The sequence below is a fragment of the Stegostoma tigrinum genome, chromosome 33 (assembly GCF_030684315.1).
Source record: "Stegostoma tigrinum isolate sSteTig4 chromosome 33, sSteTig4.hap1, whole genome shotgun sequence".
Classification (NCBI taxonomy): domain Eukaryota; kingdom Metazoa; phylum Chordata; class Chondrichthyes; order Orectolobiformes; family Stegostomatidae; genus Stegostoma; species Stegostoma tigrinum.
This window is the reverse complement of record NC_081386.1, coordinates 7,499,908-7,644,086: the sequence shown is the minus strand read 5'-3', so window position 1 is coordinate 7,644,086 and position 144,179 is coordinate 7,499,908. Positions and strand designations below refer to the sequence as shown.

At 41.8% G+C, this 144,179-nt stretch overlaps 1 protein-coding gene across 8 annotated transcripts; it reads left to right on the top strand.

The window, feature by feature from the left end:
- Nucleotides 1–27,960: 27,960 nt before the first annotated feature.
- On the top strand, nucleotides 27,961–143,557 carry sh3gl3a (SH3-domain GRB2-like 3a). Of its 8 annotated transcripts, XM_059639210.1 has the most exons (10): nucleotides 28,099–28,176; nucleotides 66,005–66,047; nucleotides 117,095–117,163; nucleotides 125,720–125,792; nucleotides 128,350–128,493; nucleotides 128,904–129,037; nucleotides 131,219–131,377; nucleotides 135,901–136,004; nucleotides 139,714–139,841; nucleotides 140,868–143,557. In XM_059639210.1, the coding sequence occupies exons 3-10, from the start codon at nucleotides 117,110–117,112 to the stop codon at nucleotides 141,071–141,073; spliced, it is 1,002 nt and encodes a 333-aa protein (XP_059495193.1). In that variant the 5' UTR covers nucleotides 28,099–28,176; nucleotides 66,005–66,047; nucleotides 117,095–117,109; the 3' UTR covers nucleotides 141,074–143,557. The 8 variants fall into 8 exon arrangements, with proteins under 8 accessions (XP_048418954.1, XP_059495193.1, XP_059495196.1 ...); XM_048562997.2 differs by lacking the exon at nucleotides 66,005–66,047 and having other exon boundaries at nucleotides 27,961–28,176; XM_059639211.1 differs by lacking the exons at nucleotides 28,099–28,176; nucleotides 66,005–66,047 and adding an exon at nucleotides 29,072–29,093.
- The last annotated feature ends 622 nt before the right edge of the window (nucleotides 143,558–144,179 follow it).

The window sequence follows — 144,179 nt, the reverse complement described above, 5'->3', positions numbered from 1 at the left end:
ACCTAAACTCCCTGTTCATGTCCAAGTGAGTAAAGCAGGTAACAGGAAATAAAAGTTTTGCTAGGGAAACTAGAAGGTAGGAGAAACAAAATTGACTATTGAGTATGCTTCTAAAGTGGAATGGTGTCAAAAAAAAACAAGACAAGGGCAGTCGACCTCAATTCATGCAGCATTCACAACAATGGTCTAAGGCATAAATAGAGATTCATGAGTATGATCTAATTTTCATTACAGAAACATAGAACATAGAACAATCTAGGCAGTACAGGCTCTTCGGCCCTCAATGTTGCGCCGAACTGTGAAACATGGCTGCATGGTAACCAGGATTGAGAACTGAATGTTGAAGGATATTTAACATTTAGGTAGGACAGACAAGAAGGTAAAGGAGGTGGAGTTGTACTGATAATAAGGCATAGGATCAATATATTAGTAAAGAAGCTTCTCAGTTCAGAAGAACAATGTGGAATCTGTTTGGTTGGAGCTAAGGAACAGCAAGGAGCAGGTTGGTGAGGGACATTGGTTGGAGGTATTTATAGGCCACCAATTAGTGGTGATAATGTGGGACATGTTATTAAGCAGGAGATGAGTAAAGCATGTAACATGGATAACACGATAATCAATTTTATACTCAGTGCCCCAACTGAAAAAGACAAACAAACCATATGACTTCTTTCTCACGTTATCCACTTCTGTTCCACTTTCAGGGAGCTATGGTCTGCATATCAAGAACCCTCTGTATATCAATGCTCCTGCCATTTAATGTGTACTTTCCTCTTGTATTTGACTTCCCAAAATGCATCACCTCACACTTGTTTGGATTAAATTCCACGTACCATTTCTCTGCCCAACTTTCCAACTGTTCTATATCCTGCAGTACCCTTTGATAACCTTCCTCACCATCCACAAATCAAACAATTTTTGTGCCTTCTGCAAACTTATTAATCAGACCACCTACATTTTGATCCAAATCATTTATATATATTACAAACAACAGACTTTCCAACACCGTTCCTTGCTGAACACCACTGGTCACAAATCTCCACTCAGAAAAACACTCCAGTGACTCAGCAGCTAGCACTGCTGCCTCACATTGGACCCTAATTCGATTCCACCATACGATTGTTTGTATGGAGTTTGCACATTCTCCCAGTGTCTGCATGGATTTCATCTGGGTGCTCCGGTTTCCTCCCACAGACGTCCAGGGTAGGTGAATTCGCCATGCTAAAATTGCCAATCGTGTCCAGGGATGTTTAGATTATGTGGATTAGACATGGGAAATGTAGGGAAATGGTCTACGTGGGATGGTCTTCAGAGGGGCAGTGTGGACTTGTTGGGCTGAATGGCCTATTACGACACTGTAGGATGGTATCAGAACTGACAGTAGCTAGGAAAATGTTGGTTTATAAGCTGAAGATAGGATGAGGGGAGGGGTAAGAAGTTAAGGTGGGGATAGAGCCCAAAGAGAGAAAAGAACAGTTGGACAGACAAATGAGTGGATGAAGATCTCATTCGGAAGGTGAATCGCTGTTAATGGAGGCTGTTAGTAGCTGACGATGGGTAATAGCAGACATGTGATAACAAGGCCTATTGTGTGGGGGTTGGGGTAAAGACGTGGAAGAGCTCAAGTCCTAAAGTTATTGAACTCGATATTGAGTCAGGAAGGGTGCACGGTCCCCATTTTGAAAACTATGGGCTAATATAAATAAAAACAATCAGCTCAGATTTGTTAAAGATGAATCGTGTTGGATTAGCTTGATTGAGTTCTCTGCTGAATATAATGGACATGATTCACACGGGTGTAGTTAATGTTGTACACATGATCTTTCAACAGACATTAGCAACTTAATAGGTATTAACTTGTTAACAAATGTAAAGCCCGTGAGATTAAAGGATTTGGCGCGGCATGGATACAAAATTGGCGAGAGCCAGAGTGTTTGCAGATGATTGCTCAGTCTGTTCTCCACTGTTGAAAATTAGGACTACTGCTCACTTCCATACATTATTGGTGTGGATTTTAGTAGACAAGGTACTATTTGTAAGTCTTGGTTGAAACTCAGATTTTTTTTTCATGAGACATGTGCATCACTGGTTCAGCCAGCATTTATTGTCCATCTTTAATTACCCAGAGGGCAGTTATGTCTGGAGTCATATGCAGACCAGACCAGGTAAGGATAGTGGATTTCCTTCCCGACAGGACATTGTACCAGATGAGCTTTTTTATGACAATCAACAATAGTTGCACAGTCATCATTAGACTAGTTTTAAATTTGTTAAAATTTAATTCAAATTTCACCAAGTGTCATTGACAGATTCACGCCCATTTCTTCAGGACATTAGCCTGGGGTTCTGGATCAGTAATCCAGTGACGTTGTTGTTGGCTCTTAAATGTTGTAAACAATAAAAGGATAGTAACAAAATTCAGACAGCGGATACAGACATAGTGGAAATATATGTGTGGATACCTGTCTAGTGAAATTTAATGCAGCATAGTTACAGTAATATATTTTGGTAGGGATGATGAGCAGACGTATAATGAACAAAATGGTATTAATTTGAAGGGAATTAAGGAACATAAAGATCATAGAGATCAAATGGCACATCAGTCTTGAATAATCCAGCTATTTACTCCTGCTCTTCAGTCCTATGTTCCTGGTGATGAGTGACACAAATCCATAAAGGTTGCAGATCTGAGGTATATGTGATATGAAAGGGAATTGATAAAGTAGACATAAAGGGGATGTTTCCATTATGGGCCAACCTAAAATAGTTTTACAGTATAGTTTTGGGATAAGGGTTGGCAATTCAAAACAGAGATGAGAGGTCTAAAACGTCAAGAATCCATGGAATTCACTACTCCAGAGTATGTGGGTGCAGAAAATTGAACATATTTGAGGAGATAGACAGAGTTTTAATTAGTAACAGGTGGAAGAGTTACGGGGAGCAAGCAGAAAAGTAGATTTGAGACAGAGCTGAGATCAGCCATGGTTTTATTAAATGGCAGAGTGGGCTTGAAGGGCTGAATTCCCCATGCCTGCTCCTGGTTCTTACATTCTTCTGATCTGAAAGTTGTTAATAAAAAGCATATGAGATCCTGAGCTTTGTCAATAGAGTCACGCAACTAGGACATTCTGCTAAAACTATGTTCTTACGTGCCTAAAATTTCATAAAACGCGAGATTAGGCATCAACTGGGACACAGAACTGAATAGCATGAGCTCCTGGGAGGTGGCAATGAAGGTGGGCTAGAAGCTGGCAAAATAATAAGGGAGTTGCATTGCAGCAGCTGTCCCCCCACCTCCATTCCCCGCCCAATGCCTGCCTCCCCAGCTGCCTATCTTTGATAAATTTTCACAACCACAGGTTGCTCTGTGGATACCCATACCACAATACCAGAATTATGGCCCATTTTACAGAAAACCAGCATTTTGTCAATGGTGGCATGCATGGGAGACCACCATCTTCATAGAGATGGCTTCCCTAGTCAGCAGGTCGGGAGGGGGAACAGAGTTGGGCACTAGAGCTGAAGGCTGCAGGACCCATAGAGGGGTCCATGAGTAGAATAGGCAGCTCACCACTCCCCTACGTCATCAATGATCCCATCAAAGTGATTTTTCCTTTGTCCCACATGGTTTTATGCCATTGGTCCAATAAATTTCAATTCTTGCATTCTGTCTCAGGGAATCCCATTTGAGCCACTTTCTTGCAGTTTCCCGCCTCCCTCAGCAACACCAACCTCCCTTGATGGCTCCGCTTAGGCTGGCAGCATCAGGGGCCTCTCTGTTCCTCAGTTGGATGACAGGTTAGGAGGTCACTTACAGTCAAACAGCTGACTCAGTGCTACTGCGAGTATGTGAGGGCTTGAGAAATGTTCTTCAGCCCAGAGTTCGAACAGGGAAGTTGGATTAATTGAATAGCTCTACCTCAGAGCCTCCACAATACCTTTGTGCTGCATCATCCAATGATTCTAAACCTATAATTGAGGAACAAATTCTCCAGTAACCCCACTGAAAGCTAACATGCAATTTCTGACGTCTGATGCAATTTGATCCCACGAGTTGCTGGCAAATGCAACATACAGTCTACATCCTCATGTTCAAATTCAAAATGCTGAAAACCACTATGCGTTTGTCATAAAATGTATTTTTGCTTAAAGAAGGACAAAGTGTCATCGAGACTCCTGGTAGCAGGAAAAGATCTAGAGTTGTGTTTTTGTGTCATTTTGTTTTGCCTCAACCACTTCCTTTTCAGCAATGGGAGGATCAGTACAATTCATACTATTACTTCCCATCCAACAGTAACCACTGCTCGTGAAGCAATACAAATTGCAGAACGACCTTTGTTTCAGGCCTATTGCAAACGCAGCTTCCATCTGTTCAATGCTGCCCTAGCCTCGAATCAATGGTAAAATGAGTGAGCTGTCACAAAGAAGCAAATGAAACCTCAAAGAGCATTGATGCAGAACAGCTGTCTTTGGATTCTTGCAACGAACAGCTTTGTAATAACCAGCCTCTCCCATCTCAGATGCTGCTAATTGCAAACAACCTCCAATGGGAGCTTAAAATAACACTCACAGCATGTGATGAATTCTTAATTCCCTTCATTGTATGAAGATTGCAGGGAATTTGTTTTGTCATGAGTGATAATACCATTTAAACCTTCAGCAAATTGTAAGTCCTGGCAGTCAAGCCTCTGATACATGAGTAACCAGGAGCAATTCTGAAATCCAGTTAGCAGGCTGACCAAGGGGTTGATAGTTTTCACTCTCTTGACCAGTCTTGGAGATACATTCAATAATTTATTCCTCTCAATCAACAGAGCTGGAATTGTGAATAATATTACTGTTTCTTATTATAAGTGTTGCCTGTTAAGAAATTGGAAAAAGTCATTGGCTCATTACTTGAGAATACGAATCAAACATTAACTTTGGAATGTCTACAGTACTGTAGTCTATTGACCTCCCCTTGTTTCAATCAGGATTTTAAGTGTCAAATATATAGGGTGGAGTTTAATATTCACCCTGATGATGAATTTGGCAGTGAGGCATTTAACCAGGTGGAAGAGTCTTGGTTGGGTCCCTATTGCCTTGACTCCTATGCCTGAGTAAGTCTGATGCAGGCAAGGTTTTGGAGGGCCTTCCTGCTTTGCTGCCTGGTAAGGTCCTATCTTCTGTAATGGGCAATTATGACCATATACAAGCTTCGTCCTGGCTCTTCTGCCATGTACTCAGTGACTGAGACAGGCTCCCCATATGGGCACCTCAAAACATAAACTATAGAAACACAGGAGCTGGAGTAGGCCATCTGACCTTTTGAATTTGCTCTACCATTCAACAGGATCATTGACTCAGAACCCTATTCCCAATTTCTCTCCATATCCTTTGATCTGCTTAGCCCTGTGAGCTGTTCCTATGAAACTCTGGAAGACATTCAATGTTTTGGCCTTCAACCACTTTCTGTGGCAGAGATTGCCACATGCTTGTCACTCTCTGAGTAAATGAGTGACTCTTCATCACCATCCTAAATAGCCAGACCTGAATGCCTAATCTGTGATTGCTGGTTCTCGACTCCCCGGTCATTCAGAACATCCCTCCTGTGGTTGTTCTGTCTCGCGCTGTTAGAGAAAGGAAAACAAAACAGCACACAAAGCCAGGGTTGTTTGCGGTCTTCAGGAGGGCTTCCTCATTCAAAGACACTCTATGGCCAGTAGACAAACCAAAGGGGGAAGCCCACTGAGATCTACCTGCTCCTCACTGCGATCCCCCTCTTGCCATCACTGACCTGAGAGCTGGGTGATTCATTGAGTCCTGGCCAAGGGTGGCAGCTTCATTGGCAGCAACCACTGACTGTCCAGTGATGTTGCCTTGTAACAAAGAACAGACAGTGTCTGATGGACCAGCAGATCCCAGGGGTGAGGTTTCCATCTCCAGAGTTCTTGAGATGGTCCCCCCATTGTTTGGGAATGTGGTGGGCATTTCGCAAAAGAGGTGCTTTAGACTTTTGCCTGCTCTTGAGAAGATTAATTCTTACTCCACCTTGCTGGTTACATTAAAGTCCACCCATAGTGTCGACCTGGTGGTTATACCGAGAGGTTTCTCACCGTGAAGGACATTAATGAATTGGGTGGGGTTTCACATTACTTTCACATTTACTTTTCGGCATGTCAATCTCCTAGCTGCCAGATTTATTTGGCAACTGCCCATAAGGGAACTGTGGACTCATTCCCTTGGTGTTATGGATCTGCTACAATAACCGTGAGGCTATCACACTTCATCTCAGTTGATCCTCAGTTCTGTACTATTTTCCAGGACAAGGCAACCCCTATGATTGCACTCCATCCATCCCCTTAAACATTTACTCACTTCTTGCTGACATATAGTGGAAAAGTGTGCACCACTTACTGTGGCTATTCACTAAGATTCCTCTGATAGCACCTTACAAAGCTGAGTCCTGCACCACTTAGATGGATCAGGGCAGCAGATACAGTGAACAGCACCCTTTGCAAGTTCCCCTCTAAGCTACTCACCATCCTCAGTTGTAAATTTACGCTATTCTTTCACCGTCACTGGGTCAGCATCCTGAAACTCACACGCAAAGGGCCCTATAGATATCTGTATCCTGCATGAACTACAGCAGTTGAAGAATGCAGCTTCCCACCAGCCTTTAAAATGCTTGTCCAGCCAGTGACTCTAGCATCCCATGAATGAATTTTTAAGAATCAGACATTTCAACCTTCAAATGCTTCTCTTGCTTTTGGAAATTTTATCTTTTATATTTTAAAATGGAGACATTCCTCCGAAGTTCATCACTAAGTTTCTATAGAGAATGCCTACCTCTCACGAATTGCTGTAGAAACATATTCACTAACTTTATAATTAAATCTCACCAGATTATGTTTACAGATCTGGTTGTACTTTAGCTATTTCATCTTGCATAGATTTCAAAATTTGGTAAATATTTTGTTGCTTTGTTTTGCATATTCTATAATTAACCTACGCTATTTAAAGACAAAATAACATAAATCAAGTTCACCACCAAATCGACAACCTCTTGACCTTTCAGTGTACATTGTGCAACCCTCCCAGTTTTGTTAGTGTCTCAGCTGTACCTACTTAGGCAAATTTTAACACCAGATGTTGGAAGCTTTGTTTTGCAAATAAATTGCCACATGTATTGGGACTGTTCAATAGCACTAACCCCAGGATCCAAGACTTTTAGCCCATCCGGAAACTTGAACAACTTTGAATCTGTTGCCTCTGAAAGTTGGCCTGGACATATTTCCTGCAAATATCCAGATTGGCAAGTATTTCACAATCCAACTGATTGGTCATACTTTTCCAGCAGACATTATTTTTGGTATCGTACTTTTCACAATGTTGGATAATACACCAGAGAAGAAAGTCAAGAATCAAACTTTCCTGACTGTACATATCCCTCGTCCCACAAGAAATGCAATTCACACCATCAGCATACTTGGGGAGAAATAATGTTTTTGTACTTCAGTGTTCTGTGTGGCTACTGGATTTCTAAAAGTCATGGAATAATTATGGCAGAGAAAGAGGCCATTGGGGTCATAGGGAGGGATCATGTGGAAGTGGCCGAGCTAGTGAATGCCCCACACTACCTTCTTTGTGGGAGGCCCACTGAACCATGAGCATCAGGCAATTCAGAGGCTAACTGTAGCTTTCTAGAAGAATCAGGACCCCTCCAGCTCTTGCCTACCAAGAGCTGCCAGCCATTTGTAGATCTACAGCTCTTTTATCACCAGAGAAGCAGTGGCAGCTACCAAAATATCACCCCAAGACTTAGGGTGGAGGCAGGGTAACAATGAGGTGTCCTCCAGCCTGTCTCCTTCCCATCTAAATCCCTCCTGCAAAATCACTCTCTGTAATAAAACAAGCTTGTCATTGCAGGTGTGAAAGTGACAACAGCGTTTATCTTCCTTTGATCTGTACATCTTGAGAGGCTTTTGTTGGTTAAGACTCAGTTTCAGTCATGACAAATTTAGTTGACTCCATAATTCACAACCTTTTCAGATTGTAACTGCTCTTGGTGTGAAAATCCATTTCCTGAATGCACTGCTAGATGTTCAAATGCTAATTTTAAGACTTACTTAAATCATTCAAGAGGTGGGTGGGCATTTTTGAATTGACCAGTATTTAATGTCCATCCTTAGTTTCCTTTGAGAAAAGGTTGTGAGCTGCCATCTTGAATCGCTGCAGTCCATTTGGATTAGATGGACCCACATCAGTGTGGTCTGGGTTGGAAGGAGTATTGTTCTGAACTCTCATTTCTCTAGTTTTCTAATTTATTGTTGGACTTTTTATTTCTTTATTTATCTATTTCTTTCTCCTAAGAATTTGTATTTAAGAATCTGTACCGTGGTGCCTAAGATGGCACTATAAGTGGCAACTTGTAAACTTTTCACTGTAGTCATGTGACAATAAAGCTAATTCTAATTCTAATATCATGATGGAATTCCCAAAGAAAATGGTTTCTCTCCTTCTACCCTACCAACCTGCTTAAATCTATCAAATAAATCTATCAAATATACCTGCCCTCTCAACCAGGTATATGTTGGAGAGAGAAGAAGGTTTTCTTCAGCATTTCCACTCTACATTAGCTGAAAAGATAAGAGCAATCTGCTAAATTTATCCCTTTCAGTCCCTGAGTTCCAGACAAAACATTTTGTTATCATTTCTCTTTACCTCTCTTAGACTTCACTGTCCCTCTATTTGGGTTGGGGTCAATAACATCTTATTTTTCTGTATTTCCAGCTGTAGAAGAGGAAATCTCAGAATTCTGTGGCTACTGTTTTGAAAAGTACACAATCTACAAATGAAACTGCAGAAGTCACCAACTGTAATTCAACCATACTTCATCGTGAACAACGTCAAGAACACCTCAAATCCCGCACATCACCTTGATTTTGACAATTACTGTCTTGGGGTCACTGAGGATATTCATTCATACAAATAATGCACATGTTCAAGCAAACAGACCTGCATCATCTTTGGTTAATTTCTAATGCAAAATAGTTACAAACTTTATCACCATCGCCTAAGTTCTGACAACCAATATAAAATAAATACTTGATCTATGCAGCAGTCACAGACTGTTTCCAAGTTGTTGCTGTGATCGGGTACTGAAAGCTCCATTAGGGCAACCTGAGTGATTCATTTTTCTCATCTTCACTCCTGCCTGGGAGTTAGCCAATTGTTCTCACTCCAGGATTTCCTGGTGGTCTTGTCATAGTCAGGAATCCAATGCACATGGCACTAATCAGAGCTGAACTGCAATGATAAATCTATTTGAAGTACTTGTCAGTTCCAGACACAGAATAAATTTAATTTTCACTCACCAGTAATAATGTGAGTGCAATATTAATCAGAGCTAAATAATAACACATCTATTTATATTAATATTACGACTTAATATTACAACTAACTGCAGTATTAATCAGATGTGAGTTTAATTAGTCAATCCAACTCCAATGTCAGCAATGTCTTATAATCTTCTTGGTCAGTCCCTCAAGGTCGAGGAAGATTATTTTCCACTCCAGGTATGGTAGGTTTTGTGGTGGCTGCACAGTCCAAACCCACAGCTGCAAATTGCCATAGGGGTAGGTGGTGTTTGATGTGGTGGATGGATGGGACGTTCTGGATTCTGCAAACTCTTTCCGATGCTTGTGCTTGGGATCCACATGCTCCACCCAATGATGCTTGAAGTCGTTGGCACCTTTGCAGGTGCTTCTTCTCCAGTTGTGCACTCTACAGCAAGTAATTCCCACGTGTCGGCTTGGATGTTGCAATAAGGTTGCCTCTTGTTCTTCTAAACTCCAGTGAGTACAGACCAAGCTACTCAAACTCTCCTCTTAAGAAAATCCCTCCAGACTTGGGATCAACCTAGTGCATTTTCACGGGACTGCCTCCAATGTCAGTATATATTTACTTAGATAGGGGGATCAAACCATTTCACATTATTCTAGGCATGGTCTACATCCTCATTAAATTCAACCTCAGTAAATGTCAGCTTCTTCAGGAGGGAAATAGAGAATATGCATGAGCAAAAATGACAGAAATTACATTCTCTCTACAACTTCATATATTATGTTAAAAGAGCTTGTAGTCATAATATGGTTTTTCATATGTTAAAAACATGCCTAGTTATGTTCTACTTTTGAGGTTGGACTTTGTTGTAAAATAAACAATTCAGCAGCAATTCAAACACACAAATACTCCACAAACAAAAATATGATGGATGACCAAATAATCATATTTTTGGTAGTGACTGCAATAAGACCAAACCAGAGTCAATGGAAGTTATGGAGAAAATCCCCACTGAGTGGAGTCACACCAAGCACAAAAAAAGATGGTTGTGGTGATTAGACTCCTCAGCCCCAGGACGCCCATGCACAGGTTCCTCACAGCAGATATTTTTAATCATCGTGTTTAAACATGTAATGCCACATTGCTGCAACATGTTGGACTTGAACACAGCCTTTCTAGCCCAGAGATAGGGGCACTACCATTGCACCATAGAAACTCAGAAAGCCTACAGCCATCTCCCATCCAGGCATTAACTGGGCTGAGATCAGGTGAAATCTGGCGTTTTCAGTGTGGTGTCCAAAGCTGCTCCATCAATGACCTCCCTCCATCAGAATATCTGCAGTGGGGATGTTCACTGATGATTGTTCAATATCAGAACAATGCATGACATCCTGGATACTGAAGGAGTCCACTTTCATTTGCAGGAGATGAGGAACATGTCAGCCATGATTGAATGGTGGAGCAGACTCCAGGCTTGGGCTGATATGTAACAAGTACTAGGTAATGGACATCTCCAAAAGAGAGGATCTAACCTTTGCCTCTTGACTTTGGGCATTATCGTTGCTGAACCCCACTATCAACATCCTGAGGTTTTCCATCGAGTGGAAATGAATTGGACTCAACAAAAAGTGACTGAGGTTACAATAGCAGGTCAGAAGGTATGAATGCTGCATTCAGCAGTTTACCATCTACTAGTCACAAGTCAGGATTTGGAATTCTTGTACTTATCTGAATGAATGCAGCTCCAACAACATGAAGGAAGCTTGACAGCATTAAGGATAAATCAACCCATTTTATTAGTGACACATCCATGAAAGCTCATTCACTCCATCACCACAGTACAGTGATAGTGGTGTGTACCACCTATAAGATGCACTGCAGAGATTCATCAGCACCTTCTGATCCCATGACCACGACTCCCTAAAAGGAGACGGGCAGCAGATACATGACAATACCATTACTCACAAGTTCCCCTCTGAGCGACTCACAATCCTGACCTAGAAGTATGTCACTGTTCCTTGGGTCAAAATCCTGAAATTCACTCCCGGACAGCACAGTCAGTGCACCTATATCAAATAGATTGCAGGAATACATTTGCTCAGCTCATCATAAAAGCCTAAGATAGAGGAGAGAATTTGGATATTTGGCCCATTGAGTCTGCTCCACCATTCAATCATGGCTGACATGTTCCTCATCTCCATTCTCCTGTCTTCTTCCCATAATCTTTGATCCCCTTATCTCTATTGAATAGAGACCTAGAGTTCTAACTCGTTCCTCATATGACAAGTCCTTCATCACCAAGGATCATTCTTGTAAACATCATGTGGGACCCTCCAATGCCTGCACATCCTTCCTTACATACAGGGCCCAACTCTGCCCATGATATTCCAAATGCAGTCTGAACACAGCCTTATTCAAACTCAGAGTTACCCCTCTGCTCTTGTAGTCTGGCCCTCTTGAAATGAATGTTAATACAACATTTGCCTTCCCAACTGCCAACTGAACCTGCATATTAACCTTAAGAGAATCCTGAATTAGGACTTCTAAGTCTCTTTTATGCCTCAGATTTCCAAAGCTTTTACCCATTTCAGAAGTAGTCTACATCTCTATTCTATCTGCCAAAGTGTGTAACCTCACACTTTCCCACATAGCATTCCATGTGTCACTTCTCTGCCCATTTTTCTACCCTGTGCAAGTCCTCATGCAGCTGTCCACTTGCTCAACACTACCGGCCCCTTTTGGCATCATCTGCAAACTTAACAATAACACCCTCAGTTCTTTTGACCAGGTTGTTAATATATAACTTGTATAGGTTTGGTCCCAGCACTGAACCCTGAGAAATTCCAATAGCCATTGGCTGCTATCCTGAAAAAGATCTCTTTATCCAACTAACAGCTACGACCTTCTCAAGGGAAATTAGGGATGGATAAAAAAAAAGGTGACCTAGCCATGATATCCACATCCCCTCAATGAATATTTAAGAAGCAGGGGCAGGGCAAGTAGCCCAGATGTTTTGACAGTGTCACTGATTGGGGGGGAGTTCCTGTGTCCATTGATGTGCTCTGTTCAGGACTGTATCCTCCCGCTATTCTTCCCACCCCGTCTCTGCAGACTGACTCCCTACTTCTATGTTACTCTCCTAGGCAATTCTCACCCAACATTTGCAGATGTAGCTTAGATGTCAGATATATCTTCTTTCATGACACTGTTTGTGGTCCCAGTAGTGGCCACTACTCTCTGCCTGGTTCTGCTAGAATTACAGAGCTGCTGGCAGAAGTCTAGGTGGGGGCAGAGGCCCCATTCTGACTCTTCCACGTTCACCCTGGTGAAGTTATCCAGTGCTGGATCTGTGCCTCTATCATAGGTGCAGCGGGAGGTGTTTGATGCGGCAACTGGATGGGATGCACACAAGGGTTTTTGTGCATCTCTTACACTGTTTGCATTTGGGTTCAATGGAACTTGACCTATCAGAGATGCTTGAAATGACTGCCACCTTCACAGATGTTTTGTCACCAGTTTGGACAATTTTGGACAAAGAATTCTCATGAATCAATCTGGATGTGTTAGTCTTTTCAGGAATACTTTCAGAACTCCTTGAAGTGTCTCCTCCACCTCCCTGGAAACTGCTTGCTGTTAGGAAGCTTGGAGTAGAGAGCTTGTTTTGGATCCATGTGTCAAGTATCTGGATGATGTGACCAACTCAATGCAGTTGACTAACCATAACTAGAGCTTCAATTCTAGAAATGTTGGCCTGAGACAGGACACTGGCAGTGGAGCTTATCCTGACATTGGATTTGTGGAATTTTACAGAAACACCCGTGGTGATGTTTTTCCAAGGATTTGGGATGTCTGCTGTGCATTGTCTGTGTCTCCAATACACCAGAAGGTTAGATAACACAGCTGTGCTGTTAACCATAATGTTGGTGCAAGATTTGAGGTCTCTGATATCAAGTACATTTTTCCTCAGATGGCCAATGACTACACTGGTGCCGAGGAGGTAACGTTCAGTTTCATCGCTGATATCTGCCTTCTCTGAGAGAGAGAGAATTGGTCCACATTGTCCGATGGCTCACTGACATCTTGATAGTCAGTAAGCAGGGGTGCTTGGCAGGGGTAGGCTGGCAAAGAACTTTTGTCTTCAGGACATTAGTCTCAAGGCTCATTCTTTTATATGTGTACATGACAATGGTTTGGAGATCAGCTTCTGAGCGTGTACATAAACACAAGTGTCATCTTGCCTCTTCATGGCAGAGGCTAGAGTGATCTTGGTTTTCAACTGAAGACAACAATGGGTTGAATAGTTTGCAGCTCATCCTGTAGTAGATGAAAGTCACACTGAAAATCAGCAGCTACTTGTGTAGGACTGGTTTAGATCACCTGGGAACTCACTGAAAGACATATCTGAATTCCCAGTTTATGCTCTAAGTGTTACATGGATACAAAGCCATATATCTTTGTGTCAACAAAAAATTAGGAATATAACTATGATAATTAACAAAGCTAAAATTTAACTATAGATGTGTTTCTGACATTTTAAAATATTTGACAGGTTATCAGCAAGGTTAATTCATTAATGAACATCGAGTTAAAAATTCAGCATGGGGAGTGTAATGACATCATCACCAGGATCTCTAAAGCATGCACCATGGGATGCAATGACTTGGGCTCATGGCACAAAATTTCAAACAGGGTCTCCCCAACATTGTCTACAAGGTCAGGAAACTTGTTTCAACTTATAATCAAATGCCGTTAGCTAGTAGATGGATTTTCAATGCCATAGGTATGCTGTAAGGAACAGCAATCAACAATTCTGTCAGTTCTGAAGAATGGTCACTGGTCCTGAAATGTTAACTCTGATTTGTCTCCACAGATGCTGCCAGATCTGCTGAACTTTTCCAGCACTTTATGTTTTAATTCCAGCAGTTTGCAAATCTTATATGTTTTGGCTTAGTTAACAGAGCAATATGCACAACTGATCTTGCTGAGGAGATATCTACAGACTGAGGGAGGGCCAATGTGTGGCAATGTATTGCAGTGTCAAAGATAAGACTCAAGCTTCTATGCATATTTATCTCTAATTTGCACAGCATGAAATTCAGGGAATTTGGCTGGCAGATTTCTTTTCCTTTTTCATTCACAGGATGAGGGCGTTGCTGGCTAGGCAGCATTTATTGCCCATCCCTAATTGCTGAGAAGACAGTTAAGTGTCAACTACATTGCTGTGGGTCTGCAGTCTCATGTAGGCCAGATCAGGTGAGGACGCCAGTTTCCTTCTCTAAAGGACATGAGTGAACCAGATGGGTTTTCACCCCTCAGCCGGACAATCATGATGAAGGTGTAAACCTGAAACGGCGACCTTCCTGTTCCTCCAATGCTGCCCGGCAGACTGTGTTCTTCCAGCTCCACATGGCCACTATATTCTGTCTGATTGCTTACACTCACACTATCTCTGCTACTGCATATACGTCTCATCAAGGCTCTTTCTCTTCCACTCTCACTATTATCCCATCTTCCTTCACTTGCTGTCATCCACCCCAACCCATGACACCTCAAATCCTGTGTACTGTCTGCATTGCCTGCTCACTCACTCAGGACACCTCCTCACCTGCAGCAACAGTAACGGCGGTGCCACACACTTTCTTTCCCCTTACTATATGCCCCTCCCTCATTCCAGGAGAATAACAGCCTGCAATAGGGCAGAAAGGCCCAAGATGTGCTGCTCACCATTCAATTCCTCACTGTTATGTGGAGAGCATCCCGATTCTGACAATATCCTGGTATCGGAGACTGCTCTTAATTTACCGTGCCATGGCACCCCAATTGAAGGCTATCCCCCTTGATGACTGTGGCCTGCTTATAACCAGAAAAAGCTTCTTGCCTTTGTGACTGTGTTAATCAGCAAAGCCAGAAAGTAGAAAAATGGGCCTGAGATCTCTGGCTGAGGGGGCAAAGTGTGAGGCAAGGTAATGAAAGGCAGGAATGATGGGAGCATCAGGTAGGCTCAGAGTGAATGATGGCATGACAGCAAGGAGCATGAAGAGCATAGAAGTGCAGCTGAGTCCTGTCCATGAGTTGATTATGCGTCCCTGAGCACAGAGGGTCCTTGCAACAGTCCTTATAATGATAGTTGTTAGAAGTGGATCAGAGATGAGTCTTGAGGGTTCTTATAGGCTGGTACATGTCAGACATCAATCCCTGAGGGCATGGGGTGTGTGTGGCCAGAGCCCATGGACCACACTTAGAAGCGCTGTTGCCCAGTGTCCAGCAGAGAGGTCATTCAGAGCAAGCAGTGAGTTAAATTGCCTGCGCTATTGCCACATCGAGTTTTCTCAACATCTAACTTGTTTGGTAGGCTGGATAAGATAGGAAGCCGAATACGAATGAGACTAGTTGGGTCAACAACAAGACATTTGATGAGCAATAACACGCCCCCATTCTTTAATAGCAGTTTACCAACTGAGAAACACGCTGAACCATTTGTCAAAAATAAAAGAGGAGGAGATGCTCCCAATGTCGAGATCTTTCAATATTACGACAAATCTCAACATAGCCCAACTTGTTCAGACCCATATAAGATTTTTGGCACTAGCGTTATTTAAATCAATGTTTATAAATGAAATTAAATAAGTGGATTTATCAGAGAATAAACTGCATTATTCATTGATATTGGTAAAGAAATTGAACAATCTGATTGTAAAAACAACCTTGCACAGAGTCAAGTTCAGTGATGTGTATAATTTCAAACATACGAACAGTAGAACTTCACCTATTTTGCGTTATAGCCATTACAGTTAAACATAATCACTTTCACTGCAGATGTTTCAGCTATGCATCCTTTTACTGAATTCACTGTCTCTACAATAATTTCAGAATAAAAACTAATAAATCTCATTTGGTATTCTTCAAGATTACCTCAGAGAGTTAAGCATGAGTGAGATTGAGAACTTGTGCAGCACACACAGTGCAGACAATATTGTTTTTCTGCAACTTATCCAATAAAATCCTGCAGCTACATGTAACCTTTCCCAATATTAAACACATTCTAAAACATTTGAGGGGCAAGGAACTTGCATTGTGTAGTTCATGTTGTAACACCATAAATACAACACCAAAAATGGACTAGTTTCCACAACAGCATTCAAACAAATGACAAATGTTTTTGATGCAGACTGATCCCCGAATGTTAATCGACATACTAAGGAGAAGTCATCTGTTCTTCTCTGAATAGTGCAATGAAATCTTCTGCTTACAACTTTACGGGTAGAGAATGCAGACCTCCCTGAGAACCGTTCTCAGAATAAGCCTAGAACAAGTGTTCATTCTCTGGAGTGATGTGGTAATCACAATCTCTCCAATCAGAGGTGAGAATGCTACACCCTCAGGAAAGGCAGGCAGCTGGTATTATCCTGTTATGATCCCTGATTGAGACCTGGCCTTATACACCACATTTTTGTAAAATTTTAGTTAACACGGCAGTCAATCACTCAAACATTTTCACACCAGCCTATAGATTTCCTTCAATAAGTTTGTTACACAAAGATGGAACTATTAAAAAAGCTATCGGACACAGGAAGATCTTGGAGCATACAGAAAAACAAAGCATTATCCCATTTCCTGACGCTATCTGTTACAGAGACTTTCATCTGAAGGAACGACTATATACCAAATCTTCAAGATTGACTTAACTGATTCTCCCAATTCTTCCCTGTAATGTCTCCTACTAAAATACTCACAAGACTGAAAGCTTAGACTTTCTTACACTTTGATAATCTGAAGATTTCTAACCCCACACTCCAGATGTGAAAGTTTCACAAACTAAACTTTTATACTGAGGTAACATTTTTCTGAAGAAGAGTCCAGACCCGAAACATCAGCTTTCCTGCTCCTCTGATGCTGCTTGGCCTGCTGTGTTCATTCAGCTCTACATCTTGTTGTCTCAAACTCTCCAGCATCGGCAGTTCCCACTATCTCTGAATCTTTTTTATACTGAGTAATTTATTATCATAACTGGTCTGAAAGAAGTCCTTTCAAGAAGAGAAACCATTAGCTTATGATCATGGTCTGAAAACCTCTGGGTTTTAATCTCTGGGTTTTCTAAGCAAAAATCAATCCTTGATTATCCCAAATCAAATATAAGCTAATTGCTTTTAATGTTCACTGCACCTTCACAATTCATGACAGTAAAAACAGCTTTCCATTTATACTCCAAGGGGTCCCTGCTCTCTGACATGTACTGGATTCCAAAATTACTATCTGATGTAGTTACCTTTTAAACACATCTGAAAAGTAACCAACTTTGTATACCTTTTATTTTGTGATACAAACACTCATATATACATAGAATAAATCAGAAATCTTTCATCACAATACACTTCCCGACTTTATCTGCTCTGTGCTCTATTGTGCGCCTTTGAATGGGTCAGCATTTCAACATGGCGGTGGAGTGTATTTTTCTATTCATTGTGGGATGTGGGCATTGCTGGCTGGCCAGCATTTCTTGCCTGTCCTTAGTTGCCCCTTTAAAAGATGGTGCTGGGCTGCCTTCTTGAATGCTGCAGTCCTCCTGCTGTGGGTTGGCCCACAATGCTATTAAGGAGGGAATCCCAGGATTTTGACCCAGCAGTAGTGAATTAGAATGTATCAGCCGGAGCTAGTCCACCCCCTCCATTTCTTTCTCCTTTTTTTCCCTCTTGCTGTTTCTTTCCTTCTTTTCCTCACTACAGCCTCAGTGTGGACCTAAAAAGGCATCCTCTCAGCTCAGTCCTGGCCGTGGTCATCTCTTAGTGATACATGGCAGTCTCTCGGCCAGCATGGCTGTGTTTCGGCAACCTCTGCCGGTGCCTCGGCAGACCCCAGCAGTGTCTCGGCCTGGTCTCTTGGCAGCCCATCTCAGTCTCTAGGCTTGGCGTGACAGTGCCTCAGCCAGGTTTTTCGGCCAGGCATGATGGTCTCCCAGTGTGGCGTGGTAGTGTCTCGGCCCAGTCTCGTGGCGGACCATGGCAGTCTCTTGGCCTGGGGTGGCGGTGTCTCACCCTATTTTCGCAGTGACCCACGGCAGTATCTTGGTGTGGGAGTGGGTCCTGCCGGGAATGTTCCAGAGGCAGCAGAAGGAGATTGAGGAAACGGCAGCTTCAGCGACGACATCACATGGGAAGAGCAGGTGGTGAGGAAAGTCCCCTGGTATCTGCAATGGTATCTTGAGAACAGGCAGCTGAGGTCTCCTGGACAGTGCGCTAAGTGGAGGACTTATCAAGGACTGTGGAGCCTTTAATTTTATTCCTTTATTTTTCTAGTTTATGTTAAGCAGGACTTTAATGTTAACTATTACCTTATATCTTTTATTTTCTGCTTATTCTGTGAAAGCAATGCTCAACATTTCTTAACTTTGTTCCATTTACTGCTTTGTACCTCAGCTTTTTGTACCATGGTGCCTTTGTACCTAAGATGGTGCTGAGTGTGACAACATCATACATTTTCACTGTACTCCTGTCTGTACTTGAAAACATGGGACAATAAAATCTAAATTTAAAATCATTAAACATCCCAGTGTTTCAGATCCCAACATTCCACCAGCTAGATCTCTAGAGTTTAGCATTGAGCCAGGCCGATGTTACCGCAAACAGAGATGGGTGTAAAAGCCTGCTGGCCTTGCCATCCAACTACCACCGTTGCAGCTTAGAGTGTAACAAGTCCAATTCTGTCATCCTACACTCCCCAGTGAGGAAATACAGTAAGTGGGGAACTTTTTAAAGGTGAGGCTATTGCTGGTTTGGGATGGTTTTCAACTTGACCTTCCTGTTCCACGCATGGAGATCGGATCCAAAGTTTTGGGTTAATTGCCTTTCTTCAGAATTGAGGAATAGTGGAAACCTAAAAGATTCACCCTGTCAAAGCCTATCTCCTGGTAACATGAGTCACAACAGGTCCAAGTTGAAACCGTGATTCTCTAGATGACAACTCTACGTGACTGAGTTATCAACTTTATTTCATGATAGACCTGCTGCCCATGAGGCTGCATGATCGGCCTTTACTATACTCCCTGTACACTTGTGGCTGTGTGGCCAAATTTCATCCTAACTCCATCTACAAGTTCACTGATGACACCATTGTTGTAGGCCAGATCTCAATGACGAGACAGAATACAGGAAACAGACAGAATGCTCAGTGACATGGTGTAAAGATAACAATCTCTCCCTCAATGTCAGCAAAACTAAACAGCAGGTTATTGACTTCAGGAAGCAAGGGTGAGGGCACATCCCTATTTATGTCAATGGTGCTGATGGTCGAGGGCTTCACATTCCTAGGAATGATGCTCACCAACAATCTGTCCTGGGCCACCCACGTTGATGCGATGGTCAAGAAAGAACAACTAGGCTTCTGATTCCTCAGGAGGCTAAAGAAATTTGGTACATCCATAAAGACTCTTACCAAGATGGACCATCAAAAGCATTTTGTCTGGATGCATCCAGCTCGGTACGGTAACTGCTCTGCCCAGGGCCGTAAGATATTACAGAGAGTTGTGAACATAGCCCAGTCCATCAAGCAAACCAGCCTTCCATCCATTGACTCCATCTATACTTCTTGCTGTCTCGGGAAGGCAGCCAACATAAACAAAGGCCACTCCCAACCTAATTATAATCTCCTACACCTCATCCATCAGGCAGAAGATACAAAAGCTTAAACACATGTATCAGCAGATTCAAATTCGGCTTCTTCCCCACAGTTATAGAGTCACAGAGTCATATGGCACAGAAACAGACCCTTCGGTCTTATTCATCCACACCGACCAGGCATCCCAATCTGACTTAGACCCACTTGCTAGCAGTTGGCTGACATTCCTCTAAAACCTTCCTATTCACATACACATCCACATGTCTTTAAATGTTGTAATTGTATCCACCTCTACCACCTCTTCTGGAAGCTTATTCCATATCACAGAAACACCACCCTCTGCATGAAAAAGTTACCCCCAGGTCCTTTTCAAATCGTTCCCCTCTCACCTTAAACCTACGCCATCTAATTTTGGACTCCCCCACCTTCAGAAAATACTTTGGCTATTCGTCCTATCCTTATCCGTTACAATTTTATAAACCTCTAGAAGGTCACCCCTCAGCCTCTAACACTCCAGGGAAAATAGCCCCAGTCTATCCAGCCTCTCCCTACAGCTCAAACCCTCCAGTCCTGGCAACATTCTAGTAAATCTTTTCTGTACCCTCTCAAGTTTAACAGCATTCTTCTTATAGAAGGGTGACCCATATGTTATTAGACTTCTGAATGGAGCTCTCAAACTTTAAATTTTATGTTGCTTTTGCAATTTGTGCCCCTTCTCTACATCTATAATTTTGTATTCCTCACTCTAGGCTATTACCCTTATGCACTTTGTATGGTATGATCTGCCTGTGCTACACGCAAAACAAAACCTTACACTGTACCTAGAAACACGTGACAATGATAAATCATATGATATCAAATCAGTGAAATGGGCAATTTAAATAATCTCTGGACCTTCCTGGCACTTCAGACACTGGCAATCTTATTGAGAAATTAATAAGTACAGATGTTGCTGGAATTGTTTTCAAGTGTGAAGAAATCACACCTTCTTTCAGCAAAACCACGCTTTATAACTACAATGTCCCTCAGGTTTGTTGTCAGACAGACTTAAGAACAGATAACATAATGTGGAGTGGAGGAATACAGCAGGCCAGACAGCATCAGAGGAGCAGGAAAGCTGATGTTGCAGATCGGGACCCTTCTTCAGACCCAACCTGAAACATCAGCTTTCCTGGTCATCTGATGCTACCTGGCCTGCCGTGTTCATCCAGCTCCACGCGGTGTTATCTTTGACTCCAGCATCAGCAGTTCTTACTATCTCTGACTTCAGAATAAGCTGTTTGACCTCCTCCCTTCTGTCTTGAAAACAGACAACCAAAGTACAATAGTCTTGTGGATCTTAAATGTTGCAGAATCATAACAAATGATAAAGGGGAGACTATATGTACTAAAATTGCTAAACCATCAGGAGTGTGGACTGTTAATACCTGGAAAGAACGGATTGCATTATAAAGAGAGACTAGAGATATCAAGGTGTAGGGCTGTATGAACACAGCAGGCCAAGCAACATCTTTGGAGCAGGAAAGCTGACGTTTTGGGCCTAGACCCTTCATCAGAAAAGAGTCCAGGCCCAAAACATCAGCTTTCCTGCTCCTCCGATGCTACTTGGCCTGCTTGTGTTCCTCCAGGTCTACACTTTGTTATCTCAGATTCTCCAGCATCTGCAGTTCATACTATGTCTGATACAATAAAGAGAGGTTCGGCCTGTATCCTCTGGAGTTTAGAACAGTCAGAAGTGATTTAGTTGAAACATAAATGATCCTGACGAGCCTTGATTGGGTGGATGTTGACAGGATGGTTTTTCTTATGGGAAATCTAGATCAAAGAGTCTAAACTGAAAAATAAGTGTTCACCCATTTGGGACAATGATAAGGAAACTTTCTTTTTCTCTCAAAAGTTTGTGAATCTTTGAAATTCCTTTCCTCATAATCAGTGGATGCAGCATCTTTAAACATTTTTAAGCTGGATGTAAATAGATTATTACCTACCAAGGGGATGAAAGATTATTGTGATGCACAGGAACGTAAAATTGAGATTAAAATCCAATCAGCCATGATCTTATTGAATAGCAGAGTGTGCCTGAAGGGTCGAGTGGCCTATTCTTATTCCTTGTTTATATGTTCATATGAATAGACCAGATGCTTCTAACAATACTGATGGAAATGTGGGGTGAAATTCTGGAGCACTGACCATAACTTTCGATTTTTTTTCTTTTTTTTTATTAATTCACGGGGTAAGGGTATTGCCAGCCAGGCAGCATTTATTGCCTGTCCCTAATTGTCCAGAGGGCAGTTAAGAGTCAACCACATTGCTGTGGGTCTGGAGTCACATGTAGGCCAGGCTAGGTAAGGACAGCAGTTTCCTTCCCTGAAGGACATCAGTGAACCAGACGGGTTTTCCCGATAATTGGCAATGGATTCACGGTCATTATTAGACTGTTAATTCCAGTTATTTATTGAATTCAGATTCCACCATCTGACATAGCAGGACTTGAATCAGGGTCCCCAGAACATTATCTGGGTCATTGGACGAACAGTCCAGCAATAATACCACTTGGCCACTGCCTCCCCTTGGATACAGGGATGATGCCAGAGGATGGATGAATTGGAAATGGTATGTGTTTGTTCAAATATGGCGTGGAATTATAAGCCCAACAATTATAAGTGAGTCAGTTTAACCTCAGTGGTGGGAAAGCTCTTACAAATGATTATCCCGTACAAAATTATCAAAGATTGAGAAATTAAAGGAAGTCAATTTGGAATTATAAGTTTGAATTGTGCTTAACTAACTCAATTGTGTATGTTGATAAAGAGCACATGAAGATAATTCGATTGATTCTGTGATGAAATGATCTGGTTATATGCTTATTTTCATATTCAGTAAGCCAGCAATCTATGACTGGTATTAACATTCAATTCTTCCCAGCGACTGGGACGGGCTTATTGCAAGGATTTCAACAAATTACTCAGAACAGTTCAGGGGTCACTGGAGATAAGGATTACTTGAAGGGACTGAAAGTCAGTAGTTGTGAGAGTAGATTAGAATCAGAATCAGGGAATCCCTACGAAGTGGAAACAGGCCCTATGGCCCAACAAGTCCACATCAACCCTCAAAGCATCCCACCCAGACCCATCCCCCATAACCCACCTAACTGACAGACCCTTGAACACTACAGGCAATTTAGCATGGACAATCCACCTAGCCTGCACATCTTTGGACTGTGGGAGGAAACTGGAGCATGCAGAGGAAGCCCACGCAGACACGGGGAGAATGTGCAAACTCCACACAGACAGTTACCCAAGGCTGGAACTGAGCGCAGGTACCTGGCTCTGTGAGGGAGCGCTGCTAACCACTGAGCCACCGTGCCACCCTCACATAAGATCCTATGTTAGAAGTGACAATCTTGAAACATCTTGATAAGAAAGGCAGCTGAACTGCACAGATTCTATATATAAAACACTGTGAATCAAATTCCAAGAACAGTTGGATATCTCTCTACTGTTAGAACTCAGGCCAAGCTGACTTGATTTGATTTATTTATTGTCACATGTATCTTGCTACAAAATACAGTGAAAAGTGTTGTACAGTGTTCCCACTCACTGGCACCAAATTAAAATACTGAAAAATAAACCAAAACATACAATAATAGGGCAGAAGAATAAAGAAATAAGGAATGAGTTTTTTACTTAATTCTTGTTAAGTGCTCCATCATGGGCATGGTGGCCAGGCATGTGTCACCTTTGCTATGCTGCTGCCACTGGAATGAAAGTCTCTACTCTTCAGGGTCATCTTGCCTCTACCGATGCTCTCGCTACTGAGTCCTTGATGAGCCTCACCAACGCAGACCCTATCAACACTGGGTACCGCACCAGCCCAAACTCAACTCTGCTGCTGCCATGAGTCTGCTTTGGGCCCACCTTGCTGATGCAGCCAAAGGGTCTTGTACTGGGCCCAAACTCACCTCCACGAATCTGCACAGGACACAGACGCCGCCAGGGAAAACCAAAAGCGCCTCCACTGGAGCAGCCACAGGGCAGCGCTAGGACCACTTCGTCGATGCACCCAAACTCTCTCTGACACTGCTATCATGAGTCTGTGCTGGGCGTCCTCGCAACCGTCAATGCCACAGCTGTGAGTGCTTGAGCTCTTCAACAACAGCTAAGTAAAATAAAAGAGGGTTAAAAGAAAAAAGAAAAAAGAAATGAAAAGAAAAGCAGAAGCCCTTCTCCACCGCCATCTGACATGAAGCTACCAGAGTTCTTGGACTTAGTCCATGTTGTAGTCAGTGCTTGGTATAACTCCTGGAAGCTGCAGTTACTTACAAAGTGTGAGATGCCTAAAGAGGTCAGCATAACTAAAAGTGGAACTTGTAAAACTACAGGTGGTACCAACTTGATGCAACTACACAAGATGGGAATTATGGAGAGCAGTTTTCAGGGTTCAAGGGAGCATTGACTCTGGACAGAAGGATGGTTGAAAAGAACAGGTGTAGTCATTGAAATAGTCTATGATGCGGTTTCACGGATGGCCAAAATTGAAGGATTATAATCCCTTGTGAAGTTTAAAGAGTTCTGATGGCCCACAATGCTATTGATAATGGATGGAGGGAGTTATGGAGAAATCTATGGGATCTGTCTTGACAACATTTCTTTTGGCATGACTTGTAGGGTGTTCAGAAACAGTACATTACCTACGTTTGCCACATATTTACTGTGGGTGTTGGAAATAAATTAAATATGTATTGTTCTAATCTGTGCAGCAAAGAATTGTTATTTGTTTATAACTGTGAAATCTTGTGGCTTTGTTTTCTTAGTAAGTCTCCTGAACCTTTCTTGTGGTCTACTTTTAAAAATAAAAGATTACTGGTACTTAAACAGGTCATAACATAATTTAATGTGCTTATCCAGTTTTATTACATAATTAGGGGCTCATAATAATGTAATATGTATGAGCTTCTTAAAGACTTTTGATAAAGTGCCATATAACATGCTCGGCAGTAAAGTTAAGAATAAAAGAGGCAGCAGCATAAATATGAAGATAATAAAATGTGAGGCTGGATGAACACAGCAGGCCAAGCAGCATCTCAGGAGCACAATAGATATGAAGTTATTTTAGTGACAGAAAACAAACAGCATTAGTGAACAGTTATTTTTCATAATGTAGGAGGGTATTTGTAACGCAGATTCCTGAGGATTGCTGTTAGTTGAACTGTTTTTCTCGCTCTTTCTTAATGATCTAGATTTAGAGCACACTTTAAAAATTTTTATTTGACACAGACTTAATGCTGTGAACTGCAAGGGTAATGGTGATAGACATTAAGAGAAGAGACATAACAGTGTAATGGGCCAACAGAAGGCAGGTGAGTTTAATGTAGGTAAGTGTGAAGAGCGGTGAAAAATCTCAAGGATAAACAATGTAAAATAGGGCTAAAGATCTAAAGGGAGTGCAGAACCAGAGGGACCTGAGAGTTTATGGATACAAATCTTTGAAAATGGCTAAGCTGAGAAAATTGAATAATAAGACATATAGGACCTTGAGGTTTACAAACGGAGGCTTAGAAATGAAAAGCAAGGAGACCACATCTGTTTGGTATCACCTCTGAGGAGACAAAACCAGAGGTCACTGATTTAAGGTGAATGGAAAAGTAACCAAAGGAAGTGAAAGTGTAAGTTGCCATAATCCCAGAGGACCATAGGGTGCGGTCTCATTAGAGAAGAATGACTGATGGTGAGTTCAGCCTCGCCCCGAGCCTGGGGAGAGTTTGAGAGGTGGAGCCTTCATGGCAGCCTAGCCTTTTATCACATCGCAAGTACTACACCATAGGAGGAAACCAGTTGGTGCACCATTCTTGTGCTAGTTCTTCGGTAAATCCATCCAAGAAACCTCACTCCCCTGCATTTTTAAAAATTATCTTTCATGTGTTTATCCAATTTCCTAGCAACGTTAAAATAATTTTTAAAAAGTTGTATCCCTTCAGGGTCTTTGGAGAAGGGTACAGGAAAGCACAAGGGGAGAAAAGGTCTATAAGAACATGCAGGACAGGAGAGATCAAATGATAAGGCTGATGGTATGTTGCTTAAAACTAAACGTTCTTGCTGTTTCTCTCTCCACAAGCGGTGTCTTACATGCATCACCAACATTTTCAACAATTACAGCACTGGTAAGTGAAACATTGCTGAAACCTATAGTTGTGCAATCACCAAATGCAAGGATGTCAAATGTTTACAAAAAAAGAAGAATTTTTAATCAATCCATTCAGCCAAGTTATGATACAGGGCAGAGATCATAGGAACTACAGATGCTGGAGAATTTGAGATAACAAGGTGTAGAGCTGAATGAACATTGCAGGCCAAGCAGCATCAGAGGAGCAGGAAAGCTGACATTTCGGGCCGAGACCCTTTTTTGGAAATGGAGGAGAGGAAGGGGATTCTGAAATAAATAGGTAGAGAGGGGGAGGCGGTTATAAGATGGATAGAGGACAAGATAGGTGGCGAGGAGACAGACAGGTCAAAAAGGCAGGGATGGAGTCACTAAAGGTGAGTGTGGGTGGGGAGTTAGGGAGGGGATAGGTCAGTCCAGGGAGGACAGACAGGTCAAGGGGGCAGGATGAGGTCAGTAGGTGGGAGATGGGTGTGGGCCTTGAGGTGGGAGGGGATAGGTGGGAAGAAGGACAGGTTAGGGAGGTGGGGACAAGCTGGGCGGGTTCTGGGATGTGGTAGGGGGCAGGGAGATTTTGAAGCTTGTGAAGTCCACTTTGATACCACTGGGCTGCAGAATTCCCAAGCGGAATATGAGGTGCTGATCCTGAAACCTTCGGGTGGCATCATTGTGGCCCTGCAGAAGGCCCAGGATGGACACGTCGTCTGAGGAAAGTGGAGCCTTGGGGACCATTTTGCGTAACACCTATGCTCGGTTTGCACTAAACAACTGCACCTCCTAGTTGCAAACCATTTCAACTCCCCCTCCACTCCTCAGATGACATGTCCATCATGGGCCTCCTGCAGTGCCACAACGTTGCCACCCGAAAGTTGCAGGAACAGCACCTCATACTCTCCTTGGGAACCCTACAGTCCAATGTTATCAATGTGGACTTCACGAGCTTCAAAGTTCCCCTCCCACTACCGCATCCCAAAACCAGCCCAGCCTCCCTAACCTATACTCCTATCTATCCCCTCCTCCCACCTCAAGCCCCACCCCCATCTCCTACCTCCTAGCCTCATCCTGCCCCCTTGACTTGTCCGTCCTCCCTGGACTGACCTATCCCCCCACTAACTCCCCACCCACACTCACCTTTACTGGCTCCATCCCCGCCTTTTTGGCCTGTCTGTCTCCTCTCCACCTATCTTGTCCTTTATCCATCTTCTATCCACCTCCCCCCTCTACCTATTTAGTTCAGAGCCCCTTTCTCCTCCACCAATTCTGAAGAAGGGTCTAGGCCCAAAATGTCAACTTTCCTGCTCCTCCGATGCTACTGGACCTGCTGTGTTCATCCAGCTCTACACCTTGTCATTTATGATACAGGGAAAGCAGGATGTGAACCGGGACCTTCTGTCCCAGAGGTAGGGTCATGACAACTGCAATGATTACAAGAATGGATACTACAGGAGAAACTCAGCAGGTCTGGCAGCGTCTTAGGAAACAGAAACACAGCTAATGTTTCAAGTTGGATAAAGACCCTTTGCAAAACTATAGGAGGACATCTTTTTGGCAAATTCATTCTGATTGGATTATAGATTTCCAACAACTTTGCTTTAACTTTAATTAAATGTGTAAGTAAACAAAAAAACTAACCAGGGCCTTGCTTTCTTAGCAACGTATCACACCACAAGTGTTCCCCCGTGAAGACGCTGACTCCTGAGGGAGGGGATTTAAAATGTAAATGAGGGGGCGGGGTGTTGCGGCGGCGTGACGCCCATGCCACCGATTTGCATACGCCGATTGACAGCGGCTGCGGCCAATGAGGAGGCGGAGAGGGTGTTGAATGGGGCGATGTAGGATGTGGTAAAACGATACAGTGTCGCTGTGACAGACTGTGTTACTGTAGCAAGCTCTGGGACAAGTATCCGAGTGCTCAGCTGGCATTGCAACTGGTATACATGTAGCAACTGGAACAACAATAAGACAGCTCTGTCTCCCAACCTTCTTCCCCCCCCCCCCCCCCCCCCCCAAACCCACCCTCCTTACAAGAGGGTCAAGATGTCGGTTGCCGGCTTGAAGAAGCAATTCCATAAAGCCAGTCAGGTAGGAGACGCCCCATGCCGCCAAGATCACTTTACTGCCTGCCCAGTTGTATGCGTGTGTGCGTCTGTGTGTGCAGCTTGCAGGCTATGCAATCTCTCCTTTAATGGATTTAGACCCAATAGCGGTAGCCACAGGTTATGCAAGTATGTATGCAGGCTGCTAGATAGCAGCACCCCCCTTTGGATAACGATTAATTACAGATTCGGCTTCAACTACATTAATATGATTTATTTTATCTCCCAATGTGCAAATGACTTTTTAATTTTTTGTGCCACTCTGAGACAGACAGTCCCCTCCCTATCTTATTTATGTAAGCCATCTCTCCACAAATTCGGATTTAATTGTTTAAATAAACATAGCCCTCACTAGGTAATGCTAGCATTGAAAGACTGGTGGAGAGCAGACCTGGGTGTTTGGGCCTTTTTGGCTGCTTTCCCACCTCACAGGAGGGTGTGCTGGGCTGGCTTTCTCAGCGCGTCTCACTCTCCCCGAAAATGTGCTGCTTCCTTCGGAATTCTGTGTTCTGTATTGTATTATTAAAGCTCCAACTTGATAACGCATACAGGACTGTGGCATTGTGCTTTTGGAAACTGCCATTCTGTTCAAAGTGAAATGTTTGTGTACATGCCTGTGGTGTTTCATAAAATTGAATTGGCACGGTTTGGTTTGTGATAGTTCAGAAGACCATTAATGACACCGAACGCGCACACCTTGTTTGATGAAACTGCTGCATTAAGGTGGATGAATGGTTGACTAGAAATGTAGACATGTCTGTTGTTCCATTGTGGCAATGATAATGTGTTGTGTTTCCTTGATACAACCATTGGTGGCTACAGGCAGGCTGACAAAAGCAGCGACACACATTTTCAAAGAACTGTAAAGAGGATGACAAAAAATCTTAAACATACCGGAGTGTGGTAAGAGGAGTGTGTCCTGCTGTTTATTGTTGTTTGAATTAGACTGATGGAGAAATTCAAATTCGTGTGATTTTTAGTAAACATGCTTTATTGATGTACTCGCAGGCAGTTATGCTTTAGTATAGTTTTCACTGACAATCTGAACGTATATGTGACTAACTTTTTAGCCTTGTGTATGGAATGAATTGAGGATTCGACATAGGATTTCTTTTTTGAATTTTGTAATTCCTAAAAATTTGAACCACTTTGAGCTACCACGTAGATGTTGTACAATGTGTCGACATTACATGCTCCATTTTTCCCCGTTTCTCCATTAGATTTTCTTATGAACGTAAAATGTTTCTCCACATCTATATTAAGGCTGTCAATCTTTAGAGATTAGAACCTGTTTTTAATTATGATTTGTTCATGATGCCTTCTTGCAATTGTAATTTGCATGGCTGACATTTTGATATAAGCAGTCTGGCTCCTGCATGGATAGTAGGGAACTGCCAATGTTGGAGAATCCGAGATAACAAGGCGTGGAGCTGGATGAACACAGCAGGCCAAGCAGCATCAGAGGAGCAGGAAAGCTGACGAAGATGGGTCTAGACCTGAAATGTCAGCTTTCCTGCTACTCTGATGCTGTTTCCAGCATGGCCTCTGATACGCAGACCTTACTTTGTGTTCCTAAACAAATTAATAAAACTTAAGACTACTAAGGGTTGGAAGAAGTACAAGTAAGTTGCTCCCTCACTTGTCTTAGGCCTGACCAATCTGCGAATAAGTTCATCTGGCTAGTGAAGAGTAGTTTCTTCTGTTTGGGCAAGAGAAACTTGTATTGAACAGGAGCTGGTTACGAAAGGATTGCAAAGAAGTGGGTTTGAAGTTGGCAGTATTGATCTAAGAAATGAGTGTAGGAAAAATTACCAAGTAGTGAGAAGAAGATTGCAGAACAAATCACGCAAAACTGGAAGAGTTATAAGTGGTTTAAAAAAACCCTTTAAATTGCCGTAATATGGGATTACATTGTAAAAGAAAAGGGAGCTAAATTCCTTCAATATTATATAGGAGGACATTTTTTTGATTAGCATGTTTCCAGCTCAAGAAGGATGGTAGCAGTGTCGGATCTAGTTTAGCAAAAACTGAGGCAACTGGAGATACAGTCTCAAAGTACTAGATGACACTATGATTCTATGGAGTATATTTCAGTTGGGGAGCATTTAGGAAAGATCGATCTTAATATCAAGAAGTTTAGAATTGTTGTGGATGAGACCAAACAAATTAGGTGTGTTAAAATGTAACACGAAGATAGATAATTTCAGTGATTTCAAATGGTCTCCACAGTTCTTGCTTGTGTTCAGTTGTAAGTGTCTATTACCTCTGTATTTTCCACATTATTGCTATTACATGAGAGGTTAAGTTTCAAAAATAAATCACATGAAATATATTCCATGGAATATAAAAGCAGTGATGTGCTTCTGAGACTTTATAAAGCTCTAGTTTAGGCCCCATTTAGAATACTGTGTCCAATTTTGGGTCCCACACCTCAGGAAGGACATACTGGCACTGGAGCGTGTCCAGCGGAGATTCACACGGATGATCCCTGGAATGGTAGGCCTAAAATACGATGAACGGCTGAGGATCCTGGGATTGTATTCATTGGAGTTTAGAAGGTTGAGGGGAGATCTAATAGAAACTTAAAGATAAGCATGGTTTAGAAAGGGTGGACCCTGGGAAGTTGTTTCCGATAGGTGGGGAGACTAGGACCCGTAGGCACAGCCTTAGAATTAGACGGGTAAATTTAGAAGGGAAGTGTGGAGACATTTCTTCAGCCAGAGAGTGGTGGGCCTGTGGAACTCATTGTCACAGAGCGCAGTGGAGGCTGGAACGTTAACTGTCTTCAAGGCAAAGATTGATAATTCCTTGTGAGATCAAGAATTTAAGGGCAACAGGGAGAGCGCGGGTAAGTGGAGTTGAAATGCCCATCAGCCATGATTAAATGGTGGAGTGGACTCAATAGGCTGAATGGCCTTACTTCCACTCCTATGTCTTTTGGTCTAAAAAGCAATCTAAAACTTTCAAGAAGACTATTTAAATACTGACTTGTGCAGTTTTTAATTTAATGTTGCAAGTAGTTCATAACTCAACAAGGCAAAATAAAGACAGCAATAAATTGGAGCAGTTGGGACTGTTTTCTAGGAGACGATCTGATGGCACTATTCAAAATCATGAGTGGCCTGGGCAGATTACATAGGAAGAAACCATTATCACTTGTGCAAGGTTTAAGACTAAGAGGACTAGGTAACGGGCAGAAAAATAGCACTTAGTGAAATACATATTCAGTGAACCAGTACAGACTCAATGGGCCAAGTGACTATCCCCTGCACTGTAGCAACCTGATTCTGAAAGATTGCATTACATGAGCAATATGGAAGTCAGGACAGAGAATGTGCCTGCTTTTTATGCACAATGCTGAATAGAGATAATGGGAACTGCAGATGCTGGAGAATCCAAGATAACAAAGTGTGAGGCTGGATGAACACAGTAGGCCAAGCAGCATCTCGTGAGCACAAAAGCTGATGTTTCGGGCCTAGACCCTTCATCTGATGAAGGATCTAGGCCCGAAACGTCAGCTTTTGTGCTCCTGAGATGCTGCTTGGCCTGCTGTGTTAATCCAGCTTCACACTTTGTTATCTCACAATGCTGAATATTTGGTCATAAAAATACATTCCCTCCCAAATTGAAATACTTTGAAAAGTTAAAAACTTACCTCATGATATTTATTTTATATATTGTATGCCAAGCAAGTTTTGAAAATGTTATGAGCGTAAACTGTAGAGAAACAATGGGATGATTGAAGTATCAAATTGTCAAATATTTTTGGGTGTTGTTTCCTATTTGATGTACACCCTTTTTGTGTCTTATGTAGGGAAGGCTTTCCCGAATCAGCTTATCAATGAAAGACCAAATGTGTTAAACTGAAATGAGGGCTTTGCCATCTGTGTGTCCCATATTTAAACCACTCCTTGTAGCCAATCGGTAAGATGCATGTGAATGGAGTTGGAATTAACTTGTTGATTGAAGTTGTCTGCTGTCCCAGATGTACTTGATGCATTTTCATAATATTCTGCAGAGCTGAACTTTGTACAGAGAATTGAGAGTACAAATCACGCACCTTTAGCCCCCTGTCAGCTGTCTTATTGTGTGTTGCACGACACTATTGAAGTAGTTGTTATTGTCTGCTGTTGTAATGCAAGTATGCCCCGTACCTCCTACACAGAGGACAGGTGCCTTTCACGATGACGTCACATGTTGCAGCAAAGTCGAAAATGAAACAAAGAACTGCAGATCATGGAAATTTGAAACAAAAACAGAAATTGCTGGGAAAATTCAGCAGGTCTGCCAGCAACTGTGGACTGAAAGCGGAGTTAACTGTTCTGTTGTTTTTGCAAGAAGTGTGTATCAGGGAATGCAGATTGCGCATTCCTGTTTAGAATGCAGCATCCACAACTGTGTTACAAGATTTGTAATTTAATCGGGTACTTTAGATGACACCAAAAGCATTTGCAAGAAAAGGACAAACTGTTCAAAACAGTTTTCCACGCTTGAGATAATTTACAGCCTTGAATTCATGTTCTGTGTTATTTTGTATAAAAATGTATTTTGTTGTTTAAAAGTTAACTCACAAGGTATGTTTTATTAAATACGGCCAATTTGCCCTGCAAAGAAATGCTAATTTCTTCAGATGCTTGAATGCTGTCCCTAAAATTCACACAAAATGCTGTCTTCCCCATCACCAGCTTACCAGATATCATTATTTCTTCCATTGTGATAATGACCACTTAAACTTGACATTAGCTGTATTGTTTTTGTATAGTGTGACATAGTGCTTAATTCATTTGTAAAGTAAAACAGTATGGTCTTCAATATCATGTGCAGGATAGGAGACTGCAAATACTGTGGTCACCTTGCTTAGGCAGTTTCTTGTCCGCAGCCTAGCTTTTGCTGTGAGGTGTTTACAGTTAAATAGGTAAATTTGAGAGGCTGCGGTTCTCCTTTAGAAGAAAATATTGAGAGGAAATTTGGTAGAGATGAAATGATAAGGGGCTCAGACAGGGTAGAGTGAATCATTGTTGGTAGCCGTGGCTGGGAGCTAGAGGACGCAGACTTAATGATTTCCAAAAGAATTGAGGATCAATCATGATCTAGAACTGAAAGAAAGTATTGCAAGATGCTGCCTGGCTTCCTGTGTTCTTCCAGCCTCCTGTTTCTCTACCTTGAATTCCAGCATCTTTACTTGGAATTAATTTACTTGGAATACTGCGTCCAGTTCTGGGCGCCCTATTATAGGAAAGATGTGGATGCTTTGGAGAGGGTTCAGAGGAGGTTTACCAGGATGCTGCCTGGACTGGAGGGCTTATCTTATGAAGAGAGGTTGACTGAGCTCGGTCTCTTTTCATTGGAGAAAAGGAGGAGGAGAGGGGACCTAATTGAGGTATACAAGATAATGAGAGGCATAGATAGAGTCGATAGCCAGAGACTATTTCCCAGGGCAGAAATGGCTAGCACGAGGGGTCATAGTTTTAAGCTGGTTGGTGGAAAGTATAGAGGGGATGTCAGAGGCAGGTTCTTTACGCAGAGAGTTGTGAGAGCATGGAATGCGTTGCCAGCAGCAGTTGTGGAAGCAAGGTCATTGGGGTCATTTAAGAGACTGCTGGACATGCATATGGTCACAGAAATTTGAGGGTGCATCCATGAGGATCAATGGTCGGCACAACATTGTGGGCTGAAGGGCCTGTTCTGTGCTGTACTGTTCTATGTTCTATGTTCTATGTTCTATTTTAAGGAGTGCCTTTCATGACCACTGTCTCAAATTGGTTGTAAAACACTTAAATTGTTTTTTGAGGTGTAGTCAACCTTGGAATGTATTTGTACGCAGCAAACTCCCCATTTTTTTGTTTAAAGATGCTGGTTGAAGGACTAATATTGGCCACAATGAAATGTCTCTAGATCGTTCTCCATTGCAGCCACCATCAGCACTAGTTGCCTTCTCTAAGAAACCCAGTCTTATCATGACTCTGCTGGGTTGCCTTTACTGGTTTGCCATGTTCGACCCAAAATCATCCAGAAACCTCCTCGAATTGCAACATCACCTGACTCATGGAGCTCCTAGAGGACACCAGAACTGACAACCTGGAAGCATGCAGATGAGAGACTTTTATCATTCTCCATGCACTCTTAACAGCACTCCGACAGGCTGTGTACAGCCTATGTTACATTAAAGCGCTGCTGCCTCAAGCAGGCTGTCCAGTAAACCTGTTCACTGAATGCATTTTTTCCTGCTATTGCAAAACAAGAAACCTGTTTTAACAAACTCAAATGGACTACAGAACTCAGGAATTCAAACATCTTGCATCTTTTAAGGCAACCATAATGTCGATTATTGGTGGGAAACAGTTGACAGGATGGATCATACTCCAGCTGGTGGAAAGACATTTCTGGTTTGTATGATTCTGTACCTTACTTGTGGAAATATGTTTTAGCAGCCGTAGTGCAGTACACGTGGTGTCCCATGTATTGTCTGAGTAAGAACAGTTGAGTTAACATTCACATGTAGTTAACATGTATCCTCCTCTTGTTACAGATATGCCACTCCCCAAAAGCAGCAAGCCACTTCCTGAATGACGAGTCTCACCCCAACATTGAGCTTCATTCAAAATTGAAGCAGACATCAGAACAGTTTATCTGGCTGTAATCTCATTGTTGCTTGTAGAAAGTTGCTGTGCATAAATTGGCTCCCATGTTTCCAAATGTGACTACACTTCAAAAATATTTAATTGGCTGTGAAGTGCATTGGATCATTTTAGAAATCATGAAAGGTGCTGTTTAGATGTAAATTCTCTCTTCACAGATACTGAATAATCTATATCTATTTTCTGTTGTGTACACCAAACAGTGTGAAATGTGTTGACAGTTGTAAATTGTATGCAAGTCCAACAAATGTGTCAAGCAGGTCAGCGTGATATATGCAGTGTGTGGGTGAAGTGAGTTTGAAGTTTTCTGTTTTTTTGTGATGGCTTGCTTCTCGTTTTCAGGCTTCATTGTTGTCCAGTGGAGATCTGAGAAAGCAAGCCAAATGTGTTAGTCTTTTCCTGCCAGTCCGGCCTCGCCATTGCCAAATCTTCAGCTGTGACTTGCGGCAGCACTGAAATTGGTACCAAGCTGAAGCTTGAGAGGAACTCTGAGGTAGTTTAGACCCCATACTGGCATTGTGCAGGCAGACCAGCGTGTGTCATGCTTTGAGCCAAGCTCCCAGCTGTGCGTGAATAGCTTCACTGCCTTATTGGTACCTTGTGAAACCTAAAGGCTTAGGGAATAAACCCTGACACAAATCAAAGGGAGACTAATGTCAAAATCTGAGCAATTTTGCAATCAAGTTGCTGCCAAATGCCCTGCTTTGCCTTTGGACTCGAGCAGATAGATTGGTAAAGGGAACCCTAACTTTTGGGTAGTGAAAGGTATCCAAGTCTAGTCTTCTGCCCTGGCATATGTAGAGCATAAGCATTAGAGACAGCGGCTATAAATCATGAGTCCAACATGAATGGCATAGAAATGGGTTCTATGGGCTCTCTCCACCTGTGGTAAGGATCGTCATTTCTCACTGTTCAGCCAACACCAACTTTGCACAGCCCGTGATTAAGAAGCTTGCTACATCACCTTCAGTTGTTGAATGGATCTTAATCTCTACTCATCAAGCGGATGGATCCAGCATTAAAAGCTTGAAAAGATTTTTTGAAAAAAAGAGGATGTCAAATCTTTGGCAAGCTGGAATGTCAGGACCATTTGCACTCGTTTGACTGTTTGCAGTTGGTGGATAGCTCACAAGACAACCCATAATTGACATGGAAACTTGACTAGAGTCCTGGAATGGGCAATAAGAAACAGAAAGCTTGAAAAGGAGCAAGAGCAATTGTGTGGAAGGGTTAGCCTGGGAAATGGTTGTAGGTGACGTGCTCACCAGGTGTGTATCTTTGGGAGTAGAAGAAACATCGCTAAAATGACACTGATCATGTCATGCAAACTCCGGACACAGGTAGGGGAGCAGCAAGCAGCAAAGTCAAGGAGGGTTGTGGTGAGTGGTGGCCTCTCTGGGACTGGGAGAGGTTATTCCAAATTGGCATCAATTGGGTCTTGCACATTCTGTTGGCCCCAAGGCAAAACATTGCTAAAATGAATGTACTGATGCTAAGTGGGCATACCATTCTTATTAAATCCAGAATGTTAAGCTGAAACATCTTCGTTTACTTGCAACATTTTAAATCCAATTGATTTGGATTACTATGTATGTTACCTTCATTGATCTCATCAGGACATTCAGCCTAATGTGGACTTATCTGTACTCAAGACATAGGAGCAAAATTAAGCCTCTTGGCCCACTGAGTCTGCAGTACCATTCATTCATGAGTGATATGTTTCACAACCTCATTCTCCTGCCATATCCCCATAACATTTAATCCTGTTAATAAACAACAGATCTATCTCTGTTCTGAAATGCACTCAATGACTTGGTCTCCACAGCCTTTTGTGGCAATGAGTTCCACAGATTCCCCACTCTCCGACTGAAGAAATTCTTCCTCATCTCAGTTCTACAGGGTCACCCCTTCACTCTGTGCCCTTGGTTCCTAGTCTCTCCTACTAGTGGAGACATCTTCTCCACGTCCACTCTATCCAGGCCCCCTCGGTATTTTGTATGTTTCAATGAGATCCCACCCATCCTTCTAAACTCCAAGTGCAGTCCAGAGTCCTCAACTGCTTCTCCATTTGACAAGTCCTTCATCCCCAGGATCATTCTTGCAAACTTCCTCTAGACCACCTCCCAGACTGGCACACCTTAGACACAGACCCAGTACTGCTCACAATATTCCAAATTTGGTGTGACCCCCATAGCCTCATACAGACTTGGCAGTACATCTCTGCTCTTGTATTCAAGCCCTCGCAAAATAAATACAAACATTGCTTTTGCCTTCCTGCTTGTCAAACTCAACCTGTATGTTAATATTAAGAGAATACTAAGCTAGGACTCCCAACTAGGGCTGCTGCAGATTTCCAAAGCTTTTCCCCAGTTAGAAAAATAGTTTATACCTTTATTCTTACCAAAGTGCATAATCTCATATTTTCTCATGTTGTATTCCATCAGCCAAGTCTTTGACATCGTGTTTAATCTGTTCAAGTCCTTCCGCAGCCGCACTGCCTGATCCTCCACGTGTTTCAGTGGAGAAAACTTGAGCAATTTCAACAGTAAAACAATGTGATAATGTCTTGTTCGTGACAGCTAAGAGCTTCATCAGAACTCTTCTGAGGTCCGCAGTAGGGTCAGACATTGTTCCATTCAGGTATGTTCTTTCTCTGTGCTGCTGTGTTTAAGCATCCAATCATCTAGAGGATGCTTACTTGTCTAACAAAATGGCAGAAATATTTTCAATCTCTTTTACCTAAGGTGCACCAATGTCGGTCAATACTCATCCAAATGAGCATTCTAAATTAAACAAAACCTTCAGTGGCAAATGGATTGTGTGTCTCGTGTCAGTAAAGAGTTTGATTTGACCATTAATTTCAAGAAGACAAATGTCATTCTCAAGGATGCTGTCACACTGCTATCAGTCAGCACTGATGATGTGACAGTGGAGTTTTGAGATTTGTTGATATTTCACATAGCTAGGTTCCACGATTACCAGCAATCTGCCATTGTATGCTGAAATCAACATGCAACATTGCAAAATCTGCAATTTTGCCTGAGCTGTGTAAGAGTATGGAAAAGTTTGAGGACTGCATACGTCAAATTTATCAGGTTGTATCCTCCATGTACAGATGAATACTGGGAGATCAGGGCAACAAATGCTATTCAAGTGACAAAGTCTAAACCATTTCTCCCGTCATTGTCACAAATACATTCTTGGCAAGACAAGATTACAACTTGGAGACCCTGGAGTATACTACTTTCATCAGAATGTACCCATTGCTAAGCCAGTGACATCTGAATGTGGCTTGGCTGGTGCATCAAAGGGCTGGCAGTCATACACCAAAAACCCTTTTGTGCAGTGAACTGGCCAAGAGGTTAGAATCTCCTGGGTTTCTTTACTTCTATCCTGCTTGAAAATGTCTTAATAAAAATATAGTAGACATTCTCAGCTATGAGGAAGTCACTGATGACCATGATCATGACCTTTCACAGAGACTGAAGGATGACTCAATCAGAAACTGAAAGCTGAACAAGTTGAGAAGAGAGCCCAGAGAAAGTCAAGGCTAGCCAAACATGGGTCCTTCAGCTACTCTGCAGCAAATGCCGTGCCTGAATGCAGCCCAGAGTCACACCAGAGTTGCTTAGTACGCAGCTGACCATCAAGGTACTGTCCACTTCCTTAAATGTATGTATGTATGTCTGCAAAATGAAGGAGCTGGTCATCAACTTCAGGAAGGGGAGTGGAGAGCAGCCCCTATCTGAATCAGTGATGCCGAGGTGAAGATGATAGAGAGTTCCTGGGAGTAAATATTCTCAACAATCTGTCCTGGTCCACCCACATTGATGCTACAGTCAAGAAAGCACACTAATGCCTCTAATTCCTCGGAACACGAAGGAACTCCGGCATGTCTACAGTGACTCTTACCAATTTTTATAGATGCACCATAGAATGCATCCTTTCCACATGTATCACAGCTCGGTACAGCAACTGCTTTGTCCAAGACTGCAAATTACAGAGAGTTGTGAATGCAGCCCTGTCCATCATCCAACCAGCATTCCTACCATTGACCCTGTCTATACTTTGGGCTGCCTTGGGAAAACAGCCAACATCATCACAGATCCTTCCCACCCCGCTTATACTCTCTTCCTCCCTCTTCTGTCAGGCAGAAGATACAAAAGTTTGAAAACATATACCAACAGGTTCAAGAACAGTTTCTTCCCCGCTGTTATCAGACTTACTAATGGATCCCTCATACATTAGTGTCGATCTTTCTCTGGAGCCATAACCCAAACTCTGCATTCTGTTCTATCACCCTGATGTACAGTATGAATTGCCTGGATCGCAAACAAAACAAAACTGAGTCATAGAGCCCTACAGCACAGAGACAGGCCCTTTGGCCCAAACTGGTCCATGACGACCAAAATGTCCATCCATGCTAACCCCATTTTCCTGCACGTGACCCATATCTTTTTAAACTTTCCCTTTCCGTGTATTCGTCTAAATGCCTTTTAAATGTTGTTACTGTACCTGCCTTAACCACTTCCTCTGGCAGGTGATCCCATATGCGTACCACCCTCTGTGTAAAAAAAAAAGTTGCCCCTCCAGTTCCCCTGTATTCATTCCCCTCTTACCTTAAACTGAGGCCCTCTAGTCCTCGATTTCCACAACCCTGGGAAAAAGACTGAATGCATTCACCTTATCCATGCCTCTCTTAGACTTCTTTGAGATTTGCCCCCTCAGTCTTCTATGCTGTAAAGAAAACAGTCCTAGCTTGTCCAGCCTCTCTGTACAACTCAGTTCTGGCAACATCCATGTAAGTTTCTTTTGCACTCTTTCCAGTTTATAATATCCTTCCTATAGCATGGAGGCCAGACTGAGTAGGGATGGCAGTTTCCTTCCCTAAAGGACATTAGTGAACCAGATGGGCTTTTCCTGACAATCGACAATGGATTCACAATCATCATTAGACTCTTCATTCCAGATATTTATTGACTTCAAATTGCACCAGTTGCCGTGGCAGGATTTGAACCTGAGTCCCTAAATGTTATCTGGGGCTCTGAATTAACAGCCCAGTGATAATGCCACTAGGCCATCACCTCATTTTTCACTGAATGTCAACACATGTAACAATAGTAAATCAAATCAAGTCGATTTATAGCTATTTCAGATTAGTAATGTTGAATGTGGGTTTTATAGGCTGACTACCATAAGAATAAAATTCAAGTACTTTATTGCTTCTGTCAGGAAAGCTTGGATATTCACTTTCACCAAAGTGACTTCCGTTATGTCCCTTGCTCCTGAGGGAGCTGATGCTGGCTCCATAATGCTTTAAGTATCCTGCCCGAATACTCTGTTCTTAATCATCAACTTGTGAAGTGAGTTTCACAGTGCAGTGCCTTAAAACCAAGTGTAGTTCTGTTCTGAGCAGTTTGATAGCTAATTCTTTTCTAGCAGAAATGTGAATAGAAACCCTGGGGACTGAAGTTCAGTTGCTAAGTTGTTGCAGTTCAGCCGACTCCCAGCTGGAACCTCCTAACACGAGCAGTGCTTACCCCTGTCAAAGTGGCCATTCTAATAAAGATAAACATAAAGAAATTGTAAATGTTTTAATCCACCGACATCCATTGTTACCTATTGAAATTATGCTTGAATATGATATTGAAAGTTATACAGGGGTTTCTGCTGTAATGTGTGTTCTGACAGAGCGAATTGGCTATAACGCGACTGATGAATAAGGGAATGCTGTTTCTAAAATGTGATCTTCGTATTGGCTATAATGTGATTCCATGGAGTATGCGTCAACATCGTGTGGTTGTTTTGCGGGCTTTGTGCTGAGCATGCGCAGTGTTAGCGCTGAAAGAGTCTCCGTGCCAGCATCACGTGGTCATCAGCGCTCCCTGCGAGTACAGCACTCTGGTTTTATTTTTGCTAATTCTGCCGTGTTACCCACAAAAATGTGAGGATAAAGTGATAAGAATGTTAGTAAGAAGCAACCAGGTGATGAAAGCCAATCCCCAAGAAACAGTCAGAAGACAATGAACCACAGCCAAATACTTGTGGATTAACTGTTTGTTTTGCTGTAACCCTGCACCACAACTGCACTTGAAGATAATGATGATGATGATGATGACAACCCTTAGGCTCTGTATTAACAACACTGCAACCTCAAAACCACCCCTCCCATCAAGACATCTTGACATTTTTTTCAAGACAAGGTATTAAATTTCCTTTTATTTCATTATTCAATACAAATTAAACATTTATTCAAGCTGTGCTATCCTTTGTGTTGTGATTGTTGAGTGATACCTTTTGGTGGTCTGCCCTACACCCACTTTTCCCAGTGCGCAATTTTCTATAACACGATGTTGCGCAAGAATGCAACTGTCGTATTCTAGCAGAAGCCCCTGTATCAGGAATTAGCTTAAAGGGATAATAGAATCCTTAACAATGAAAACTATGACTTTTTTAATGCAACACATTTTATTTGTAATTGAAATTGTGCAGCTTAGAATGCTTATAATGCTTTTCATGTGCTCATGATATCCCCCAAATTCTTTTGAGCCAGTGAATTATCTGAGAGATTGTTTTGCAGGCAGATGGCTGGGCTGTTTATGCACCGTGAGGTAGTGATGAGATAAATGATCACTTATTGCATTTTGGCTTGTGTTGGTTGAGAAATAAATGTTTCTAAAATGCCATGAATCGCCTCCCCTTCTTTGAGTAGTGCCAAGGAGCCTGTTGAACAAGCATGGGAAACCTGGGTTTGCCATCTCATTGAATGGCAGCAGCTCCAACAATTCGGCATCAACCTGTTGGACTAAATGATCCTGTAAGGACCCCAGAAGGGGGATCAAATCCAACACTACTTTATACAGACATGTATTCTAGTATTTAACCAATGACAGTTGATATAGGCAAAGCTATTTCTCATTGAGATTTTTTTGTGGTGTGACAAATGACCACCGAGTGCCAGTTCATGTTTTGTTCTAATTCGCTTTTGAAAGGCTTTCACATATTTATGGATATTAATTTCACATTGATTTTTGTTTTTCCTTAATGTCCCATTTTAAACCTCATGGATCGTTATTGTGGAGGTTTGCATTATGGAGACATTTCATGTATAATATTCCAGTATCAATTTTTTTTAATATATTCTCTGTAAATAACATAGCCTGAGGAGTCTATTAGTTCCAGCTGTGTATTGATGTGTGCAGTTTCTTAGGAGCAAAAAATATCTTCTGTCATAGATTTTAATTTCAAATATTGGTGCTAATGACATCAATTCTTGTGGCTCAGATGCTATTACAAGTATTTAACAAGACCATAATCTTGTGTCATTGTGACAACTGTGTAACAACTAGCTTTCAGATATCCAGCCATTATAATTAGCTATTTTACAAAATAATTTCTACAATGCTCAGCGGACAATTTTTTTTCCTCTCACCCTGAAAAGCATTGCTAGCAACACAATGCACACATATTACAATTGTTGTACAAATGTGTTCGATCCATGAAAATTATCTGTGCTAGTATTGTGAGATAACAAGATGCAGAGCTGGATGAACACAGCAGGGCAAGAAGATGCTGCTTGGCCTGCTGTGTTCATCCAGCTCTACACCTTGTTATCTCAGGAACAGCAAATGCTGGAGAATCCATTATCTCTGTGCTAGTATTGCAATAGTTTGCCCATTGTGGTGGTACGAAAATCATCGCATTTAATTGTGACTTCCATATTTCACAATACTCACTTGTTTTGTATATGTGACATAATCATTACCAAGTGATAGAACTCCAAGGTATTGTCACAAAATATTATAGTTGCGCATATGATGTTCACAAGTGTTGCATAGTCTTTCACAATTTAAAATACTTGCAGTATGGAATACTTGTCATATGGAAAGATTGCATAAGGACTAGTTTCAAACACAAATTATATGCTTAAAGAGCATTATTGAACACAGAAACATGGCAGAATAGAAAATATTCAGCCCTTTTGAGACTGTTCTTCCATTCAGTATGATCATGGCTGATCACCCAGTTTGGTACTCTGTACTATGTTGATCCCTTTTGACTAAGAACTATATCCAAATCCTTGTTAAAAACATTCAACTATTTTTAGTTTCTACTGATTTCTGTGGCAGAGAATCCCACAGGCGCAGCAGTCTCTGATAATAACAATGATAATAATGACATTGGGCAGGTGAATAATCTTCTATTGAATCACTGAGTCAGTTGTCATTCTGGTTAGAATTGGAAAAGACCGGATTTAAATTTGTATAGCACCTTATACAACCTCTGCCTGCCCAATAATGCTTTACAGCCAAGGAAGTATGTTTGTAGTGTTATCATAGTTCTAATAGACCAAACACACAGCAAGCTCGTATCATCTACAATGAGATAAAAGGCTAGACATTCTGTTTTAAATGTTGAGGAATAAATAGTGGCCAGGATAGTGGGAGAACTGCTCTGCTCTTCTTTCAGTGATGGCACAAGATATTTTGTGTCAATCTGAGTGGGCAGACAGAGCCTTGGCTTAACATCCCTTTTTTAAAAAAAATTCTTTCATGGGATGTAGAAGTCACTGGCAAGGCCAGTATTTGTTGCCAGTGTCTAATTGCACTTTGAGCTGAGTCACTTGCTACACCATTTCTGAGGGTAGCCCACAGTCACAGAAACATAGAAAATAGGCCATTCGCTCATTTGAGGCTGTTGCGCCATTTTTTATGATTGTGGCTGATTATCCAACTCAACGGCCTGTTCCGATTTTTCCTCCATTCCCTTTGATCCCTTTACCCTAAGTGCTATGTCGAAGTCATTCATGAAGTCATATACCATTTTGTCCCCGACTGCTTTCTGTGGTAGCGAATTTCACAGACTCGCTACTCTCTGGGTGAAGAAGTTTCGCATTGTCTGAATCTTACGTGGTTTACCCCATATCCTTAGACTGTGACCGCGTGATTGTAAATCTGAAGTCCCATATAGGCCAAACCATGTAAGGACAGTGGATGTCCTTTCCAAATGGTTTATACAACAATGATGTTAGCTCTGTGGTTGCCATTACTGAATGTAACTGTTAATTGCCAGATTCTGTTAATTCCTGATCTTATGAGTGGAATTTAAATTCACTGTGCTACTATGGTAGAATTTGAGCCTGTTTCCTTAGAGCTTTTATCTAGACCTCGCTGAATCACTCCTCCAATGACATGGCCACCATACCATGACCTATGGCAGTATGCAGTCCCCTAGTAATACACGGGAGACATCTTAAATGTTGCCCTCCAGTCTAAATGCCTTTGAATCATCAAACAATTGTCTGGTTGTTGTGAATGATATACGGTGCCATGTACCTTACTGCAATGTGACAGCTGATGAAACTATTAAACAACAAGAATTAAGGAGTAAGTCAGAGTAAGGATGATAAGTTTCTACGTCTTTGAGGGAAATTGTTGTGTGTGTGGCATTTTCCACTTACCTGACTGCAGCTGGTTAGTTACTATTCCGATTTAGAAAGTCATTGTCATCCTATCTGTTGTCGAGGCTTATGATCCATTTAACTTATTGTCAGGCTATAGGAGTTTCATATGGATGGTTTCGTCAGCACCTCGTCCTGTTCCGAATGGTTTATTCTAATTTAAGCAGGAAATAGCGGATATACTTGGCTCTATTAACATCCACAAAAGGGACAACAATTGACCTGTCAGGTTTTCAATTTCTTTTATGCTTTGAAACATACATAAAATTCTGTCTGTGTTTTTGTACTAATCCAGGTTACAATGCTTTCCACCAGCAACTGGCCACCTTTATGTTACAACATTACAATGCATTTTTATTATTAATAATGCTGAAAATTGGCCAAATCTTCAAGTCTAACTCAGTTATTGATTTTTTTTTTGCCTCAGGACGTGTGGACTCTGAAATTCGTGCCTTAACCTCAGATATTGATAAGAAGTAAATGATGTGATTTCTGTAGGAAGTAATAACAGATATTTAATATTTGTCCAAGTTCAACGATAAGAACTAAGCCAGGAGAAGGCAATTCAGCCCCTTGAGCCTACTTTGACATTTTGAGATTATAGAATCCAAACAGTGTGAAAATCAACAAGTCCACACCAACTTGTCGAAGAGTGTCCCACATAGATTCACCAGCACCCCCCCCCCTCCCCCACCCTATAACCCTGCATTTTCTAAGGCTAAACCACCTAACCTACACATCCCTAGACACTACCCGCAATTTCCCATGGCCATCGTACCTAGCCTGCACATCTTTGGATGGTGGGAGGAAACTGCAACACCTGGAGGAAACTCACAGGGAGAATATCCAAACTCCACACAGACAGTCACCCGAGGGTGGAATCGAACCCATGCTATGAGGCAGCAGTGCTAACCACTGAGCCACTGTGCTGCCCTAATATGGTCATGGCTGATTTCATCTCTGTCCCAACTCCAGTTCCGTAGCTGGTCCCCATAATCCTTTAACCCATTGCCAAGTAAAGTCTGTCTATCACCTCCTTTAAATTTATTCAGTGTTCTGACATGCAGCACATTTTGGGGTAGTGATTTTAACAGATTCATAACCCTTTGCATTCCTCCTCGTATCTGTTTTAAACCTGCCATGCCTTAGTCTAAAATTATGACCCCTTATTCTAGATACCTCCAATTAGATCTCCTCTCGTTCTTCCAAATAGCTAGCATAGGCCTAAAGTGCCCAATCTTTCATCATAAGATAAGCCTTTCATTTCTGGAATCAATCTGGTGAACTTTCTCTGAACTGCCTGCAATGTAGCTATATCCTGCCTGAAGTAAGGACCAAAAGCATATGCAGTACACCAAACACAGTCTCACCAATGCCTAGTACAGTTGCAACAGCATTTCCCTACTTTTATGCCCCATTGCTTTAACAATACATGCAAAAATTCCATTTGTCCTCCTTAATACTTTGTGTTCCTACTCACTGGTTTTCTACAACGCTAGCATAAGGGCACTCAGATCTCTCTGCACTGAAGCATTTTGAAATTTCTTTCCATTTAGATAGTTTGCTTTCTTATTTTTCCGACCAAAATGGATTTCCTCCTGCTTACCCATGTTAAACTCCATTTGCTAAATTTTATGGCCCATTCACTGAACCTATTCATATCTGTTTTATACATTTCTTACTTCCTAATTGCAACTGACATTCTCTTCTATTTTACTGTTGTTTGTAAATTTGGTTATAGTCCTCACATTGAAGTCTTTAATGTAGATTGTAAAATATTGGGACCAGAGGACTCTGGTACTCCGCTAGTTACAGCTGACCAACCAGAAAAAAAGATCCATTTAGCATGACTGTCTACTTTTTGACGGCTTTCCAATCTTCCATCCAAGCTAACATATTTCCTCTGACCCCGTGTGATTTTATCTTGTGTATTGTGCAGTGCTTTATCAGATACTTTCTGGAAGTCCAGATGCACTACATCTACACGACCCCCATTACCTGTTTTTCTTTTTACGCCTTTGAAGGACTCTAACGAATTAGTTGAACAAGATTTTATCCTTCATAAAACCATGCTGACACTGAATTATGTTTTGACTTTTCGGCTGTCCCATTATGATATCCTGAGCAATGGATTCTAACAACTTCATGACAAACATTAAACTAACTGGTCTATAGTTTCATGGATTCTGCCTCTCTCCCTTTATTATGAATAACTATGTAAAATTAGCATTTTTCCAACCTACTTAGAACCTTTCCAGCATTCAGGATACTTTTGGATATTGTAACCAATGGATCCACTGTCTGCCCAGTCATTTCTTTCAACAATCTGACCCTTTTAGGTCTTTGAAAGATGGTTAATTAATGTTAGCAACTAGCAAGCGAAGAGTTTTCCGTTGCCTCATGGAGTCTTATTAATGCCGGGAAATATGTACTGGACTGTTGCAACATGCCTGTATTCGGGCATGATCAGACCAGGCTCCCCTTTAAAAGCAGCTTATTTCCTATGACTACTGTGATCATAGCTTATAGGACCAACTCGAATATCCGCTCTGTTAGTCAGTAAAGTACCTGATGTCCATTATGGGCACAAATAAGAAAACAAAACTGCATAAATACTTTCAATATTTTTTCTATGTCTCACACCCTGACCAGCAACAGTGTGTGAAAATGATGCATATATTTTCTAGCACCTTTCCAGAATAGATGTTCCTAAAAGATTTTGAGTTTTTTACCGATTTATTTTGCAGCTGCGATAACATTTTTGCACTAGATTACTACATCAGAAAAGTACTGATATGATGAGTAAATGTTGGAGTTGATCCTACTGGCTGCAATCGAAGTCTCTTTAGGAAATCGGCTAATTTTGCAGGAGCATTTAGTGTGTTCATGTGTGAAAGACTGATTTCTGGGATGATGAGATTGATGTAGTGGGAGACATTGTATCAGTGAGGAGCAAATTCAGTAACGTTTAGAAGAATGAGGGGACATCTAAATGAAACCTATAAAATCCTAATAAGGATCAGACAGAGTAGGTGCGGGAAGGATGTTCTTGATGACTTAGAGGCCCTGTTGGGACCAAAACTTTGTTTGTTTTCAAAAAGGAATTGGGTGTCATTCTTAGGGCTAAAGAGGTCAAAGGGGATAGGGAGGAAGCAGGAGCAGAGTACTGAGTTGTATGATTAGACATGATCATATTGAATGCTGTAGGAGGCTTGAAGGGCTGAATGGCCTACAGCTGATCCTATTTCTATGTTCCTAACAACCTTTAAAATACAAGAGACAACTCTCACATCATTACTCTTTTTTTAAAGTGTTTTGGGATAAGCTTTAATCTCTCAAATTTTTCTCCTCAATTTTATTCTGTCCATTCAGTTCTATAATTCTGCATCATTCATACAGTACATAGGTTGTGTCTGAATTGCTGAATTTCTCATAGTCAAATTTCAGATTTGTTTCTTAATGTATTGTGCTATGGCATCTGTATAAATGGAATACAGTTTGCAGCAACTCAATTCATTCAATTCTGTGTTATTTACATTTTAATTGAAAGTGACAAAATAGATTAGCTGGTGTCTTGTTCTCCTTCCCAGGACAATCCCTCATTTGCAGAATGTATAAGCAGTAGAAGGAAATCTTGAACTGTACTGTCATCCCATTAAATAATGTTTCTTGTTACCTAAAGTACTAAATTGGAAAATAAAATTCTACAACAGCGGTTTGACTAAGTTGTGTTATTTTTAAAAATGTTATTCATTTCAAATGTTTCAAATATGGTAAACATGCAGGGGTCTGATCACGTGCTATCCCTTCAGGAACTTGGCCACTTTTTTGGGATTTTCCCCTATTTTTCATTGCAGTCAGCCACTTCACAGCTGGATTAATGCTGTTTAAGGGATTGCCATTATAGACGATTTGTTATTTCAGTGGAAATAAATATTAATGATTATGACAATAAATGGCAAGGATCAAATGTTTCAAAAACAAAATCACTTATTTTGTTCATGCATCATTAGTACGAAGCGAATACAGGTTTCTTGCACATTGTTCAGCAAATGAAAAATTTTCAGATCCATGACTGTTGCAGATCCAAATTGAGTAACAAGGTGGGTCATTTTCCACAGAGGTTGCTGATTGACCATGCATCATAAAATCATCATTGCTGTGTGGAAGAAGGCCATTTCACCCAGTGTGTCCACAGTGGCTCTAGGAATCAGTAATGTGCCCAGGCTTCACCCTGTGTCTCAGCACATCCTTCCTTTTCAGAGAGTAATTCAACTCCCTCTTGAATTAGCCTGCCGTCATCTCGACCTTGTGGAGTGTTGACAGCTGTTAAAATGCCAAAAAGACAGTGATGGTGGAAAAGGATTGAGCTGCACCATACAACTCCTTGTCTGGGCGAAGTCTCTTTGAATGCTTGCTCAAGGCACCAATTAAATGGCTCGTTGTTATCTGCACATTATTTTATCCCGTAACCATTTTTGTTTTTTTTTTGTTAAGCAAAGACAGTTGACAACCCTGCTTCTCCAACATTAAACTGGTCATTGCACCATAATACTAATCTAGTTCCAGAACTTTTCTGTGTTCCTACAAAGCTACTCTCTGTCTCAGTTTAACTAAGAGCCAGATACCATTGTTATGAGCAGTGTTGGTGAGCAGTCAGATACCACAACTGAATATCAAAGATGTGGCCTCCAGTTTTGTTTTTTTAAGTTTTAAGATCACTACTTTGCATTAATTGTAGAATCCACTTTCATAAGCAGTATTCTTAAAAGCTCACAATTTAAAAGTGACTAGATAAAAAATATATTTTATTTTCTACAAAGTGCTTTGGTTTTGAAAACTTTTATGTAACATCTAGTGTTTCTAAATAAAATGGTTGTAAGAACAATGCAAAAATCCTATGATGTATCACAAAAGCATTATAAAATTGACACTTAGCTACACATTGGAAGTATTGGGAAATTTAGTCAGAGGTAGGTTTTAAGGAGCATATTTAAGATAGTAAATGAGGTAAAGAAATTTAAATGCTTAGCAAATAAGTAGGAGAGCTCCCCACTTTGGCAACTATAATTGGCGATGTATAAACTTTTCATTACACTTATTGAGTATATGTGACAATAAAGGCTATTCTATCAAGGTAGAATATGGCAGAGCTACAGGGGGCTAAATTAGTGGACTTCTGGTGTCTTGAATGTTATGGGGCTGAAGGAGTCGCCAGAGATTGGGGAGTGCGTGGTCCTGAATGAATTTGGTTGGACAGTCATTTTAAAATTTATGGTGATAATGCCCATCCCTAATTGCTGTGGGATGGAGTCACATATAGGTCAGACCAGGTAAGGATGGCAGTTTCCTTCCCTAAAGTTCTTTAGTGAGCCAGGTGGGCTTTTCCCAACAATTGACAATGGTCACTCTTTTAGTCCTAGATTTTTTTGTTGAATTCAAATTCCACCGTCTGCCATGTCAGAATTTGAACTCCAGTACGTTCCCTCGGTCTCTGGATTAATATTCCAGCTATAACCCCACAAGGCTACTGCCTGTCCTCCTTTGCCTTTACCCTCAACTGTTGGGGTCAAATAGATTCTTTTTTGCCCAAGCATTCCTTTTACTTTATTTTCAGAAAGTAAATGACACTTGCTACTCTACTCCTCCAGTACTAAACTTATGCTGCACCATATTACTCAGCTAGTTCCAGGACCTTTCCATGTTTATGCAAAGCCACTGTCTGACTCAATTCAACTCGGAACCCAACGCCATGGTATTGGTTACTGATGTTAATAATCACTGTGTTCTTTTTGACTTCCGTAACAATATGGTGGTAACGTTGCATTGGCACACTTGCACCTCCTTTAGTTTAAAATTTTGGTTAAAATTGTTTTCAAGCTTCCCTTGAACATGCAATTATGATGGTTTTGGGTAACAATGCCCTATCACAACTGACAAGGAATTCAATGAGTCTAAACCTGTTTTAAACTATTCACAATTTAACTGTAGCACTGTTGTAATTTAAGTTGCCACCTTAATTATTTATATAATGTTAATATAAATTAATGTGTATCAACAATGTATAAAATTACTATACCATGTATGGGATCATTAGGATGACACGGGCACATATATTAAGTTGAAATCCATGTCACTATTAAATTGTCTCCAGTTACAGATGTTAGTAAAACCTGACATGCTAATTTTAGGTTTTATTCCCCAATGAGAAAATACCAAACCACATGAAGGTCACTCTAGATGAAACATCAGACATGTCCATTTAGAATTTCTTGAGCTGCCTGTGGTCAAAACTCATAATCTTAGGATAAGAGGGAGCGCGAATCAGATAAACCTACAGGTCGGAGTAGAACGGTTACACCAGGAGTCTAGTGTCAAGCATACAGGAAAGATGTCCTACCCAGCAAAGTGGGTTTTGCACAATTAGAGCCAGTGTTGGTTTGGAATAAGATGGTCCTGTTTAGACCCCTTTTGTTGCCACCAAATCGTTTGTGCTGGATGTTCAACTCTTGAAGCAACTGCTGTATTCTGTTGCTAGATGAAGCATTTCGGAAGGCCAGAAACACATTTGGGATGTCCTCAAAGCATCTCTTAAGAGGTCAAACATATCTACCAACTCATAATACAGTGTGGAGCTGGAGGAGCACAATGAGCCAGGAAGCATCATAGGAGCAGGAAAGTTGATGTTTCTGAAGAAGGGTCCTGACCTGAAACGTCGGCTTTCCTGTGCCTCTGATGCTGCCTGGTCTGCTGTGCTCCTCCAGCCCCACACAGTATTGTCTCTATCTTAAATGGCACCAGTTTGGGATTTTCAAAAACTTTCATTAATTTAATAATGACAATACAATTTCCATTTCCTGGACAGTGTTTGATGTGTGATTGCAACTTGTTATAGTTTAAAAGATGCCTTCTCTTATACAATACCGTTTGATGGTCAATGTTTTGTAGCCTTTACAAAGGCCTGAGGTGTTTGTTTCTAATACTTTATGGACAGAACTTATTTCCTTTCATAAGTCACTGTTTGTTCAGTCCAAAAAGGAATCACTTTGTGTAGCTGTGTTCAAGTTTTGATTTGAAGTAGCAGTCTTTCACATCATCGATGTATCAAATACAGTGAAGTCTTCAATATCTATAATATGAGTGGAGACATGTCAGTGGGTAATGGAAGTTATCGATTACTAGAGCGCTTCCAAATTCTGGCTGCGCTGTAATGTGAAAATGAAAATGGCCTGGAGTTGCCAGTCACACAAAAAATTTAGAAAATTATAGTCTGGATATCCTCATTAGTTCCTGGGACTTCTGCATTGTTCAGAGCCCCCTCTCCCCCCCCCCCCCCCCCCCCCCCCCCACTGACAAAGATGAAGAGCCCCCCCCCCCACTGACAAAGATGAAGAGCTGTTTACATTGATGTTAACGGTGGGTGACACTAATGACCTTATTGAGTCTTGCTGAATTAGGACTGCTATGATCACCATAGCTTTTGGGGGTAGGTTAGCTCTGTTGGCTGAAATGCTATTTTGCAAAGCAGAGTGGTGTCACTAGCGTAGGTTCAATTCCCACACTGGCTGAGGTTATCTTGAAGATCCCTCCTTCTAAATCTTGCCCTTCATCTGAGGCATGGTGACCTTCAGGTCAAACCGCTCCCCTCTGAAGAGAGAGCAGCCCTATAGGTCCTCGGGTGACTTTGTTTTGGAGTTTACAGAATGTCACCGGTGGGTTCACTATGTTTGATGCAATCAGAGGGCTTCTAGTGTATTGTGCAGATTGAGAAATAATTGTATTTTCATTAGATTTTTTTAAAAAATTAATGCAACACTATTTATATAATGTGTCTACAAACATTGTCGCAAATACAAATCCATTGGAATACATAATATACTTGAAACTGAATAATGTGTGCCTGCTTTATGAATATGTGATGTATTTCTCTTATGCTGCCTGTATGCACATATATAGGTGGGGTGGGGGGGGGGGTGGTGCAGGGCTCAGATTGCTGGTTCATATTTACAAGCTACAAACCAAATCTTGCTTTTCTAACATGTAAATCAGATAAATAATTTCATGCATTGTTCTTACTGATGACTACATTCCAATCTAAGTGAAACATCAGAAGTAGAAACAGAATCACAGACTGCTTGAGTAACTAAAGGCTGAAAACCCTTGGTTTCCTAATTTTTGGAGGAGGGGTGTAGTTGGGGAACTGGTGTAGACAGATATCAAAACAAGCCCGAAGACAAAATCAGCACTCTCTCTAATTTGGACATGTGCTGGTTCCCGCTCATTAGTTAAATCTTTATCCATTTTATTTGAAACTGTTACGGACTCAATTCCATCATTGACCGTAGTCCTACTGCTCCTTGCCCCTTTTGTTGAGTTTACTGTGACATTTGATATATTTTAACTATTTTCTTGATTAAATCTAGCATGAATTCAATTCTGCAGGATTGGGGAACAACAGCAACAACTTGTATTCATAGAACATTTTAAATTGCTAAAGATGCTATAAGGTGTTTTGGGGAGCAGTGTAGGACTAGGCAGTGATACGTGTGCAGACCAAACACAAATATGTTCCCATAGAATGAAATTGTTTGCATTTTAAACGTTGCTCAAGCTTTTCCCAATATTTATTTGTTCGGGGAAACCTTCATTTGTCCTGTTGTCAATAGATCTCCAATTCCCAACCATTGAACATACTTGGTACAAGCTTGTCTTTTTTAGATAGGGTAGACAGGGAGAAATTTTACCCCTTGGTAGAGAGATCAGTAACCGGGAGTAGAGTTCATAGAATCCCTACAGTGTGGGAACAGGGCGTTCGGCCCGTTGAATCTCACATTCGGCGCACTGGCATTCAGAAGAGCATCCTACCCAGACCCACCCCCTTACCCTACCCCTGTAACCCTACATTTCCCACATCTAACCCACCCAGCCTGCGCATCCCTGGACAATATGGGCAATTTAGCATGGCCACTCCACCTTACCTGCATGCCTGTAGTCTGCGGAAGGAACCCCACGCACAGACACAAGGAGAATGTCTGTGTGGAGCTTGCACAGTCGCCCAAGCGAAGAATCAAACCCAGCTCCCTGGTGTTGTGAGGCAGCAGTACCAACCACTGAGCCACTGTGACACCCCATAGATTTAAGATAAGGGGCAGAAGGTTGACAATGGATGTGGGGTAAAGGATTTTCACATGGGGGTATTGGAAACCTGGAATCCATTGCATTTAGGGGTGATAAAGGCAGAAACTCTCATAACATTGAAAACATATTAAATGTGTACTTGCAGTGCCGAGGCATGCAAGGCAATGGGCCAAGTGCTAGAAAGTGAGATTAGAATAGTTCAGTGGCTGTTTTTTTGACAGGTGTAGAGTCAATGGGCCGAATGACCTTTTCTGTGCAGCATACGTCCACGATCCTATCTAAAAGTTATTCCCATCTCCCAGTCTATTTCGGAGATTCCTAAACTGTGGATCATGACTCCCAGCGCAGTCATAATGGGGATTTTCGGTGAGCTTTGAGGCAGTAGTAATTGCCATCAAACTTTGTATTCTGATGTCGGTAAAGCCTCTACATATGACCATTTTTTTTTGTTCTGTCAGAGAACATAGTTCAATAGTCTGTTCTCTAAGGCCTCGTTGCTGCTGCGACCATAGACACCTATAAAAATGTGTGTACCAGCATTTTTAAAAAGTGGCCCAAAAACAGTGTGCGGGAGGAAACTCAATGGGTCTGGCAGCATCTTTATAAAGAAGAGTTAACATTCGAGTCTGGGTACATTTGCTGCCTCACAGCACCAGGGACCCTGTTTCGGTTCTAGTTTTAGATGACTGTCTGTCTCCGGGGTTTGGATGTTTTCTCTGTCTCTGCTTGGGTTTCCTCCAGGTGCTCCAGTTTCCTCCCACATGCAGGTTGGGTGGATTGGCCATGCTAAATTGCCCAGAGTGTTCAGGGATGTGCTGGCAAGGTGGGCATGGGAAATGCAGAGTTACAGGGAATAGGGGGTGGTGCTGGGTGGGATTCTCTTCAGAAGGTCGGTGTGGACCTGGGCTGAATGGACTGTATGGATTCAATGATTCAATAAATGCAATAGAAAGTTAGCCCATGGTGACCATGTAACCACTCTTGATTGTCAATTTTCATTTTTTTTTAAGGAAAAAAATTATTCTTACCTGTTCTTTGAGCAGTTGGGCTGGGCAATAAATGTGAGTGATGCCAGATTCTATGATTTAATTTTAAAACGTTTCAGAGCATTGTCTCCAGTGTGTGGAAAGAAATTAATTCTTAAAAGAAAAAGTAAAGAACTGTAAATGTTGGAAACCTGATACAAAAACAGAAATTGTGCTCCTGAGATGCTGCTTGGCCTGCTGTGTTCATAATATTCAAGGCTATTGGCCTATTGTGGGAAAGTGGGGCTAAACCAGGTAATAGTATAATTTTGGTGGTGCACACTTGATGGGCTGAAAGGCCTCTTTTGCACTGTATGATTCCATGAATGACTAGTATTAAGAGGCCTATAAACTACTCCCACTGGTGCCTTCTACTCTGTTATTTTTTGCCTCTGAACACAGGATGATATTGAAGCAGATTATCTTTGGTGATATTTTCACCTTCAGAGCTCCACACTTTGTTATCTCAGATTCTCCAGCATCTGCAGTTCCCGTGATCTCTGATACAAAAACAGAAAATGCTGGAAAAAGGTGCAAATTGCATTAATAAATTGCAGACCTGGCAGCATCAGTGGAGAGAAAATAGAGTCAACATTTTTTTAGTAGTTTATAGGCCCCTTAATACTAGCCATTCATGGAATCATACAGTGCAAAGAGGCCCTGCAGCCCATCAAGTGTGCACCACCAAAATTGTACTACTACCTGGTTTAGCCCCACTTTACCACAATAGGCCCATAGCCTTGAATATTATGACACTTCAAGTAATCAACCAAGTACTTTCTAAAGGCTGTGAAGTTTCCAGCCTCCACTACCCTCCCAGGCAGTGCATTCCAGTGCTCTGTAAGACAGACAATAAATCAAGACTTAGAGAGGGTAGATTAAAATGCAGTGCATACAATTTAGTGACTTTAATCTTCATGTATGTTGGGGCAATCAAATTGGCAGGAATAGTACATACTGCCCTTGCTGATTGAAGGGCATTAGGAATTATGTATTAGGAACGAAGGGCAGCAAGATAGTTTTCAAATTTATCTGGTCAATTTTGTGTATCTATGAATAAATATCAGCATTTTTATGTTCTCTGACTGTGAAGAAATTTGGGATTCCCTATGAAACAGTGGCCCTCTGTAGTGCTGTGTTCAAAGTCCTAGAGTGGACTTTAAACCCAGAACCATCAGACTCAGGAGTCAGAGTGTATCCAACAGAGTCTTGTCTTGCACAAGTGATGTACAGTAGCAAATAACAAACTGGAAAGTGACTTCTTAAGTAGCAGGTGAAAATTTGAACTTTTTTTAGAAAGCTTTGCAAGATATTTCACAGATACATTTCACTTATTTTAAATGTAACAACTATAACACCTTTAATGTAGTCTTTGCAGTGTGTTTTGTTTTTATTAATTCAACATGCAAATTAAATTTCCCTTCCTCGTTGGAATTTTTTGAGTTGACATATCTAGGTGAGCAGTTTTTTGTGCAGTTCATGCTTTAAGCACTCAGAGAGAAATCTGTTTTCATGGGAGGGAAGATCAGACAGTTGAGCAGATGGATTGATGCCATTATTTTTGCGTCTTCTGGTATCATGTATGTAGTAAGTAAACTTCAGTAAGTTTAAAATGACCAAGAAATGAGATAACAAGAGTCCCGAGACAGCGTGTTCCTGTCATGGTGGAGAGCAAGCCTGGTAGGTATAAGGAATGCTGGAGGACAAGCGAAATTGAGGTTTTGGTCAAGAGTAGGATGGATGTATGTGTCAAGTATAGACACCAGTGATCGAATGACTCCCAAGAAGAGTATAAATGCAGTAAGACTAAACTTAAGAGGTAAGTCAGCAGGGCAAAAAGGTGACGTGAGATAGCTTTGGCAAATAGGATTCAGGAGAATCCAAAGGAATTCCACAAATCCTTTTGAGGCCAAAAGAGTAATGGGAGAGAATAGGGCCCCTTTAAAGATCAGCAATGCTGCCTACGTGTTGAAGTGTAGAAGATGAGGGAGATACTAAATGAGTATTTTGGATCACTGTTTACTGTGGAGAAGGCTATGGAAGATATAGAATACGGAGAAATAAATAGCGACATCTTGAAAAATGTCGATATTACAGAGGAGGTGGTACTGGACAGCTTAAAAAGTAAAAAGGTGGATAAATCCCCGGGACCTGATCAGGTATATCCCAGAACTCTGTGGGAAGCCATGGAAGAGTTGCTGAGATGTTTCTATTATCAATAGCCACAGATGAGGTGCCGGGAGTCTGGAGGTTGACTAATGTGGTGCCACTATTAAAGGAAAAGCCAGGAAACTATAGACCGGTCAGTCTGATGATGGTGGGTGGGCAAGTTGTTGGAGCGAATTCTAAGGGAAAGAATTTACATTTATTTGGAAAAACAAGGACTGATTAGGGACAGTCAACATGGCATTGTGCATGGGAAATTATGTCTCATTTACTTGATTGAGCTTTTTGAAGAAGTAAGAAAGAGAATTGATGAATGCAGAGCGATGGACATGATCTACATGGAATAAAAACCGACACGAAGTGTGGATACTGTGAATCTGGAACAAAAACAAAATTGCTGGAAAATCTCAGCCAATCTGGCAGCATCTGTGAAGGAAAACATTAACATTTCGGGTCTGGTGACCCTTCCTCAGAACTGTTGTGAGGATCACTGGACCTGAAATGTTAACTCTGTTTTTTCTTTCACAGATGCTGCCAGATTGGCTGAGATGATCTATATGGACATCAATAAGGTGTTTGACAACGTCCCTCACGGTAGACTGGTTAACAAGGTTAGATCACATGGAATACAGGAGAACTAGCCATTTAGAATCAGAAGTGGTTCGAATGCAGAAGACAGAGGGTGGTGGTGGAGGGTTGCTTTTCAGACTGGAGGCATGTGACCACCAAGCATCGGTGTTGGGTCCACTGTTTTTTGTGATTTATATAAATGACTCGGATATGAACATTGTGGGTATGGTTAGAAAGCTTTCAGGTGACACCAATATTGGTGGCATAGTGGTCAGTGAAGATGGTTACCTGGGAGTACAACAGGATCTTGGTCAGATGGGCCGATGGGCGGCAGATGGAGTTTAATTTAGATAAATGTGAGGTGCTACATTTTGGAAAGGCAGGACTTATACACTTATTTTTAAGGTCCTGGGGAGTGTTGCTGAACAAAGAGACCTTGGAGTGCAGGTTCATAGTTCTTTGAATGTGGAGTCCCAGGTAGACAGGATAATGAATAAGTCATTTGATATGCTTGCCTTTATTTGTCAGTGCATTGAGTGTAGGAGTTGGGACATCATGTTGTAGCTATACAGGACATTGGTTAGGCTATTGTTTGGAATACTGTGTGCAATTCTGGTCTCCCTGCTATAGGAAGGATGTTGTGAAACTTGAAAGGGTTCAGAAAAGATTTACAAGGGTGTTGCTGGGGTTGGAGGGTTTGCACTATAGATTAGATTAGATTAGATTCCCTACAGTGTGGGAACAGGCCCTTTGGCCCAACAAGTCCACACTGCCCCTTGAAGCATCCCATCCAGACCCATCCCCCTATAACCCCCACACCCCTGAACACTACGGGCAATTTAGCATGGCCGATCCACCTAGTCTGCGTATCTTTGGACTGTGGGAGGAAACCGGAGCACCCGGAGGAAACCCAAGCAGACACGGGGAGAATGTGCAAACTCCACACAGACAGCCGCCCAAGGGTGGAATCGAACCCAGGCCCGTGCTGTGAGGCTGCAGTGTTAACCTCTGAGCCACCGTGCCGCCCTATAGGGAGAGGCTGAATAGGCTGGGCTATTTTCCCTGGTGTGTGGAAGGCTGATGAGTGACCATATAGAGGTTTATAAAATCATGAGGGGCATAGATATGATAAATAGCCAAGGTCTTTTCTACGGGGTGGGGGAGTCCAAAACTAGTGCATAGGTTAAGGGTGAGAGGGGAAATATTTAAAAGGGACCTAAAGGGGCAACTTTTTCATACAGAGGGTAGTGTTTATGAACTGAGTTGCCAGAGGCAGTGGTGGACGTTGATACAATTACAACATTTAAAAGGCATCTGGATGGCTATATGAAGAGGGAAGGGTCTTGAGGGATATGGGCCAAATGCTAGCAAATGGGACTAGATTCATTTAGGATATTGGGTCACCTTGAATGAGTTCAACCAAAGGGTCTGTTTCCATGCTGTACAGCTGATGACTCGAATTGAATTTGCATATCTCACCTCCAGTAATCTGGCCTGCCCACCTATTGAAGAAAGGTCAGTACCTGTCTGGTAACCTGTTAAAAATTATTCTTTAGCTTTCACAGTTCTCTAGAATTTACATCTTTTTCGGAAAGAGAAACATTCTTCCAGTAATTATTTTTGTATCAGAAATTGATTTATGAAGCTCTTGTATAATATGCTCAATTTCTAGCCCTAGTCAATGGGAATTGGGATAATGCAACTAATTGGTCCGAAGGTGCTGAGTATATTATTCAGAAAAATTATGGAGTCAAATGTATAATTATCATCTGAAGGCCACCAAGAGCTAGATACTTTAGTTGCAATAATATGTCTTAGAGGGACATAAATGTGAGAAGTATTTGGGAATATTACATTGTGTTGAAGATTGTGATGCACTATGTATCAGTCATTAAATGAAAACAATGAAGAAAGATAAAATGCCACAGAATTCATTGAAAGTGTGTTTTGCATCAGAACAGTCACACATTATCTTGACAACAAAAGTGACCTAAGACTTAGCATTGATGAATCAAGGTACGCATTAGCCCAGTTAAGAATAGTGAACAATTCAGTCATTCCATTCTGAGAAAAATGTCTACGTTCCAGACAATACTGAGGCCAGAAAACGTGATTTTTCTGTGCCTCTGTCTAAAATTGAAAGAGGTGGATTTGAGCTTGCTTATTTTGGGAGCAACAAAATGTCATCTCAGGATTCTGAAGAATATTTGACAAAGTTAATCCAATCGAATTGTTCATCATAACAAATAAATTACTCCGTATCGATATCGATTTTCACAAAAAAAAATGTCATGCACCCAATGGATTAGGTTTTGAGATGTAGCCATTGTCACAGGCAAACAGGGAGCCAATTCATGGGATCACAAACAGCACAGGAGATGAAAGACCAGCTGACAGAAATGTTGAGCAACTAGCTGGATAAATACTGCATTCACCTACAAAGCAAATCGGATGCTGTTTAATGGCTTATCCGAACAATGAAGCATTCACTCTCAATACTGCACTCAGCGAACGGGCTGCATTTATGTCTGGGCCCTGGAATGGCGTTTGAACCAGCCGGCAGCTTGTTTAACAAGGATGCACATGAGAAGTAAAGTTAGGAATACTTACTTAAATATACAGTGGTCAAATGACTACAATATCTTACTGATTATTGCAAGTGATGTAAACAAGTTTGAGGCATGTCGAGGCATTTCTGAAGGCAGAAGAGACTCCAAAACACAGAGAGAAGTCAGGTTACTGATCTTTTTGGCTCTTTTAATGAAGTTGATGATGCAGAGTAGAATCTCGTGCTCCTGGAGTTAGAAACGGTACTTAGAGTGGTTGTGGTGTGATAAAAGATGTGCAGTGGGCTCATTGGCCATGCTAAACTGCCCACAGTGTCCAGGGATGTGCAGGCTAGGTGGGTTGGCCATGGAATGCAGGGTTACAGGGACAGGGTAGGTGGGTGGGTCTGGGTGGGATGCTCTTTGAAGGGTCAGTGTGGACCTGATGGGCTGGATGGCCTGCTTCCACACTATAGGCCTTCTGTGATTCTCTGAACTGTGTTCTCTGTTATATCAAATAGTGATTTGTGCATTTGTATATGCACCTTCACGTCATCTGTTTTGCTCTGAGTCATGAGTTTTCAGACTTCAGTTTTGTCCTTTATTATTATTTTTGTCACCACAAGCTTGTCCATTAATTTTACTCTTAGGTTTGAACCCTCTATCCCTTCCTGTAATGATCAGATTGATGTTTCCCATATTAATTCTTTCCCCCCTCCTTTGTTTTGTCACATCTTCCTACATTTTATTCCTTGCCCCTACTACGTGTTTAGTTTAAACTTTCCTTAAAATGTAGCTTGCTAGAACTTTGGTTCCAGCATTGTTTAGGTAGAGAATGCCCCATTGGTGTGGATCCATAGTGCCCAGAGATGTGCAGGCTAGGTGGGTTAGCCGTGGGAAGGGCGGGGTTACAGGGATAAGGTAGGTAGGTGGGTGGGTCTGGATGGGACACTCTTCAAAGGGTCAGTGTGGACTTGATGGGCTGAATGGCCTGCTTCCACACTGTAGGGATTCCATTATTCCAGAGATGATTACCTTCTGAGGTTCTACTTTACATGTTAGTGCTTCATTTCTCTTCCTGCTACTTACGTCATCCATACTTACATGGACCAAGTTGACTGGACCTCACCCCTTCTCACTGTAAGGTCCTTTCCCAGGTAACACATGGGGAACATTACTAGTCCTCCTCACTGAACCGACCCCTACATTCCTTTTCGCTTCCACTAACTTGAAGGGCTTCTGAGAGCACAGTGCCATGGTCAGTGTGTTTATCTACCTTACACCCCTTACACTCATCCAAACAAAGTTTCTCAGACCTGCTGCATATTTGCAAAGGCTTATTCTCTTCTACCTCCTGAATCCTCAAGTTTGCCCCCATCATACTCATGTCCCCATGCCCCTGACTGCTGACCGAAACATGAGGGATGCACCTGCCTCCTGGGGAAAAACATGTTCAGGTACCATTCCCTAACCTGCAGCTCAGTCTCCCATGAATAACCTCTGTGCAAAAGGCCATTAACATTCAGCCCAGACTACTTTGTTCTGGATCAGACTGATACACAGGCCTTCACACAACACCTTTATTATATTTTAATTAGATGTGTTTTATTTAATCAATTTATTTTATTAAATTAAAAGCTGTCTAACTCACCAAACTCTCAGGTTTGTACACTGTTAGAGAGGATAAAAGATTATTAAAAAGCAAAACTAAAGAAATGAATGTAAAATTTGAAACGAAGATGGAGTATTGTTACTGCTGCAGGTTAGACTGATATTATGTTTTACATGCTGAGACTACAGAACCCACCTCTAGGGCTAGGAGACACACAGTTAAGTCAGCTTGAAAGATTAAAATGAATGACTTCATTATTGACACTCCTTAGAAACTAATGAGTAACCACGCATTAAGGGAACATTTTTAAATGTACTGAGAGATAATGCAGAGCAGCAATACCTGAACTGAAATGGAATAAATAAAGAGTTCAGTGACAAATTATTGGACAGAATCCTACTGCAATCAGTGTAAACATAAGTGTGATAGTGAAGCATTGCACTGTTGCATTTCAATTTGGTTTTACAGCAAGCAGACTTCCTATATTCATGTGTGTCTGAAAGATAACTGAAAATAATCCACTGAAAATTAATACCAGAAAGGAACATTCTGGAAGGACTGTGCATAAATTAAGTTAAGAAGGAAGTACTAATTAAATGACCAAAATTTAAATGTGTTCACTTAAACCGATTCTTTTTTAGTAACACCGAGTGCTGCACTGATGGCAAGGTGCAAATCAATTTTTCGCTTTTGAAGTGTTATAATTTTTACTGTAAGTAGATGCTGGAGATCATAATGGATATTCCAGCCTGCAGTGTTTGTCCTGGTAAAGAAATCATGAGCATTATTGGAAAAGGCAAAGGTTGGTTTTATACCTAATTTGACCTGGGAGAGAGAGATTCTCTCTGCACGTACAAACAATCTGAAGGGAGTTACATAGGATATTCCTGAAGAACTGCCAGTTTCACACTGGTCGATGGCAATTTCTTTCTTTCCGCATGGGACTAGTGTTCCCACAAGAATGGCACCTTACTCCTTTTGGCTCACTGCCTGCATGTATTGAATGGTAGAAGTTGTGGTATTTATGTGGTAATCACAAATGTCTTGTTTTGCTGATGGCATTGAAGCAAGGGAACTCTCCACTCATCTCAAAAAATGCTCCGAAGGATCTAGCAATTTCCCTGTCTTGCTTTCCTCCTTTCCCAACAGCAGTTTAAATCTGATGCCAAGTAAAAGGGCTACCTTTGCAGGTAGCTGCAGTGGTGGTGATGAGCAGTCAATCAGCATGAAGTATTCATGGACCAAACCACAGATTTAAAAGCACTGACTTTCATTTCTTCACTTTGTATTTTAAATTTACAAATCACAAAATAAATATTCGTTAGAATACAATTGATGCAAAAAGACTTTTTTTTCATCATTAAGGAGAAATTTAACATTCCACAAACATAAAATAAGACTTTCTGCCTCAGTGAGAGCACTTAGCCATAATTGTTGAAGTTAGCGTACCCTTAACCTCATTCAACAAAGTGTAACATGTTTTTCACTGCAAGTTCTGGGCCTTTTTGTGGTGCAGTAGTAGTATATCTGCCCCTGAACCAAGAGACCAAAGTCTCATCTGCACCAGAGGTGTGTTACAACATCTTTGAACAGGTTAGTTAGAAAAATATGTTCAATATTTTTTTAAAAAGCACTAGTCATCATCAATTAAATTGATTTTTACTGATTACAGTCTAAAGGTGCACTTAACATGCACTCAGCAGAAATGTAGAATCACTGGTTTTTGGACTTCCATGTTACTCGGTGAATGCGTGGCCTCCAGAAGTTACTATCAGTGTTGGTGGTGTAATGGCAGTAAAACTAACATTGTATTTCCTCGCGAAGGCGAAATCCAGGCTGAGCTTGACTTGCCGGAGAAAGTTGAGGCTCATGATTTCACATTGATTAACCTTTTCAATAACATGAACGTGATGAGTATTAGTTGTTGCCATCCAACCTATCTCACACTGAAAATGTGAACTACTTGTGAGAAAAGGAGGGAAAGGGGGCCCAGGAAACTGCAAGCCAGTGAGTTTGTGAAGAATTAAAGGTAAGTCTATGGATCGGTATGGAATTTTGCTTTTGTAAAGTCAGTGAAAGAGTGATATTGCCAAGTTAAGGTATCGATTTTTGTCTGAGAATGTGACAGTGAGGGCAAGAGAATATTCTGGGTGCATTTAAATTTCAGTGAAGTCTGTGGTGCAGTTTTTGTGGGAAGGCTGATACTAGAAATAAAGACATGCAGTGGAAATATTTTACAATGCATGTGTGCTTAGTTGATGAGCAGAGTCCAAAGGGTTATTGTTCCTAAGTGGTGGAATATAACCAGTGAGGTCTGACAGAAACCTTCTTTGATTTTTTTTGTTTCATACCACAAATTGTCTCAAACCATCTCTCACAAGTGCAATTTCTAATTTGCAAACACCCTGTGCAGTTTCAGATTTATATTATTTTTAATGTTTTACAGGAATTATTGAAGTAATATATATTGCTCTGCCATTTCCAGTCCAATGTTCCTGAAAATAATGATTTTAGCAGATGAATCTAATTGGTGTTAATTAAATGCATGATTCTACTGTGCTGCAATTCAGTAACATGTTGTGGCCTCGTGCAAAAATGAGTCATTCTCTTTCAAAGACACAGATGTATCTGTCTTGGTATTTTTGTGTTATGCACATATTGTTTTTATAACTCCACAGCTTTTGCTGAAGTAGCCTTCTGATACAGTGGATGCTTTTTTTTTAACGCCACAAAAGAACATCTTAACAATCCTTCCAAAATCTCCATGATAATGTGTATTTTGAATGCTCCCATTGTCAAATTAGTGAACAGTTTTAAAGAAGAAAGCGAGCTCACAAATGAGAATCGTGACATTGTCACCATGCATTGCTGTTTTGTAAAAGGTGCAGTTGGTAATGATGAAATTTGAAGCTATGAGCCCGCATTGTCACAGAAATGTGCAGACTATTAATTAAATTATAAGTAAAATATAAATAAGATCTGTTCTGAGCTGCTTCTGTTATGTTTCTTTTACTATCCCCAACATATAGGCTGTCTGGCATGAATGAGGTCACAAAGGATGCAAGCAATTTTGCCCAGCCCTGTTTGGGCACTTGCTAATCCTGCGCATTACATTCAGCCTCATCGCCGAAACTTTTATTCATGCCTTTTGGCAACTCTTGAATAGATTTCTCCAGCATCTTTAGTTGGTTTCCATCCTTTTACTTTTCATAAATTCCAATTTGTCCAGTTTGTGTCTCAAATTAAAACCCATTTTCACTTTTGCCCTTTGTCCTTGCTCCCCTTTCATCGGTATTTTGAATTTAAATTGTTTGTCCTCATCAGTAAATTTCTCCTCTAATGTGACCCATCAATTGCTTACCTCACATTGTCTTCATTTGCATAAGTTCATCAAAGTTGACTGAGTCCTCAACTACTTTGGCCCTTTCCCTATGAATGCTGTACCTGAGCCTGCACTGTCCCTGTCTAATTTTATTTCTAAACAAACAAAAACCCCTCTCAGCCTCTATTTTCAATATCTGTTTTCAACTAAGGGTCAGCTACCTTCCCATCCCATCCCATCCCTCCAGCCTTGAAGCAGCATTCGTTTGTTGCCCTGTTCCCTCCTCATGCAACCACCGTGAACAAGCATGTCTGATGTTTTCTGTTTTAAAGGCGCTTTGTTGATGCAGGTTGTTGCTGGTTTTCAGGAACATGAGGAAATCATTGGACAGGGCTGCAGGACTTGTGCAGGTAAATAAATAGACTGTAGTTCCTGATAACTCTTTGCTGCTTAATGTTGACAAGAGGAAAGCTGACAGAGTACTCAAGAAATCCAGCTAGAAAGCAAAATCTTGCCTTCTGTGCCAGGATAGGAGTGTAGAGGTAGCAGTAAGACTAACGTAAATGCATCAGATCGTGTGCTAATGTGGAGATGGTAGGTTTCTATAGAAGGACAGGCTATCTCTAGAACTTCAACCGGCCATACAATCTTTAGATTTGCATTTCTTCAATTCTGGCCTCTTGTGCTATCACCTGCTGTCAGGCCATCCCTGTCTATGGCTCACTGTTTCCACCTGCTCTCTCCTTTAAGATACTCCTTGAAACCTATCTCTTTGACCAAGCCTTTGGCTATCTACCCTAAAATCTGATGTCTTGGTGCCCAAAGCTTGCCTGATTACACGTTTGGGAAGGATTTCAGGAAATTTTAATGTTAAAAGCATTTTCTAACGCGAGATCAGACAAACATCAGCGCCATCGATAGAATAAACATCCAAATAATATTTTGTGTGTTCTTAAAGCAAAAACGCTTCCTGATGCTAAATAAAAACCGGAAGAACTGTGGATGCTGTAAATCAGAAAACAAAAACAAAATTGCTGAAAAAGCAAAGAAGGGTCTCAACCCAATACGTCAACTTTCTTTCTCTTCTGATGCTGCTTGGCCTGCTGTGTTTATCCAGCTTCATAGCGTGTTATCTGCTGAAAAAGCTCAGCAGGTCTGGCAGCATCAGTGAAGAAAAAATGAGGAAAGGTCCTCGGACCCGAAACTTTAACTCTGATTTTTTTCTTCACAGACCTGCTGAGCTTTCCCAGCAACTTTGTTTTGTTCCCTGATGCTATTTGTTTCTCAGTATGGCAATCATTCAATGTCTACATTACATGTGTCTGTTTATTTCCTAGGAGCAAGCCATCAAAAATTTCTTATGGCACCTCCGAGCCTAGTGTAAGTTGCTGCCTGATGATCTGTATTTGATTTGACATTTAGTGCATGCAGGACGTTAGGAGTTTCATTTCCTGCCAGCAGTTGCTGAAGAGGTGGACCCACAGCTCAAGGCAGTTTCTCTCCCAGTATTGCAATGAATTATTTACAAGCTTAATAAGTTACTTTTCCTGCTGCTGAGGTGAGCTATGAAATTAAATATCATTTCACTGCCAGAAGTGGAAATCCAGGCAATAATTTAAAAGGACAAGTATTGGGAGGGTTGGGTAAAAATATTGAGCAGCTGTACTGCAAATGCACATTTCCAAAAGCTCCATCAAGTTTGTTTCCTTGCATTTTCTCCCTCTTTTTGTTCACTCTCCCTTCCATCCCCTGTCTTCAGTGCAAATTAGTCTAATTTACCCTCAAACATCTTTAGAAGTTTCCTTTATAAAAGTCATAGAGTCAAACAGCGTGGAAATGGAGCCTTCAGTCCAACCAGTCCATGCCAAACATAATCCCAAACTAAACCAGTCTCACCTGCCCGCACTTGGCCCATATTTTTCTGAACATTTCTTATTCATGCACTTATCCAAGTGTCTCTTAAACATTGTAACTGTATCCACATCCACCACGTCCTCTGGAAGTTCATTCCACAAACCATCCACACTTTTTTTTTAAGAAGAAGCCCCTCATGTCTTTTTTAAGTATTTCTCCTCTCAGCCTCAACATATGCCCCTTGAAATCCCCCACCCTAGGAAAAAAACAACAGGCAATCCCTTTATCTGTACCCCTCCTGATTTTATAAACCTCTGTAAGACCACTCCTCAACTTCCTATGCTCTAGTGAGGGAGAAAACATCCCAGCCTATCCAGCCTTTCTTTGTAACTCAAACTCTCCAGTCCTGGCAACATCCTGGTAAATCTTTTCTGAACCCTCTCCATCTTAATATTATCTTTTATTTATTCATAAGCATCATTTACAAGACCAGCATTTATTGACCATCCCTAATTGCCCTTGAGAAGTTGACCATGACTTGCATTCTGGAACTGCTGCGGTTCATGTTATGGAGGCACATCTGTACTTATTGTCTGTGTAGTGGTTCAGTACAACTGAAGCTTCATAGGCCATTTCAGAGTTAAGAATTAAACAAGTCACTGTCAATCTGGAGTTACATGTAGGACAATCTTACTGAACACAATGAGTTCATAATAATCTGGTAGTTCCATGAATGTTATTAGAGATACCAGCATTCCATTCCAGATTTTATTAAGTAATTGAATTTATGTTCCTAAGGCAATGACATGGGGTTTGAACTCATGTCTCTGGAACATTTAATGGGCCTCTGGATTAAGAATCTAGTAACATACTACTCTCAGCTTCTTCCATCTTGCACAGTGATTGAGTTGCTATGTGTTGAGGCTGCAAGAGGTAATGAGCTCAAACAGAGGAGACAGATATTTTCATTAGTTTGTTTTCACTTGTTTCCTTTTCCCTGTTTAACACAAACTCAGCTTCGAATTGCTAGAGCCCAGATGATCACCACTGAATTAACTCTGCAAACAGTAACCATGTAGAATGTTGGGCATCAACGCCAAAAGAGCAAGAGTTCAAATCTGCTGAAATATTCACACAGCTTCAGTACAGTCCCTTTTCTATATTACAGGGAGAATTTGGGCTCATCTTATTTATCTGAGTGTAACAGTGTTTTTAAGATGTGGTCATGTGCTGTAATAACACAACAAACTAGATGCCATTATAAAGAAAGGGAACACGCGTACACTTCACGTTGACAGGGCGTACGCAGGTTTATTTCCTGCTGGCTAAGGTACTGACCCAGTGCTGACGTAGTGATTGCAGCATGGCTGGTGAACTTCAAGCATTTCTGGACTGCGAAGAGATAATGGGAACTGCAGATGCTGGAGAATCCAAGATAATAAAATGTGAGGCTGGATGAACACAGCAGGCCAAGCAGCATCTCAGGAGCACAAAAGCTCAACTGCGAAGAGCTGGCTTCAGCGTGTATCATCTTGATATGGGGCAGCAGCAGTTTGAGCTGGTTGGGTGACGACAACAGCTTGGACACTGATAAAGTAGCAGTGATGCGCCATGAAAGCTGTCTTCCTGAGAGGCATGCAGGTTTGTAGTTTAAGGAGCCCTTGCTCCCCTCCTGGAAATAGTAATCTATTGTTGGCAGATTGCTGGATTGCTAGAACACTGGTGTTCCCAGTCAGCACATTGCAGCTTCCACTGTAGCTCCCAGACACTTGGTGGAAGTTTCTTTTGTGCCAGTGAAAGTTGAGACAGCAACTGTGCTCTTGGACGTTGAATGCAGGCTTTCTGTCAACCTTTCACATGTATAAAGCATTTATATTTCTTTGTATCAGAGATAATGGGAACTGCAGATGCTGGAGAATCCAAGATAACAAAGTGTGGAGCTGGATGAACACAGCAGGCCAAGCAGCATCTCAGGAGCACAAAAGCTGACGTTTCGGGCCTAGACCCTTCATCAGAGAGGGGGATGGGGTGAGGGTTCTGGAATAAATAGGGAGAGAGGGGGAATGCGGACCAAAGATGGAGAGAAAAGAAGATAGGTGGAAAGGATAGTATAGGCGGGGAGGTAGGCAGGGGATAGGTCAGTCCAGGGAAGACGGACAGGTCAAGGAGGTGGGATGAGGTTAGTAGGTAGGAAATGGAGGTGCGGCTTGAGGTGGGAGGAAGGGATGGGTGAGAGGAAGAACAGGTTAGGGAGGCAGAGACAGGCTGGGCTGGTTTGGGGATGTGGTGGGGGAAGGGGAGATTTTGAAGCTTGTGAAGTCCACATTGATACCATTGGGCTGCAGGGTTCCCAAGCGGAATATGAGTTTCTGTTCCTGCAACCTTCGGGTGGCATCCTTGTGGCACTGCAGGAGGCCCATGATGGACATGTCGTCTGAAGAATGGGAGGGGGAGTTAAAATGGTTCGCGACTGGGCGGTGCAGTTTTTTATTGCGAACCGAGCGGAGGTGTTCTGCAAAGTGGTCCCCAAGCCTCCGCTTGGTTTGCCCAATGTAGAGGAAGCCACAGCGGGTACAATGGATACAGTATACCACATTGGCAAATGTGCAGGTGAACCTCTGCTTAATGTGGAAGGTCATCTTGGGGCCTGGGATGGAGGTGAGGGAGGAGGTGTGGGAGCAAGTGTAGCACTTCCTGCGGTTGCAGGGGAAGGTGCAGGGTGTGGTGGGGTTGGAGGGGAGTGTGGAGCGAACAAGGGAGTCACGGAGAGAGTGGTCTCTCCAGAAGGCAGACAAGGATGGGGATGGAAAAATGTCTTGGGTGGTGGGGTCAGATTGTAGATCTATTTTTCTTTGTAGTTGCTTTGGTAGCTTTTCGTTGCCTGGCTTGTCAAAGTCCTCATCAGAGCAACCAACAGTAGAATTCTTACACAACCTGCCTCTGGTGATAACAAGGTGTGGAGCAGGAAAGCTGACGTTTCGGGTCACAAGGGCCCAGACCCAAAATGTCGGCTTTCCTGCTCCTCTGATGCTGCCTGGCCTGCTGTGTTCCTCCAGCTCCACACCTTGTTGTCTCAGACTCCAGCATCAGCAGTTCCTGCTATCTGTGCCCACTTCGTGAGCTGGCATCTCTGCCAAGCCTCCTCCTTGCTGTGACCACGGTATCGATCCAGAAGAGGATGGAAAATTGCATGATGGTGCGACGTCAACATTTTCTGACTGACTTCCCTCTCTTGCCTGTCTAGGTTGCTGTTCTAGTGTATCTGAAAGGAGGGGGGAAGGTGTGCAAATTAAGGAGTGCAGCTCACGCTATTTGCAGCACGTTAGGTTTTGGACTAGATATTTACTCAACAACCTAGTGAGAGATGTTATTACACACATCTGGAACAGGTGGGACATGAACTCTGACATTCTAGCTTATAGGTAGGGACACAGCCACGAAACCTCAAGAACCCTTTAGAGTTGTGGCATATGAGAGAGAAATGAGACATGGAGAGGTAGATCATTCATGGGGATACCTTATTTTCACTGCACTCCCTCCTGCTACTGCCTGTTCTGATGATGACCAGCACCATCTCCCTGTGGGTTGCTAGTCAAACTCTCCTCCCTCAGATACTTCCTGCTCCTTGTGTTGTTCACCATTTCTTTTTCTGGAAAGAGATAACAAAGTGCGTCAGTGATGTCCAAACCTTTTGATCTGGTGGCTTCATAGTTAGATAGCTGACAGTGTGTTCAAGCTGTAAGCTGGGCATAAGGCAGGTATTGGTGCTATGTTTGATGTGATGGCATATTTAAGTTAGACTTGAGTCTTGATGAAGGTTGTTCGTGGGATGGTGATGGAAATGTAGCCAATTGAGAAAAAGTTGAGACTAGTGGTGCAGTTAATAGGAAATTGATCCAATCAATGATCATGACCACGAATGAATTTATCAAACATGTTGCAATATGACACTGAGTCTTTGGCACTATCTTCCTGGCACTTATCTGCAACTATCTGTTCCCCGTGCCTGTGGATATATTCTCCTTTCTACCTCCTCAACCAAGATCTCTGACGTAGTGTCACAAAACCTTGATGCACACACTTTCCTTGGCTGGCTATAGTTATCTGCCACAGTATCCAAAATGATGGCCAGTAGCCAGAGCACACCTTCCCTTTAAGTGGTGCCAGCAAGTCAGATCTTGTTAACACGTGCAACCAATGAACAGGGGGTCTCTGGCTGTAAGCAGCCAATATGCTGCCTGCCTTGCATTGAAGAATTGCACATCATCGCCAAACTGGGTTTTTAAGAGGTTACCAATTTTACCCCCTGATTTCTGCTCAAGTAAGAGACATGTGCTGTTTAGGTTCAGTTCTTCAATGAAATCGAAGAGGAAATTTGTCATCAAATACTTTGGAAATCTAGATGAGTTGCTAAGCCACTGTAGAGAGGCAGTGAACTGATCAAGTGTGTGTTCTTTGGCTCGGTCAAGTGCATATGTATAAAACCACGTATGGAATTGCTTCGTTTTGTCTCCCCTCTGATATGTCAAGCATGGAGTACCGTGAGATTCCTGTTAGCAGAAGGATCCCAGCATAAAATTCTTTAATAGAACATGCATGAGCAGTTCCAGCTTAGTAAAAGATTAATGTTTTAAGGTTGCTCATCCATCATGCTTTGGTTTCCACATTTTCATTCTCTCCTAATGTTAAAATCCTGCAGTGCCTCAGTCTTAAATGGATCATCCTGGTGTTCAGCTTTCTCTGTGGTCTCAGCCTTCCCTATCTCGATAAGCTGCTGTAGCCCTCATTACTGTTATGACCTGATGTAGGAGCAGTGCTTCAAAAGCTTGTGATTTTATATAAACCTGTTGGAGTATAACCTGGTGTCATGTGCCTTCTGACTGTGTCCACCCCAGTACAAAACTGGCACCTCCACATCATTGCAATACGTTAGACCATGGTGCTCCTCCAATTCTAGCCATTAGTGGTTGTCATTTCAGCTTCCCGAAGCCCTGACATTTCCTCCCAAGAAGTGTGAGATGATGGAATTTAATACAAACAGCATGGAGAAAATAAAGGGCTCTCTTTGATAGTGTGTGGAGGAGCAGAGACCTGGTGTGCATAAGACATTAAAATAAACAGGACTGGTAGGGAGAGATGTTTAAAAAGCACACAGTCTTCTCAACTTCATTATTAAACGCATAGTGTACAAGAGGGGAAGGCTCCAACGAGCATATATAGGGCATTCAGCTGAAATTTGTGAACAGCTCTAGGTGCCACAATATAGGAAGGATTTAAATGCACTGGGGAGAGTGCCGAAGAGGTTTAGGAGATTAGTTTCAGAGATGCGACACATGAGAGCAGAATGGAGTAGTTGGGACTGATTGCCTTGGTGAGGACAGGATTGAGAGGAAATTTAAAAGAAGTTTTCAAACTCATGAGGGACCAGGACAGAGGAAAGAGAGGGAAACTGTTCCCAGTCGTAAAAGGATTGAGAACCAGAGGGCACAGTTTGAAAGTGTTTTACAAATGAAGCAAAAACAAATCTTAGCACACAGGGTGTGTTTCACATCTTGAATACACTGCTGGAAGTCTGTTGGAGACAAGTTCAACAGAGGCTTTCAAAAGGACATTTGATTCTATTTAATTAAATAGAATCAAATGTCCTTCTGAAAGCCTCTGTTGCAAAGGCAGGTGTTTGAATCTAAGTAAAAATGCTCAGAGAGCTTGTGCAGACACACTGATCCAAGTGCATAGTGACAATTCTGTAATTCTGGAAGCATTACCACCTTTTGACTAAGCTTTTGATCATGTGTCCTTTTACGAGGCTCACTGCAAATTTCTGTCTGACAGTGCCCATCTGGAGTACTTCTGAACGCTTTAGGTGTTGATGGTGTGATCTTAACCCGAGATGATGTTGCCGTCCAGATAAAGCAATTCCGATCCATTCCTCAGGCATTTCTATTATGAATGAGAGAGGACTGATTCGGATCTAATCGCTTATATTTTTGGCCTTTCTCTGGGAACTCATATGGTCATGCTTAGTCTGTACTCCAGGGCATTTACTGTGTTGGTTCGGTGTTTAATTGCTTTTCTATATTGCTCAATGCTGAAATAATTGGTCTTTTAATTATACTCGTGGCATGTTGATGTATTATTCTTTAGGGGAAGGTAATCTGTGCATGTTCTGCTGATGTGATTAGATTGGTCAGATCATTTGGTCATGATGCAAGTTTTGTGTATAAATTACAATTTTTGTTCAAGTACTGGAAAACAACACTGTGTCAACTTTGGGAGCGCTATGCAGTTTGGCCCGTTTAATATATTTTTCATCTGCAGCATTATTTTTCTTTGTCTTGGTGAGTGGGTGGTTTATGCACCTTTGTTTCCAGGTTGAGTGCTGAACTGATGTCCACGTATCTGAGTCTACTCCCAAACTTGCCCTGCCTCGAGCTTTACCTCTACGAGATGGGGGCGATTCTAACCCCTTTATCCTGATGGAATTGAATACCAAATTTCCATTGATTTCTGCCTATTTAATGTCAGAGATAAGTTGGTAGTGTTATAAAGCAGATCAAATCCCTCAAACTATATTAAGAAGACAGCCTAGACTGTAAATTTTTCTCATTTTAAAGGTAAGCGCCAGGCATTGCATTCCAGATGCAAATCCATTGGTGAAACTATCAGCCTTGAAGCAAAACATACTTTATTCATACTCGATAGTTAAAATACAACGAAAGAAAGAATTGGAATAACAACTCTGTTGAAAAACTATTTAACTTCTAAGCAGTGATATTCCAATATAGTAACATCCTAAAAGCACACCCTTGGCAAAGGCACATTCAGCAAAATAGACAGTCTAACATGCAATTCTAGCAACAGGAAGAGAACCCCACCTCTTAGTTGTATCAGAGAAAGTGAAAACAGCTTCCACATCCAGCTTCAGGACACCAGCAGCAACTGCTACTGAAAAATTCAAACTAAAAACTTCAGACTCTTTGGGAGATTGACCCTACCTATTCAGGTTTCTTCAGTTATTCCAATTTGAAAATAATCTAACATCTCCCTGACTGTTTATTGGCTCTGAGTAGACCACTCTTCACCTCTATCCCAGCCTTTCTTCAAAACAACCAGGACAAAATACTCCCCTGAAAGCCATAATATTGCCACAGCAGCTGCATGCAGCCAGCTCACTGTGCAAATCTTAAACCATGTCTTGGCCTGGACTTCTTGAGAAGTTGAAGTCATCATTAGATTGCTGCTCCCCTCAAACCTTCCCCAAAATTCATGCTACTTCACATTTCTTCTTAGACCTTCGGAACTCAGCTGTCCCAGAAATGCTGAACACGGGATCTGTCCGGGAAATCCATCAAAGCAGGTTGGAGGAATGACACAAAATACCACCAAATAAATGGGATAACAAGGTGTAGTGCTGGATGAACACAGCAGGCCAGGCAACATCAGAGCAGCAGGAAGGCTGACGTCTCGGTTCTGGACCCTTCTTCAGAAATTTTTCGATGTATTGGAGGCTGAGGAGTTGTATGGTTGTCTCCAAGTCCCATTTATTGCATCTTATACCACCGTGTGCATTAGAGTATAAGCACTGAGTGAATAACTATAGGTGTGTTTTATGCAGTGTATCTTGCTCTGCCTGTGCAAGAGCATCCAGTGTCGTTTGGCAGGTGACCCTGGAACTCCTCCCGTTTGGGGATTTGAATCTTCTGGAGGAGATTCACAGACATCTGTTTCCTTTCTTCAAATTTCTTTATTACCTGGGACATTATCTAGTTGAACAATATTTAGCTGTAAAAATGGTCTTAATTGAGATGATTGTTGTATTAAGAAGCAGGACTCTGTTAGTACTGTGGTTGAAAGAGTGAGTTCTTCCCTTAAAGTTATTCAGACTTTGTGTTTAGATAACTCCCTCCTAATCTCTCAGGGTGTAAGTTCTCTTGGACTGCAATGGGAGAGGTCTAATTCAATTGATAGTGGTTATTTTTGAGTGGAGTTTTACAGGTCTGTCTCTGCCACACGACAGGGCAATAGACTGATGTCATGAGTAAGTGCAAGTGGGATCATTAATCCTGTTGTATAATTCCTAGTATGAGTTCTATAAGTAGCAAGATGCTGTTTTCTTATTTGGACGAGAAAGATTGCTTTTTTTAGATCCTCCTAATGCCCTTGGGGAGGTCATTCGTGTCTTTACAATCTGGCAAGGTGCCTTGCTGGATAACTATTTTGCTAATGTCTAAATAAATCTCCTTCTCAAATTGTCGTCCCTTCTACTGTATGCATTCCCTTAAGTCGCTTGCACGTGTTAACCCCTGATTCTTGGAGAGGTTCACTTCCTTGTTTCCTGAAGAAAAAGATAATTTTCTATCTGGAGCGTCTTATAGGCTAATAACATTCCAGAATTCTACTTCTAAATTGTTTGCTAAAAAATTGGCTTCCTCTCAGAACTATATTATTCAGAAAATAGTCTACACTGGTCAATGAGGGGAAAGCAATAGCATAGTGGTATTATCACTGGACTGTTAATCTAGAGGCCCAGATAATGTTCTGGGAAAACAGGTTCGAATCCAGCCACATCAGATGGTGGAATTTGAATTCAATTTTTTAAAGTATCTGGAATTAAGAGTCTAATGATGACCATTTTCAATTGTCAGAAAACCCAACCCGTTCACTAATGTCATTTTGGGAAGGAAACTGCCATCCTTACCTGGTCTGGCCTACGTGTGACTCCAGACCCACAGCAATGTTGTTGACTCTTAACTGCCCTCTGGGCAATTAGGGATGGGCAATAAATGCTGCCTGGCCAGCGACGCCGTCATCCCTTGAATGAATAAAGGGGGGGGGGGAAAAAGCAAAAAAAGAGGGTTTGTGAAACTGTGAATGACATAAATGTGAGATAAATCCTCATTGAAGGTCATCATGGTGTAAGATGCACCTGTAGATCTGCTATCACCGTCCTCATCCTGGTTGGGATTGACAAAGCCTGCTTGGTCTAGTGTGGTTGAGGAAAACCATTTCATGGTCAGACAAGAAGACACTCTTCTCTTAAACAAACTGTCATTTTATTGTAGGATGGTATGAAGGGCATTGTTATGGACGCTATGACTTTGATGTGCAGCCTTACTCCCTTGAGGTCCAAAGTTGCTGTCCCAGCTCAGTCCCTGTGCCATCCTCCCAGTGGGTCATGCTTCATGCACTTCTGAGCTTGAAACCTTTCAGATTTGTGCGCCTTTAAAAAAACCAGCACGCTCTCAAGTATTCATCCAGCCAATTGATTTACATGAATCTAGTTTGATCTGCCTATATACTGTGAAGGTTTCCAGTAGGAATAAGTAAACTTTTTGGAAGCATGTTGGAGGCTATGGACCGGAAGTTCTGATTGTGGCCTACAGGGAACTGTGATAGCTTACCATACTGAGGATTGGAAATAGAGCACCTTTCTTGTAGCTTCATCTAATGGTGGGCATCATGACTGAACCCTCTGCTTATCCTGCGTCACCAAGAGGATTAAGTATGGACGAGTTCTTCAACAACTCCAGTAACTTCATCCAATGTACCAGGAAGAGGCCCCAGTAGAACTCATCCAATTCTGAGCTGATGCAAGATCATCTGAGATCCCAAAATTTTGAATGACAAAAGTTACTGATCGGTGTGGGAGGTCAGGGAGGCGGGTATTATTACCCTGCAGCAATTGGGTTCTTTTTGGACATTTTCATCAATATTTTTGTGTGAGCTGATATACTATTTCCATTTTTATATCTTTTTGACTTTATGATTACTGCTCCAAGTGTGTGACAATGGCATAGGCATTTGAAATGTGCTACAAAGCCACATTTCTTGTAATTTAATGAGTTTACATTAGCAAAGAAAACCTCATACTGCTTTCTGAAAGCTGAGAATTTAATATATGATTGGCAAGAGTATAACATCAAGTCAGTAGACTGGCCACAGTGTCCAGAGCCCATTCGCTTTGATGTTAAAGAGTGGATTTGTGTCAGATTCAATAACTCTAAAATGAAGTAACAAAGTCATATCTCTGAATCCTGCCAGCCCTACTGAGTTTCTCCAGCAATTTCTGTTGGTGTTTGCTTCAAATGTATGTGTTGGGGTCTCTTATTAAAACGCGACTGGGTGAATCTTTGTGTCCGTTGGCAAAATAGGATGTGTAGAAACAACAGGTACAAAACCAGTTGTTAGGAAGGTAGGATTTTGGGAGTCGCGTGATGATGGAACAGTTCTGTTGTCTGCCTGCAAGCAGACTGTAGTTAACTTTACATTCAGATAGAAAGGAGAAAACACACCCCCATCTACATCAGAGGAGCTGAGGTTAAGTGAGTGGTGTGTGTTAAGTTCTGAGGAGTGATGATAACCGACAACCTGTCCTGGACTTCCCATGTAGATGTGATGGTAAAGAAGGCACAATAATGCCTCTTCTTCCATAGGTGGCTCAGGAAATTAGGCATATCCATAATGTTCCTCCCCAACTTCTACAGATGCACCATTGGAAGCATATTGTCTGGGTGCACAGTGGCTTGGTACGGCAACTGCTCTGCCCAGGACTGTGAGAAACTACAGCCGGTGCTGTGCACAGCCCTGACCATCACAGAAGCCAGCCTTCCATCCATGGACTCCATTTACATGGCTCGCTGCCCCAGATAGGAGGCTAACATCATCAAAGACCCATCGCACCCCTGTAATGCTCTCTTACAATCTCTTCCATCAGGCAGAAGATGCAGAAGCTTAAACAGACACACCGGCAGGTTCAGGAACAGCTGCTTCCCAGCTGTTATTAGACTGATGAATGGACTGTCTAACTTCAAATAATGCTGCTCTTGCCTAGCGCACGCCCTGTGTGATGTAAACTATATGTCTCTGTTTAGGCTTTTCTTTTCACCCTATGATCTGCCTGTACTGCTCATAATCAAAGTTTCTCACTGTATTTAGATACATGTGTCAATAAATAAATCAAATCAAATTAAAGCAAAGTATTCCACTGAAAACTAGCTGCAGGTTACCCAAACAGCCAAAGCAATGACCAGAAATAATTTGAAGATCCTAACAGACAGAAGAACACCCGCCCCCCCGCCACAAACCTTTTCTAATTTCAAGCTCACCTGAGAACCAACCTTGTGGAAATTCGACTATAAGAAACCTCACAGCTTACTGAAAATCCTTCAGTTTACCAGATCTTCATTTCAACCTTAATGCATCAACTTCATCTTGGAAACTGCAGGCCTGCCAGTAAGGAGACAATTATAAATTGTAACTGAATTTTGCTTTCATCTATATCTAACATTTGAGTGGATAGGTGTAATGAGTGAGTGAAAAATGCAATTTCAAATTAAGTGCATGAAAATAACTAAACCACCTTTAATTTTAAGCCTTGCATACGCTTGCTTCTGGTATTATTTAATTGGAACCCTCACTCTGAGAGTAAAATATCAAACTTTTTTTTTCACACATTACAGATCATAGATAGTAAAGGGAACACATGAATTCTGACTGTAATATATGACAGAACAAATTATTAATTCAGTATTTGTATCATACAAATTCCCAGTGCTTGATTTTAAATAACAGAATAATAGGAGCTGGTGTAATATGGATTTATTTCTGGTAGCTAATTTTCTGAATCTATTGTTAATAATTTTCACATCCATGAATTAGTTTCAAATTGAATGGCATCCCAGTTACTCTAGCATTTTGCATGTTCAGATGTCTACACATTCCTAACCACCTGCAGTCTGAATCCATTCTTAGTCAGTGTACATTCTTAATACTTTTCCATACATGCTGACACTCTCTTTATTGTACTTGTTGTTCTAGTTGATAGTGATGGGACAGACTGGGGCAATCGGTATTTATAAAATTATAATTTTATGAGAGAGCATTTGACTGAATCTGTCCTTTGCTGATTTAAAATGTTGCTTGAGCCAACTTACTGTGGCTTTCTTCAAAGATCGTTATGACAATTATTTTTTCAAGATCTCGAGCAAAGTCCTCAAACATCTTTAAGAAGAAGTTAGCTGCTAATTAGATAATACTGAAATAATGTACATTTTTCTGGCTCAATGAAGGAATTGGTCAGCAGGAGAGATTAGAAAATGACCCTTTTACATTTTTTGTTCCATTTTCTAGCATTTATATTAAAACAAGCATAAATATTACATTAAAAAATCTATTTTTGTTTAAAAAGGAGCTCTTCAAATATTGGCTTTGAAAGGGTAAACGCTGACAGGATATTTCCCCTTGTGGGAGAGTTTAGGACCAGAGGACATAGTCTCACAATAAAGGGGCAGCAACTTCAGAATGAGATGAAGAGGAATTTCATCTCTCAGACAGTTGAGAGTCCTTGGATCTCCTTGCCACAGGGAGCTGTGGTGGCAGAGTCCTTGTATATATTTAAGGCTAAGATTAAGAGATTCTTGATCATTCGGGGAATCAAGGGTTACAGGGACAATGCAGGAAATTACACGTGAGGAATGTTGGATCAGCCATGATCCTACCAAATGGCGGAGCAGGCTGGAGGAACCGAATGGCCTTTTCCTGTTCCTGTGTCGTACAGTCTTGTTAATCAAATAGAAACCAGTCCTTACTGTTTATTTTCTCTCTGAATTGACCAAGAAGATTCCAGACCAGTTTCATTCCTCCCACCCCACAAACATCACTAATTTTCTCAAGTGCAAGCCAACCCTTGTTGGAGTATTTTATTCTTGGATTGGCAAGTAAGAAAAAATTGCATGGATTCTTAAGAGGATGTTTCTGAGGATTCTAATTATGTTTGGGTTGCCATGAGGTTTGTGGCTCATTGTTCAATTTTGCAGTTTGGAGAGATTGCAGTCCTTACAATGTAATTTATAACATATCCTTGTTTTCCCTTAACTCTGCTGTCTGACTCTAGGAGGTCTTTGAACATTCGTATTTACACTATTGGACATGATACTGCACTCTGTAATGCAGAACATAGGACATGGACTCGCACATCCACTTTCTTTAGACTCTTACATGCTGACATTCTTGCTGTATCATGTTTACATCATCATCTCATTCTCCTACCCACTCACGGTATGCTATCATTAGTAACGGCTCTTGTGTAAAGAGTTAGTGTCCCTACCTCTGAGTCAGCACGCCTGGGATGAAGCCCCACCTGTTCTCGACATGTGCCATAACAAAGCTGAACAGACTGATTCACAAATATCGAAATTTGTTGTCATGTTGATGGGTGGCAGTGCTCCAGTATGAGCTGAATTTTGTCTTGATGGTGGGAGTTAAAAAAAAATCAAAACTGAGCAAATATCCTCCTAGGGATGCAACAAAAAGGTCTAAAGTAATGGCTCCATTGTCCAATTTTCCAGCTCCACTGAACTTCCCGAGAGTAAACTAGAGACATTTTAAAGATAATAGCCAAAATGAGGCTTATGATTCAGTTGCACATTTAATGAGCATTTTTCAATTAATGTGATTTCAGAAATCACATAAATCCCAATGTGAATACAGAGTACGTAATTCAAAAGCAATATTATGCAGGGGTTGAATTGGTCATCAGTTCCATACTACAGTACATAGTGGAAAGCAAACTCCCAAAGTCTATATGGAGCAATAATAGTGCATAAGGGTTAGTGGGGTTACTAAGTAAGACAGAAAAAGTACCAAGGCTAACTTCAAATTGACAAAGCAGCACAGGAAATCTTAAAAAGTACATCTCAATTCAAGAAACGTCATTGAATGTCTTCAGTGTGTGAGCAGGCCATTTGGCCCATCGAGTCTAAACCAACCCTCTGAAAAGCTTCCCACTCAGACCAATTTGCTGTAATCTAGGATTCCCTATGGCTGTGATAACAGGAACTGCAGATGCTGAAGAATCCGAGATAACAAGGTGTAGAGCTGGATGAACACAGCAGGCCAAGCAGCTAGCCTACACATTCTTGGACTGTGGAAGGAAATCTGAGCACTCAAAGGGAACTCATGGAGACACAGGGAGAATGTACAAACTCCACACAGACTGTTGCCTGAGGGTTGCCCTGGCACTGTGAGGCAGCAGTGCTAACCACTGGGCCACCGTGTAGCCCTATTGCCATCATGCCAACTATAGACCTTATATATTTGTGTTAGGTAAAGGAGAAGAGTTTACAAAGTAATTTAAGGATGTAAAACAACATGTTGTGTATAAGTTTTGAGATATGGAGCATCAAAAGAGGACACAACCTCAATGCTTGCAAGGAATTTCATGCTCACTGCTAAGTGTCCTTTCAATGTGATTGGAGCAGGGTTTAGAATTGGGTCTCATCCATGTTTTTATTACACCTAAACTCAACTATTTTAACACGGTTCTGGTTGACCACACGCCTTGCATAAATTTGAATACATCTAAATCTCTGCTCCCCATATTTTTTTATATTGCATTCACTGATCGCTCCTGTGTTTTACCTACGTTATCCTTTAGTTCAGCAACACGTCAAATTTAAAATTCTCTGCCTTGTCTGCAAATCTCTTGAGTCCTACAATCCTCCCATAGCTCTACATTCCTAAATCTGCCATCTAGCACTCTCCCCAATTTTTATTGTTCCAACTATCTCAAGCTTTGAAATCCATTCCCAACTCCCTACCCCTTCCTCACTACCCCATCAAAATATATCAACTTATTTTAATCTATTGTCATTTTGATCAAATAAGCTCTGTGCCAAGTCAGTGTTTTTTTTTAGTGAATTCAGTTGTTTATTCCAATAGAGTAGTGCATGAAAAACAGACACAGAAGGGAATTTCTACTCTGGCCTTTTGGGGATTGTGTCTTGGTGACTGTTTACTATTCAATCTGTAGTGTTTTCTTGTCTTTTTGGAATGCCTTTATCTGCTTCATCATTATTGCATTACTTCTTGGTTGTGTTTAGGCCTGATTGTTTCCAAGTGAAGAATTTACAAAACCCTTTCTTTCCTCACATGTACCTTGGCAGCAAGCTGACACTTGGAATGCGGATTGCTTAGTGTGGGAATTCCTTTTGGCAATCTCATTGGAACTCCTAGATTTAGATGAAGAGAGAAAATTTTCTTATTACTGCACGCCAGACTTCACCTGAGTGGTACCTAGCTCCTGTCCAGGAGCTGCGCATTCCTATTTAGGTCAACTAACATAGATTAATCAGACAACAGCTCTGTTCCTGTTGAAAACTTGTTCAGAGATTGTGTTGTTATTCCTGAACCTGCCCTCCGAACCACTCTCACCACCTGAGATTGTTTGCCCCCAGTGGGGGTGACTACAGCATTGCATTTCTAAGGCACTAGTGGTATTTGCCATTATCCGTGGCATGAACTGAGTGACAGCAGCTGTACTTGCCAATGCTTTGTTAGTATGAAGAAAGTGGCAACAAGATATAATGTGGCAATAGTCCAGCCCTCATTCTTTGTGGCCTGAATGTGTTGGAAATTGCTGACATGGTTTATACTGCATTTCATTTGTTCTTTTCACTGGCAGGGTCTGTTTTCTTTTTTTTTTAAAAGAAACTGTATGCAATTACTGCCGAAGATGCCACATCCGAACAAGAATTAGTTGAGCTAAGCAACATGATGGCTCGTAATAAGCAGTGGGTTTGAACTAATCCACTCGAGCTGAAAGTGAACATGCGACTTTGTGGAGCTGCACTTAATTTCATGTCAGAAAACCCTGAGCCCCATGGACCATATTATTACCATAGAAATCCTACAGTGCAGAAAGATACCGCTACACACATCACACCCATACCAACACCCCGAAGAGCATCCCCATAACCCTGAATTTCCCATGGCCAACCCACCCAGCCTGCACCTCTTTAGACCGTGGGAGGAAACTGGAGCATGCATAGGACACCCACGTGGACACAGGGAGAATGTGCAAACTCCACACAGTTAGTCACCCAAGGCTCGGATCAAAACCTGGTTCTCTGGTGCCATGAGGCAGCAGTGTTAACCACTGAGCCATTGTGCTTTCCAAAATAATGTAAATTCAGGTTGTAATATTTAACTGTACAAGACATTGGTAAGACCGCATTTGGAGTACTGCCTACAATTCTAGGTCGCCCTGCTATAGGAAGGATGTTGTCAAACTGTAAAAAGTGCAAAAAAAGCATTACAGGGATGTTACCGAAACTAGAAGGTTTGAGTTGTAAGGAGAGACTCTCTAGCCTGGGACTTCTTCCTTGGAGTATAGGAGGTTGATGGGTGACCTTTTGAGGTTTACAAAATTATGAGGGACATAGATAAGTTGAGCAGCCAAGGTCTTTTCCCTCGGGGAGGGGAGTCCAAAATTAGAGGTTTAAGGTGAGAGGGGAAGGATTTAGAAGCGACCCGAGGTGTAATTTTTTCACGGAGAGGGTGGTTCATATTTAGAACGAGCTTCCAGAGGAAGTGGTAAAGGTCGGTACAGTTAAAACATTTAAAAGACATTTGGACAGGTACATTGATAGGGATATTGGTCAAAGGCAGGTAAATGGGACCACTTCAGTTTAGGAAACCCGATCAGCATGGACAAGATGGGCCGAAGGGCCTTTTTCTGTGTTGTATGACTCTATGACCATACGTTTCCTAGAAGTCTGATTCTTGCAGTTTTATTTCTTAAATTGCTGTTAGCTCTGAGCTCTCAAAATCAATGTTTCAGGAAACCCCACGCAGCCCAGCATTCTTCAAGCAGTTTTGCCTTTGTGATAGTGTGAAGCGGACGATAGTCATTGCTTCATTCAAAAACTGATCCAGTGAAGACGACAGGGATAGAAAAGGTGGGAAGATGTGTAAGGATCTGATGACTCATTTGATACAAAGGACCACAGTCCAATTCTTCTCCCTCACGCTCGCCTTTGCTCCATTCTCGGAAGTGTCGTGCTGTTATAATCATTCTTAACTTTTCAAAATGAATTGTGGTGTATGAGCTGGGCTGGCCATCCAATATTTACTGCCCATCCATAATTACCCTTGAGAAGGAGTTGAGCCATCACCTTGAACTGCTGCAGTTCTTGTTGTAGGAATGGAGTTTCAAATTTTCAAATAGTATGTAAGCAGTGGCTGGTAAACATCAATTCAAAGATTTAGTTGTTTCGGTTTCAAAAGAGTTGAAGTTGATTTTTAAATAAACATATTGGGTGATATATTCACCATGGATGTAAATAAGGCAATGCACTTAGTCTTTGTTCAGTTTCTTTTTCACTGATTTTTGTTATCACCTGTTTTTAGCTACCGCCTGCCAATAGGTGAGTTAATATCATTGTACTTTTACAGCCACTGTGTTCCCAATGTTGGCCACAGACATTTGATGGACATGAGATACTAGATGTGCAGAGCAGTGATGGAAAACTCATTTCACAGCCACATTGCAGCCAGAACCTGCAACAACATCATAAGCATCCCAGGCAAATCAGTAATGACATTACTATTTTGGTAAATTTGGCCAGACGAATGGGACAGCAGTGTCATCAGTGGTCCCTTGGCATCGAGTATGATGTCTGTCAGGAAAGCTGAATCTCCAGCTGACTGAGGACCCCAATGTTGCACCCTCAATATTGTCAGCAGTTGGAGCATGTTATCATGTGAGGAATTTGACTTCCTTCTCTTCCTCTGCTGCCTCCGTCAGCTGAGCCTCAATGGAGCTGGAGGTGCTAAGCCAAAAATCAGCACCTTCCTCCTCCCAGTCTGATAATGTCACTGTTATTAAATTGATAAATTTAACTTCACAAGTTTGAGCAACAGGATGTGACTCAAGGACAGAAAGTGTGTATGTTACTTGTAGAAGAAGAGACTTGATCACTGAATGTATTCTGTTACCTGAACGTGTACTATAGCAGGTTGTTAAACTATAATTGAAGTTAACACAAATTGAAGTTAACACAAATTAAAGGTAGCTCGGAGAAATTAAGACTGTTTTCCATGGAGCGGGTTGAGAGGAGATCTGATGGTGATATTTAAACTTGTGAGGGTCTGAACATAGCAGATATAGAGGAACAGTTCCCACTATTGAATGGATCACAAATGAGAGGACACCAATTAAAAATGATTGCTGAAGGAATGAGAAACGACATGAGGGGCGAAAACATTTTCACACAACAAGAGTCTCAGGTCTGAATGCACTGCCTGAGGGCATGGTTAGAGTGGGTACAGTTGAGACATTCAAAAGGGAATTCAACTGTTATTCGAAACTGAGCAACCCCTGCAAAGTTACAGGCAGAAGGCAGGAAAATGGTACGAAGTAAAATGCTCATTTCGAATGCAAGCACAATGGGTCAAGTAAACAAAGTGTGGAGCTGGATGAACACAACAGGTCAAGCAGCATCTCAGGAGCACAAAAGCTGACGTTTCGGGCCTAGACCCTTCATCAGAGAGGGGGATGGGGAGAGGGAACTGGAATAAATAGGGAAAGAGGGGGAGGCGGACCCAAGATGGAGAGAAAACAAGATAGGTGGAAAGGATAGTATAGGTGAGGAGGTAGGGAGGGAATAGGTCAGTCCAGGGAAGACAGACAGGTCAAGGAGGTGGGATGAGGTGGTACGTAGGAAATGGAGGTGCGGCTTGAGGTGGGAGGAAGGGATGGGTGAGAGGAAGAACAGGTTAGGGAAGCAGAGACAGGCTGGGCTGGTTTTGGGATGCCTGGGGGGAAGGGACGAGCTGGGCTGGTTTTGTGATGCAGTGGAAGGAGGGGGAGAACTGGCTGGTTTTGGGATACGGTGGGGGAAGAGGCGATTTTGAAGCTTGTGAAGTCCACATTGACACCATTGGGCCGTAGGGTTCCCAAGCGGAATATGAGTTGCTGTTCCTGCAACCTTCGGGTGGCATCATTGTGGCACTGCAGGAGGCCCATGATGGACATGTCGTCTGAGGAATGGGAGGGGGGAGTTGAAATGGTTTGTGACTGGGAGGTGTAGTTGGTTGTTGCGAACCAAGCGGAGGTGTTCTGCAAAGCGATCCCCTAGCCTCCGCTTGGTTTCCCCAATGTAGAGGAAGCCACACCAGGTGCAATGGATACAATATACCACATTGGCAGATGTGCAGGTGAACATCTGCTTGATATGGAGGTCATCTTAGGGACTGGGATGGAGGTGTGGGGGCAAGTGTAGCACTTGCTGCGGTTACAAGGGAAGGTGCCGGGTGTGGTGGGGTTGGAGGGGAGTGTGGAGCGGACAAGAGAGTCGCGGAGAGAGTGGTCTCTCCAGAAGGCAGACAAGGGTGGGGATGGTAAAATAGCTTGGGGGGTGGGGTCGGATTGTAGATGGCGGAAGTTATTTTTCCATCCCCACCCTTGTCTGCCTTCTGGAGAGACCATTCTCTCCGCGACTCTCTTGTCCGCTCCACACTCCCCTCCAACCCCACCACACCCGGCACCTTCCCTTGCAACCGCAGCAAGTGCTACACTTGCCCCCACACCTCCATCCCAGTCCCTAAGATGACCTTCCATATCAAGCAGATGTTTACCTGCACATCTGCCAATGTGGTATATTGTATCCATTGCACCTGGTGTGGCTTCCTCTACACTGGGGAAACCAAGCGGAGGCTTGGGGACCGGGACCGCTTTGCAGAACACCTCCGCTTGGTTCGCAACAACCAACTACACCTCCCAGTCACAAACCATTTCAACTCCCCCTCCCATTCCTCAGACGACATGTCCATCATGGGCCTCCTGCAGTGCCACAATGATGCCACCCGAAGGTTGCAGGAACAGCAACTCATACTCCGCTTGGGAACCCTGCAGCCCAATGGTATCAATGTGGACTTCACAAGCTTCAAAATCTCCCCTTCCCCCACTGCATCCCAAAACCAGCCCAGTTCTTCCCCTCCTTCCACTGCATCACAAAACCAGCCCAGCTCATCCCCTCCCCCCACTGCATCCCAAAACCAGCCCAGCCTGTCTCTGCTTCCCTAACCTGTTCTTCCTCTCACCCATCCCTTCCTCCCACCTCAAGCCGCACCTCCATTTCCTACATACCACCTCATCCCGCCTCCTTGACCTGTCTGTCTTCCCTGGACTGACCTATTCCCTCCCTACCTCCTCACCTATACTCTCCTCTCCACCTATCTTGTTTTCTCTCCATCTTGGGTCCGCCTCCCCCTCTCTCCCTATTTATTCCAGTTCCCTCTCCCCATCCCCCTCTCTGATGAAGGGTCTAGGCCCGAAACGTCAGCTTTTGTGCTCCTGAGATGCTGTTTGGCCAACTGTATTCATCCAGCTCCACGCTTTGTTATCTTGGATTCTCCAGCATCTGCAGTTCCCGTTATCACTAATAGAATGGGTCAAGTAGTTTCCTCTGCATTATGTAACAACTCTGTAATCCTGAAAGATAGCGTTATGTGAACTTAGCTTGAAAGCAGGAAAAAAACACATAACAGAAAAAGAGCACATGAGATACAGAAAAAGACATTTCTACCTGTCTCATTCTCTCCCAAGATTTAGCACAATGAAATATTACAGAATACATAAGTGGAGCAAGTTTTGAAAAAATATTGTGAAAATAAACTTTAAAGAAACCGTTGGACGTTGCTGAATGTTCTTAGGTTTTGATTTGAATGTAATGATCGCCCTTTTCAGTATCTTGTGATGTGTGCCCCATTTAAGGAGGATGGTTGCAGACTCTGATAGCTTATCAACGGACTACTTACTGTGTTAAACTGAAATGAGGATTTCACAGAAAATGCTGAGTCAGTCCAATCCTGACAGAAATATATGTAAGCACGTCACTCTGAAACCCTGGGTGGAATCTTGTTCTCTAGGAGTTGATGGTCTTGGAGGCAGTAAGGGCACTGGATAGGAGGGGTGATGATCATCCCCAAACCTCATTGCCTTCCCACCTGCACCAGGGTTAAGTTCAGGTTGGGGAAATCCAATGGTTGACCTTCCTGCTATGTCCCCACTTGAGGCTCTAAAGTATAAAAACAGAAATTGCTGGAATACCTCAACAGTTCTGGTTGCATCTACAGAGAGGGAAAGCAAAGTTAATGTTTGGGTCCAGTGAGTCCTGTTCAGAAGTAGCCAGTTAAAGACCATTTAATGTCTCAGCCAACTGGTATTGGTACCAACTGCTGGGCACTGGAGGCACAGTGGGATTGTTCCTACCTCTGAGCTAGGAGATTCAGGTACAGGTCCCACTTGCCCCTGAGCTGCATAGTATCAGCTTTGAACAGGTTGATTGGTAAATTCCTCACCCAGTCACAGCTGGGTCTGTCATACCCGGCATGTCAAACATTCTGGTTAGCTTGTCATCCGGGATCCAAGGTGGTGTTTGAGAATGACATCCAGTCTGTGCTCCTGACCACCTTGTAATCCCCTTTCCCAAAAAAACCGCCCACCTCCCAATCACTTCCTTCATTTTGGGTCACCATGTAATTCTGGAGTGCTGTACCTTCAGCAACCATGGCCCACGCTGTTGTCCCACTGAGTTCAAGAGCTGCTGTCCTCCGACCAGCCGGGAGCTCTCGGCCAATGGGACGTCCTCGGTAGACCTTGTCACTGCCATCACACTGCTTGTGATTCTGCAAGCCTTCCCTTGTAGGCCCACACATGGTCTCATGGCCTTGTGGGAGTCAAGGGTTACGGGGAAAGGGCAGCCAAGTGGACATGGAGAATGTCGGATCAGCCATGATCCTATTGAATGGCAGAGCAGGCTTGAGCTGAATGAGAGTCGTGGGTCCTGTTCCTATTTCTTTTGGACTTATAGCCTTATGCAAGAGGTAGTTTAGATCTCTCACCACGTTCCCACCACTTAACAAGATTCTATTTGTTAAGTCCTTTTCTCTTCCCTGGAGCACCAGAGGCTGAGATGTAACCTTATAGAGGCTTGTAAAATCATGAGGGGCATGGATAGGGTGAATAGCCAAGGCCTTTTCCCCAGGGCAGGGGAGTTGAAAACTAAAGGGGGCATAGGTTTAAGGTCCGAGGAAAAAGGTTCAAAAGGGATCTCGGTGGCAGTATTTTGATGCAGCGGGTGGTGTGCGTGTGGATGACCTGGCACAGGAAATGGTGGAGGCATTTAAAAAGCATCTGGATGGGGACGTGAATTGGAAGGGTTTAGGGAGATATGGACCAAATGCTGGCAAATGGGACGAGGTCAGTTTAGCATATCTGGTCAGCGTGGATGAGTTGGACTAAAGAGTCTGTCTCCATGATGTACAGCTCTGAGTGTATGACTCTGTCTTTGTACATTGTGTCAGACCCGATTGAGCATTTCCAGTATTTTCTGCTTTTTCTTATTTCAGATTTCCAGCCTGTATAATATGTCACCTTTGTTTCAGTAGATTTTACTGTTTGCTACATGAGTGACAGCCAATTCATTGATATTAGATTTTATTGACATGTGTATTGAAATACAGTAAAAAGCTTTGTTTACCACTGGTACAGGCAGATCACAGCAAGCAAAGGATGTACAGATCAAAAAGGCTTACAGGCATACAGGTTACATTATTTGAGGCTAGAGTCCAGTCAGCAGTCTGATAATAGCCAGAAATAAGTTTGTGCCTGATCCTTTTTGTGCATGTGTCATGGTTTCTGCATCTTCAGCTTGACGCAAGAGTTTGTAGGAAGTCATTACTAGGGTATGATGGGTCTTTGATGTTGGCAGCCTTTCAATGGCAGCGAGATAGGTCCATGGATGGAAGGCTGGCTTCTGTGATGGTCTGGGCTGTGCACACCACATTCTGTAGTTTCTTATAGTCCTGGGCAGAGCAGTTGCCGTACCAGGCCATTATATACTCGGACAGCATGTTTCCAGTGGTGCATCTGTAGAAGTTGGTGAGGCATCTTATGGACATGGCCAAACTTCCTGAGCCGCCTGAGGAAGAAGAGGTGTTGTCGTGCTTTCATGACCATTGCATATACATGGAAAGTCCAGGACGGGACCCCGGTTATCATCACTCCAAGGAACTTGATGCTCTTCACCCTCTCACGCTCAGTTCTGTTGATGTAGATGGGGCAGTGTTCTCCTCCTTTCTTTCTGAAGTCGATGATCAGTTCTTTAGCTGTGCCAACTTTGACAGGCAGATTATTTGTTTTCATTGTACCACGTCACCACGCCCTCTATCACCCTTCTGTATTTTGACTCATCGCTGCTAGATACCCGTCCCACTACGGTGGTGCCATCAGCGAACTTACAGATGGCATTCATTCAGAATTTGGCAACACAGTCATAGGTAATGAATGCATAAAGGCAATTGGAAAAGGGCTCGTATCTGTCATTGCCAATGATAATCATACATTCAAACATTGTTCTATTAATTGTCAGATAATTAGATAGACCCATAGAATGTTTTATTTCTACAAAAGTTCAAAAAAAGCCCTGACAAAATTGGTCTTACTTCTAAGATTGTTTAGATGTTTTTTAATCAACCCATTTTGACATGGTGTTTACACACCTTTGGAGTAGGTGGGACTTGAACCTAGAACGTCTGATCTGAAGGACTACCACTGCACCACCAAGAAAGACTGAGAGATCCAAATGTTGTCCTTTTCTCAAGGGAAACAGGGACTAGTAATTACATGTTGGTTTCACTTACTGAGCTTTGATCAGTGCCAACATTTGATGGTTTGTGCTAAACTGGATACTTAACTGAAGTGAAAGCACATCTGTAAATCTCGCCTGTACTCTATTGTTAAGCCTTCCTTCCTTTGAAACAAATAAGCACTTGCACATTCTTAGAAAGTTCTCTTCTTGTCACACAGTCGATGAGTCACTGTTGTTTAGATCGTCCTACGCTTTAAAGAAGAAAGAAGCAGGACAACAGAGGACTGCAGAGGGAAATAAAGGGAAGAACAAAGCCTCGAGTTCCACAGCCGTCAGTCATTGCGATTTGTTTTTATTTCTGCAGCTGAAGCGTAGGCTGAATATTTGGGCCGCCGTGGAGCCAGGCACATGATTGTGTGTCACTTGCTTGTCAGATTCCCAACTGTATTTATCCCCCATCCCCGATCCCAACTCCTCCATCCTGCTTCCGTGAAGATGGAGAGGCAGGGCTATGCTTCTGGAAATTTACACCCCTCCCCACTTCCACCCCCAGACTGCGGTTCAAGACGTTGCCCCCTGCCACTTTCCTGTGGGCACTGGAGGATGGGCAGTAAGTGCTGGCCCAGCCATTGATGCCCATATTATGTGAATGAATTAAAAAAAGAGCCTGCTGATGGGGCAGAACGGGGGACCAGTACTCCAGTCTGATTTTGAGGCCTTTTCTACCAGTGAAGTTGAAGCTTAAGGTCACCCTCGAAGGCTATCCCGATACAGTGGTAGTCTGCTGCCAGGTCTGCCTTTCAATTTAAGTTCTAAAAAGTTGGAGAGAAGATAGTAGCTAACTTCTCCTGCTTCTTCTCACAGTGAATAAGTGCAGAAAAGGACCTTGCCAGGGTTGGAGGGTTTGAGCTATAGGGAGAGGCTGAATAGCCTGGGTGTATTTTCCCTGGAGTGTCAGAGAGTCATGGATGGGTTGAATAGCCGAGGTCTTTTTCCCAGCGTAGGGGAGTCCAAAACTTGAGCACATAGGTTTAAGGTGAGAGGGGAAATATTTAAAAGGGACTTCAAAGGCAACTTTTCAGACAGAGGGTGGTGCATGTATGGAACAAGCTGCCAATCGAAGTGGTGGAGGTTGGTACAATTACCACATTTAAAAGGCATTTGGTTGGGTACACGAATAGGCAACGTTTAAAGGGATACGGGGCAAATGTTGGCAAATGGGACTAGTTTAATTTTTGGCATCCAGTTGGCATGGATGAGTTGGACTGAAGGGTCTGTTTCCATGCCGTACAACTCGAGTCTAAAATGTGTACCTTGATGTTCAAGTACAATGGTGTGTCATGAGATGTGATGAGTTAGTGATCACTTCTCACTCTCCGAGGAAGTGAATGGCATCCTGTGTGTGAACTGACAGCGGTTCGCAAACTTAGGATGTTTCCTGGAATTACCTGAAAGGAGCAGCCTGTTGCTTCTGCAGTGTTGGAGGGCCTCCAGTTGGTAATGGTCACTCACAGCTGGAGTACAGCACGTGGTTTTGGTCTGTTTATTTAAGAGAGAAGTTGGAATATGAGAGAAAACAAGCAGTTAAGAGTAAAATATAAACTAACCAAAAATTTCTGCAAGTATATCGAAAAGGAAATGAGTGAGGTAACTGATCACTGATCCCTGCAGAGGATGATACTAAGGAATTAATGAGGAACAAGAAAATTAAATTTTCGTTTCTGCATTCATGGAATGAGGGCATCGCTGGCTAGGTAGCACTTGTTAATGAAATGAGACAATTTGAAGGCATCTTCATTGGAGAAGACACCAAAAAAGCATTTGAATATTCAGAAAGCAGGGGAAGACTGAAACAACCATAATCGCTAAAGAAAAGTTATAAGGACAACTATAAAATAAGACCCCTGGAGCTGGTGCCCTGCATTCTAGGAAGTGACTTCTGAGTTGGTGGATGAAATGGTTGTTAGCTTGCCCAATTCCCTCGATTCTGGAAAGGCTCCAGTCAACTGGAAAGCTGCAAGTGTAGCACCTCTAATTCAAGAAAGGAGGTAAATATAAGCAGGAAACTATAGGCCAATTAGTCCAGCATGTGTCATTGACGAAACACTACGATCCGCTATTAAGGATGTAATAGCGGGGCATTTTGAAAATTGTAATGCAGTTAGGGAGAATCAGTGGTTTGTTGAAAGGTAAACTCCTTTGACTGTGTGACGAGTAGTTGGACAAAAGAAAGAAAGTTATTGCACAAGATAAGACTTCGTGGAGTTGGGAGTGATACATTACTTGACAGAGGACTGCCTAAATAACGGAAAAACTGTTGACGTCAATGGATCATTTTTGGGTTAGCAAAACATAATGGACGTGTGCCACAGGGATTAGTCCTGGGATCTAAACTAGTTACGTGTTAAATTTAGTTACTTGGCAGAAGGGCCAAAGATCAATCTTTTTGAGAGAAAAAGTTCTTCCTCAATTCCATCTTAAATGGGGTATCACTTATTTCTAAACTAATGTCCCTGAAAGGGAGCAATATTCTCTTCGAGCCGACCCTTTCAAGCCCTCTCAATCTTGTGATTCAATAAGATCACCTCTTGTTCTTTCAAACTGCAATGAGCACAGGACTAACTGAAGATACAAAATTGAGAAGGGAAGTAAATTGTGGGGAGGAAACAAAACACAACCTGCAAAGGGATATTGACAGGTTAAATAAGTAGAAAAATTTTACAGGTGGAGTAAAATGTGAAAACGTTGAGGTTGGCTATTTTGGTAGGTAGAATAGAAAAACAAAATATAAGAGTCTGCAGGAATGTCGCAGACAAGAAGGATTTGGGTCTCATCGTACATGAATTGTAATAATGTTACCATGAAGGTGCAACAAGGAATTAGGAATTGAAAGGTAGTCTTTACTGCAAGAAGGAGAAATATAAAGGAGGGAAGTCTTTATGCAACTGTACAGCTGGTTATGCTGCATCAGGAGTACCATGTACAGTTTTAGCTTTTTACTCTGGACATAGTTCAGAAAGGATTTGTTAGGCTGATTCCTGGGATGAAGAGGCTACCCCATGACTCAAAGGCTGCCTAACTAAGTCCAAGGGAGTTTCTTCCCACTCCCAATTACTGCACACAGCTAAAAATGGATTAAACATATGAAAAACGATTGCATATTTACTTTTCATAATTCATCCTTTATTTGCATTTATCTAAGGTGGTTTACTGGAGCATTGTCACTTCTATCGCTCCTTAATCTACATTCTTCTGGAATCTTAACTTGGTGACCTAGCCTTGAAACTGACCTACTTGTTCTTTGAATAGATTTAGCGTTCTGACAAAAAGGAATAAAGGATGAATGTTGGAGATAATCAGGGCAAATGCAAGTAATTTTGTTGTAGAGATTCCTGTAACCCTGGCGCAAAATGCTATCTTTGGGTTTTTAACCTTGTGGCTATTCACACCATCCTTGACAAAAGAAAATCAACAAAAAACTATCCAATTCTGGAATTGCCAGACTTTCCATTACTTGCTACTCTGAACCATGCACTGGTAGACATTAGTCTTGGGTGGTAATGTGAAACGTGTAGTATCAGCTTGGCTACCAGTTATCGACAGCATCTGACAATCCATTCCATTGACCGTAATGGAATTTTCCTTTGCAGTGCCTCACACTAAAGATACTGATGCTGTAATAAACATTCAAAAATGTCTCTTTTTATTTCTATTTCTTCCCTTTTCCCCTGTTCTTCTTCTCTGCCCTTCATTTTCCTTAGTGTGGCATGCTTCCTCTATTTATTCACAGGATGAGGATGTCTCTGGCTGGGGCAGCATTTATTGCCCATCCCTAATTGCCCAGAGGGCAGTTCAGAGGCTGCCACATTGTTATGGGTCTGGAGTCACATGTAGGCCCAGACCAGGCAAGGATGGCAGCTTCCTTGCCTGAAGGGCATTAGTGAACCAGATGGGATTTTCTGACTACTAACAATGGATTCATGGTCATTGTTAGACTCCTTAATTCCAGATATTTATTGAATTCAAATTCCACCATCTGCTGTGGTGGGATTTGAACCCTGATGCCCAGAACATTATCTGAGTCTCTGGGTTAACAATCCAACGATAATACCACTAGGCCATCGCCTCCCCTATGGTCTATTTTTCTAACTTCTTTCTTTCTTACGCTGCCTCTTTGTTTGCTGACAGTGAGTTGGGAGGAGAGTGGGACCAGCTTCCGAGATTTGCTGGCAGTTGAGGCCAATGATATAGAGACAAGGCTTAGCCCTTGCAGATGATGAAGTTTGCTGCTGAGTGCGCTGCTCATGTTTGTGAATATTTCTTATTCAGCTGTTCAAGCAATGGCTGTAACTCCCAGGTTGTTACCCATTGAAGCATTATTCATGATTAGATGGACTTACAATCCAATCCTTAATGTCACTGAGGCAGACGGATATGGCACTCCTGTGTTACTTTCATTTCAAAATAATATGTTCTCTTAAATTATTAAATCTATCTTAATATTTTTGTTTCACTGGGTAGATGCTTATCAGCTTGATGTCTGTTAGCGAAGCTAGTAAGTTTTCAGTTATTTTACAGAATGTTAATCCATAACTAAATTAATGTATCTCTCATTCCACACAGCTCAGTGCTGTTAATGAATAAGCAGCTTCTTGCTCTCATATGCTTAATCAAACTTGAGGACAGTAATACTACAAACATGGTCTCATGCAAATATGTTTGTTTGCCAATTGAAGATCCGCTTGTTATCCAAACTTGATGTGTGCTACCCCTTTAAATTATCACATCAGTCCAGAAGGAGTAAAATGGATTTAATGCACGATCAAATCCGATGGGAGGTAAAGTAATTTTCTTTCTGTCTTCACTGTTGGTGTGGGAAGCTGTGTAACAGTTTTCAGCAGAGTGCTCAGATCAATTACGCCCACATCCAGTCATGAGCAGCCTACAGCCTGAAATCCCTCATCTCCAACAACCTGCTTAATGAGCATGAATTATATTCATTAAGCTTTCATTTTCACTATCAGTTATTTTTGTGACATAATTTATTAAGGTTGAGCAGGTCATTTTGTTTTAACATTCGTTCTTGTTTTTTTCTGGAAGTTGACGATGGTAAACTTTGGTCAGACTGTCAATTTGATAATCTCCACACAGCCTGCTTTCAAGACTTCATGTTGCAAAAACTGTTGATGCTTAATAAGCAACAGTATTCCTAGAAAGGTACTCTGGGAATCTAGGGCTGCTACATTGGAAAATTGTAACTAACGGCAGGTATGTGCAAATTCAGCATTACCCACTATGATCTTATGTTTCCTCAATGTTTGTTTCCGTAAAAATGTGCCAAGAGTAATACAGGAACCATCAGACTAGTGTTATTTTTAATGCATCCTAAACATCTCACCAGTATGTAATGCATAGTGCACTTACTTTTGGTAAAAATGAGGTGATGGGAGATAATAAATTTCAACCGCTCCAAAATGTTACTAATATAAAAATCTACCCTCTAACTGTTGACTTAAAGTTTAGTCTCCAAAGCTTGACATTTATATAAATATATCCTGTAGAGTTTGTTCTGTGTTAAAGGTCAACCTTCTTCTGGAATTTTTTTTCAGTATCTAGAGAAATTTCACACCGTTTTAAAGCAGGAATGAGGTATTATTGGGTCTAACATCACACAACACCCCTGCCTGTTCTAGCCAGTGACCAATCTGACTTCGCTTTGGAGTAAGCCAGACAGAAACGCCATCAAAATTTGCAGAACAGGGTGCCATCTCCTATTTAGCAATGCCAAGCACTTTTGATTTTTTTCCCCAGTCATATTCCCTCAACCTATATCAAGGAAATGAACATTGAACAGTTAAACCAAGCCAGGACCTTTATCAGAATTGCCCCAAAGCAGATACCTCACTGCCAGCATTTATTCTACCAGCAACGGTGCATTCATACAGCATCTTTAACATAGGCACTTCACTGGAGCAGCTTGAAGCAAATTGACACTGAGCTAGAGAAGGCAGTACTAGTGTCACTGACTAAAGTCTTTGCCGAAGATGTTCATTTTAGGAAGACCCTCAAAGGAGCAGAGATTTCAGGAGAGAGTGGCAGAGCTTTGGGTTCAGACAGCCTCAAAGACAGCCTCAGTGTTGGAGGAAGAACATGACGAATAGAAGCAGATGTAGATATTTGGCCCTCTGAGCTGTCACTTCAATTTGCTGATTTCAGTCTCTGCTGTGTAGCGATTGGAACAAGAAAGGCAGGTGAATCTCATGGAATATGATTTCCTGATTGGGGTTGTAAACCTGTCCAATCAGGGAGTCCTGGCTGGCAGATATAAACAGGAGTGTCTGGGTCTGCTCCTGGGCCTGGCTGAGTTGGCCATTAATAGGTCCAGGCAGTGGGCCATGGAGGGGCTTGTTATGGCTAACTGTCTTCCCCTTTCTTTGGCTGTTTTCATGCCTGGATGTTGCTGGAGAAGGAGCACACGGTACCTACCAATACTCTCGATACCTTTTGGGAAATATGGGCACCGCGGGGTGTGAAGTGCCTTATCTCCCACTCCAGTTCCTTTTTGATTTGATCCGTACCCTCCTGCTCAGTTTTTTTTCTTTCACATAGACTCTGCCCCTAGGGGCTCTGCTTGATACTGATTCTTTGGTCTCATGGGTGTTTTTTCCTGGTGGTGGTGTGTTAATCAAGTTGTTTGCAAAACAAAAACAAGCAGGAGTGTCAAGACTGTAGGACTTGGCTCAGAGCAAGCTGGGTCAGTGTCATAGACTAAGCATGTGCTAATAAAGGGTGAGTTGGTGATAGGAAGCTGGCGTACATAGTGTTATTTCAGTGGTGACGAGAGTGGGATTAATAACGTGATTATGCAAAAGCACCTATTAACTGAAGCCCAACTGGACATTGAACAGGCGCTACAACTGGCTTTGTCATTACAGAATGCAACAAGTGGAGCTTATAAGTTACAAGGTAAGATTGGAGCGACTGGGCTTGTATTCACGAGTTTAGAAGGACGAGAGGGGATTTGATTGAGACATATAAGATTATTAAGGGATTGGACACGGTGGAGGCAAAAAGCATGTTTCTGCTGATGGGTGAGTCCAGAACCAGAGGACACAGTTTAAAAATAAGGGGTAGGCCATTTAGAACAGAGTTTAGGAAAACTTGCTTCACCCAGAGAGTGGTGGATATATGGAATGCTGTGCCCCAGAAGGCAGTGGAGGCCAACTCTCTGGATACTTTCAAGAAAGAGATGGATAGAGCTCTTAAAGATAGTGGAATCAAAGGTTATGGGGATGAGGCAGGAACAGGATACTGATTGAGGATGATCATAATGAATGATGGTGCTGGCTCGAAGGGCCGAATGGCCTACTCCAGCACCTATTGTCTATTGTAAGCTGGTGTAAGTGGACAGTTTTGCCAGGCCAACTGAGCTTCGAGAACACCACTTGAGTGAAGTCAAATGCATAGCCTGACTCAGGACGTATCCTGTATCCTAAACAGGGGGACTCTAGGTCAGCCCACAGCAAAACCTCAAAACAAAGTCAAGCCTTGGTCAAAAGGTTAAAATTTCCTCGAGGATCCGGGCTGGTAGGCCATTGTAGCTGCCACCGGTATGAGGATTCGAGACAGCGAAAGAGTCCCACCAGGGCTGAATTGAGTAAGAGAACTCATAGGCTGGTTTCCAGGAGAAAGTACACCCTGGAAAGTCCACCTACATGTGCAAAACTTAAATTGTTTAGCAACATCCAAATCAAAACCAAAATAAAAATAAAAATGTTGGTTAAATGGGTCACCCAGTTCTAATGGATGTTGATACTAGTGCAGCAATATTAGTGATTAGAGAACCAGTCTTCACCAAAATTCGTTCTGGAATCTAACTGTTAAGTTTGCGTAAGACTTTGGCTAGGCTGAGAACCTATACCGGGGATCCCCTATAGATTAAGAGTAGGACTTCATTTCCGATCTCTTCTTTGAGGCAGCTGGTTCAGTTCCACTAACTGTACTAATAGGTCTGGGCCCAAGCTGATGGGGTGAAATTGTTTGAGAAAGATTCAACTTGATTGGCCCAACATCTCTTGATTAGAACTGAGTGAGTGAATTCCTAAAGAAAATAGCCAGAAGGTTTTCAGGAAGGTCTAGGGCCTATGAGAGGAGCTGAGACCTCCTTGCATGTTGACCAGGCAACAATTCTGTGAATCTGTGAGGCCCTCCCAGTATCATTTGCCTTGTGCAGTAACATAGAGGCAGAAATGACGAGGCTAGAAAGTAAAGGAATCATGGGCCGCACCGGTGGTACCAACTGTGAAGGCTGGTGGCTCGGTTTGCCTTTGTGGGAACGTCAGACAAATGGTGAACAGCTTTTTGCAGCTGGATGAATATCCAATCCCTCACATAGAGGACCTGTACGCAAAACTGGCAGAGGAGGCTGTCCTTCATAGAACTAGACATGAGCTATGCATACCTGCAGTTGTGGTTGGATAAGGATTCCCCAAAATATTCTACAGTGAATACCCATAAAGGTTTGCACCAATATACAAGATGGCTATTTGGGGTCTAACCAACCTGTGCCATTTTGAGTAGAACACAAGGTCTGCCTCAGGTTGCTATTTATCTGGATGACACTAATGATGAGAAGACCAATAAAGAATATTTGGAGAACTTGGACACAATGCTTAAATGTTCCCCCAAGGCAGGGGCATGCCTTAGGAGGGAAAACTGTGTGTTCCAGGCTCTCCAAGTGACTTGTTTGTGCTGCAGAGTTGAGAAGGCCAGATTTATACCTGTTGGAAGATAAAGTGAGGGTGATCAAAGGTGTCCCAGCTCCCATGTCAGTACTGGAGCTTAAGTCCTTCCTTGGGTTGGTAAATTATTACAGAAAGCTAATATGTAACCTGGCCTCCCATCCTGGCACCCTTACATTTGCTTTTGAAAAAAGGTCAGCCTTGAAAATGGTCTCGTAGCCAAGATGTGGCCTTAGGGGAATGAAGAAGCAGGATGTGAAAAAGTAATAATCCAAACGACGAACACAGCAGGCCAAGCAGCATCCTAGGAGCACAAAAGCTGATGTTTCGGGCCTAGACTACTCTCTGATGAAGGGCCTAGGCCCAAAATGTCAGCTTTTGTGCTCCTAGGATGCTGCTTGGCCTGCTGTGTTCATCCAGCTTCACACTTTGTTATCTTGGACTCTCCAGCATCTGCAGTTCCCATTATCTCTAACAATCCAAACGATATTTTTTTGTCTGTTCCCAACTTGACAATAAAGACAGACTGGAAGCACAAGTAGAATCTGAATAGTCCCTCCCACGGTGTTTCTGCCCCCAGAACATCCAGTTATGATCCTAAAGGAGACCTAATTTGCTTCAGCGCATATCGCAAAATTCAGCACCTCTATGAAGCAAATGCGGAAAAGAAAGATTACCATCACTACCAATTCATCCTGAACTTGAGCATCATATTCCATTGCGAAAGCAACTGTGATTGTTTTTCCAGATCCAGCCAGAAGGCAGAGTGAAATATGTCACAGAAGTCAAGCAGTGCTTGTTATTTTAAAACACTGGATGGATGCTTAACTTTGAAAAGTAGTGAGCAGCAACCAAACTGTTATTGCTGTCAGTAGAGGGTCAGTTAGAGTAACAGGTCTCCCACATGGTCAATGACAAGTATCCAAGAGCTCAAACTCCCTCAAAAGCAAAGTATCTTGAGGGTAGATGTCTTTAAGTTTTAACGTGCACCATGGTCATGTCAAGCTGAAAGCACTTAAACAATTCGAATCTTGCTCGTGGCCACAGCTCTAAGAAGAAGGTGGTGGTCAGCAATTAAAAGTATGTTGTATATTTTGATTTGTGAAAAAATCCATGCTTACGAGGCAAAAAGCTGGTAACAAAAAATTGGCAGCTTTTATTTTAAAACAAAAAGCCTCCTCTGTCATCATTTTGTATCTTAATGTTGTACATTCAAACTTGTCACACACCATATCATTCCAGTCTCTCTCATAGTCATAGAGCTGTATAGCTCAGAAACAGACCCTTCAGTCCAACCCGTCCATACTTACACAATATCCTAAATTAATCTAGTCCCATTAGCCAGCATTTGGCCCGCATCCCTCTAATTCCTACCTATTCATGTACCCATTCAGGTGCCTTTTAAATGTTGTAATTGTACCAGCCTCCATCACTTCCTCTGGCAGCTCACTCTATACATGCACCGCCCTCTGTGTTTCACCTGATCCACACCCATCATGGTTTCATAAACCTCTATACGGTCGCCTCTCAACCTCCGATACTCCGGGGAAAACAGCTGCAGCCTATTCAGCGTTTCCCTATAACTCAAATTCTTCAACTCTGGAAAATTCCTTGTGAATCTTTTCTGCACCCTTTCACATTTAACAACATCTTCCCTGTACTAGGGAGACAAGAATTGAACACAGTATTCCAGAAGCAACCTAACAAGTATCCCGTACAGCTGCAACATGATCTCTGAACTCCTACACTCAGTGCCCTGACCAATCACCTTCTTCACCACTTTGTCTACCTGTGACTTCAACGTCAAGGAGCTATGAACCTGCACCCCAAGGTCTCTTTGTTTGGCAACACTCCCCAGGATGTACCATTAGGTCTGTAAGTCCTGCCCTGGTTTGCCTTACCAAAATGTAACACCTCACATTTATCGAAATTAAACTCCATCTGCCACTCTGTGGCCCATTGGCCCATCTGATCAAGGCTCCTTCCTATTGTCATTCCCTACTCTGGTGGCTTAACCTGTTGGAAACCAATAATTTCTTTCTAATGTGAGAGTAGTGCCGTGGTCTGGTGAGACAATGGGAACTTTGCTGTTACCTTTTATTTTACAGCCTATTCTATTCATGAACTCGAGCTGCCGTGTCATTCACTAAGATCATGGCTGATCTGATAACACCCCATACCTGCCTGCCCCGACAACTGTCTGCCCCCTTCCAGTTCCTGCCCAGCCCTGCCTGCTAAGACAAAGTGATTGTATCTCATCACTACTCACAGGTTCTGTATTCTCCTTTCACCGTCTCCCCTCTTCCCCTGAAGGTCCTGCAACTTGTTAATGTAACTCAAGTTTTGAGGAGTAACTTTTTCACACAAAGGGATGGTGTGTGTGTATGGAATGAGCTTTTACAGGAAGTGGTGGAGGCTGGTACAATTACAACATCTAAAAGGCATCTGGATGATACTTGAATAGGGAGGGCTTAGAGGGATAGGGGCCAAATGCAGCAAATGAGAGTAAATCACTGTAGGATATCTGTTCAGTCTAGACAAATTGGACCAAAGGGTCTGTTTCCATGCTGTGTAACTCTATGACTCTGACAGTTCTTCCCTCCTGTGCTTAGACAGTGAATCTTATCAGAGTGGAGGACAACCCTCTTATCACCCAATGCTCATACCCAATACCCCAAAAATCAGCCCTGGATTGCTTTGTGTGCGCTCTCGTTCCCTCTTCACAAAGTAAAGTAGTGTAGCACCTGTATTCTGGACTGACTGACTTTACAATCCATTTGTATTTAGTCAGTGCACAAACCTGATGTGTAACTGCCTGGGCCATTCTTGGGCTCAATGGTACTTTTTTTTTTGAAAAAATACTATTTTATGATCAACCTGTTCACCTTTCTGGGACCTGGACCTCCTGGCACACAAGTAGGGATGCTGTCACTGCATCGCAATAGCCCTTCGGTGCTCTAGCTTAACATCATGTCCTACCGTGCAGAGCTGAGTACCTTCCTCAGCAGGAAGGATACCCTCGCGAGTGCCGCTTTGAAAGGACTATTAATTACTGTCAAATTCGTTATTGATTTCGGCGCCTCCTGCGGTACCTGGTTGATTCTACTGTTAACGGCAGCTGCTGAAATCTGTAGGGCGCAGTGTAACATAGGGCGATGCATTGGCTCTGTCTTTGAGGTTTCTGCTTAGACCACTTGCTCCCTGGCATAGTCTCAATAGTTTTTATATTCTTTCACTTGCAGCTTATCACCGAACCTAAGCAAAGGGGACACAGAGGGGAACGAAGCTGATCAAAGAGGGATGGGAGTTGGAGGAGGTTTCTCAGCAGGAGCCTGTACCCCCCGCATGTGCATTGGCAGTCTCAGTGAGAAACACTGTTATGGGACTTCGCCAGTTCACTGAGAAGATCCCAGTTGAAGTCTTGCTGAAAACTCCTAATGAGATGAGGTAAACTACCAGGGTCGTTGATGACGGTTTTAGTCAGTTATTTTCCCCGAGACTAACTCCGTCCAGCCTGGAGAAGCTAATGTTTCCCATGTCTCCATTTACCATCCACTGTTGTGGGAAGGAGGTCACTGACACCCTGTGGGTGGCACGGTGGCTCAGTGGCTAGCACTGCTGCCTCACAGCACCAGGGACTCTGGTTTGATTCCAGCCTCAAGCAACTGCTTGCACATGCTCCCTGCAGCCCAAAGATGTACAGGTTAGGTGGACTGCCCATGCTAAATTGACTGTAGTATCCAGGGATATGCAGGTTAGGTTGATTAGCCACGGGAAATGCAGGATAAACAGGATTAGGTAGAGAGGTGTAGACCTTGGTGGGGCTCTGTTTGGAGGTTTGGTGCAGAGTAAATGGGCCGAATGGCCTCTTTCCATGTTGTAGCAATTCTATGATTCTACGAATCTGTAAGGACATTCCAACCACCCAGCTCCTGCCTGTGATCGTACATCACCTTGTTCTGCAAGAGTCAGAGAGAGAGAAGTAGGCAGTTGAATTTGGTACAATTTGATTTGGTGAAGTGGCTGTTAAGATTGAATAGTGTGTGCTTAAACTGTAAGACGCAAGTGTGAGGCTTGCAGCCCTAGTGAAGTAAGCCTTTGAATCAGCATTACACTGCAAGAGACACAGAATGCTGGAAAACCTCAGCAGGTTTGGCACTATCTGTGCAGAGAAAGCAGATTTGATATTTCAAGTCCAGTGATGCTGCTTCAGAACAGTTTTTCCAGCAATATCTGATTTTGTTTCAGATACTCTGGTACCCACAGTTCTTTGTTCTGTTTTAGAGCACACTGCATGGTAGTCATGTGCTCCCTTGGCTTCGCAGTGTCTGGTAGGCATTGCAGTCCCCTCTCCTCCTCTAGCTGTGACAGAGAACATTAGAGCACGCCCTCTGTCCTGATGTGTCATTTTTAGAATTCTTTCTGGGTTACTTCCAGCATCTACTGCAGCCTGAGTGCAGTTTCCGCTTTCGTGATGTAGGGTGGCTTTACGTTTTGTTGGGTACCTTTGATGTGGTACCAGCCTTGCTCACCATTGAATCAAGCAGCTGCTCAATACAATTTTTGGTGCTGGTTGTGTGTCATAATCATGGTCTTGAGGCGGTCATATCAATCTCAGTGCTGCCGGCACTGGAGGGAATGAACACAGGTTAATTACACTTTGCAATCCCTGCATCTCATAGATTTTTTTTCTGTCTTTATTCATTAATGGGATGAGGGCGTTGCTGGCTAAGCAGTATTTATTGCCCATTCCTAATTACCCAGAGGGCAGTTAAGAGTCAACCACTTTTCTGTGGGTCTGGAGTCACATGTAGGCCAGACCAGGTAAGGATGGCAGTTTCCTTCCCTAAAGGACATCAGTGAACCAGATGGGTTTTTTCCGGACAATCAGCAGTGAATTCACAGTCATCATTAGATTCTTAATTCCAGCTATTTTTATTGAATTCAAAGTCCACCATCTGCCATGGCAAGATTCGAAGCCAGGTCCCCAGAATGTTTTCTGGGTCTCTTGACAAATCCAGCGACAGTATCACTAGGCCATCACCTCCCCCTTAAGTGTCTTGTGATTGCAAATCTGAGGTACAAAGTCAGCAACATAGTGATCCTTTAGCTTTGTATATGAACCTTCACAGATGGGCATGATCCCTTTAAATTGAGGCAAATCCTCATTTTGATAAACTGTTGCTGCATCTTTGAAGAAGACTTGTTTCTCTGTGCATCCAACCTTACAAAGCCAGGAACAAATCGAGCTGTGCCTTCAGACAGGAGAAATGCTGCAGCTCAAGATGACAGCCCACTGGCACTTTGCCTGAACAACAGGGCACAGTTAATAAATGCAGCCCTGCCCAACTTGACCTCTTTGCGGCTTGATTTACAGTTAGGAATACAAAAGAGTAATTCGAAAAATTTGAATGCTGCTATAATTCAAGTAGATGGACATCAGTTGTTCATATTTTGAGTGTATCTTGCACTTACAGAGGTAAATGATCTCAACTGATTTTACAATTAATTATTGCGGTTGGGCGTTGAGGAAAATTCATGAGGACAAATGTAATTTATTTGTGGTTGCTTTTCTTTTTCTAATTTATGTTTCCTAGATGCTGTGAGTGAGTAGGTCCTTTTAACTTCAGATTACAAGATTGTCTTGTATTATTCTTTAAATAGAGTTTAGTGAAAGCTCAAAATTGACTAGTGTTAATGCTTTTGCTTAAGATGAACTGAAAATAACATTGCATTACAGCAGGTCATGTTGTTTGATTAGTGGCTTGACTGACTGACTGACTGACTGACTGACTGTGAGATGGGGTGGGGTTGGATTTTGAGCCCGAGTCTGCGGGTGTAAGACGTCTGGAGTGAGTTGGGGTGTGTATGGGGCATGTTGAATAGCGGTAGAGAATTGCACTTAATGGACAAATTTTTGAACAATCCAAAGACTGCAATTTAAATAGAGAACTTCAGAAGGCTCCAGGTGGAGAGCAATTGCCCAGCAGAACCATCAATTCTGGAGGAATTCCCTCAGAAAGTTGCGTTGTGGGGATTTTGCAGAGCCCCCGTGCACAGTTTCCATCTACACTGGCGTAATAACTGTCTAGCCAGTGGAAAACCTGGGCCATTATTGCAGCATTGTTAGTTGCTGTTAAGATACAGTCACTGGGGGTGACGGTTAATCACGTAGCATGTTTACCTCTTTGTTCTACTTTGGCAGTTTTGTTACTAAAAGATGTCTGTCTAAACCTGCAAATAAATGTAACTTGCCTTTATAATTTCTTCAGTTCCGTTCTCACAGTCCACAGGGAACATGGGAATATCAATGTTGAAAGAACGCTGATTGCAAATGCACATCACATGTGTCTGAGAAACAGCTGACCCTTTGGATCTAAAACATGTATACTTCGAAAGAAGTATTTGAATCTGTGTTAAAATTACTTATTCATTAATTGGGACAAGGTTGTTAACATTGAGTTAATTACAGTAATAAGCATATGTACAAAATATTTCTAAGTAGTAAACACCTTGCCTTCAGTGACTATACCTCTACATTGTTTAAGCCATTAAGTGGTAAGCACAGTTGAAAAAAGATTGAATTTATTAAGGAAGCATCTCAGTAATGAAGTAAAAATCTCTTTATAATATGCTGATTAGCAAACTTTTCTGAGCTTTTCCCTCTCCATGCAACTTTCTTCCCACGCCTTTCCACGCCTTCTTTGAAGGAAACTTCATTTGAGATGCAGGATTCTATTAGTAAATGAAGGTTTCTAGAAACTAAGGCTTTGAGCTTGTGTTAAATCTACAATGTCATCCACTTTGAAGGCATGATGGGTCCATTTTTTACTCTTTGTGGTTAATCAAAGAAATTCTACTACATGGAATCAAAGCAGATGCCTGTTACCCATTAGATTTGATACATTTCCGAGTGTGGGTAAAAAAAAGGTGAACTGCTATCAAAGCTTTTCTTCTTTCACTCAGGCCAGAATTGCAAGATTAGATGTGGCTCCAGTCACTGGGCAACATCTGCTAAGCAATCCTGATTGACCATCTTGTTAATGTAATTCTCAACACAATCAGGTCCATTATTGTTGAAAGTTACATGCGTTCACAGATGAGACCCTGTGATTTGTCCAGGTATTGTGCCTTTTCCATGTAACAAAAGCTGTGGTGAGACACATTTCCTGCTGCAGTCCCCATGGTGATCCCTTAACCAATCAGAATGGCATTATAGTTTCAATAAAAGCTTAACCACATCCATTCTCACGGTAATACTTACACCTATCAGAGTCGACTTGCCAAGAATCAGCCGCCTCTTCTCATGCGATGTAAATTGTTTTTCCCTTTGAGATTTGGTATTCTTGCAATTTTGTCTTGATGAGTGCAGGACAAAACACTTCAGCAACATATTTGTTTCAGCAAAAATAAATTTCTACACTACCAAGCTTCCCTGATGTGATATTAATAGTAGAGTGTGGGCGATCCAGTCCATGAGTTTACTGATTTACAGTTGCATACAATTCTGCTGCTGCTGATGGCCCACAGCAGTTCCTGGATGCCTAATCATGAGTTGCTAGAGTTGTTAGAAATATATCTCACTTAGTGCAACAGAACTGATGGAAGGTATCCTCAAAGTGAAGGTAGGACTTTGTCTCTACAAGGACTGCATGCCTGCTGCTCCTACTGATACTGCTCTGGACAGATGCATCTGTTACAAGAAGGTTGGTGAGGACGTAGTCAAGCACCTTGTTGGTTCGCTTACGAGCTGCTTTAGGACTGGTCTAGTAGCTGTGTTGCTAACTCAATTAGTGCCGCTTCGACTGAGCATCTCTATGATGTGCATTGAAGTACCTGAGTACATTCTGTGCACTTACCACCCTAAGTGCTTCCTCCACTTAGTGTCCAGATGTGGAGGTGCTGGTGTTGGACTGGGATTGACAAAGTCAGAGTTTACACAATACAAAGTTATGGTCCAACTGGTTCATTTAAAATCACAAGTTTTCATAATCACAAGCTCCTTCGTCAGGTGGAGCCTACTGGATGACAACCTGGTGTCCTGTGACTTCTCACCAAGTGTCCCAACATCGGAAAACTGATTAATGTGCTGAGGGAACTTGATTGTTAGTAATCAGCAAGACCTTTTCTTACCCATGTTTGCTATGATAGTACATAGGGTCTGGAGTCAGTGCTGAGGACTCCTAGGGGTACCTTCCACTGTGTACTACTGTGCTACCATCTCCAGCAGGTCTGACTTGCTGGTAGAGCAGCACATATAGGAATGTTAATGGTGGTGTTCCTGCTCCTCTGATGCTGCTTGGTCTGCTGTGTTCATCCAGCTCTACACCTTGTTATCAAACATTAACTGTGCCTTCTTCCCACAGACACTGCCAGACCTGCTGAGTTTCGCCAGCAATTTCTGTTTTTGCTTTCGATCTCCACCATCTGGAGTTCTTTACTTTATCTCAGAAATATTGCACAAGTATTCAAATTTTTATTTTGGTTCTGTGCTTATCCAATGTAGAGATGCAATTCGCAGAAGTAACTTTAACAGTGACAGACTTGATTTGAATCCTCTGAAATAAGTGCTTATTGATGAGGGTAGAGTGTTCAATACTTTCAGAGGATGTTTCGATGAAGTGCTCCACCAAAAAAAAGACTTGCTTGCAATTTTGAAGCCAATAGGGCTAATGGTGCAGTGGAAGTTTGGGTATACAGTTGACCAAGGATTACAAAGCCAAGTGTAGTGGTCAGCACTTGTTTTTCAGACAGTAATGACTTTCATATGTGTGAGTGTCCCGAACTCAAGTGTACAAAGCACAACTTTAATGGGAGTCTCACAATAGTTTCCTAAATAAATTGGAACGTTCGATCCTTATCTTCAGATCTTTCAGGTTGCTCATTGTATCGGCTCAAGTCTCAATTATTCATAATCTCAGTCAGATTGTCAGAAAAACCATTATCACTGAAGTTGATCTTTATAGAAAATGAATTTAAAAATGGTTAATGTAAATAATCAGTATCATGGTTGTATGACTAACAATCTCAAGTCTTCCACAATTGTTTACTTTGAGTTGAGTATGTGATCATTTTGATTCAGAACAGATAATTTTCCTCCCTGACATATGCTACCAGAAATACAGAAGTTCCTCACTACCTGGCAGTGTTCACTGAAGTGTTAAAGTAGGAAGTCCTGCTCTATCTTCTCCCACGTTCACTGTCAACCCTTTAAAAAGGAATCCGTACATCTTTGAAGGGAAAAATAATCTTCAAAATCACTGCACTCAGGAGCCCAGATCCATGTAATGAAGGCTGGAAATTAACCAACAATAGAAATAATAAAACTTCTCTCTGATCATTTTGTATGGCAAATAAAAGATTTCTCTTTCGATCAACAACAAATGCTGTTTTCTTCTTCGTGACGATTCAGACTGGTTTCTTAGCCCAGTAACTTTTTATGATTAAAATGTATTGCAGTAGATAAATGAAGTCACTGATTGTTCACTTAGGCAACCAAGATTTCAATTTGTCTGTAATATACTGAATGTTGTCTGGATTGACAGGGATTGGCTTTATTTCGAATCTTGGTAAGAACACACTGGCGTAGTGTGAATATTTACAGACAAACGGAGCATGAGCAGGCCATTAGGGCCTGATGCAGAGGGATCGGGATATCCTTGTGCTTGTATTACAGAAAACTAGCATGCAGGCACAGCAGGTAATAAGGCAAGCAGAACTTTGGCATTTATTGTTAAAGGAATAGGGTATAAAAGTAGGCGAGTTTAACTGTAAAAATCATGAGTGAGACCGTACCTGGATTATCGCATACAGCTTTTATCCCCTTACTTGAGGAGAGATGCAGCTGCATTGGATGCAGTTCAGAGAAGCTTCATTAGATTGATTCCAGAGATGAGGGGGTTGTCTTACGGAGAGAGACTGAGAAGTTCAGACCTATACTCCTTCAAGTTCAGAAGATGAGGGGAGATTCAATAGAGATGTTAAAAGATACTAAAGGGAATTGACAAAGTGGATGTAGAAAGTATGTTTCCAGATGTGGAGCGATCTAGAATGAGAGATCATCTTTTTGGAATAAGGAGTAGTAGATTTAAAACCGAGGAGAAATCACTCCTCTTAGAAGGTCATCATCTGTGGAACTCACAATCCTACAGTGTGGTGGATGCTTGAGCATAGAGTAAATTCTAAGGTGGAGATAGACAGATTTTTGATTAGTAATGGGCTGAAAGATGGAGGAGAGCAGGCAAAAATGGGGAGTTGAGGCCGAGATGAGATCAGCTATGATTGTATGAAATGGCAGAGCAGTTCAAGGGGCTGATTGGCCCACTCCTGCTCCTAGTTTTTGTAGTTTATTATCTCTTCAAGCCTGCTGTGTCATTCAATAATATCATGCCTGACCGATTGTAATCTGATTCTTATTTCTGCTTCTCCTGATAAACATTTCCTGCCCCTTGCTTAACAAAAATCTATTTCCCCTCCTTAAAAATATTGATTAAAATATCTTAATCTTTATTAAAATACTCTGCTTTTCTCACCATTTCAGGAAGAAAGTTTCAAAGACTTTAGACCCGCTGAAAGAAAATAATGCTTAATCTTTGTTTAATATGCACTGCCCCTGACTTTGTAAATCAGGGGTCATTATTTAATTCTCTGATAAGGGGAAACGTATACCCTGCCATTCAAATGGCATCTTGCATGTTTAAACTCCAGTGGTTACAACCCTCGTCTCTCCAACTTTTCCTCATTTGACAACCTGCCCAATCCAGCTGTTCCTCTAGAAAACCATCTTTGAACTTTCACCTAAGCATTTGTATCCTTCCTTAACCAAGGTGACCGATGCTGTACACATTATTCTAGATGCAATTTTAACAGTGCTCTGTATAACTGATGTAGAACCTCTTTCTGTTTATCATTCATTGCAAGGGGAATTGACTATAACATTCCATTGGCTTTCCCAATTACTTGCTCTACCTTTTGCATTCATGCACAATGACACTCAGATCCCTCTGCTGGTCAACCTTATACAAGATGATAGTAGTTGCATTGTATCAGCTGGAAACAAGATGAATACAGAACCAGGAGTTATATTCATCAGGAGAGATAAAACAGGCCGGACTTTTTGCACTCGGAAAGTGAAGGTCAAAGATTGACTCAGTTGGGATCAATAAAATTTTTAAGGAACTCTGAGGAGATGTTAAGATGTTTCCACCTGTGTGGTCAGTTAATAATTAGGAGCAGTAAATAAATCTGGTTAATAAAACCATAAAGGCTTTAGGAGAACCTGCTTTATCCAGAGATTTTGGAACTTGTTACCACTCACAGTGCTTGAAGTGAGTAAGACTTGGAGAAAGCTAAGTAGCTACATGAGGTAGAAAGGAATAGGAACAGGAGTAGGCCATTCAGCTCCTACAGCCTGTTATGTCATTCAGTGAGATCATGGCTTTGGCCCATATACCTTAATACCTTTGTTCTCAGATGTAAAATTAACAACTGAACCAGCATCCACTGCCATTTGTAGAAGAGAGGACTAAATATCTGCCATCCTTTGTGTGTCAAAATGCTTCTTAACATTCCTCTTGAATGGTCTCAGATTGTCAGGTAATCATCAGAATTTACAGGCTATGCCCCCTAGTTCTAGAATCCTCAAACAGTGAAAATAGTTCATCTCTTTTTCTGTCAATGTATTGAAAACTTTGATCAAATCACCCCTTAACCTCCCAAATTCTAGAGGATACAGGCCTAATTTGTATAATCTCTCATTATAATTTAACCCTGAAGTCCAAGTATCATTCCTTTTTAAACACCTGTTGTACTCAAAGGGTTTTGAGGAGGTTTGTAGCTCGGGTTGTGGATGAGGTTGTAGACTTGCTCGCCAAGCCGGTGTGTATGGTTGCTGACGTTTTGTCACCCTGCTTGGTAACATCGTCAGGGCGCCTCCAGTGAAACATCAGTGTTCTGTCCCATTTGTTATTTCTACACCTTGGTTTGCTGGGGTGGTTGGCATCATTCCACTTCTATTTCTCAGTGGTTTGTATATTGGGTCTAGTTTAATGTGTTTGTTGATGGGGTTCTGGTTGGAATGCCAGGTCTCCGGGAATTCCCTGGCATGTCTCTGTTTGGCCTGTGCTATTACAGATGTGTTGTCCCAGTCGAATTTGTGTCCTCCTTTGTCTGTGTGTATTGAGAATAGTGAGACTCGGCCATGTCTCTTGGTGGCTAGTTGGTGTTCATGTATCCTTAATTGTCCATTTTCTTCCAGTTTGGCTGATATAATGTTTTTCACAGTCCTTGCATGGTATTTTGTGTATTATGTTAGTTTTATTTGTTGTGGATAAGGGATCCTTCATGTTGGTCAGGATTGCAAAGAGACAATTGCCACATTGCTGGTCAAATCAGGAAGGCAGGCATCCCACGACACCAACAACATCAACAAGGACAGACCCCTGAAATTGTTGGATCAGTGCCTCTCAGCCCACTTCACCTTCAATGACCACACATTCAGACAAATCAATGGGATTCCTGATATCAGTATTGACAGCAGAAGCTGCGATGTAAAGATGAGAATGGTCAGCAGTCCTCACTATACAACCCAAACCCTGGGTCTGATATGCAGATGACACCTTCAGGATTATCAAACACAAGACTAGAAAAAAACCCACCGACACAAACAACATCCTCCCTGGAATAAAATTCACGAAAGAAGAAGAGAACAATAACTAACTGTACAAAAAAATACCAAAAGACCAGATACTTAATTGCACCAGCAACCAGCCCAACACCCATAAATGGAGCTGTGTAAGGACATCATTCAAATGGGCCACAACATACCGCAGCAACACGGAATTGTGCAAAGCAGAACAGGAGCACTTATAGTGATAATGGGAACTGCAGATACCGGAGAATCCGGGATAACAAAGTGTGAAGCTGGATGAACACAGCAGGCCGGGCAGCATCTCGGGAGGATCAAAGCTGACGTTTCAGGCCTAGACTTTTCACCAGTATGGAGTTTTTAAAAGGAATGGACACCCAAAAAGCACAATCCACTGTTACCTCTGCAACAGACCACAACAAGAAGACACAGCACAGCCAGACACACTAGTCACACTCATCAGAGACATTTCAGAGATGACCACAAGACTACTCAGACCCCTGGGTATCAGAGTTGCCCACAAACCAACAACCACCCCACAACAGCTACTGATGAATGTAAAGGATCCCACGCTAACAACCAATAAAACTAACATAATATACAAAATACCATGCAAGGACAGTGGGAAACATTACACAGGCCGAACTGGGAAAAAGCTGACAATAAGGATACACATACACCAACCAGCCACCAAGAGACACCACCAAGTCTCACTGTCCTCAATACACATGGACATGGAAGGATTCTAATTTGACTGGGACAACGCATCCATAATGGCACGAGCTAAACAAAGACATATCAGGGAATTCCTGGAGGCCTGGCATTCCAACTGGAACTTGATAAGTGTGAGGTCATCCATTTTGGTAGGAATAACAGCAAAATGGACTATGTTTTAAATGGTAAAATATTGCAGCACACTGCTGTGCAGAGGGGCTTGGGTGTCCTTGTGCATAAGTCGCTGAAGGTGGGATTGCAGGTGCAGCAGGTAATTAAAAAGGCAAATGGAATTTTGTCTGTCATTGCTCAAGGGATGGAGTTGAAAAACAGGGAGGCTATGCTGCAGCTGTATAGGGCCCTGGCGAGGCCACACCTGAAGTGCTGTGTGCAGTTTTGCTCTCCTTACTTGAGAAGAGATATACTAGCCCTGGAGGGAGTGCAGAGGAGATTCACTCGGTTGATTCCAGAGTTGAAAAGGTTGGGTTATGAGGAGAGACTGAGTAGACTGGGATTATACTCATTGGAATTCAGAAGAATGAGGGGAGCTGTTATAGAAACATATAAAATTATGAATGGAATGGATAACGTAGAGGCAGGGAGGTTGTTTCCACCAACAGGTGAAATTAGGACTAGGGGGCATGGCCTCAAAATAAAGGGAAGCAGATGCAGGACTGAGGTCAGGAGGAATTTCTTCACCCAGAGGGTTGTGAATCTGTGGAATTCCCTGCCCACTGAAGTGGTTGAAGCTATCTCACTGAATGTTTTTAAGGCAAGGCTAGATAAATTTTGGAACAGTAAAGGAATTAAGGGTTCTGGTGAGTGGGCGGGTAAGTGGAGCTGAGTCTCAAAGATCAGCCATGATCTTATTAAACAGCAGGGCAGGCTCGGGGGGGCCAATGGCCTACTCCTGCTCCTAGTTCTTATGAACGCCCCAGCAAACCGAGGCAAATAAATAACAAGTGGGACAGAACACCAACACTTCACTGGAGGCACACTGATAATGTTACCTAGCAGGGTGACGAAACGTCTGCAACCAAACACACCAGTTTGGTGAGCAAGTCTGCAACCTCATGTTGTACTCCCTCCAAGGCCAATATATTCTTGCTAAGGTGCGTAGCTTTATAAGACTTTGGTTTGGCCACACCTAGAGTATTGCATTCACTGCTGTTCACCATATTACAGGAAGGATGTGGAGGATGCAGAAGAGGTTTACCAGGATGCTACCTGGATTAGAGGGTATAAACTATAAGGCGAGACTAGAAAAAGTCAGGCTGTTTTCATTGCAATAGCAGAGGCTGAGGGGAGACTTGATAGAAGTCTATAAAATTATGTGATGCCAAGATAGGATTGACGGTCAGAATCTTTTTTTCTCAGAGTTGAAATGTCTAATACTAGTTAGCATGCATTTAAGGTGAGAGGGTAAAGTTCAAAGGAAATGTGATGTGCAATTTTTTACACTCTAACAGTGGTAGGAGTCTGGAATGTACTGCCAGGGGTGGTGGTCGAGGCAGATAACCCTGAGGCTTTTAAGGGATTTTTAGATAAGCACATGAATATGCAAGGAATGAAGTGATAGGGGCCAAGGGCAGGCAGAAGGGTTTAGGTTAATTTGGCGTCATGTTCAGCACAACATCGTGGGCTGAAGGGCCTATTCCTTTGCTGCACAGCTCTGTGTGGTGTCTAGATATGCTCATAGTGCACCAAGTGATCTGGGTGTTGATGGCAGCGGTATAATTTCTGCAAATTTGTACTCCAATCCTGTAGGTATAAAGGACAGTATTCCATTAGCTTTCTTGATTATTTTCTGCATCTATTGCAAAATTTTAAATATCTATTCACTTGAACTGCCAAGTCACTTTGGAAATCCATTCAATTTATCTTCATACCATCTAGAAAGTACCCTGATCTATTCTTTTTCAGTCCAAAATGGATAACCTCACACTTGCTTACACTAAGTTCCATTTGCCACAGTTTTGCCCATTCACTTAGTCTGTCAATATCACTTTGTAATTTTATGCTTTCATTTACATTGTCTACAATGCCATCTGACTGTGCATTGCCATTAAATGACATTCCCCTGTCCTCTACCTTTGTCATCTCTTCAAAAAAATTCATGAGGTTTATCAGGCATGGTCTACGTGTTATGAATCCATGCTGACTCTACCTAATTAACCAGAAATGTTTGAGGTGTTCAGTTAACCCATCTTTGACTACAGACTCCAATAATTTCCCCATCACTGATGTTGGGCTTAACTGGTCTGCAATTCCCTGATTTTTGTCTTTAGTCCTTCTTAAAATTGTAATTTTATGTAGAGAATTCTGAAAGTTTAGAATTTGGGCGTCTACAATGAGCTCCCCTGCTTACTTTAAACCCATTGAATCGACAGCATTGGGTCCTGGGGATTTGTCACTGTCTAATTCCATTTATTTCCTCATTATTGCTGTATTATTCATGTTAATTTTTTTTCAGTCCCTTTTCCCCCATCCACTATTAATATTCTTAGGACTTCAGGCCTGTTTCTACGGTAAATACTGAGGCAAAGCCACTTTTCAACATGTCTGTCATTTTCCCATAGTTATTCACAATGTTCCCATTTTTTTTGAACTAACATTGCTTCTGACTACCTGCTTTCCCTTTGAAATCAACATTGATTTTGATCTCCCTAGCAAGATCCCTTTCAGTTGCTCTTATAAGTTAAAAAGTTACACTGATAGATTGAAGTAAGCTACAGGGAGGCAATGGCCAAGCTTCTTGTCGGTAGACCGTTAGGCCAAAAACTCAACTAACATTCTGAGGAAACCAAGTTCAGATCTTGTCTTGGCAGATGACGGAATTTGAATTCAATGAAGAATCTAGAATTAAGAGCCCGATGATGACCATGAAGCCATTGGCGACTGTCAGGAGTCCTATCTCATTCACTAATGTCCTTTATGGAAGGTAACTGTTATTTTCACCTGGTCTGGGCCTACACGTGACTCCAGACCCATAGCAATGTGGCTGACTTCTCACTGCCCTCTGGGCAATTAGGAATGGGCAATAAATGCTACCCTAGCCAGTGACATCTGTAACCCTTGAGTGAGTCTAAAGGAAAGACTTGTATATAAACACCAGCATAGACCACTAAAATGAATGGCCTAACTCCAATTTGCAAATTCTACAGAATGTATGGTATTTCCATGCATCAACTCCATTACTGGGGTTTCTTCGATGCATTTTTCTTGGGGGAAAAAGAAAGGTTTTACTACCAGATTGGCCCATTGTTCAAGGTAAACTCAATTATTTGTTTCCCAGCAGGGAACTTCACTGAAAAGGAGCAAGAGTTGTCAAAGTGTACGAAACTGCCACAGGTGTAATCTGCTCATTTGTTTCAGAGGTTGGAAGTGGGAAGTGGCTATTACTATTAGCAATATGAGAGCCCCCTGAATTTTCCTGCTAAGTAGTTGGAAAGTAAAGTGATTGAAAACAATGATGAGGCATTTTGCATTAACCTATATCACTTCCAGCAGGGATAGTAGGAACTGCAGATGCTGGAGAATCTGAGCTAACAAGGTGTAGAGCTGGATGAACGCAGCAGGCCAAGCAGCGTTAGAGGACCAGGAAGGCTAAATGCAAACTTCACACAGTCATCCAAGCTTGGAATTGAACCGAGGTCCCTGGTGCTGTGAGGAGGCTGTGCTAACTGCTCCTCTGATGCTGCTTGGCCTGCTGTGTTCATCCAGCTCTACACCTTGTCAACTCACTTCCTGCAGGATGCAGGTTTAATTAGCTGCAGTTCTATATTTCATCAACACTGGAAAAACCAGAATTGTTTTTTCCATCGTCTAGGAATTGCCAAGGTGGGTCGTAGTTGGTTGAACTGCTGAAGACTTCTTAATGTGATCCATCACAGCACCACTTGCAGCATAGCTGAAATTTTCATCCTTCATTGTTACTAACTTGTGCATTTGTACCTAAATCTCAGCCTAACATGAACAGTTCTGAACGTTATGTAACTGCCCATCTTTACAATAGAGATGAAATGAAAATACTTCAACATTCAGTGCTTTTATTTATGGTTGAAAGGGTATGCTTTGTATTATTGTGATCTCAGCAGATGAGGTTTGGACTACCTTCAGCATTTGTGCAGCCCTAAGCAACTGCATGTTACAGGAATGCTGCAGTGTTGAAATAATGTGAGGAGTTTGTATTGACAGTTTGCTTTAAATCAAGTGCTGCTTTGGGCTAATTTTGATGCCATGCTCCTGCCTGAGAGAAATATATTACATTTGTTCCATTGTCCTCACCCCCTCCTAATCAGTGTCTTGATCTTTGACTTGTTTTGGATGCCATCAGTGTATTAGTTGCTGTCATTTCTGAAAGAGCAATTATGCTGCGTTCTACTCATGATATTGCATCGTAGGTTTCTCTATAAGGCTCAATTTGCTTTACTTGATGACTTGAACAATGGATGAGTGATTGAAAAATGAGCTGACTTGACTGTGCATGAATCAGGAGGAATTCCAAATTGAAATAAAATAGGGATGTTGGTTCCCAAATTGTTGAAGGATATTAATACTTAGGGGTTCTACAAGATGCCAACTTTGACTAGATGTACGATCTTAGAGTTTATTAAGAAGGATTTAATTTATAAGCTCTCTGGCATTACTTATGTTATCAGTTGACCGTGAATCCCAATGTTTGTGTTGAATACGATGTATCCAAATTTTTCTTCCTTATAGTTGAGAACTTGTAAACATGCAAAAGTGCACCTTAGCCATATATAAGATCAAGAACCAAGCTGTGAGGGAGATTTGTGATGAGACATTACAGAGGGTGTTGATGGTGAAGGGAGATTTCTCAGCATGGATGTGGCTTTCCCCAAAGCCTGAACACCCCGATCATCGAATATCCACATGTGGAGTCTAAATAACATAAATTGGTAGCAGTCTTTCTATTAATTATGTGATAGAAGCATGCTTGGCTCTTAATTTTATTTGCATTTCACTTACAAAACTTTTCAGTACACTATTTTGACTTCTTATATTTTTATTTTGCAGTTTGTTAGTGAGAAAATGGGTGGAGCTGAAGGAACAAAACTAGATGAGGATTTTGTAGAAATGGAACGGGTAAGTAAAAGTGCTTCTGGGTAAGATTAGTAGCGAGAAACAAAAATTAACCAGTCTATGGTCGACCACAGTGAATATATTTGAAGTATTTTATCTAATTTAAAGCACAATCCTGTTGATTGTAAAACATGCATTTTATTTATCAAATGAGATTTGAAAAATTAAAGTTCTTAAACTAAAGCTATGAAGGTGATTTGATAGATGTCACAGAATTTCTGAAGATTTATCACAAGGTGAATAATGACAGATTTGTTCAATTGTCTGATGAGATAGTAAGACAAAGGATCGAATTTAAGATAATCTCAAAGGGAACTGAACGGAACCTTAAAAAATCTTTTTTTTTTACATAGTGGTTAGAGTTAGAATGTGGCTGGACAGTGTCAATAAATTCTTCACTTGGGAATTAACTAGTAATTTGAAGTTCAAGAATAATGAAGGACGTGGAAAGTAATTAGGAGTTTGGAATTCAATGAGACAGCTTATGTGGAGAAAGACACCTGCAACAGGTTGCTGGCTGTTTTGTTAATGCTGCATTTTGTAGTTAGGTGCGTTCACTGTAATTGACAAGATATAACAGGGAAGTTCTAATACTAACTCAAATGGGCTTATTATAAAACATAGAGCGCCATCTGCTGTCTGATTTATAAAGGCTTTCAAAGAGCAGGTAACTTTAGAAACAGAGATAATAGGAACTTCAGATGCTGGAGAATCAAGACAACAAGGTGTAGAGCTGGATGAACACAGCAGGCCAAGCAGCAACAGAGGAGCAGGAAAGCTGAAGAAAGAGCCTAGGCCCGAAACGCCAGCCTTCCTGCTCTTCTGATGCTGCTTGGCCTGCTGTGTTCATCCAGCTCTACACCTTGTTATCTAGCTTTAAAAACATTAGTTTTTGGTGAGGAGAAATTGTTATACTATTGTCAAAGATAACTTCACGCAAAATCTGCACTCTGAATTCATTCCCCAACTGATAAAGGAAAAATGCTGGCTTGAATTTAAATAGTAGTAAAATATCTCAAAGCGCTGGCAGGGACATTATCAAATTTTATCTGCTGGCAAGTCACGTCAGAGATTTAAAGACATATTTTAAGACAGGAGAGAAAAATGAGGAGAGCTGAGGCCTTAAGTAACTGATGACATGAGCACTGTGACAGATCATTGGAAATTGAGCACACTCAAGAATTAAAGGTGTGCTGCATGTTTCTAGAACTCTACCTGCTACAAGGTGCTGCTTGAGAATGCTCCACACTAATTGAGCCAATTCCCCCTCAAGAATCTGCTCCATGTTTCATTTGCTTAGCACTGTGGCTCGCGTTAGCCTGGAACTTCCTTATCTTTGATATTCACAAAAACACAAATCCTACTTAAATAGCTACATGGAAAATAGTTGCAGGAGTAAACCATTTGGCCCTTCAAGCCACCACCCACATTCAATATGATCATGCCTGATCATGCAATCTCAGTATCCCACTCCCGCAAACTCTCCATGCCGCTTGATCCCTTTAGCTGCAACGCCCGTGTCCAGGTCCCTCTTAAATATATCTAATGAACTTGCCTCAACAGCTTCCCGAGTTAGAGAATTCTACAGTTTCACAATTCTCTGAGTGAAGAAATTCTTATTCATCTCAGTCCTGAATGGCTTAACCCTTATTCTTACACTGTGACACTTGGTTCTGACTTCCTCAACATCAGGAATATTCTTCCCACATCAAGCCTTTCCAGCCCCATCAGGATTTTATGTGTTTCTATGATAGACCCCCCCCATTCTTCTAAATTCCACCACTGACATCCGGCTAAGCGGCCTATAATTCCCTGTTTGTCTCTGCGTAAGCATTGCCATCTCAATCACTTAACTGAACATAATTAAGTTTGCAAATGTTCCCCAGAAGAGATGGAATCTAACTGGAGCATGCCCAAAAGTGTTTGTGTGGCTTAATTTCTATTGCTGATAGTTGCTGTATTTCCAGTTTCTATCGTGGGAACATTCACTGGCAAACTGTAATTGTTTATCAGTTCCTCTTTCAACATTTTTAGTCCGAAAGTCCTCCAAGTAAACTAATATCAGAAATGCAGAAAAATTATTTACTGATCTTACCAGCTATCAATGCTGGGTGACTATGTTTGTCTCTGCAGCTTAGAAAACATGATGAGATTATTCAATTATTTTCAACGGCTCCTTTAAGAAAACACAGTTAAAACTACTGTCAGAAGCACTTTGGATTTATTTTGTTTTTTGAGACAGGATATTTACCTTGAATCAATTTATCAGCTGACTATTGACTGTCCCTTAAATTAAGGTCCACTTAGGATTGAGAGTTTCTGGACTCGTAAGTCTTTGGACACTTGGAGCAAGATGTCGCGTGAGGTAGCAGGATCCAGAGTGCAAGATTTTCTTCCTTTTTTTTTCCTTCCTCCCAGCTGCTGCTCTGCCACATCATGAGGACCTTTGGATTCAAAACACAATGCAGCTCGAAGGACAAATTCTTAGCACTCACTTTGTGCTGAGCTCCTCCCACCTATTAATGCCAATACCACTGAAATTCAAGGAGAGCTTCAGATGGTCTTGAAACTTTTTATTTATCCTTCCATAAGACTTTGGAGCAGAAGTGTAGGCTATTTGGCCCAATGAGTCTGCTCTGCCATTCAATGAGATCAGGGCTGATTAGATAATCCTGCATTTTTCCCAGTATGCTTTAATTCCTTATTGATTCAGGTTTGTCCATCTCAGCCTTAAATGCATTTAATGACCCAGCCTCGACGGTCCTCTGTGGTAATGAATTCCACACATTGACTACCATCAGAAGAAAAAGAAAGTCCTGCTCATCACTGTCTTAAATGTGTGATCTCTTGTTCTGAGATTATACCATCTGATCTATACTCTTCCACAAGGATCGTGTCCAGCGGAGATTCACACGGATGATCCCTGGAATAGTAGGTTTAACGTATGATGAACGGCTAAGGATCCTGGGATTGTACTCATTAGAGTTTAGAAGGTTGAGGGGAGATCTAATAGAAACTTACAAGATAATGTATGGTTTAGAAGGGGTGGACGCTAGGAAGTTGTTTCCATTAGGTGGGGAGACCAGGACCCATGGGCACAGCCTTAGAATTAGAGGGGGCCAATTTAAAACGGAAATGTGGAGACATTTCTTCAGCCAGAGAGTGGTGGGCTTGTGGAATTCATTGCCACGGAGCACAGTGGAGGCCGGGACGTTAGATGCCTTCGAGGCAGAGATCGATAAATTCTTGATCTCACAAGGAATCAAGGGCTACGGGGAGAGTGCAGGGAAGTGGAGTTGAAATGCCCATCAGCCATGATTTAAATGGCGGAGTGGACTTGACGGGCAGAATGGCCTTACTTACACTCCTATTCTTATGGTCTTATGGAAGAATGACGTCTCCTCATCTACTGTCTCAAGCCCCCTCAGAAGCTTACATATTTCAATGAGATTGCTTCTTATTTTTTGAATTCCAATGAGTACAGACCCAGTTCAATCAACCTGTCCTCCTAAAACCGTCCTTTCATACTGGGATAACTTTTATGAAATTCTCTGGACTGCCTCCAGTACTAGTAGTGTTTCCCTAAATAAGGAGACCAAGTGCTCAGTTTTCCAGCTGTGGTCTGACAAGTGCCTTGTATGGTTTGAGTAGGACCTGCATATTTTAATAATCCATTCCTTTTGAAATGAAAGCCAACAGCCCATTTGTCTGGCCTAATACTTGCTGAACTTGGATGCTAACTTTTTGAGATTTATGCATGGGGACTTTCAAATCCCGCTGTGCATCAGCTTTTGAAAGTATTTCCCAATGAAATAATATTCATCTCTTTTATTCTTCCCAAAAAAATACATAATGTCACAGTTCCCATATTATGTACAATCTAGCAAGTTTTCACCTACTCGCTTAATCTGTCTTTCTCTCTCTCTGTAGACACTTAAGCCATCTTCACCACTTCCCTTCTCACCAAATTTTTGTGTCATCCACAAACTTGTGTAATAAATTTCTGTTTTATTGTTAAATCAGATCCGCAGCATTGTGTGTTTGTGTTTTAGTGGAAAACCAGCTCATTAAATAATAAAATAAGCCACATTTCAATCTGGCATTTGACTTGTAATAACATCAGTTGGGATCATAACACCCTTTTTTTTTGGCTTATACAATGGTTGCTGTAAATATTTGATTTTTCCCAAGAAACTGTTCATTTTCAGGCTTGGAGGTGCGATATCTCTCTGTGACTGTTCCCTTAGAACACGGATCATTTGAGAATCGGGAAAACAGGACTTAAGCAGAAAAGACGGCTTAGCCACCACCCAAACACAGCACCTCGTCCATTGCAGGAACTTTGCATGAGTCTTGGAGCTGCCTTCAAGAAAGACCATATCATTTATTCAACGGTCCTGTTATTGGATGATGAGTTGGAGATACTGCTGATAAAAATATGTAGCACCCCTAAGTATCGTAGAACATAGAACATAGAACATTACAGCACAACGATGTTGTGCCGACCTGTCATACCGATCTCAAGCCCATCTAACCTACACTATTCCATGTACGTCCATATGCTTGTCCAATGACGACTTAAATGTACCTAAAGTTGGCGAATCTACTACCGTTGCAGGCAAAGCGTTCCATTCCCTTATTACTCTCTGAGTAAAGAAACTATCTCTGACATCTGTCCTATATCTTTCACCCCTCAATTTAAAGCTATGCCCCCTCGTGCTCGCCGTCATCATCCTAGGAAAAAGGATCTCCCTATCCATCCTATCTAACCCTCTGATTATTTTATATGTTTCAATTAAGTCACCTCTCAACCTTCTTCTCTCTAATGAAAACAGCCTCAAGTCTCTCAGCCTTTCCTCGTAAGACCTTCCCTCCATACCAGGCAACATCCTAGTAAATCTCCTCTGCACCCTTTCCAAAGCTTCCACATCCTTCTTATAATGCGGTGACCAGAACTGTACGCAATACTCCAAGTGCGGCCGCACCAGAGTTTTGTACAGCTTCACCATAACCTCTTGGTTCCGGAACTTGATCCCTCCATTAATAAAAGCTAAAACACTGTATGCCTTCTTAACAGCCCTGTGAACCTGGGTGGCAACTTTCAAGGATCTGTGTGCATGGACACCAAGATCTATCTGCTCATCTGCACTAAGAAGAATCTTATCATTAGCCCTGTACTTTGCCTTCTGGTTACTCCTACCAAAGTGCATCACCTCACACTTGTCTGCATTAAACTCCATTTGCCACCTCTCAGCCAAGCTCTGCAGCTTATCTATGTCTCTCTGCAACCTACAGCATCCTTCATCACTATCCACAACTCCACCGACCTTAGTGTCTTCTGCAAATTTACTAACCCATCCTTCTACGCCCTCATCCAGGTCATTTATAAAAATGACAAACAGCAGTGGACCCAACACCGACCCTTGCAGTACACCACTAGTAACTGGTCTCCAGGATGAACATTTCCCATCAACTACCACCCTCTGTCTTCTTTCAGCAAGCCAATTTCCGATCCAAACTGCTATATCTCCGACAATTCCATTCCTCCGCATTTTGTACAATAGCTTATTGTGGGGAACCTTATCGAACGCCTTGCTGAAATCACTGGTACATGATCCATGCAACCCAGGAGTGTGGTCATGATAGGTGCAGTATACATGAGATCTTTGGTTGAGTTGTATTTTCTGTGGTAGCCGTGACTTGTGGAAGGCTGACCTGAAGGCAACTGATCCACTGTTGGATCACCTTGTCATTGATGCCCTTTCAAGAGATGGGCTGCTTAGGTGTGAGAAGTATACGACATCTTTGAAGGACAGACTCTGGAATATGAGAAGTGGAAAATTTAGCTGGCCATCTGGGTTGGGTTGATATGTGGTCTTGTTTTGGAAACGGTCAATGACAGGCTTAATTACTAGCGTGCAGAATTGAGGAAGTTAAGTCACTGGTAAATCTTCCAGAGAGAGCAATGACGCTGCATTCATCCGCCATGTGTAGATCATGTATGTCTGTGGCGGTCAGTTTAGTTTTGGTGCAGAGGTGACTGAAGTTAAAGAATTTTTCATCTAGACTGCACTTTATGCCAGTTCCAGAGTCCAGATAATCTTGATGAGGAGCATAGTAACCGTCAAGTAGATTGAAAATAGGATTTGGTGCTACACTTGACTTTAATATCTGCCATTCAATAATTGCGATCATATCATTGGGAAGCCACTAGAGGATTGTGATGAAGTTTCCTGGACACCAAATTTTTAGAGCACAATCCACAGAGCCTCACAGTTAAAGCCGCTTTGATGAGGTTGATGCATTTAAAAAAAAGTTCCTGATCTTGTACTCTTTGTTTTTCTTGGATTTGTTTGTCTGGCAAACATGGTCGTGGGGAAGGTTACTGGTGAAGATCCACACTCGTGCCTCTGAAAAAAATTTCCTTAGCCTCAGAAAATAGGCAGTCCAGGAGTGTGTCTGCCAGAATTCTCTCCGCAACGACAGGAGCAGTATCTTAATAGATTTCACAGTGTTAATAATCTTCCTTTTTAATAGCTACAATTGTCATACTCCTGAGTTTTGGTATGGGGAGAGGCGGGTACACGAGGGCTGTGGTGGATGAATACAATGTGGTGCAAGTATGGCAGGAAAGTTTTGAATGATGCCAAGTTTAGAAGAGGGCAAAAGGTTGTGTTGGGGGATGGTGTTGGGTGGAAGCTGGCCACATCTGTATTCATTGCGTGGCTTGGCATCTCAGGATGCTGCCTGTTCAATATCTCATGATGTGTGCACTCTGTCTCCACACTTTACCTCGACGTGTTTCCCCTGACAGTGTTTTCTGAGCCCTGTTTAACTGGGGTTTTACAGCATTCTACATTAATCTGTGTAGTACAGTCCTAAACTCCCAAGCTGTGAGTATATTTCCTAATTTTCAGTGAGTTTTCTACCAAGAAAGGTTTGTATTCCTTATGCAGTGATGTAATGAGGTCAGCCGGGTGGACCTCATAGAATAGGAGTTCCCTGACTGGGACTACTAATCTGGTCCAATCAGGGAGCCCTGACTGACAGATGAAAAGGAGAGTGTCACAGATACTGCCATTCTGAGAGCTGACTCTGAATGACGCCGTACTAAAGACAAGGACTGTTCATGTGTAAATAAAGGGTGACTTGGTGATGAGATACCAGCCTCCATGGAGTTATTTCACCTTAGTTTCTGTTTTAGACAATTAAAAAATAGGAACAAGAGTAAGCTTTCAGCTCCTTTTGAGATTACTGATTCAGTAGGATCATAGCATGATGTGACAATTCTTCATGTCCTCTTTCCTGATCTCTTCCCATAACCCTTGATTTCACAACTGCTCAAGAATTAAATATACAGAATTATTAAATATCAGCATTAAATATACGGAAGGACTATGCCTCCACAGCTGTCTAAGAGCTTCCAAAGATACTCAACCCTCTGACAAAAAAAAAATCTTTCTCATCTCAATCTTAAATTAGGCCCCCTTTATTCTGACACTATGCCCTCTGGCCTTCAAGGGGAATGTCCTTTCAGCATTTACCCTGTCGAGCTCCTTAAGAACCCTGTATGTTTTAATAAGATTGCCTCTCATTCATCTACTTTCCAGTGATTACTCCAATCTGTTTAACCTTGGATCTGAAGACAATCCCTCCATAACAGGGATCAATCTAGTAAGCTAACAAGAGATAACAAGGTATTGAGCTGGATGAACACAGCAGGCCAAGCAGCATCATAGGAGCAGGAAAGCTTGACGGTTCGGGCCTAGACCTCCAAAGAAGGGTCTAGGCCCAAAATGACAAGCTTTCCTGCTCCTCTGATGCTGCTTGGCCTGCTGTGTTCATCCAGCTCTACACCTTGTTTTCTCAGATTCTCCAGCATCGGCAGTTCCTACTATCTCTGAATCAATCTAGTGAGTTTTCTCTGAACTGCCTCCGACGAAATAATATTTTTTCTCCTATAAGAGGATCAAAACTACCCACAGTACTCCAAATATGGTCTCACCAGCACCTTTATACAGTTGCATTAAGCCTTCCATACTCTTATATTTCCAGCCCCCTTGAAATAAGAGCCAACATTCCATTAGCCTTCCTAATTACCTGTTGCATCTGTGTGCCAGCTTTCTGTGCTTCATGCACAGGTAATCTCCAAGTCCCTTTGTGGTTCAACTTTCTGAAGTTTTGCTAAGCAACAATAAAGAAACTTAGCATTTAATATAATGGATATAAATATTATGTTGAGTAGATCAACCTTTTCTCAAGATGACAGAAACAAAACTGAGTGTTGAATAGGTCACATCACAGGTACAGTCAAGGAAACTGCTCTGATTTCCAAGTGATAAATTTCTTAAATGAACATCATCTAGGTAAATACTAAATATAGATTGCTGCACATACCACTGACGCAGTGCTAACTCTGCTGATGTGGAGCATCAACAGCACCTGCACTTTGTATGCTTAGTCACAATATGGAGGAGCTTGATACAAAAGTAGTAACTACATGAATCTATAAAAATTTTACTTTCAAACGAAATTTGATTCTTTTTCTCCTGTGTTAAGAAAATAGAGGCTACAAGCAAAGCCGTGGCAGAGGTTCTGTCTAAAACTACTGAGTACTTGCAGCCAAATCCAGGTATGAAAGGTTATTTTTTTCTTTTAAGAAAATGCTGTTTCCCGTTGTACCTTCCTATTTCAGTGCTTTTTGGTAAAAAGAGCACTTATCTTTAGTGCGCGGCTAGCTGGCAGAATGAATTGAGAATTCACCAGCAGAGCAGAACCTTTCAATAGGTGAAATGAGTAGAATCTTGCCAGACGTAATTTAGTGTAACGAAACCTGATTTATTAAATTTTGGATGCAAGTATGGCAGATAGGATTACAATCTAAACGGGTAAGCTCCAGGCAGTTACTTACGAACAAAAGGATTTCGGGGTCTAGAAACACATGCCAATGCAACTAAACCTGCAAGATTTAAAAGAAAACAAGACATTGAGTTTTAATATATGCATTGTAATCTATGAAAAATAACGAAGATGAACTACTGATCAACATGATGTTATTTGGAACTTACTTAGAATTTCCAGTTCAATTTTGGGCTGTCATGTTTAGAATATATTATACTTGAAGAAAATCATGTGACCACCTATTAGGGTAATATGTCAATTCAAAAATTGAGGCGGTGAGAATGAATGCCTTCTAGCTGAGAAATCTTAATGCTTTTTTATTTCGCAAGGCTTGGGAGAAGGCAACTGTTCAGAGAAGAGAAATACTTACTTGGGCAGTATGAGTTTGATGAGAAATGGAGCAAAGATGTGGAATTTGGCAGAAACCGATAGAGCTGCTTTGCTCTCACAATATCTTCGGTTTGTTTCTGCTACCTATTGCCCAGATTTGGCCCCTATTGCTGTGAAACCATTCACTAACACAAAGAGCTCCAGCTGGTCTTCAGGCAATTTTCTGTCCCTCTTAATGGAGAAACTTTAGCCTGTAAACAGCACTGACCATCAGCAATATGGTAGGATAAGTGTCTTGATATGTCTCAGATCATGGACACAGATGAGTGGTGCTTTAGCATTCATGTTTTATGCATTATGCTAGAAACATACGCAGGATAATTGCAGATGTCCAAATAAATGAATATTTCAATTCACTAAACAAGCCATTGTCATATTCACTCATTTTGTGCATGTTTCCCCTAACAATTTGAGTTTGAAGAAATTACGGTTACAGCTTTAACTTGGAATGTGTTATAAAACGGACAGTATCAAATCAGCCACCCATTGATTAACAGCCTAATTTGAATTTCCATTGACTTCACTGGAAAGTAAAACCAGTGTTATAACCAGATACCATGCAAACCGGCTTTGTTATGTTTCCAAGTGGGATGCCCCAAATGCTGCTAGGTTAGGAGGGATGAACTGGCTCGTCTTTTTTTTTCATTCATCTGTCCTCTTGGTTGGTCACATTAAGGTAATTTAGAAAAGACACCTCTCTTCTCAATGCCTTTCTCCCAAACCAACTGAATTTATGTTTTAAAAGGAACTAATTTGGTATGGTTTTCTTCAGTTAGCAAAAGAAAGTCTGTTAGTAACGAAATAAGAAAAGAAACAATAATTCACCACGGGTTAAAATGAGAAGTGATTAAAAAAAAATGCAGTTGATTTCAGAATTCTTAGCGTTATAGATTAGTTGAAATTTGTGTGTCTTGTTTCCTTCTGACTGTGGCTGGCTACTAACACCCATGATGAGGTAGCTCTTCTTTTGTCCCATTTAAATTTGACTGGCTAGCTGACTTCTAGCACTCAGCGAGAGAAATTTTTATCTATAATGTAAGGGTGATTAGAGATGGATCTTCGACCGTGACCCCCTCAATATACCAGTGCTCAAATCCAGGTTAGTACACATCAGTACTTTAGCCCCTCGGCACATCAACCTCTCTGCACATGGGCACACTTCTTCCATTACCATTCATGGACAAGGGCAAGCAATGGCTTTTAACCCCAATTCTTATGTATTCTAGAAAGGGGAAGACAAAAAGCATGTTTCTCATGTAGACTGCTGTCTTTTCTCCTCTCATGTCTGAGATAATTCCCAGAAGATTCCAGTTCTCTTTGTAGCACATTTCTTCCTTTAACTCTATCTCCTCAGTGCTTCCTTAGCATCTCATCTGATGTGGCATTCCAGGTTCTATATGGCACCATTTATACAATTGCTAAATATTACCACCATACCTTTAAAACACAGCTTCTGCTGACTTTCGGGTTAAAAAAATGATTTCCTTATAATTAGGAGAACTGCATATAATGTCTTGAAGTTTGCTTCTGGTAAATACATAACCCTGGGTAACTCCTCCCATCTTTAGTTGGAAAAGCCCTGCCCTCTGGAAGTGTTCATCAGAATTTCAGTCACATGCTGCAAAATCTTCCTCCCTTTAATTATAAACATTCTGAAAACCATGCATGTGTAGCCAGCAGGCAAAGCTCCCAGTCAGTCGTGCCATATCTGAGATTTGTGTATTAATGATCAGTTATTAAGCAAAACAAAAGCATCTGAAAGCCCCAGGATAATTAGGGATTTCTGTGCAGAAATATATTTGACATACATGTGACATCTATATGTCTATATTTGACATCTCACTTTGAAATTTACAGGTTACATTAATGTCTTTTAAATGATTAATGTCATTTTGAAGCCTACAGAGCCAAGTTAGGTATGCTGAATACAATGTCAAAGATCCGGGGACAGGTGAAAACAACAGGTTATCCTCAGCCTGAAGGTCTCTTGGGTGAATGCATGCTCCGAAATGGAAAGGACCTCGGGGATGACTCTAATTTCGGTGGGTTAATCAGTGCAAAGCAGAACATGGGTATCCGCTTATTTATTTGCGAATATTACTGTTGTGATTACATATTAGGGGCCACATCAGTAACTTGATGTGGCAAAGATTTTGCAAAGAATCTCTTGCATTTTATCTTTGCTGCGGTTGTGAACAAAATGGGTGCAATTAGTTTATTCAGTTAGCAACTTCTTAAGAGAGAAATAATTTGTTTGTAAATTACTTTTGCATTTACTTGTCCAGTTGTAATTCAGTGGCAGTGGGATTTTAGGTGGGTGCTTTTCTAAGGATTTTTAAAAGCTGAGTAGTAAACTTATAAAATGATTGAATTTGAAATCTCTTCCAGACATTCCTTTCTATTGAATTTGCTTTTTGTTTAGATTTCGTGCCTTTCTGTCTGATTTTCTTAGGTCCTGCATTAGTTGATGTCGGTGAAGCACTAAAGCAAATGGCAGAAGTCAAGGACTCCCTTGACATTGATGTAAAACAGAACTTTATTGATCCATTGCAAATTTTACAAGAAAAGGACTTAAAAGAGATTGGGGTACGTTTGCGTTGCACTTTTTTTAAAAAATTGTTTCATTTTAAATGGAATTGTTTTAATGATCAAAACCATGAGTAATGACAATGCCGTAATTTACCTCTGATTCACTGAGCGTTTGCTTCTATCTGCAAAGATAGATTTGCAAGCTTCCACCAGTTCCCTCTTGTGCCTTTATTTATTCCACTGTTTAACCAGTTAAATAGGTGGCACAGTGGCTCAGTGGTAAACACTGCTGCCCCGCAGCATCAGGAATCCTCGTGTGATTCAACCCTCAGCTGATTATGTGGAGTTTGCACTTCCTCCCTCCCCACTCCCGTATCTGCGTGGATTTCCTCCCATTGTCCAAAGATGTGCAGGTTAGGTGGATTGGCCATGGGAAATTACCCACAGTGTCCAGGTATGGGCAGGCTAGGTGGGTTAGCCATGGGCAATACAGGGTTACAGGGATAGGGTCGGGGGCCTGGATCTGGGTGGGATGCTTGTCAGAGGGTTGGCATGGACTGGATGGGCCGAATGGGGATTTTGTGACTCTACAGAAATCTCTCACAAGGTTGGGAGGGTAGTTTTGACCCCAGAAAATGAGTTAGCTCTGGTCAGGTGAGATCTTGAAGTGTCCAACTTCTCAAACCCCACTTGCACTTGGCTTACCAGACCTTACAAAGCTGTGTTTCCACTTAAATAATGTTGGCCATCTCACAATTAAGCTAATAGGCAGATTTAACCCTGTTAATACCAGTTGGGTTTCCCAGGCCTCAAGAAACTCGAGAGTTAGGGTCAGCTGCAGGGGTTTACAGCTCTCCTTATGAGCCATCCACCCTCCCTGAGCTAATCTCCTTTTCCTGCAGTCAGATCTACCTCCTCCACTCTCAGCATTCCACCCCCCCGCCATGACCCCTGCACAGTGCAAACCTGACACCCTCTTAGATCCAGGCCAGACCAGCCACACTCCCATTAACATAGTGGTGAGTTCTGAGCTTCATTTAAAGAAATTGGGAGCAATAGAAAAATGATGGGACAGCAGGAAGATGAATTAATATGTGCTTCTTTTCTAGTTGTGATTTTTCTATATTAACAGACAAATACTGTGTTAGAAGAAAGCGCTTAATGTTGGACTTGGAGTAGTGTGTTATCAGAACTACATTTTCTTATTTTCTATATTTACCTTTTACTGGACTTGGGGCTGTAAAACTGATATTCTTTGTAATAAAAGAAAGCAAAGTGGGACCACATTGTGGTGCTGAGCAAACACCATACAGTGTCACTAACCTTTATGATAAATCACCTTTTGGTATAAGAGTTCAAGGTGAAGGCAGACCTTGCCAGGGGGCATTAGATTTTTCTTTGTGGCTGCAGGTGCTATCTGAAGATGGCATGCTTCTGCACCTACCTTTCTGAATAGCAATCCCCGCATTTAAAAGTTAGAGTAAGCTGCACTGAAGCCAAACACAGATCCCATGATTGGTGAATATTTTGAATGCAGAGGGCACCCTTGCTTCGGGCATGATAAGGAACTGATGTAAGCTTGGTAGAAACAGCATTAAGTCCTATTAGCAGTTACACAATGCCATTTTCCTGCCCATCTCAATATGTTGTTGAAGCTCCCGTTCCCCTTTACATCAGATGGTATCATCCAACAATCTCAATCAGAATGAAAAATCCAATATCATGCAGCCAGGACTTGGCTAAATCTCACACCATTATACCACATCTGTATTCCTTTTTCTGAAATGTAATAGAGACTGAAATCAACTGTGTAATGCTTCCTGCATGAATGGCATTTTATCACATTTCAATTGATGAAGAAAGTGTCAGGGGGCATGAAACATGCAAAATTGATTTGCGTGAAAAGACGATCTGCCTTGCACCACAATGGTTGCAGCATCAAAACCATAACTTTGTCCTTAATCTTTTTCCTTACCTGTTTGGCCCCCACTGCAACAGCATGTGTTTCCCCCCCCCCACACCCCCCCAAACTGCAAACCCCAGCCATTTAATCCTCCCTGGGAAGCCAGCAATGAGAGAAAAAGACAAACAAAGGATCAATAAGAGAAAAGGTACTGTGGAAAATTTCTTTCCAAGCCCCTAGTGGAAAGAGTTAACAAGTTTTAAATTGAAAAAATGTTTTGAAAGTATATAATCCTTGACACGTGGAGAACTAATAATATGTTCTTATTTTGTCAGCATCATTTAAAAAAGTTGGAAGGTCGCCGTTTAGATTATGATTACAAAAAGAAACGCCACGGTAAGATTCCGGATGAAGAGATAAGACAAGCTATAGATAAATTTGAAGAATCTAAGGAGCTCGCTGAGATCAGTATGTTCAACTTTTTGGAAAATGATGTAAGTTGACAAAATATACATATTTACAGAAACCACTCATGTTTTCCTTGAGCCATTTGCAACTTACCCAAGCCAGCTGCACATTAAATTGTGGAAACTGTACACAAGTATCACTCAGATTATTAATCTCAGCTCATGGATCTGTGGGAATGTGGTAATGTCATTGGACAAATGATCTAGATGGCAGGGCCAATGCTCTCAGGACATGAGTTTCACATCCTACCATGGCAGCTGGAGGAGGTTAAATTCAATTAATTAAGAAATCTGGTGTAAAAATAATTAGTCATAATAACTATGATCAAGAGCTACAGGGTGGTTATAACTCCTTTCCTGTTCACTGTTGTGCTTTCAAGGTAATATGTCAACTGAGCCAACATTTTTGACCCTTGATTAATTTCTTAGGCCATTTCAAAGGGCATTCAATTATATCAAAGCACAACTCGAGAATCAAATTGGAAAGACAAACTGACGTCAACTTTGACACCAGAAGTAACAAAAGCACACATTGCCTAGTCAATCTTCCCAATTGACATCTGGGGGCTTGTGCCCAAATTGGGAGAGCTAGCCACATACAAATCATCACACAGACACCTTACAGTCAATATCACAGGACTCCTCCTCCATCATCCCTGAGTATGTCCTGTTTCATTGGAAAGACAAACTCATCAGAGTTAACACCACAGTGTGTGTCATCATTGGGAGTAGCCCTAGGCATCCTCATCATTAACTGAGGAACTTTTGAAGTTCCAACATGTCAAATCAAACAAGAACTTAATTCCTGCTGATTACTACCTACTGTCCTCTCTCAGCTGATGAATGATACGATGAATGAAACATACGATGAACGGCTGAGGATCCTGGGGTTGTGTTCATTAGCATTTAGAAGATTGAGGGGCGATCTAATAGAAACCTGCAAGATAATGCATGGCTTAGAAAGGGTGGACACTGGGAAGTTGTTTCTGTTAGGCAGGGAGACTGGGACCTGTGGGCACAGCCTTAGAATTAGAGGGGTAAATTTAGGAGGAGACATTTCTTCAGCTAAAGAGTGGTAGACCTATGGAATTCATTGCCACGGAGCGCAGTGGAGGCTGGGATGTTAAATGTCTTCAAGGCAGAGATTGATAAATTCATGATTTCACAAGGAAGTAAGGGCTATGGGGAGAGTGGGAATAAGTAGAGTTGAAATGCCCATCAGCCATGATTAAATAGCAGAGTGGACTCGATGGGCCGAATGGCCTTATTTCCACTTCTGTGTCTTATGGTCTTATGGAATGCTCCTCTGTGGTGAGCAACACATGGAAAAAACATTAAAAGTAGAAAGGGCCCAGTGTGGACCTTGAGTGGGAGGGGTCTTCAGCGTTCATCACCAACACTGACCAAAGAGGTTAAATTCTGGTGAATATATCAGCCAGTAAAAGCTTGTGGGAGAAGGTGAGAGAACCAACAAAGATGGAAAAAAAACCTTCTCGATCTCATGCTCAACAATCACCCTGTCATGGGTGTATCTATCCAAAAGCAGTATTGGTTCTGCTAGAGACAAAGTCCTGTCTTCACATTGAGGATATTACTGCCATAGGATTGATTCAGATAAGATGCAATGGCTGAAAATTGGGTATCCCTGAGGAATTACAAGCCATCAGCTGCAGCAGAATTGTGGTCAGCCACAATCTACAACCTCATGGTACAGCATATCCATTACCATCAAGGCATGGTACCAACTCTTGTTCAATGAAGGAGGTAGAGAACATGCCAGGAGCAGCACCTGGTTTAACTGAAGATGTGATGCCAACCTGGTGAAGTTATGATGCAGGACTGTGTCAAAACTAACCAGCAGAATCTATCAATGGAGTTATGCAATTCCAGAATCATCAAATCAGATTAAACTGCTGTTTTCAGTGGATGTGAGGGGAAAAGCTAGTCGGAATCATGTATAGTATACAAGGTGATGGGTATGATTGTTGAATACCAAATATCTTGTCCCTAGTCTATCTCTGCAGGAGTTCCTCAGTGTAGTGTAGTAAGGCAAACATTCTTCTGCTGTTTCACCTCGATCTTGCCTCCATCATAAAATAGATGAGAGTGTCTTTGCTAATGATTGCATAATGTTCAGCACCATTTGCAACTTATCAAATATTGAAACACTCTGCCCACATGCAACAAGATCTGCACGACATTCAGTCTTGGGCTAACAATTGGCAAGTAAAATTTATGTCATTCGCGTGCCAGGCAATGCCTATATCAAAAAAAACTTCAAACCATATTCCCTTGACATCCAACAGGAATGCCAAAACTGCATGGCCTGCTGTCAGTATCCTGAAGGATCACCATTGACCAGAAAGTAGATGAATCATGCAAATACTGTAGTTGCAAAATTGGTTAGAGGTGGGCAACTCTGTGTCATAGGGCATAAGATAGAATACTCTGCTCTGGACTGGTGAGCACCACTTATTCAAGAGGATAGATACCATCCGGGGAAAAGCAGCCCGCTTGATCGGCACCCCATCCACCTTAAAGTGTCACTCCCTCCATCACTAAACAGCGGCAGCGATACGCGCCATCTCCAGGGTGCATCTCAACAATTCAGGAAACACTCTTCAATCAACACTTTCTAAACCCACAGCCTCTACTACCTAGAAGTACGAAGGCATTAGACACACATTAACATCATCGCCTCCCAAATTATGACTTGGAAGTATATCAACGTTCTTTCACTGTCATTAGGTCACAATCCTGGACAACTCTCCCTAACAGCACTGTGAGCTTCCGCACAGCAGATGGAATGCAACATTTCAAAAGGGGAGCTCACCACCACCTCCTCCAGGGCGATAATAAATGACAATAAATGTGGACTTAGACTGTGATGCTTATTTTCCATGAATTGAATAATTGTTCTGAAGTGAACTGGTAAATAAAGTGAAGAAAAGTATTGTGGGTATGAGGTTCTTTGAAGTACTACTTATTCTTTTGGAGAAAGTAATAGTCTTGAGAGAACTGTTAATGAAGTCCCTTACCAAAAATAGAGGCCAAGGAGTAATCTCCCTCCAAGGCTGTGTGAAAACAGTCGCTAAGGTTCTAAGCCTGACACATGGTATTGTGAGCTTCATGATATCAAACCAGCCTCTGACCTGGTCCAGAATCACATGAGACAATGCTAAGATGTTTTCATTCCTTGCTGGCAGCCTGTTAGCATTTGCTCAGTGGTAGCATTCTCTCTTCTAAGTTTCAAGATTGTGGGTTCATATTCCAAACTAGAGATCTCCATGAGCCATCACAGAGGGAGTGCTGCACTGTTGAAGATGCTATCCTTTGAGAAAACATGTTAAACTGAAGTGAGCTTGGTGGGACTTCAGCTGGTCATGAAGATCCCATTTTAAAGATGAGCAGAGGCTCCTAAATTAATTTAACATTTATAACACAATAAAATGTTGGAAATGACCTTTCAGCAGGAAAGATTTGCTATTTATTTTTGTTTTTGCTCATGGAACCTGCTATGCACTACTTGGTTTCTTCAACAGTGACTATCTTCAATAAGAAATTGATCGTTGGTTATATAATGTGTTTTGCAAAGTCTCGAGTTTGTAGACAGCGCTAGATGAATTCAAGTTCTTTGCTTATCCCTTTAATGTTACATTATGTTTGATTTGCGTGTATTGATCTGCTGTGGATTTTTGGTTATTGCAAAATTAAATCTGACATTTGTTTTGTTTAAAAGAAGTTCAATTTTAACTTCAATTAATTAACAGTGCTAAAAAGGTGTAGAATTTAAAGAAGTACTAGAATCCAGATGTTCTCAAAGTGCTGGTCTGAGCCCCAACTGGGGTCACATGATAAAAGTTTGGGGCCACAGGGCCTGAGTGTCCAATGGTCTACCACCCCACCCCACCCCCATCTTCTCCCCTTCCACTGCTCACTGAGGGATTGCAACCACTTCCAAGCCTCCACATGGGGTCACACTGGGTAAACATCTGGGAAGCACTGCTATAATCATACCTCAATAAAGGTGAAGACTGAATTGTGTTGCTTTTTTACACATAAAATTGCTACAAAATGTTATCATAGAACATGATTTGCTGTTGAATTAAATAAGTTCTTGAGATAAAGATTGTGATATCATTTAGAGATTTTTGCATTTACGGTGCAGCATTTGATCTTTGGAGTGCATTAGTTCCTTTAGAATGTCTTTTAAAAGGCTTGTGTTCTGGCCATTTTAACTTTGTTTACCTACAACAAAGAAAATTGGATAATGATTCTAATGTCAGAAAGTTTCACCAGCAGGTGAGCAATATGTGGAAAGTTCAACTGAAATAGTGTAGTGTGTTGGTTAAAAAGTGAACATCTGCTTTATTGAGTAAAATGAAACTCCTGGTTAGCACAATAAATGCTGAGAGTGAAGCCTCTTGGAATTAAATTTCTGTTAACCTTCTGGTGCCTTGCGCTGTCCCAAAACTAATTTCAAGCTTGCTTTAAACAGTTTTGATAACCGATTGTCTTACTTTGCTGAAGAAGTTTCCTGTTTCCTGCAGGTAGAGCAAATAAGCCAACTGTTGGCTCTAGTGGAAGCAGCATTGAACTATCACAAAGAATCTACAACAATTCTGGAGGAGCTATATAACACACTACAGCACAGGTGACATTGTGAATCATGTATGTTACTAGTCCTTAATCGCAGTTTGGTTCTTTGTCTTTTCATATTTAGGAAGGAAGTATAAGGATAAAATCCAAAGGATAAAAAGAAGCTCTGAAACTGATGTGTGTTGATGATTTTCATCTTTTGTGTTAATTGGAAATTAAAAGCTAATAACAGTCAAGTCAGCATAACTGTGCTCCCAGCAGGAAAATATGCTCACAGAGTTGGAGAATCAGATTGATATTTTCATATTCCCAATTAGTGTTTCCTCCAATGGTCTTTCACCAGGGCCACAAGCCCTCAATTATACCTTTAATTCCTTATTCTTTTCTTTCTGGCTGAATTTACCACAGAATTCATTCAACCTCAGTACTTCAATAATGTAATTTCATTCCAAAAACCTTTGTGTATAGGAGTTTGGACATTATGTTGAGGTTGTACAGAATGTTAGTCAGGCCTCTTCTGGAGTCTAGTTATGTCATTCTGTTACATGAAGAACATTATTAAATTGGAGAGGGTTCAGAAGAGATTTGCAAGGATGTTGCTGGGAATGGAATGTTTGAGTCATTAGGAGAGGCTGGATAGGCTGGGATTTTTTTCACTGGAATGTAGGAGATTAAGGGGTGATCTTTATAAGAGGTTTATAAAATCATGAGGGGTACAAATAAGGTGACTGGCAGGTGTCTTTGCCCTAAGGTAGGCAGCACAGTGGCTCAGTGGTTAGCACTGCTGCACCAGGAGCCTGGGTTCGATTCCAGCCTTGGGCGACTGTCTGTGTGGAGCTTGCATGTTCTCCCCGCACCTGCGTGGGTGTCTTCTGGGGAGCTCCGGTTTCCTCCCACAGTCCAAATTGCAGGCTACGTGAGTTGGCCGTGCTAAATTGCCCATAGTGTTCAGGGATGTGCAGGTTAGGTGGGTCGTAGTGGGATTGGTCGGGGTGGGATGTTCTGAGGGTCAGTGTGGACTTGTTGGGCCAAAAGGCCTATTTCCACACTGTCGGGATTCTATGGAAGCATGTATGGAAATTTCAAGGCCAGAGGGAATATTTTTAAGGTGATAGGAGGAAGATTTTAAAAAAAGACATAATGGGCAATTTTTGAACACAATGGTTTGTGTGTGGAATGAACTTCCAGAGGAAGTCGTGGATGCAGGTATAGTTACAACGTTTAAAAGATATTTGGATAAGTTCATAGATAAGAAATGTTTGGAAGGATATGGGACAGGTGCAGGGTGGTGGGACTAATTTAGTTTGGGATTATGGTCAGCATGGACTGAAGCATGTTTCTATGCTGTATGACTCTTAAAAAGGAAAGGATCCTTCCTCCCTACAGAAGATACTTTGCTATTCTCTTCACTTATACCATTTTAAATTTGCAGTGCATCATTTTAATCACAGCCTCTCTTAAATTTCATCTGTTTTTCCTGTTTCACTCAACAGATATATTTTTATCCTACATCACACTCGAACTAGTTTGGGATTAGCAGGGTAGTTAACATTCTTAACAAAGTACTAGAGTCTCTTTTTAAGACGCAATGAGTTTAACTGCCAATCGAAATCCTCCTGGAGTTTAATTAGATTAGATTAGATTCCCTGCAGTGTGGGAACAGGCCCTTCGGCCCACCGAGTCCAAACCGCCCCTTGGAGCATCCCACACGTCCCTGAACACAATGAGCAATTTAGCGTGGTCAATCCACCTAGCCTGCACATCTTTGGACTGTGGGAGGAAACCGGAGCACCCGGAGGGAACCCACACAGACATGGGGAGAATGCGCAAACTCCACACAGACAGTTGCCCGAGGCTGGAACTGAGCTCGGGTCCCTGATGCTGTGAGGTTGCAGTGCTAACCACTGAGCCACCGTGCCACCCTGATTCTTTCATTTCTTCCCATTGGACAAGCAGTTTGCAATTAAGCCCGGAGACACAAGAATGCAAAATCAAGTGCAGTGGTCTGAAGGTTCTCTTTTCAGATTTGGTGAACATAATCCCTTTCTCCCCCATTTCAGACTCACTAAATTAGAGGAGATAAGAATTTCAAACACTCACTTAGATAATATCATTTCAAGCTGAATGCTGATAAATTCTCAATAAAGCATGTATGTACCAAGCACAGTGTGTCATGATGTCAAAGAACAAAACTAAGCAGTCAGTCTCATTCTGGAAGTAAAAATAAACCAGATTTTGGTCAGCTGTACTTAGGGGAACATTGGAAGAGCTGATAGTTTTGGACTTAAAAATAGATATAAATGCACCTATATGTGCCTAGAAATCTGCAACATTGCTACCAATGTGACTCATAATCAAAGTGTACTCTGGATTCAATAATGTTGAAATGGATAGCTTTATTAGCATGTGAGCGTGAAATGGCGTACTGTTGAGAAAATATTTTCTTATTCGATGTGAAGATGAATAATTGGTTCTAAGATTGGCAGTGGAAAATTAAACAATATCTTGATTAAATCCTTGAGGTATGTTCTAAGTGTAAAATTAAAGAAAAATTATTTGACCACAAATACCTTTAATTTAGCTATCGAATGTTTCTTCACATCCATGTATGTGGGAAAATTACTTCATGGTCTCAGTCTGGAAGCAATAGATTAGTACAAATCCTGGTATTGTAAAATCTCTGAACCATTACTAGAGAGGCAGATTTCAACCTGGTTTCACCCAGAACATAGAGATGAAAGTACGTGTGACTGTTTTTTAAATTATCATAACTTGAGTTTACATCCAATCTGAACCCCTTTCCCTAGTCAGAACATAGCAGCTAGGCCACTGGATGTTAATGAACTCAATACATTCTTTAAAAGAAACAGTGTAAAAATATAGAGACCAGGCTCAATGAATTCAGAAACTTTCCAAAGTTCTCAAACTGCATTGAAAAATACGAAGGGACCCCTTTTTCAAAACATGTTCATTCTGATGAAGAGATTCCACACAGCCTGCAAATCTGAAACTCCTGCACACAGTGCATGTTCTGAGAATTTTAACTTTGTCTACAGGACCTTAGTTAAACCCTATTTGGATTGTTGTGTTTAACTTTGGGAATTGCACTCAGAAATGATAAATCACCTCTTTGAAGAATGCTGATACTGTGCATTAGAGGGTTAAATTGTGATGACAGTTTGCTTAACACTTGGTTTATATTCCCGTGGGTATAGAATGTTGAGGGGTTATCCAAACAAAACGTGTTAGAATGCTAACAGGACTGAATAAGGTACATATAGAGAAATTATTTCCTCTAACGGGAAAATCAAAAGTGAAAGGATATAACCGAGCTGTAAATCTACATGTATTTCATGGTGAAAATCAGTAAGTATTTCTCACACAAAATTAGTTGAAATGTGGAACTGTGACCCCTCCAGTAATGCCACTGGATGCTGAGAGAATTTGAGCTGTTAAGATTTACAGAGGGAGGTTTTTTGTTAGGCGGGGATTTAACATACATAGAACTAAGGAAAGTAATTGGTGTTAAGGTGCTAGGATCTCATTGAATGGTGGTGTAGACTCATTGGACTGATGGTTTACAGCTCCCTAATCAGGGAAAGTCATTTACACTATAAGGTGGAATTTCAAATGTGTGCCTTTCAGTGGATAATCTTCCCCCTCCCAGTTCCAAAGAAGGAAAATTAATTGGCTTGTGTAGTAACCATACGGGAGTATATGCCTTTTTTTTCTAAGTCTTTATTATTTTTGACTTTTTCTTAAAGGATAAACACAGCCTCTAGCCGGCCGAAGCGTGAATTTAAGCCCAAACCTGTAGTTGCCGCATCTTTTGAGCCCATTGATAACCAGCAACAAAATGGTCTTTCATACGCTTCTTCATTCAAGTCATCTGGTAGGAATATTTACTTGTGAATAAATGAAGATTGTGAATAAATGAAGATAATTGAATGTTTTGATGATCGTTCACGTGCGTTATTACCATGTGGCCATTCTGCAAGATTATAAAGTGTATTTTACCACACAGAGGGAATATAACAGCAATTGTGCATTGCTCGTAAGACCATTAGATGTTGGAACAGAATTAGGCCATTCAGCCCATTGAGCCTGCTCTGCCATTCGATCGTGGCTGACCTGTTTCTCAACCCCATTCTCCTGCCTTCTCCCTGTAACTCTTGATTCCCTTACTAACCAAGAACCTTTCTCTGTCCTAAACACACTCAATGACTTGCCTTCTCTAAACCCTATGCATCTGCCCTTCGATGTTCAGAATACTTGATATTCTACAGAATATTATCAATTTTAATGATAAAGTTAAGTTTTATTTCTGTACCTGAAGTTGCAGTTATTTAATTTGCTAAAATTAGTGGTTTATATCTGTTGGTTTACATCATACTAGAAGCATCTTTTAAACTTAATCCCATCATTTCCCTTCTATTACCATTTAGCCAAATCATCCCCGTTCAGGTTCCTTCGCAGGTCAAAGCATACATTTTCACCTTGTGAGTAGTTTCTTAAGCTGACGAGAGTGTGATGCACCCCTCTTTGTGCATGTTTGACCATTACCTAACTTTGCTGTTTTTGGACTAATTACTCATGTTTTGAAGTCCATTCTAATGATTTCAGATGATGAGTGAACTTCAGTTGAGTTGGGGGGAACCAGCAATGTGAGGCATACAGATTTTTGGCATTTGTCAACTTTCGCTGAAGAACTAACTTGAGAAAAAACTTAGGAACCGGGACAAAGCACGTCTCATTGCTCATGTTTTCTGAGTTTTCTCCCCCCTCAAAAAGGAACAATTTTCGTGACTTGCTGTGAAGTATCTTAAATATTAATTATTAATTGAATGAAGCTTGAATGCTCAAATTTGTCACAGAATGAGATGTAATTTCATCTTTTCTTCCCCACTGTTATCTCCAGCTTCTTGTACACAAGTGGATCAACCTTGCTGTAAAGCTCTTTATGACTTTGATCCTGAAAACGAAGGGGAGCTTGGTTTCAAGGAAGGTGACATCATCACGCTGACAAATCAGATCGATGAGAATTGGTTTGAAGGCATGTTAGATGGTGAATCTGGCTTCTTTCCTATTAATTATGTTCAAGTGATTGTGCCTTTGCCACAGTGAAAACTGCCTTTGGTCCATTTTTGTAAATTCTCGGAGATCAACTCTCGTTGAAAGCTGACTAAGCACAGACATTTCATCGGTGTGGCATTCTGTGAAAGCCTTGCTATTTGATCAACTTTTGTACCTGTCTTCTATTTGTGTATTTATTTTTTTACATGTTCCATTTGTATTGAGAATGTTTACGTCATTTGCTACAAGAGTAATGCAAATCTAACCTATTTCCGCAATGAAGTTTACAGTTTCTGAGTATATGGCTTTATCTATTTAACTTTATTTGTTTGCCCTCAGCATCCTGTTGCCGATTACAATGCAGAAATTTTCTATCTAGCTGTAATGAAGAATATTCTTGATACAGTTTAGTTATTGTGGTTATAATTAACTGTTAACTCCTTTTTTTGTTCCTGACAAATGTTGTTGAGCCATTTGATTTGGCAGTGTAACTTATTGTTATGCAATAAGATGTCATAATAAATGTGTGAACAAAAAATCTGTAATTTAAGTCGCTGTAGCTTTTTGTCATATATGTATTTGGATTTTATATATCTTGATTATTTTAGGAGTTGAATGTATTTTATTTTCATCTAAGGGCCACTGACTATATTTAAGATACACATAATGCTCTCGGGTTCCAAAACAAAAACAAAAATTGCTAGAAAAGGTTGGCATGTCTGGCAACATCTACAGAGAGAAATCAGACTGATTAGTTCTGAGGAAGGGTCACTGGACCCAAAATGTTAACTCTGATTTCTCTTTACAGATGCTGCCAGACCTGTTGAGCTTTTCCAGAATTTCTGTTTTTGCTTCTGATTTCCAGCATTCTCAATTCTTTTAGGTTTTCCTCTAGGGTTCTGCCCAGTAACAGGAAGAGCTTCAGCAGATCCTAATGGTACAAGATTGTTAATGTGAGCGGCATGATGATGTTTGTCACTGAAGTAGTGCTGCAGAGGACTTCAATGTAGAGTTTCAGTTCCCTACGCTGCCCAGTTTCTGATCTAAACTGCGCTGTGCTGTGGATGTTGGGTGAAGGCTTTGATGTTGAAAGGCTGGGGAGAAGAGTGTCGCAATTGAACATTGATGCAAGTCTGGAAGCAAAGCAAATATCTGTTCTCTTCCCCCTCCTCCAAAAAGCAGACATCGGTCCACAAGAGTGAATAATTGGAGATAACTGGCTTGAAATTAAACTTACCATTAAAAATTCTGCAAGACCTATGTTTCCCAATCTTTTGTCTAGCTCGAATTGTTATTTTTGCTGACACATTTTTAAACATTTTTTTTGCCAACATGTTTTTAAACCAAAGGCCTATAGTGGTTTAATGGGGTAGTCTTCTTGCTTCTGAGGCAGAAAGGCATGGGTTCAAGTGCCACTCAAGAAACTTTAGCATCAAATCCTGGCAGTAGTGAGAAAGTGTGGCGTTGCAGGAAATGCTATCTCTCAGACGTGGCACATGGCAAAGAAAAGCTAGGTAACTCCTGCTAATTTTCTGGCCAGTATTTACCACTGGGGAGGCAATGACCTAGTGGTATTATCGTTGGACTGCTAATCCAGAGACCCAGATAATGTTCTGGGGAGCCAGGTTCAAATCCTGCCACAGCAGATGGTCAAATTTGCATTCAATAAAATACCTGGAATTAAGAATTCATTGACGATTGTCGGAAAAATCCATTAGGTTCACTCATATTCCTTAGGGAAGGAAACTGCCATCCGTACCTTGTCTGGTCTGCGTGTGACTCCAGACCCACAGCAATGAGATGACTCTAAACTGCCCTCTGAGCAGTTAGGGATGGGCAATAGATACTGCCTGGCCAGCGACGCCCTCATCCCATAAATGAATTTTAAAAAAACTCAGTCAACATGACCTTAAAGGAAAAACTGTTGATGTGGTCATAATCACATTTCTGTTTTTGGGAGCTTGCTGCACGTAAATTGGTTGTGCTTCTTGAAAGACAACAGTGCTTACACTGCATCGACTGACTGGAGAATTAGGGTAGCCCACATTCCTTTCCTTTTTGATGATACTGTGAAAGGCAGATAAACTAACTTCATACGTATGGGTATGTGGTTTCTGATTGCTGCTGTTTTTTGAACATTTAATGCACTGTACCAACATTGTGTCCACTGTTTTTGCAGGTACTGATACAGTTGCTTGAAACTAATCAACTGTTATATCAAAAAATGTGGAGGAATATGATACAGGCATAATAACAGTTCCTACAAAAATGATACCGTTTGGAAAATATGCACAATCTTTTCTCTTACTCATTTTAATATTGGATGTTGCAGAAAGGGATGGTTTGCCTTCCCAGCCCAGTAGGTTTGCCAACTGGGTCATTACAACATCTGTTCTGTCGGTCCTTCTCTGTCTTTGAATGCAAATTTCTCGAACTCCTTCCCTGATAGCGTGCTTTCTTTTTATTCATTCATTCAGCAGTGGGCATTGCAAGCTGGGCTATTAATTATTGCAGTGGTAATGGGAACTGCAGATGCTGGAGAATCCAAGATAATAAAATGTGAGGCTGGATGAACACAGCAGGCCCAGCAGCATCTCAGGAGCACAAAAGCTGACGTTTCGGGCCTAGACCCTTCATCAGAGAGGGGAATGGGGAGAGGGTTCTGGAATAAATAGGGAGAGAGGGAGAGGCGGACCGAAGATGGAGAGAAAAGAAGATAGGTGGGGAGGGAGGGAGGGGATAGGTCAATCCAGGGAAGACGGACAGGTCAAGGAGGTGGGATGAGGTTAGTAGGTAGGAGATGGAGGTGCGGCTTGGGGTGGGAGGAAGGGATGGGTGAGAGGAAGAACAGGTTAGGGAGGCAGAGACAGGTTAGACTGGTTTTGGGATGCAGTGGGTGGAGGGGAAGAGCTGGGCTGGTTGTCCACAATCCGACCCCACCACCCAAGACATTCTTCAATCCCCACCCCTGTCTGCTTTCCGGAGAGACCACTCTCTCTGTGACTCCCTTGTTCACTCCACACTGCCCTCCAACCCCACCACACCCGGCACCTTCCCCTGCAACCGCAGGAAATGCTACACTTGCCCCCACAACTCCTCCCTCACCCCTATCCCAGGCCCCAAGATGACTTTCCACATTAAGCAGAGGTTCACCTGC

Bases quoted from the DNA above. Each gene is read 5' to 3' on its own strand.
- sh3gl3a (XM_059639209.1), top strand. From the start codon at position 38,429: ATGCAGCCCAGAGTCACACCAGAGTTGCTTAGTACGCAGCTGACCATC. The intron at 125,793-128,349 runs GTATGAAAGGTT...GTCATTTTGAAG, and splicing joins GTACTTGCAGCCAAATCCAG to CCTACAGAGCCAAGTTAGGT. The intron at 128,494-128,903 runs GTGGGTTAATCA...TGATTTTCTTAG, and splicing joins CGGGGATGACTCTAATTTCG to GTCCTGCATTAGTTGATGTC.